This window comes from Equus caballus, chromosome 18 (genome assembly GCF_041296265.1).
Source record: "Equus caballus isolate H_3958 breed thoroughbred chromosome 18, TB-T2T, whole genome shotgun sequence".
Taxonomy (NCBI): Eukaryota; Metazoa; Chordata; class Mammalia; order Perissodactyla; family Equidae; genus Equus; species Equus caballus.
Window position 1 is genome coordinate 60,314,038 of NC_091701.1, and position 144,179 is coordinate 60,458,216.

The window sequence follows — 144,179 nt, forward strand, 5'->3', positions numbered from 1 at the left end:
ATATTACATTGTATAGACAAGACTGTTAAGAGTTCAAAGACAGGAGACATTAAATATCTCAGGATTACTAATAGTGTTTTCTAGAGACAACAATGAAGATGACAAAGAGAGGAAGGAAAGAGATGAATAAGGAGAGTAGTCAAAGAAGGAAATAGTGATACATCAGCAGTGCACTCCACTGACAGAGGGGTTGTGTGGAAGCAGTTCCCAAAAGATTAGGCAAAAATATTTTTCAGCACAATGTGGCTTTGGGCTGGGGACATCTTAGAAGGGAGACTTGGAGTCCATGTGTGGCCGTGACTCATACAAAACTATAATTCAATTTCTATGTTTATAAAAACAACTTAAATGGAATTTGCTTGTTACCCTCCTAATTCATGATGTCTTTGGGTCCACCAGGTTATAGCAGATATTTCTAAAAGCATATATTAAGTGCCAATTTTGGCATGGCATTAAGTCATGAATTAATAGGACCCCATAAACCCTGTTCTTGGCCTGTAGGTCATTACAATATAATATTGTAACCTAAGGAAACGTCGATGATAGGAATATCACTAGCACATTCTTTGTAAGATGATTGAAAAGGAGTGGCCCATGATAAAACACTTGTGTTTCCAGTGACTTTTTCTTTGTTCCTTGCCCTTCTTTTCTCAAAGTTCTTATTTCTTCTCAAACTTCCTGAGCAAATCTTGGCAGAACGTTTAGCAAGCTATATCTAAGAGGTGGTAAAATAGTGACTTTCAGGGACGCAGGATATCTTGAGTTTTGCCTTCTTGAATCCTGAAGAGATATTGCTTTAAGGAGTAAAGGCCAACTCTATTCTTGGAAACACTTCACAGATAATTGCCAATGGCCTTTATGTTACAACAGGACCAGAGTTTTCAACGTGAAATAATTCCATTGGTTATAAGGAGCATTTCAAAAGAATAAGAACTAAAAGATTCAGGGAATTTTGATCCATTCTCAATACCTCAAAAAGCCTTATTTCTTTCTCAGAGAAGTCACTGCCAACATTGTCATGTAGAGAAATCTACTGTTACTGAATTAAAAAACATTAGCCTCAAATCATGGAGTGAAAATTACAAGAACCAGAGCCAGCTCCTTTCAATTTTGACTTATTTTGTTGTTTTTACATAGAATTTTGGATAACCTCTGGATGCAGTGCAATGAAGAATCATCTAGTGTACTGAAGTTTACAACAGGAACAGACTTGACTTGGAAATAACTTACTGGCTTATGGGGAGACATCTACAAGTTTAACTTTGGAGGTAAATGAAGCATAATGTTATTGCTTGTTCTATTTGTTATCTCGGTATTTTTATTAGTGAAAACAGTTGTTGAATAAGAATTTCTTTATTATGAAAGCTTTGGTACTACTCATATAATTGACTGAGACTTGGAATTTTATGAAAATACCCTTTCACCAGTTCTTGCTTTAAATATGCATATTCATTTAACGCTTACTTGAGAATTTAGGATCTGTTCACTTTTGTTCTTTAGGGTACTTTGAAGAAAATACTATTGTATGAATCCATGACAAGTATTAACAGATAATATCTTGGCTGTTTTATGAATACTTATATTTTACAAACATGAAAGCCTGTTTGCAATTTATTTTTTTCCACTTTATTTTCCTAAGTAGAGATTTCTGTATTGAAAAGTATAAGACTACAAAGATCAGAGAAACATATCAAGGGAGAAGGATGTCTGAATGAAGTGTGGGAAGAGATTCAGTAAATATTTTCTCCAGACATTAAAGAGATGATGTGCTAGACAGTTCTTGGACCATGACTAGAGCTTTGATGTATTGTTTTTGGTTTGATTGATACACCAAGAAATGGTTGCCCTTCACAGTCAGAAGTGAAATAGGATGTGAAAAGCAAATAAAGTCTGAAAGAACAGCTTGTGCTGTAGTATTTAATATTCTTTCTCTGTCAGCACTCCCCCTCCAGCTTATTTTATAAAGGCCTAAGGTATGGTGAAGCATCAGGAAGAAGGGATAATGGGGCATCTGAGCATGGGAAAAGAGAAAAGAAAGATGAGATCTGAAATGGGGGTTGGGCTCAGAGTTAGAAAAAAAAGTATACTTTTTCAGTTAACTACTTGGGGAAAGCAGTATAATCTGTGGGGCTATAAAAAGAAGAAGAAGAAGAAGAAAAGTAGAACTGGAATCTAGGGATCTGGATCCAAATTGTACACACCATGGGCTTCTCTAGTATCAGCTCTGTGCTCTCAGTTCATGGCCAGGAGTCACGACTTACTCACCGTGGAGGAGCTGCAGCTTTGAGGATGTAGAGCAGTGACTGTCTCCTGATACTGGATATCCCTCAACTCTGATCACTCCATTCTTCCCATTCCCTTCTAGGGTGGGGGGGCCATTTCTGTGGTGAGGTTAGCTGTTCTAGGATAACTAGAAACTGCTAATTATTTATAAACTATCAATAAAACCTAATAAAGAATTCCTTTGAGCAGAGCTTTTGGAAAACCAGATTCTAATGCCAACCTCATAACTAATGGTATACATGCAATATTGGATAACAGCCTATGTGAGTCTCAAATGCTCCTTTTCATAAATAAATCAGTCTCTACTGATGTCCTGCTGTTAAGATTAAATGAGATCAAGTATATACAACACTTTGAGAGGAATAGGCACAAGATTTGTATCTGCGCTGTAGAATTTATTTTATGCTTAAACATGGAAAGAGCCTCAGCTAAGGTATCTGTGTGTAAATTCTGAAGCATATCCCATGAGAAAAGTAAATCTTAAGGCTTTGCACCTGTGTTTATTTGTGGGAGGTGTGGGGGAGGGGTGAGAAGTGCAGGAAATGGGAAAGGGTCCGAGTGAATCGAAGAAGACCAAGGATTCTTCTTATGTGAGGATCTTAAACATTACCTCAGATTGTACTTCTGTATTCTACATTAAAATAAAATGGATCTTTAAGAGACTCTTTCTACCTTATGACATAATTATTTATGTCAATGTCTCCTCTGCCATATTTACTTACAAAGTCCTTGAGGACAGAAGCCGTGCTGTGTTTTATATTTTCTACCTGTGTAAGACTCGGTATAGAGCTTTCACACATAGATAGTCAAAAAACATCTCGTAAGTGAATACTATCTGTTGATTTTCCAGCTGTTATCTGGAGATAAAGTTCTGTTCACATGTTATTAATGCTAGCTCTGGCAGCAGCTAATAAAAGAAACCAGATAGGTGGTTCAGAGGGGACATGGATTCCATTTCCAAAGAAGTCCATTGAAGGCAAACATTTTAACTGCCTAAAAATTCATCATTCAGATCTGGCCATCAACCAAGTTTCTGAGAATTTTTTTTTTAATCATTCACAAAGTGTATGTTCATCAAATACACAAATCCTGGGTTTCATCATCTGCAGGACACACAATGCCAGTTTTTAAAAGTGTTTTTGAAATACAGTCTGAGATGTAATTATAGATGTAGAATTGTATCTCCCAGTTCAAAGAGAACTGTTGAAAGAAAAGCAGCTGCTTTGTTTGTCTAGACTGTCAGTGTCATTATTTTTATGGGATGCTTTTGAGAAACACTAATTTGTGAAAGAAAAGCATCCCAGAAGGCAAATTTGGCAGTTTAAATTCCCAGGCCCAAATTGTTCCAAGGATCATAATTAATTGAAAGATAATGAAAGGCTGAATATAGCTTTGTTTCACTTCTTCCAGAGTCAGGGAAGTCATTCTGAATTAAATTTTCAAATTCTGAAAGAAGAAAGTATACTATGCTTTAGACAGAAAAACACAGGGTGATTGAGTGATTATGAAATGCTACTGGGCATCCCAATAGCATTCTAGGGTAGTTTCAGCTGGTTCTAGACTCTTAGAATAAGCAAAATCTCTTCCCACACTGATAAACACATACTTGTATATGGCATTCCATTTTTTAGGCAGACTTAAATAGTATGTTAGTTTATTATTGTCTGGAAAGTGATGCCAATGAAAAATTGCCAATTTGGTCCTTGTAAAGAAATCAAAACCTAATCTTATCTGAAAGTCAATCATTTTTGGTAGGTTTAATAGCTAAACCAATCTGTGGGCAAACCTTAAAAATGGAATCTGTCATTTACATTGTGGAGGAGTTACAAGAACAAAAATGTAGTTGCAGTTAAAATCGAGGAAGAACTTCAGGACCTACATTCCTTTATAGTACCATGTTAACTAATTTTTCAGGGGGTTTTTTTGGCGGGGGAGAGTGGGTATTTTAGCTTTTACTCTTCTTTTATTGATCCCTGACTGTCAACCTATTGATGCCAGTAAAAAAAAGATGTGGTACTTTCTTTGGGGACATTTAACTTCAGAGAGAAATTGAAGCTGAATTATTTTATGTGGATCAAGATGGAGGTAGGGAGAAAGTTAATAGTAAAAATATTGTCAGTTGAAAACAAGCAGGGGAAACAAGTTTGAGCTGGAGGACTATCCCTGAGTAGAAAACTATTCCCAATGGCAGAAGGTGAAGAGGTCCACATGGCTACCACCTGACAGATTAGAGGGTGGGCACTGTGTGGGGGAATGTCTTGGTCTCACTCACAGAGCTTCTGTGTGAGAGGATTTTATAACTCCGAGTACATTTTCCTGAAGGGAAGTACCATTGATACTTAATAGTACCTGGCAAAAAGGAGGTGCTGAGAAATTATTAGTTCAGTGAGTGAGTAAGTAAACGAATAGAGACCATTTTTTTAATCCCCCATGGAAGTTGAGTTCTCTTCTATCAGAACAAGTTGATATAGTCAATCCAGGTGTAGAATGTAATTTACATATATTTATTGACTTTCTGCATGCTATCTCATGTAGTCTGGGAATTTATCCAGTATAGATAACATTGCAAAGGGAAACTATTTTGAGTCTTAAATAACTGATTTAAAAACAGGATTTTACAAATATTTATAATTGTTATAACTGTCATTTGAATACTAAGTCTCATATACTTTGTACATGTATCATCTCTTTTTATGCTCACAAAGAACCAATGAGGTCAGTGTTAGCATCTCCATTTTGCACAAGTTATTGATTTTTAGTTTAATTCTGTTAAAGTCTGAAAAATACTTTAAATTATTTCAATTCATTTAAATGTCTAATATATTAAGGTTTGTTGTATGACCTAGAAGATGGTCTAGCTCAGTGAATGTTCTATATGAACTTGAAAAGAATGTGTTTCCTACAGTTTTTGTGTGGAGTGTTCTATAAATATTAATTAGGTTAAGTTGGTCAATAATGTTCAGGTCTTTTATATCCTTACTGATTTTCTATTTGTCCTATCAATTACTGAGAGGAGTGTTGAAGCCTCCAACCACAATTGTGAATTTCTCTTGTATTTTATTTCTATCAATTTTTGCTTTATGTATTTTGAAGCTCTGTTGTTAGAGGCATATACAGGTAGGATTATAATGTTTTCTTGGAGAATTGACTTCTTTACCATTAAATAATGCCCCTCTTTAACCCTGGAAATATTTGCTAAAGTCTACTTTACCCATTATTAATTTAGCTACTTCAACCTTTTCTGATTAGTGTTTTCATGGTATACCTTTTTCCATCTCTTTATTTTTAACTTATCTAAGTCCTATATTTAAAATTGGTCTACCTGTATACAGTATATAGTTTGGTCTCACTTTCTTATCCAGTTTGACAATCTATGTCTTTTGTTTTTTGAGGAAGATTAGCCCTGAGCTAACTACTTCCAGTCCTGCTCTTTTTGCTCTTTTGTTTTTTGCTGGGGAAGCACCTGGGATCCGAACCGGCGAACCCCGGGCTGCAGAGAAGCAGAACGTGCGAACTTAACCGCTGCACCACTGGGCAGGTCCCAACAATCTATGTCTTTTAATCAGCATGTTTATACTATTTACACTTAGAATAATTATTTTATGGTTAGATCAAACTCGATCATCTTACTATCTGTTTTATAATGTTCTTTCTATTCTTTCTTTTTTTCTTGCCTACTTTTGAATTTATTATTTTTTCAATTTTAGTTTATTTCTACTATGGGCTTATTACACCTTTCTATAAAACTTTCAGTGGTTTCTGAAGGTTTTTATTTACTTCTTGAGGAAGATTAGCCCTGAGCTAATATCTGTGGCCAATCCTCCTCTTTTTTTGCTGAGGAAGACTGGCCCTGAGCTAACATCCATGCCCATCTTCCTCCACTTTATATGCAGGATGCCTACCACAGCATGGCTTGCCAAGCGGTGCCATGTCCGCACCTGGGATCCTAACTGGCGAACCCCAGGCCACCAAAGTGGAATGTGTGCACTTAACCACTGTGCCACTGGGCAGGCCCCTGAAGGTTTTTAAATATACATATTTAATCAATCAGGATCCACCTTAAAGTAACAGTATATCACTTGATATGTAATAGGAAGACCTTAAAATAGTACATGCTCAATTCCTCCCTCCTATGTGCTATTGTCAGACATTTTACATTTACATTTGCAATAAATATATAATACATTACTACTATTTTGCTGTAGAAAGTTATCTTTTGAAGCAATTAAAATAAAAAAAAATTAATTTTAAATTACCTTACTTTATCCCATTTCCAGCGCTCTTCATTTCTTGATGTAGATCCAAGTTTACTGTTGGTTTCATATTCCTTTTGCCTGAAGAACTTTCTGAATTCTGAATACATTTTGAAGGTAGAGCCAATGAAATTTCCAGACGTATTTTGATTTAGCCTTTGAGAGAAAGCAATGTCAAAGATGACCCCAAGGTTTATAATAGAGATGCTGATAAATCATAATGAAAACTGCAAATAATTGAAAAGAATTCATTTAGGAAGGAAGAGATACTAGTGTAAAAAGTAAAATTCAACTCTAAAAGAATACAACTAGATACACCAAATGTATTTTGTAACCTAGATATCTACCATGGATTTTTCTTCCCCTCAAAGTTCCAAGTTCAATGACCTGTAGAAGTCCCAAGGGGGAGGCCATAGATCCTGTGTGTGACTCCTATATCTACATATGCCTACCTCCTCTCCTCCTTGACAATGTGGATGCAAAACTCAGTCCCTTCACTGGTTTCAATGAAGTCTTCTCCTCCCACATTTATCAGGTTTCCTCACTTTTGTTTTTTACTCCCTCATGTGGTCTTTGTTTCCTCCCCATGAAATCACTTCCGAGCTCTGAATTCTCTCATTTTATGTGGAATATAACGATCTCCTACACTCAGCATTATATACATAAAATCCTTTATGGAGGTTACCAGAATAAAGGAGGCTTCAGGATCCGCCCTTCCTAGCAGTTTAGGTTTATAAATATACCCCACTATTGCAGGTAAAGTTCCCCCAGGATTTGTATGCAGGAGATTTATTGGAAGCTGTCTTAAAAGCAATATCTGTGAAGGAGCAAGGGAGGCAAGACTGGGCAGAAGGAGAAGTTGGAATGAGATACAGTTGAAACAGTAGCCTCAGCCAATGCCACAGGATCTCTCAAGGCTGAGACGATCCTACAAAGATGTCCCACATTAAGGAACATACCTCACAACAATCCATCATTGGATATGGCTGCAGCCAAGAATAGGAGCACAGATTTGGACAAGGCAGCTGCCTTCAGCTGAGGGCAATTCCCAGAGTTGTATGCAACTGTGAGTCATCAGTAGCTAGCACTACTGGCATTTGAGCACACAAAGCCTTGACCAGGAAGGGGAATCTAGGAGGTGTCCAAATACATTCACTACAATCCACCCCTGTACAGTTTCACTTGCTTCATATAGTATATTTCCTTCACGAGGGAACAACTCCTCCAGGATTGTAATTGATCTCCTTTCCTAGGGAAGCTTTAAGAAGAGTTTAGTGGGACGAGCTACAGTGTCAGCCATCTGCCCCCTTCTCCCTCTCCCCATCCACTCTCCTGTTGCCCCTGCAGCTATTCTTTAGACTGTACCTCATATTTATAGTCTCCCTCATCTATTAACCCCATCTCTAGATTCCGCTCACCTTTGACTACCACATCAGCTGGCCTCCATCACTTACCTGGTAGGACGACCCAGGCCCCTATCACTGAGGAGGTCTGAGCCCATAGTTGCTACGCCCTTCGGATGATGTGCCTTCTGAACATGTCCATTTACCATCAAAATTGGTCTGGGGAACACCAAGAGCCCCCTTTCTTCCCCCCTTCCCCAGCAGATCACTTGGGTGCCAAATGTATTTTTCCCTGTTCCTATTATGTAACAGCAGCCCTACCTTCTCCTGAAAATCAGAGACAATTACTCCTGCCAGGATGTGGATCCTTTTTTGGCCTACTGGATCCCTGACAATAAAACCTAAAGTAACCACGTGGCAGTCATAGATAAAGTTTAATGGGGCTCCTGTGGAAGCATCCTCCCTCTGGAAATCACAACCATTAGATCTACGGAACCTAAGGTTGTGGGGATAGGAAGGACAGATTGCCCAAATGGCTCACTGGGAGTGATAAGAAGCAGAGTCCCTTCTCCTTGCAACACTTAGTTTCAAGATGCACATATTCTCCCTACTGGGGAACACAGCATTATATAATGGTTAATGATTTAGGGTGTGCTTTTCATCCTGGAGGATGAAGATATGCACCGTATCCTCCCATAATATAATTTCCAAGTTGACACCTTAGATGCACCTTCAAAAAGCCATTCCATCCCTCTGTCAGGCTGGCAGAAGCAGGGTGGTAGGATACATGATAGGACCAGTGAATCTCATGGTCAGGTACCTATTGTCACACCTCATTTGCTGTAAAGTGCATTGCTTGGTCCAATGCAATTTATGTAGGATCACATGTTGGTAGATCAAACATTTTATTTGCCCTTGGATAATGGTGCTGCCTAGGAGCCCAATGGGCAGGAAAGTTAATCACATAGAGAACTAGACTCAAAATAATTCCTGCCTTCCAAGGTGGAATGGACACAATATAATCAACTTTGGCTAGTCGATCGCCTCAAAGGATGGTGCCATTTACAGGGTCAGCATTAGTCTTGCTGCTGGCAGGTTAGATGATTGGCAGCAGCAGTACTAGATCTGCCTTAGTGAGTGGTAGTCCATGTTGTTGGGCTCATACACAGCCTCCATCCCACGTTCACAGCTTCTCCTGTATAGACCCTTTGTACAACATCAGGGTTGCGGGGGCTTTTGACAAAGACTGGCTATTGTCAACTGGCTAAGTTATTCTCTAAGAGTGTTTAGTGTCCCTTCAATGGTAAATTCTCTCTGGTAGGCATCACTATATGAATCAGAGATTCATACTTCATGGCCCTGTTTACATGCCAATTCACATGCTCCTTCACCAGACTTCTTTGTCTCATTCTTCTAACTTTTCTCCTTCCAAGCCCCTGATGAACAAGCCAAACTATTTGTCACTGCTAATGAGTCCACATATAATCTGATCTCAACCTACTCCTTTTTAGACACAAAATAGATGATTATGCACACCACCCAAACCTCTTCCAATGGGGAAGACTGCCGTCTCTCAAAACCATCCCTGAGTGAGGCTATTGTGTGAAAGTCCAAAGTATGCATCAGTCGTCTACTGTTGTATAACAAACCAGCCCCAAAACAACTGGTTTAAACCAGTTTATTATTTCTTAAACAGAGATGACAAACATGGCCAAGGATGGAGACAAATGAAGTGGAATGCAAGTGAAAGTCATAAAATGAGGATGTATTACATAAAATAGTAATTGTGATATCACCATCAACAAACAATGGCAGGATGTGAGATAAAGAGAATGAAGTTTTAAATAAACGTAGGAGATAAACTAGAAAAAAATCTTTATTCTTTCTACTGAACAAAACCAGAATTCTTTACCTTCGTCTTCAGGCATCTCTCCACTTTGGATTCCATTTGGCTGTTAAATATTCTTCTCTGGCTACACATTGAAAGACCCTACTTTGAGAAACTCGTCTTCCGTTTACTGCCTTCATGTCATTACTTCAACCTGGAATTTTCCTCCCACCCCATCATACTTCAACCCTCCATGAAATACTTAATTACTTTTTATGATCCAACTCAAATTTTTTCTGGAAGTGAGGACTTAAATAAACAAACAAATTGAGCCTCCATGAAGAAACTCCTGTCAAAAATAGATCTTCCTAAAATCCCTAATAGTAGGGCCCACATCTTACTAATCTTTAAACTGCTGCACAAAGCGTATAGTAGTCACTTCAGGTTTGATGAATGAAAGCCTTCGCACTTTCTACTTAGGCAACACAGTCTTGTAGTATATTTTGGAGTCATTTATCATTTCTATAAGTTAAAAATTTCCTGGAAGGCAGAGACCAAGCCATAATTTTGATTTTCATAGCATCTAGCAAAGTGTCTTAACATCAAGTTAGTACCAAAATATTTAAATTAATTTGTTGAAGGAATTACTGCTAATTCAAGACACAGGAGAAGGGAGGCAGACCTGTAATTACAAGAACAGCCTTGCAGCCTTGCAGTACCCCATGAGGATCCCTGAAGGTGGAGTGGCCCTTTAGATGTGTCCTGAATCAAGGCAAGGGGGACAAAGCTTCATATCCTACATTGCCCAGGCATTGGATGTGTGCTGCGTCCCAGGAAGCCGGCATAACCTTGGGTGAGGCAGCTTCCTTCAGCCAAGGACAATGCCTGAAGAAGGACACAGCTGTGAGCCATCAGCATCCAAAAGTCCAGTCAACAAGGAGAGTGACTACCTTGATTCTAAAATGGGACCTGGGTGGTGCACGAAAGTATCAACTACAGCATCCCTGAAGGGGAAAAACGCAGCCTCTTGCTCACCTTCCATAAAAATCCTCTTCTTGAGGTATGGCTGAAAAGACAAGACTGAATTTACTTTTAGCACCCAAGCCTCAAACTCCTTCTCTGAGCCCAAACAACCCTTCTTTCTCTTTGAGGATTTGAATTGGCACCTGAAGTATTTATTTCTGGCTCTGCCCTGTCACTTGGATACTGGGAAAGTTTCTCACACTCACCTACACAGTGCTAGTCAGCCACGCCAATAACGCCACTGCCCCAGCCTAATCAGGCAGGGTCTCCCTGCATCAGCAGACATCTCTGTGGCATGTGGCTTTTGAGGGCTATACAGCTGTCCCTAGCTTGAAGATCACAACATTATAGAATATGGGCCTGAAAAAAATAAAATTCTCACCAGCGTCTTCTATCATCTTATCCAATCTCAGAATCAAAGCTTACTCCTGGGTTAATGACTCCTACATACAGGGAAGGAGCGTCAGCTTCTGTTCTTTTCAGCTCCTACATGTATCATCTCTGCCTCCTAACAGAAGGAGCCAGAATATTGGGCAATTTTGCTTACAGGGATGACTGGTCTCCTTGGTTCCTCCTTGTTTTCTGATCTTAATTTCTAGATAGCTAAGAAAAGTCTCCCATAGCAAGTGTTGTTTGCTAAAAATTATCGATCTTTTCTATAACCAAATTTTAAAAGGGAGGGAGATGCTTTCCTCTCACCTGGAACCCCTATGCACTGAACATGCACCAGATAAATGAATAGCTCCTAAGTTAAAGGTGGTTTGTATTTGAATGGTCCCAGCTGTTCTCTCTGAGATTAGACCTCACACACTAAAATTAATTAACGGACACAGTCTCTCACTAGGGCTCCAAATCTTTCTGGGTTTCAGACGAGAGCTGGATGTTGGAAATCACTCCCTGGGACCTTACTTGCAAGGAAGTTGATTTACTAGGAAGGCTATTAAACCAGCATCATCAACTGCAACTCTCCGAGTCTCAACTAAGGCCTCCAGTTCAACTCTGCCATTTGGTTGGGTTCCCTAGAGAGATCATAGTCACCCCTCTTTCTTCCCTTGTTGAATAAAGCTGTGCTAACGAGGAGAATTTAGATCTCGCATGAATTCTAAAGCTTTTCTAATAATGCCTTACTGTATGTTGCTCTTGTAATAACATGCTTTAACTGAATCCGATTTTCCAAACTGTTCAATAGCACCTTGTCATATGGCTCATTGCAAAAGACTCTCTAGTATTAACACATTTTCAGAGAACTCTTCTCCATCCTGTTGGTGCATGGTGGGGAAGTGGCTGTGCGAGTCCCAGCAACTCACCACATTATGGAGTACACTTTCAATGCTGTCAAGTATTTCGTCACACAGGTGAAGCTTTGGCAGGACTGAGATCATGTGTACCTCCTAAAGCCAAGCTCATAAACGTTCTTTTAATCTCCTTCGCATCTCTGCCTCTGAAGCCTGCCTCTACCGCAACACAGTATGCTCTCTTCAAACTCAAACTCCTTTTGTCTGTTTGCTGAAATTGGACTGTTTGAAAATATACCTAGCATATGATTAACAGGTTAGCAGCCTCTACTGGGGGTTCCAACGCATCTGAGAAACTCTATCTCAACAGATGGAATTGTAGAAGCCTTTGATCAGGCAAAAATGCAATGGTCATGTACGCACTTCCCATTCCAAAGGGAATGGCATATTTTAGAGTCTATCAAGGGAAACCTCTTACAAAAATACCTTCACCTGCAATTTGGGATGGTTTTGGCTTACATAATGATATGATACCTTGATTTTTGCTTAAAATATTCAATCTCAAACAGTGTGTCTCTATGCAAAAACTGGAAAGTTGACCTCAGAGTCAACATCTACCCTTGGGTTCCCTATGATGCTGTTGTGGACCTATTTTTTTTAAGATTCTTGGAAGGGCTATTGTTCAATTGAAAATAGAGGGCCTGTGAGGCACATCCTGAAAATCTGTAGAAGGCTTTTTGAAAGGATCTATGAGAAATCACCTTAAATCTTTCAATATCTTAAGAAGGGGTTTTACAGTCACACATTTTGCTTCATATTTACTCTGAGACTATGTTTCCTGACAGAGCCCTGGCTTTGAGCTTTGCCCTGAGGCTCTTCTTACTTTTGAGAGTCATCTTCTGGGAGAAACTAGGGATGAGAAATAATTTTATTTTTGAACCTAGCAAATCAAGGGTCATTTTGATTTGTTCAACATGTTTCTTGAAAACGGAATAATTTCTTCTGTAGCTCATGTCTCTTTATCTTCATTTTATGAGCTGCAGCTAAAAGAAATTAGTTGTCACTTTCAACATTTAGCCTAGAAATATCCTTAGCCAGATCAATTAGTTCACCAGGTTAATTTCTAACTTCTGCAGATGACGGTTTTCCCAAACTTTCCACCACTATATATGCAAGGTCTTCTATCTTTTAGTCCCCAAGAACATTTCAGTCACTCTCCTTCAAGCCTTCACTGACAGCCACTTTGAGGCTCACTGGTCCTGGTAACCCCCTACTCCCAGGTAACAAAATCTGTTACTCTTGCTACATAGCAAATCCACCCAAACCTACTGGTATAAAACAACCTTCATTTTGTTTTGCTCACAGATTTTACCTGACAGTAACTTTGAGAAGGGCTCAACTGGGCAGATCCTACCTGGAGTCTCTCACGTCATTGTCATCATATGTTGGCCAGGACCACAGTCATCTGAAGGCTTACTTGGCCTGGATGTCCAAGAAGGCTCACTCTCATGGCTGGCAGTTGAAGGAGCTGTCAACTGGGAGCTCAGCTTGACTGTCAACCAGAGCATATGCAGGTGACCCCTACATAAGGTTTAGTTAGCTTCCTCACAACTTGGCAGCTTCAGAGAGTTGGACTTCTTATGTGGCAACTCAGAACCCCAAATATGAGTGTTCTCATGAGCAAGGTGAAAGCTGCATCACTTTTATGACCTGGTCTCAAAAATCACATAGCATCATTTCTCTTGTATTCTATTAGTCAAAGTAGTTACAAACTCACCCACTCTCAATGTGAGGAGCATCTAAGAATTTTGTAGCCATTTTTTACAACCCACCACAAGGGGCCTTGCTTTCTCTTATATCACCAGACCTTATGATAATGTCAGACACAAAGGGGATGCTCCATAAACATTTGTTGACATAATGAATTTTGGTAGAAATACAAAAGAAATTCCATAGGTGATGCTAAAACTAGTGAGTCACCATGTGAGGTCTCTACCCCCAAGATCTTCAAGAAGAGAAGAGACACCACTATTGGCTGCCTTGGGTGATGCAAGCACTCATTTGTCTAAAAGCAAAGGGCTAACCCTTGTGTTCTTCTCTTGGCCCTTTTCATTTTGTGATTATTCTAGGCACAAGGGAGATTCCTATACTACTAGAGCTTTTATTTGCATTTTTGAATAACAGTCAGATTCCCATACCCCAAGAATATGTGAAGTTAAGACAACCTTGTAGCAGCCTCAAGTAGCATATGGCAAGGAATCTGGAAGAACTATGGATGCTCTCTAAGTGCTGTATTCTAGGGAGCCTCACAGATATCCAGCTGAATGTCCTTCTCTGTTCCATGTTACTTAGGGTATATAGTAGAGTGTTTTCATTTTCTTGTGCCACAGGATACACAGAAATTCCACATGTGAATGAGAGGAGCAATAGGAGTATTATACACTAAAACCAAATACCTAGACTTGGAGCCAGGATGAGTTTCAGTAATGCACTTTTTTACACACCGTAGAAAGTTATAAATAAGACACAAGCCTTAAAAACCTTTGTTAGTGTCCCTTAACACTCCCACCTAACAAGTTACCAAAATTATAAGTGGAAATATCCTGTGAGAAATGTCATGCATCTTGTTTGAATCCTCTGAAACAAAACAATTTCTGTGATGCATGTATAGTGATGCCAAGAAGTCCATCTGCCAGCCAGAACTTCATCTTTAAATATCTTGTTATGACAGCACAAAAGAACACAATGAGTTTTGTTTAGAGTGTCAGTCTTCCATCTCTGGGCTAAAAGGATTAGGTCTAAATTGCACATCATTATATAAGATCACAAGAAAATGTTTGCTTCTTTTGTCCTTAAAAGTATTTCATAGTGTTTTATAAAAAGCCAAAAAAATATTAAAGAAATCCATTTTGAGCTTTATAAGCAGTAGATACGCCAGACATTCTATTTTATGTTGGTAGTTATTTAATACACAAAAGTCAGGGACTTTTCAAGTACAATCATTTGTTGGACATGGCAGAGGGTGTGGAGAGGCCATAGAGTTTGATGGTTCAAAGCGGATTGTGGTGTCAGTCAGATCTGGTTTTAGCCTCTCTGATTAATGTGTGACTAGGAAATGTACTTAACATCTCTGTGGCTCATTTTCCTCATTTGTAACATGGAAATAAAAGTATTCACCTTCTAGGGTTGGTTTAAGGATTAAATGAGATAACATATGTAATTTACTTACCAGTGCTTGGCACAGAGTAGATGCACAGTTACCAGTCAGATAAGAGTGAGCATACACTTTGTGTGAGCACACACACACATAATGGGGAGGGGGAGGAAGAAGGAAGGAAAGGGAGAGAGAGAAATTGAGGGATAGAGATTGAGGGAGATAGAAAGAGAGCTTTTGGGAAGGGTATATAGAAAATATTGTTAGAGATGGTATGGATGTGATCGTTGTTAATGTTAACTTATTTGATGAAAGGATTTTGAATTTTGAATTTTGAAGATGTTGGAACAGAACAGGAATGGAATGTCAGGAGGCATATGGAGATTTATGTTACTTTGAGAGAGTCACTTGTCTCCTATACACAGGACAAAGCAGAAAGAAACATTTCCCACCTCCTTCTCAGCATTCTGTTCCCATTTCAATCATACTTTTGCACACACCCCACCCCCGGCACTTGTATGCACCCCATGTCAAAAGTCTGTCCTTTGAACAAGATTCTGCTGTCCACTGAGACAGTTGGAAAGTCACCAGGCCATTACAGTGTCACTGCAAATAACTTAGAGGTATTTTCACGTTAAGGGAGGAAATTCCAGCATGATATACAAATAAAAGTGGACTTTCCTAAGAAGAAAAAGTTGGGAAAAGAGTGAAGGAGAGATTTTGAGGTAGGCAAGGCCTTTCCTCCCTTTTCAAACGAAGTGGTGAGGTTATTCTTTTTTTTTTTTTTTTAAAGATTTTATTCTTCCTTTTTCTCCCCAAAGCCCCCTGGTACATAGTTGTATATTTTTAGTTGTGGGTCCTTCTAGCTATGGCATGTGGGACGCTGCCTCAGTGTGGCTTGGTGAGTGGTGACATGTCCACACCCAGGATCCGAACTGGCAAAACCCTGGCCCGCAGGAGCAGAGTGCGTGAACTAAACCACTCGGCCACAGGGCCAGCCCCTGGTTGTTCCTGTTTTTAATCTTTATATGTTAGACCATTTGGAAGAAACATATTCTGTAATATAATACAGTAATATTGCTATTATTAATTAGAAAAATAATTTCCATTGCTTAAGGTTTATTTCTATAATGGTTTTGTTCAAAAAATAACATTCAGGTTTAGCAATGTATATAAAGAAATAGGGTATCAATGGCCAATTTCTAGGGTTTTTAATACTTTTTCAAAAAAGTAGATTTTTCTTTTACCTTACCACAGTTCTGTTCAAAACAATTCTGTTAACACCCTTCAAATAACCTTTTAAAATATTACTTATGAATCTGTGCACCTCGATAAAATGTTTCCTGTTTTTCATTTCCCCAAGGCTAAAGTGACACAATTATTAGCTTTTGATAGGGTTAAACAATAACTACCCGTACTTACCTTTGTGAAAGAATGGAAAACAAATATACCTTGAAGCATTGTATCAGTTGAAAAGATACTCCTACTTCAGCTCTTTCTTCTTTTTCTTTTTCCTAAAAGAGCACAGAGGAATTTTTTTTAAATCAAATATTTTACATAAACTTTTTCTCTACTTCTAGGGCTGAATACAGTTTGTTCTGTCTCTAAATGTTAACAATATAATACTTTCTAATGGGGAACCCCTTTAATCCTGTGCAGTAGCAGGTACAATGTGCCAGGTAACATTTTAGAGGCTGGGGATATACCAGTAAACAAAACAAGTAAAAATCCCTGCTGCTGAGTTTACAGTCTAGTCGGGGGAGACAGAAAAAGAACGATATGAATAAGTAGATTGTGGTAATAAATGATAAAGAGGAAATTAAGACAGGAAGGGAATAGGGAGTGTCAGTGCAGTTGGGCAGGGGTTGTGGTTTTTAGATAGGGTTGTCAGAGAAGGGCTCTTGAGAAGATGACGTTTAAGGAAAGATGTGAAGGAAGTAGAGGAGGATGCTGTGTTTTAAGCAGCATTTAGCAGGGCAGGTGGAGTCAGCTAAGGGGAGAGTGGTAAGAAATGAGAGGTAAGAGGGGGCCAGTCTGGTAGTCTATTTTAAGAACTTTGGCTTTTATGCCATTACATTAAATGGCATTACAAGTATAAAATAGGAAGCCATTACAGGTATGTCTGTATCTTCTTTTTCTCTCTCAAAATTCATTCTCCACCCTTCTCCATCCTGTTCTCTGGCCTAGGGAAGCTAAGCAGTATTTTCCTACTTTTCCTTATGACCCATTCCATGTCTTCCTTTTGGCCACCTTCCACCTCTTTCAATTATCCAAGTGTTCCGTCCGTCAGAGAAGCAGAGACCCAGCCACCTGTGTTTCTTTGGATTAGTAGTTCTCAACAGTGGCCCTAAACCCACCTGTGTCATGCTAGGAACCCAATAAAATGCAGACTCCTTGGCCGCACTCAAGACACTCAATCAGCATCTCTGGGATTGGGGTCCAAGAAGCTGCATGTTTAACAAGTTTCCCAGGTCAGTTCCTTCTCACTGTGAGGCTTGAAAATTAGAATTCTGGATTATAGGAATGGCACCGTTCTGATGGGCATCCAAGCAGTTTCTTATATTCAAGTTTTTTCTTTGCTCCAAAAATAAGAACTCAGAAATATTCGGTTTGGCTCTAATAAATTTTGACTGACTATAATCTGCTAAATTTTTATTTCTATTTTTATTAAATGCTTATATTTTATTTTGTGAAATATTTCATCATCAAATACAATCCATAAGAATCATTTTGCACGGTCCTCATCAATTTGTATCATCTGAGACTTGATGTCTCATTCACATATTTATAAATTGTGGCAGGATTATATATGACTTCTCTATATTTTTGTACAACAGCACTGATTTTATTTTTATTTAAATGCTAATGTTTCCCATGATGAATCATTTTTCAACACCATACTTGAATTAGAAATAAAGTCAACCAAAAGTTACTAATAAATGCCATATATCACGCTCTGTTTTTGTGCTGCTCAAGTTGGTAGCACTGAACGATGAGGACTTTTTCAGAGTTAGGGAACGGAAATGACTCTGTGACTTAGATTCTTATAGAATTTGTGGTGAGGAATTCACATTTCCTGGGAGCTTATGCAGCACTGCTTTCACATTACACCCAATCTTCTGTGAAGAGAAACACCTTATTGATGTTTTCCAGAGTATTTCTGTTACAATCTCCAGAGTTCAGCACTTTTAAACAAATATTGTCCTTTCAAGTTTTTGCAGATTTCATAGGTTAATTTCCCCTGTGCCAGAATGTGCTATTTCAAGATACTGAGGCAAACAAGGCTGTCAGAAATAAAGAACAAGGGAGGCACGGTCATGTACCAAGAGGATAATAGTAAATATCTACCTGAGTAGTTGAATCCAATCGCTCCGAACAAGGTTGTTTCATTTGGCCTCTTACTAATTTTGAATTTTTTCCTAGCAGAGAGAAGGTGTGTATTTTGATTGAGAGAGCTGCATAATGGATTTGGCCAAGACCTGAGCTTAAACCTGTCTTTTAAGCTGGAGAGGATGAGATGTAGTCTTTATGGCCCACTCTGCCTGGACTGTGTTTACAGTGAATATTCAAAAGCATGCATTTCCTCTCAGATATTAGGATTTGCAGCTGCTGGTTAAAAACAATTCCAAAGGGTTGCCAAAAGCTGAAGCAAATGGTCCATACATTTTAGGAATATAAGAAGAAAGGCTTGTGAATCATTTAATAATGGCATTGCATATAATAAAATGTCATAAGAAAAGATTCTTGCAGAATTTCTGCTTCTCTATGCTTTTGGCTAAATTGTTCAAGCCAATGTATTTAACATGAGTGCATTTTTCAGAAAGATAAAGACACTTTTCAGTTTTTAAAATAATTGTGCATTTTCTTTTTATTAGTAAAAGGGCATACAAAAGTTCTAAATATTAGACATACTCAATGTAAATGAGGATTAATCTATAAAAAAGGGAAAAATAATTTTATGTTTTTATGCTTCAAGAGCCTTTTCTATATTACTTTAAACTTTTATGTAAGGATTATATAGGATTTTGGAAATCCTAAATCTGAAAAGGACCTTGAGTTTAGGAATACTAGTAACAATAATGTGAATGATATAGCTAACCTTTGAGCATTTTCCATCTGCTGGGTACTGCTTTAAGAAGCTTTACATATGTAATCTTAGTCAATCCTCACAACAAGCCTACAAGGTAAATATTATTATATTCATTTGACAGATAAGGGAACTGAGACACAAAATGTTTAACAAATCTGCCTGAAGGCATAGAGCTAGCAAGTGGCAGAGTCAGTACTAAAGCCGAAGGAACACTTATAAAATGATCCCAGCCAGTTCAATCCATGGAAAGTGTACACAGCTGTCGACAGTGTGATTTGAAGGTGCCAGAAGGTCTACCCAAATGCATCACCTTCAACAGTTTACAACACCGCCTCAAATTCCCACCAAGAGAGAAAGTGCTTTGTATGAAGATAATACCTCCAAAAAGCTATATTTTAAAAATATTACCTAAGAAGAACTGCTTGCTAATGATAGCAATACAAGGTAGACACATTTTAGGGAGATTTGGATGAGAAAATGAGAAAAAAGAAAACAAACGACCTCTTGAAGGTAAACACCATAATATAGACTCTTGGACAATCCTGGCAAAGTAGAGGGGTGATGAAGACAAAATTCATCCAACTTGGCTTTGGTTGGATACAGAAATTATCCATCTTAAGCTGTCTTCTCTTTTAGGAGATAGAGCCATAGCATTGAAAATGGTCAAGTTTAACAGCAAAAATTATCTATGTACAATGTTTTCCTCACCACTTGCCTTTTTGAACAGAGGTTCTTAAATAGGGGTCCCACATATGGACCCCCATTGATATATGAAATCTCCAGTATGTATGTGAGAACGCACAGCACCCCAAGAAGATTATCCAAAGATTTCATCAAATCTCATACGTATAAATGAGCCCCCTCAAAACAGTTAAGTTAGCATAAAATCAACCTAGCCCAGCTGCGCTTATATATCACCTAAAATTAGTGCCCGCTGGAGGTGGTCTTTAACAGCTAAGAGAACACACAACTGCTTTGAATTATGCATCCTAATGAGCATAGAGGGCTACATTCAAGCAGATATTTATGAAAGCAAAACATGGTACGCAAAATGACCAAGACTAGGATAACGTTACATATCACTGTGTTTCTGCAACAACAGATGCAACTATTCAGGATTGGAGTTTTAAGTAAACAATACGCCACAAGGAAGTGTGACAGGTATGTCAATAAATGTTCTCAGGAAAAGGTTAGGCAATCGTAATGGGCAAGTAATTAAAAATGCTTTTTAAAATGAACAAACTGATCTCACTTTCTTGGTGAGCTATTACCAGGTTCTTTTGAGTTCTTAAAACATTTTCTTTACTCTGTGTTTAACAACAAACGTGGGCCAATTGCTGTGAGTTAATTGAAAAGGATTGTTTGCTAGTTGCCAAGAAACGGCGCTTTCTTACATTATGCAGGCCATTATGTGCACAGATCAAGCTTCCTGATTTTTCTTTCAGGGTTTAAGAATATAGGCTGCTGTGATTTAGCTGTCCCTTGAGGAGAGGAGCACACATCAAGAAGGCTTTCAGGAGTGTTGTTCCATTTTAATTTACCAGGTAAGATTTGGATTTGAAAGTGTTACCTTCTTCCTAATGCTTAACTTTTCCTAAATCACTTAAAAGCCTTTATGTTGAGTGAATGAGTGGATCTAAAACGATGATTTTACTTGAGATAGTTTCATGTAAATCACGCTAAATTGATTTTCTTCCAGCGGAAGGTTCTAAGGAAAAGAAAAGAGGTAAAGATAATAACAGACATCTGTGAGACTGGCTCTGGCATTTGTTTCTTCTTGATTTCAGAGTAGCAAATACATGTAAACCAAGAAGTTGTGAGTGTGGTTAGCTTTGAAAATATTAAAATTATTGCTATGGAAGCAAATATCATTACTTCTATTTGTTGAAAAGATAAAATCTTGACTCTTTCCAACTGAGAAATGGGCTTTCTAATTAACTTCAAAAGGAAGACTTGCTGATCTTACGTACAGCTTGGTTTCTTGTCTCTCTTAAAAAAAACCAAAACCCCTATATATTTTCATTATCTCTTTGCTGTTAGCTATTTTCTTCATGATTTTGTCTTAAAGAGGAAGATAAAATCAGGGTCCTTATACTCAATGGAGTTTACTAATAGGTGTGATACGAATAAAAAAGTCGCTGTTCTTCCTCAGGAAGGAAAACAGAATTTCTTGACTCAAAGTTAGTTGCTCCCAGGCTCACCAATGCAGTGCTCACTGTGGGTAATATGGGGCAAGTGCTTGAAAAGGATTCTGTGAGTTGAGTTTGTTGGGTCAAATCATCCTCCCACTCTTAAGGAGTTAGTACTTTCACATGTTTAGGTTGAACACTGCAATCCCTTGAACTTACATTTACAACTTACACAATTTACACAGACTATACGTTGAAAACAAGTGTCAAATTTGCAGAGGAACCTAGTTGAGTGTGGTTATTGACCTTTTCTTTCAAAATCATATTTTACCTCCTCTCTTCCATGGCTTTGTGTTTCTTAGGAATATATTTCCTATTTACAAGGAAGATCATCAAAATGGACACAAGTCAGGTCAAATATTTGTTGTCTCATTAGGTAAATTTCCATTTGTTCAGAGTTTGAAGACACCTGAGTATAAACATGACCTGTGTAATATGAAACCTAGTTGATGCTGGAAAGAAATCATTGCAGCATGCCTTTACCTGATAATATGATTTGGGTTTTCAACAAGTGAACCAATACTCTGGTAAGGAAACTATTATGTGGAATAATGTTGATGAGGTGATAGTTGAATATGATATGCAATCCATCCATTTATCTTTAATTTGTCAAACTGGACTCTCCTTTCTTAAATTCCTACACATTTTTTTATTAACTAAAATAATCACAATATCATCAAATTCATAACACCGTATTTTTAATTTACGTAGTAGTAAAATTGAAGCAGCCCATTTAAAGAGATGCATGGTTTGTAGTTATGTATACTTGGTGTGGCTTTTACCATTTTTATTGGAACTGTGCATTTGTTTCCAGGTAAGGTGTAATTAAACAATTCCATTCTAGTTAACATTCCTTTCTTCCCCTTGTCAAAGAGTGCTCTTTACTCTGAAAATATACTTTAGATGTTATTGGTACTATGGTATTTAAAATATCTATGCTGGGGGCGGCCTTCAGTCTCGCAGCGGTTAAGTTCACACATTCCACTTCAGCGGCCTGGGGTTCGCCAGTTCGGATCCCGGGTACCGACAGGGCACCACTTGGCAAGCCATGCTGTGGTAGGTGTCCCACATACAAAGTAGAGGAAGATGGGCATGGATGTTAGCTCAGGGCCAGCCTTCCTCAGCAAAAAGAGGAGGATTGGCAGTAGTTAATTCAGGGCTAATCTTCCTCAAAAAAAAAAAAAAAAATTAAAACAATAAAGTATCTATGCTGGTAATATTTTTGCTTAGTCATTTTAACAATGATTGGAACAAGGCGAGAGGTGAATATGTGGGATGGGTGGAGTGGAGCAAAAGTCAGACTGATACAGTATCTTATAGGTAGATTTCTTCCCATATCTAGCATACTATTTCTTCTTTGTCAGTATGACAGAGTGATTGTGCTAATTAACTATAAAGGAAATATTTAATAGTGTAACAAAAAGTCTGGATTTTATTTCTGAATAGTTTTTTTTTTTTTTGCTGAGGAACATTCTCCCTGAGCTACCATCTGTTGCCCATCTTCCTCTATTTTATGTGGGATGCCACAACAGCATGGCTTGACGAGCAGTGCTAGGTCTGTGCCTGGGATCCAGGCCTGCAGACCCCAGGGCCACCAAAGCAGAGCTCGAAAACTTAACCACTATACCACCAGGCTGGCCCCAATTTTATGATACAACTCGTAAACATCATTTCAAAGATTTCTAAAAACATTATTGTACCTTTGATTGCTAATTTTCCCATACTCTCTTGACATGACATTTACCTAACTTTAGGAATTTAAAATAATATATAAAGTAATAAAGTGCTTTCTCACTTTCTTTTTACTGGAAAATGGTCTCTTTATGATATTAGAAGATTATTTTCCTAAATAGAGAAGATATACACAAAATATTTTAGTAATTTTAATTGTCCTATTGTTTATACACAATCAGCACAAAACTTCATCTTGCTCTGATAAACCACGATAAACAATCCTTTCCTTTGTCCTAAAAATTTTTGTTAAACTGGAATTTTTAACTCCTCAACTGCAATGATAGGATTTTGGAGTCACTCTTATAAATTCTTTTTTCCATGTTTGCTTCTAAGTATTTCTAAAACATGAGAATGCTGTTTCTCTTCTCTTGCTTCCTTTTGAGCAATTGTTCTCAATTTGACAAAGTCTGAAGACATTTTTTGGTTACTACAACGAGGGGGTGGGGTACTCCTGGCATCTGATGGGTAGAGGACAGGGATGCTGCTAAACATGCTACAATGCACAGGACACTCCCCACAACAAAGAAGTATCATATTCCAAATGTCAATAATGCTGAGATTGAGAAACCCTGCTTTACAGGTCTCACATGCCTTATCATGGCTAAATTCCTGATTATGGTTAGAATTTTTGTTTTCACAATATCTTGAAATTTCATGTGTAAATAAAAGGAATCTTCATTCACTGAGGAATATTCATCCTGAGCTAACATCTGTTGCCAATCTTCCTCTTTTCTTTGCTTGAGGAAGATTTGCCCTTCATTCCTTTTATTTATATTAGCCTATAGGATCACACCTAATTTTTAATTAAACTCTCTGGAATCTGCCTATATAAAGTCTGGGAATCACGATCTGACTGGATTCGCCAGTTTTCCCTTCCTTGATTATCACCAGTACCAAAATGACAATGGTCACATTATCTTTAAGCTCATGTCACGTCCATATTACTAAATAGTGCTTTGTCCGAACGACTTGTAGAATATTTCCTTCATTGATTCTACCTGTGGATAAAGAAGGACTCATTAAGGCAAGACAACAGTATCATCTGTTTCATTGCTGTGCTCCTGATTTTATGTCCAAAGTCACTCTTCAATAATCATTGACTCATTCTATAGATATTTATCAAGCACCTAACATGTTTCAGAAACTGTTTTATGTTGGAAATTCAGCAGTAAGACAAAAACCCTACTTTTGTAGTGATTACATTCTAGTAAAAATCAGAAGATCCAAAATCCCCTTTTCCTTCAACCATTTTTTATCCTGCTCTGTTACATGTGCAAAACAAAGCAAAACAGCAAGAACCGCATCTGGTGCATTATAAATAGTTGCAAAAGTTTGCTCATACTTTTTTTCTTCATGTAACCCCTCTGTTTCTTGGGGACTACCAAGAACGTTTTCATTAATTTCTGGCAGATGTCTCTATTTTCAACTTGCTTGGTGTGCATTCTAGAGAAGACTGATTTTGAAGTAAATTTTGAAGGAAGGGAAGTAGAATATTTGATGAGTTGAAATAATGTTAGTAAGAAAAGTGAATCTGGCATTTGGGGAAAAAAGACATAAAAGTAAAGATGGAAAATTGTGAGAGGAAAGAGGCCAGTCGTGCCTGAAATTTATTTTATTTGCTACGCCAAGAAAAAAGGGAAAAGGAAAGAAAAAAAGAAGAAAAGAAAAAGAGCAGTAATATATCTTTCCAGCATAACTGTACTCAGAGAAATTCTTTTCCTCTGGTAGATATCTCTGTCTCTGGTGAATTCTTTAGACTTCCTTGTCTATTTTTTAGTTTATGCCTCAATAGCCATTGATGAGGTTATTGGTTTCTTCTTTAGATAGGTGATGAGAAGCATAGATGAAGTAAAGTATTATAATTTTAATATTCTGATCTTGATATTTCTTTTGACTTTACCTTGTAGTTTCTTTCCTTCCCTAATGCTTGCTTTCTTCATATATGCAGGAGTTCAATGTTCTAATATGTTAAAATGTGAAAAAGAAGCATTTGATGCTCTAAAATTCTCAGACCTTGTAAACCTATCAGTTTTAAGTAATCATTACCTTATTAAGATTGCATTTACCAAAAGCTATGATTCCCATCTTCCTCTTCTCTTCCATTTAAAAATAAATTGCAATCTTACCCAACTAGGGCGTTATTGGTATAAAAATTCCAAAGAAACAAACTTGGCTACAAAAAATGTTTAAAAATTATATGAGTATGTTTTCTAGAGTTTACTGAAAATGAGAGAAATTCTAATACTATGGCTTACTACTGGTTTTCTAGTGATGAATTTGAAAAAAATTAATTATATCTTAAAAGTCTTAGTAGTACTGACAAATTGCAGTGAAATTGCCTTTGTTGTGTGAGCAAAACAAAGAAGAGTCTTTTCTTTGTTCAAGTCCAGGCTTTGCCATCCATTAGTGCTCTGAATGCAGGCAAGTTACTGAATCTCCAAGAACCTAGATTGCCTCAACCGTGTACTGGGTAAAAATACTTAATGCATAGTGTCATTATGGAAACTAAATGAAATAATACAGTTTAGTACTTGTCACAGAGAAATTATGTGCAATACGATGTTTCCCGTTCTTTATAACTTCAGTCCTAGACTATAATTCATTTCATAGAAAAGATTCTAAAGGAACCTTAAAGATCATCTCAGTGTCACATATCTGATGCCAAATTGTTTATGTAATGTTGCCCTGGTCACTAGCCTACACTTTAAGCTCTAAAAAACGTGTTAATTCCTAGGGCAACAGACATTTATAAATATTATGTTGAAACATATGAAATTGCCACTTTTATAGGTCAAACAGTCCAATATTGGCAAATTTCATATGATTCAACCTAACATATATAACATAAAAAACAAATCTTATTTCCTGAAACATAACTTTATATGATAAAAGTCTGAGATAACTTGATAATGCTAAAATGGAAATGTAGTTCTATTAGCTGTTTAAAAAATACATTTTACAAACACTGCTAGAAAAATAATATAGTCATTAAGAGCCTTGAGCAAGGGTCCACAAGCTAGTCTGTGCGCCAGATCTAGCCTATCATGTGTTTTTGTACAGCCCATCAGGTAAGAATTGTGTTTACATTTTTAGAGTTGAAAAACAATCAAAAGAAGGATAATACTTTGTGACACACAAAAATTATATGAAATTCAAATTTCAGTGTCCATAAATAAAGTTTTTTGGAACAAACCATCCTCACTCATTTGCATATTGTCTTAGGGTGCTTTTCTTCTGAAAAGACAGAGTTGAGTAGTTGCAACATAGACTTTATTGCTTGTAAAGATTAAAACACTCATTATCCGGCTCCTTTGAGAAGAGATTTGACAACCCCTGTTCTAGAGTCAAATTGCTTACATTTGAATGCCAGTGCCACTACTTCTTGAGTCTGTCATTTAGTAAGTTCCTTAACTTTTGTGAGCCTTAGTTTACGTATTTTAAAATAGGCATACTATTAGTACTTGCCTCATAGGATAATTATGAATGCCTAGTATAACATAAGTGTGCTATAAATGTTACTGTAATTATTAATATTCTCCCAGGGTGCCATTGTAAATGATTGGGGACAATCTATACAAGCTTGAAAAGCTCAGATGGGTGACAATTGTTGCATCATCATATCACAATAAAACAACAGTCGTCATCCTTCTGTGGACTTAGTAAAATGTGACCACTTGCTCATATAAATGATTTTAATATTTACATTTCACTCATACCACATGGACCATTTCAAGTTAAAAGTATTTAAGTTTCTAAATTTGCAAATACTAAGCTGCAAAGTAGGGGCTGTTTTCTCCCTGGGACAATGAACATCTGCTGAAACAATTTGTCCAACGGAGCATTTGCCTCTGCTGGCCTTATTTTTTTTTTTTTTTTTAAGAAATGGAAAAAGGATCATTGTTTAACTTCAACTCTTCTCATCTTCTAAACCAAAAAACAGTTTCTCTTGGGATTAGATGTTTCTAGGATTTGGAAAAGTAAAGAGGCCTCAGCTTTTTATTTATTTTTTCCTATTTTCAAGTAATGGTAAGTAGAATTTTACTTAGAGCTCCATATTATTTTTTCCTTCTTATTTGAATATTGTTCAAAAGACCACAAGCTTTTCTAGATGATTTCAGATTTCTGTAGAGAATTGAGTTCCACAGCACTTTCTAAGGCTGAGAGAGACTGGGAGGTGGAGTGGTGGTTATCACTCAGTAGAATAAGGGTCAAGTTTTAAATTAGAAAGGCTTTTAAGAATAGGTGAGCTCTATTACTTTTCATATGCAAAGTTAGAGGGGTCTAGGGGGAAGATGATCCAAAATCTTGAAAATAAAATAAAATGTTCCCAAAGCTAAAATCCAATAGCATCCTAGAGACAATGGACAGTTAAGTAGAACTCCTGATAAACTTCCAGTCTAAGACTTATCAGTCAGGTGACCTCTCCAGGTTTTCTACATTGGTTTTCCCAGGGGAAGCTGAAGAGAAGACACTTCAAGCTCTCAGCCTTATAATAAGAAGTCAGTGAATAATGACCATTAGAATTCTCTGGGTAAAGCAGCTTGAATTAAAGGTGCATCTTTTGTTTCCTTACTTTGAAATAGAGCTTCTGGTCCTTGGAGATTATACCAAGAGCAATGAGTCATATCTGAAATGAGGAAGGGAAAGTGCTGTCAAATTTCATGTTGATTCATAAGAATAAGCACAAAGTGTTGTTCACAGTATTTCAGTGGGGCAGGGAGGCACAAGGGGAGACCAGAGAACGAAATATTTGAGCCTTGAAGAGTTTCTATTTGCTACAAAAGACTGAAGAAACTTGCTGTTTTCAAATAGAATGGATTCTATCAAAGACTAACCATTCCTAATTTTTGTTGTTTTCTAATTTTTGCTTATAAAATGGTCAAGTATGTCAATAAAAAGAAAATGTTCAGCTACCAAGTCAAAAATGTTTTGCCACCTGCTATGTATTTGGCCAGCCTTTTAAAATCTTTAGCATTCTTTGGTAGAAAGCCTTAAGATGCTTGTGGGGTGGAGGGAGATTTTCCTCCGTTAGAATCTTTTGGATGATAGTCAAACACTTCTGTAATTTAGCTCCTTTTGGCATCACTTATTTCAAGTATGCCTCTGGAATGTCAAGAAGGTGCCAGATATTATTTTGAATGTCATATTTTAATATAGTATCAAGCTAAAGTTCCTAGAGACAGGAAATAGAGTGCTTCTTTCTTATCTTTTAGTGAAATGAAAAACTTTAATTAAGGACCAAACGGAGCTTTTGGTCAGTCTCCTACCTGTGAAAGTAGATTAGAAAGGAATTTTTATCCTCTGACTAGAGGCAGGAACAGATTTATGTGGGGCGGGGAGAGGAATTGAGTAGAAGGAAAACCAGAAGCTAGACTTATCACTCAAGTTATCACATGGTCTAAATATTTGGTCCAAAGCCAATGACTTCACTGGAGTTGTTTTGTCCTGGATATTGGCATTTAAGTCCTCATTTAAACTTTTTAGCATAATGATTCTAGCAATACGTTGGAGTAAACTATCTATAGTTATTTCCCCAGTTGAATAAGTCTAAATTAGAAATTCTGTCATTGCTGGCTACTCTGATCCTCTGAAACAAGCATACAAGGTTTGTTGTGCTGGTACCAATAGGGAAAGAACAACGGAGCAGGGAAAGACTTCATGAGATCATCTAATCCGTACTAAAATCATTCAAAATAGATGGTTCTTTAGTTAAAGATTTCCAAGGGATTTGTTACACCCCCAATTGCAGTATGACTAGGCCCATGACAATAAAGGAGGCTTGCTTGCCTTTCTGATCAAGAATCATTGCAATATCAAACAAAGGATGAATTCTTTCCTAAGAAGCTTATGACTAACTCAGGTCTCTACAAGCATTCCAGGAACAAGATTCTTTTTGGTTACCAAGATCATAAGTGTGATTTTGGCCCAGAGGCTTAAAAACCAAAGCACATATGCTGTGTCTCACTTGTTCTGTGGGCCATTTCTCTTTTCATTCCTTTGCTCCAGATTTTTTTTTTCTATCTCTGTTACATTAAGAAACAACCAGTACAAGTATTTTTAGCTGGCTTACCTGAATTAAGCTCTTATAGAGCTAACGTATTTGAACTAACAACCACAAAAATTGATTAGCAGAGAAAATTCTTCCCTGCTCTATATTTTCTAGCTCCTACCCCATAATTTTTAGCTCTGTGACCTTGGACAAGTCATTTAAATTCTCTGCGCCTTAGTTCCTCTTCCGTATAAAACAAGAAAATGAGTCTAGATGACTGAAAGAGTCTCTTTTAACTCTGACAGTCTATAATTCAATCTATCATACAGCAAAATTGTGACCTTTATCAAGAAGAAAGGACAGTGGGAGGGAAACTCGTTAGGAATTTTCTCATTTCTCCCACTCCCACAAATGCTGCAAATGACTGAAGTCAGTGACTCAAAACTTTATTAGGTATGTTAATTATCTGGGTAAAGTTTCACGCAAAGCTATGTATTTGAAGCTAGAGGGGAGAGAAATTCTAAGCTGCAATCTTATTTCTCCCATTTTTGACCAGTTTCTAGACTTGAAACTGTTCTATTTTAGAATAGAACACCAAATTAGACATCATGTGTTAGTTTCTCAGGAAATAACAGCTAATTGAAGTTAACAGTTAAGTTAAAATCAGTATTGCCTTCTTCCTTCTAATTAATAAGATATAACTTTTCATTCACCAGCCACCCCCAATTTTTTATGATAAATGTGCTTACTCCTGCAAATACCCAGTATTTCTTTCTAACACTCCTTTGTTGAAATCCTCCAAAAAAAGTCCTAAATACTCACACTCCAGGGAGAAAATATTGCTAAAGATTTACATTTAATGATTTTATTCCATACACACAAATAGAATCTTTTCTCTTAGAGTCCAACTCTTATCTATGGCTTTGAGGGTGGGAAGAGGAGGAGAATATTTTATTTATAAACCTCCTATTGATATTCTTAGATTTCCTCAAATGGCAAAGAGAACTATGGCAATGAGAACAATCGGAGGGGTCTGATAATGATAAAATATCTAATTTTGGTTAGACAGTGTAGTTAGCAGACTGGGAAGAGGAGCTAATATGAAAGGACTAGTTATGTTTCATTTCCTAAATTTTTATGGCTAAAAACAGAAACATTTTGTCCACTTCCCATTTTGTGGAGCTATTGCAAAAATTTCCTGCCATCACAAATCTTAGTGAGTTTTACTTAAAAGTTGTTTGTGGAAAGCCTCTAAATTTATGCCAAAGTGCCAGTGTAGACTTGGTTTCACGTGAAAGATCCAGGAGTATATCTTTTCTATTAGATGATGTTAGGAACCAGCTTTGGTGACAAGTTAAATCTTTCAAAGATAAAAAAATACTTAATTTTAACTGTTACCCAATTAGTACGTCAGGCTGATGAAGGTTAGGTTAGCTCAGTGACACCAGTGAGCATTAGTAACCATCGCAAATAAACTGTGCATGGACAGCTAATAGCTGCAAGAAGAGCTGGTGACCAGTTACAATGCTCATGTTTATATTTTTCTATCACTGCTGAAAAAGCACATAAATTTAATTTTCCACAGAATCTATAAAACCTAATTTATACAAAGTTAAAAAATTTATCCATGTTATAGAATCAAAAAAACATAAATAGTTTTATACCTTTTACTGGTAGACTATACAAATTCAGAGGACATTCCAAATGAAGCATCTATGGCTTTCAACTTATAAAACCTCTCATTTTCCAGCTGGTTTTCATGGTATATTCTATTAGATCTTGCTTGAAAATTAAGAGTATACTACGGATTGCATTGATTTCAACAGGAGGAGAAAAGAATCTATTTTTCATTAGAGTTCCTGGTGGTAACCACAGAGACAGCCAGTAACTTGGTAAATACAATAACGACTCCATGAAAATCATGAATGAAGGATATAATTTTTAAAAGATCAACCCATGAGGATAATTTCCAGGTACATCACTTATTTTCTAAACTGCCCTGCTTCAAGGAGGCCTCTCTGGAGAATAATTCAAACAATAACACAACAAATTTTAAAACATTAGATAAGATGTTCAATATATTTTTCTTCAAAATATATTTCACTGACTTAGTAGATATTCCAGGTAACAAGGCACTAGTTTTATACTGGAATTTAGACATTTTCATTAGTTCAGAATGCTTAATTTAAAAAAACTTTACGCTTTGCTTAAGCACTAAGAAGAGTCAAAGTTTAAAAATTGTCCAATATTATTTTCTGCTCCAGACAATATTATCTTTTTGTGTTCCAACACTCAGCTCTTCCAAGTAACTGGTACATCTCATACATGACATAGATAATAGCTCTTTTAATACTCTTAACCATTAGATATGTATCCAAGATAACCTACATTGACAAATAGAGAAGTACTTTCATTTCTGCATAGAAATGAAAAATGAAGAAATTCAGAAAGATTTCTGAAAATCTTTAATTTGAATTTTAATTTAAAAAGATTCTCACTTAGGAATCTACCCATGTATCAGCTGCCTGGTGGCCCTAGTCGTCCAGTTTGCTCAGGGTTCTTTGTCCTACAATAGTTGAATGGAAATGGCCCTGCTTTTGCCCCAACCCCAGGTCTCACATATAGTGTGATACATAATTTTCTTGTTTCCCCTGCCCCCACCCCACTTCCCAGTAGACATGCTGAATGTCAGGAAGTTTGTCTTCCCCACTTTATTCTTTGTTCTCAGCTCCTACTACTGCTGAATTATCTCTTTCACATCCTTCCTCTTGTAGCTATCCTATTCTATCTTTTCTGCGTGGACCCAAATGTGAAACACATGTGTTTTCATTTATTTCCCTAAACACATTCACACCAGGCAGTTGAGTTAAAGATTTGGGTGTATATCTTGGGGTGTGAGGACATTATATCACAGCACTGCATGATAAGTAACGTTAAACTGAACACCAGACACCCCTGTTCCTTGGTAGTACTTGCCACTAGCCAGCATTTTTGCTCAGGATCTAGCTTCTGACGTATTGCTGGGCCATCTTCCCCACCTCCTGTTATCCTCCACTGCTTTTTCTGGTCTTGGAACACTTGATTCACCCATCTCTGGCTGAAGCAAAACATTCTTCTTACTTTATTATGTGGCAATATTTTTTGTCCAATTTTTACCTCATTCTTATGGAAGAACCCCATAAGAAGTGACTCCCTGAACAGCTAGGAACAAGGGTTTACATATCAGCTTAATGAAGGGGGCGGGGGATGTGAGTTTAAGGCTTCAAAAAATGGAATGTTCTGTTGAGGCATGTTCACACAACTTTTTGGAGTGTCCAAGTGCCCAAGGCCAGTAGCCTCCCTAACTGGAGACCTCCCTGTGAGGGGCTTTGTGGCAGCTGACTCTCATAAAGCCCTGCTTTCGTCAGATAAGGGCAGTTCAGATAAGATTCCTTTTTACAGATGTTTTCACTCTGAAGTAATCTTCATGTCATTTTGGAGTGTGGTTGGTCACTATGCTATCTCCCTACATCCAATCTTCTTCTCACAAATCTATTCTCCACAGTGACGCCAGAACGATATTTCTAAAGCACCTGATCATGACACTCCCTTTCTTAAAAACACTTCAGTGGCTCCTTACTGAGAAGGATTATGATTTATAATCCTAGATTTACCACCTTCCTACTAAAGCTCAAAGAACAAAAGGGTAAAATGGTATAACTCTACACTATATGGCCGGAGTTGATTTATGTGGCAGGAAAGGTGAGGCAAAGTGGGTAAATTATGACAGACAAAAAATTAGTCTTTAATGCCATCCCACATTTTGTATCTCTGTTTCTCAGATTTTGCTTCTAAAATCAGTGCTTCAGACAGTGTGCCAGGTACCAAATCTTTTTCTCTTCCCTTCAATTTTAATTAACATTTCATTCCTTTAGGGCCTTACTGAAATGCCTGGCTAAGTAGTTCATTAGCTTATTCTTATGAGTGATAATAAGTTAATGTACTATGCATTTCTACAAGCAATGTTTCTATTTTAATAAGATCTTTCACGACTTATTCCACAGGATGACCTACACAAGGCATTTCAGTCCCTGAAGCAACAAACTGAAGAGAAAATTTGAGCAAATGGGCTTTTGAACACCTCTTAGACCCCTGGCTCTTCCCCTGCCTATGAAGAGAATTGGCCCTAAAGGGAAGAATTCTATTGCTTTTGTATAATCTACAGCCCTCAGGAGAGGGTTTCTTGCTACTCTGAATAACCCTATTATGTAGCACAACTTCAGTGAACCAACAGTGATATTTTGCTATGCAGCTCTGATTCCTATTTAATTGAATCATCCATTTTTTTAAAAAAAAAATAGCTTTCTTTAGGTATAATTTACATACCACAAAATTCACCCATTCATAGTATACAGTTGAGTAATTTTTAGTGTATTCTCAGAGTTGTGCAACCATCACCACTATCTAACTTTCAAACATTCCCATCTTCCCCAAAAGAAACCCTGTACACATGAGCAGACATTCTTCATTTCCACCCCCACTACCCCAACCCAGCACTAGGTAACAATCTATTTTCTGGCTCTATAAATTTGTCTATTCTGGACTTTTCATACGAATGGAATCATACAATATGTGACCTTTTGTGACTGGCTTCCTTCACCTAGCATAATGTTTTCAAGATTCATCCATGTTGTAGCATGTATCAGTAATACTTCACTCCTTCTTATTGCCAAATGATATTCCATTATATGGATGTACCACCATTGTTTATCCATTCATCAGTTGATGGACATTTGCATTGTTTCCACTTTCTGTCTATTATGAATAATGGTGCTATGAATAATGCTTGTTGTTAGTGTACAACTTTTTGTGTGGATATATGTTTTCAATTCTCTTGGGTATATCCTGTAGGGGAGGAAGAGAGTTCCTCTACCCTCTAGGTCCTTCTGGCTGGGCTATGAATTAAATTGACATGAGACAGAAGAACAGGAGAAAATCAAACAAAGCTTTATAACATGTATACCTGGGAGAAACCCGGGAAAACTGAGCAACTTAGCCAGAATGGCCAAAACTACCACCTTAAATAGCATCTTTAGCTAAAGACAAAGGAGGATGTTGGAGGTGGAGGGAGTCAGTAATGGGAGATTACCAGAAAATTATGGTAAACAAGAGTAAGGTTATGATGCAGATTTAAGTCCTTGGCTTCCACACTGATAAGAGTTTCTAGAGATAAGGTCATCCCCCCTTCTTCCTGGTACAGAGAGGGAGACATCTTTACAAATGGAGAGTTCCCCTAGAAATGTAAATATCTCTTACAAACGGTAACTTCTACTTGGTTTTCAGAGCTTCTCCCCTGCCTGCAGTTTCTTAAAAGTAACGAGCCCAAAATAATCCTCATGCCAGAGAAACACATTTTGGGGTGGCCAATTCTGATCCCCCATTCCTCACTGTGGAATTGCTGCGTCATACGGTAATTCTACATTTAACATTTTGAGGAACTACCAAACTATTTCCAAAGTGGCTACACCAGTTTTATTCCCATCAGCAAGGTATGAGGGTTCCAATTTCTCCACGTCTTCACCAACAGTTGTTATTGCCACCCTCATGGGTATGAAGTTGTATCTTGTTATGGTTTTGATTTGCCTTCCCCTAATGATGGCAATCATCTTTTCATGTGCTTATTGGCCATTTGTGTATCTTCCTTGGAGAAATGTTCATTCACATCTTTTGTCCACTTTTAATTGTATTATTTGTCCTTTTATTATTGAGTTGTAAGAGTTCTTAATATATTCTGGATATAAGTTATTTGTCAGATACATAATTTGCTAATATTTTCTCCCATTCTCTGGGCTGTCATTTTACTTTTTTGTTGGTTTCTTTTGAAGCACAAAAATCTTTAATTTTGAGGTAGTCCAATTTGTCTATTTTTATTTTTGTTGCTTATTCTTTTGGAGTCATATCCAAGAAAACACTGCCTATCCCAAGGTCACAAAGGTTTACATTTATGTTTTCTTCTAAGAGTTTTATACTTTTAGCTTTTAACTTTAGGTCTAGGATCTGTTTTGGATTAATTTTTGTATATGGTATGAGGTGGTGTCTCACTTTATTCTTTTTTGAGTAGATATCTGGTTATCCCAACACCATTTGTTGAAATTGCATAAGCTTTTAAACCACATACTAGAAAGCTGTTAAGTTAGCAGTTACATTAGCTGTCTGTCACTGAGCATCCGAGTAAGCAAATTCAACTCTGGGAGCTTTCGGAATCAGTATTTGTTTCTGTAGATTTGTATACACTGTACATCTCTTCTTGCTTCTGAATGTTTCACAAGTTTTATTCTGTTGAATATCTCAGGTGTTTGGATGTATTGCTCTTCCCCAAAGTAAATATATAATTTACTATATTTAAGTTTAAAATGGGTGAAAACTGTTACAAGTAATTAATCTTGACCTACAAAGAGCTAGCAATTCATCCATTTATTTCCTCAAGAAAAATTTATTGAGTATCTACTAGGTACCATGGATATAATGCTGGGAATATAGTAATGAACAGAATATAGTCCTTGTCCACAAGGAACATATTCTAAAGAGAAGAAGAAAAAACAAAAAGTAGAGGGGGGCCAGCCCAGTGGCACAATCGTTAAGTTCACATGTTCCGATTTGGCGGCCCAGGATTGGTCAGTTCGGATCCTGGGTGCAGACCTACACACCGCTTGTCAAGCCATGCTGTGGCAGGCGTCCCACATATAAAGTAGAGGAAGATGGCCATGGATGTTAGCTCAGGGCCAGTCTTCCTCAACAAAAAGAAGATTGGCGGTAGATGTTAGCTCAGGGTTAAGCTTCCTCAAAAAATAAAAAAAAAAGGAGAGCTATAATATGTGAGGTGTTAATACATGTTAAGAAGAAAATTAAAGCAGAGTAAGAGGGTAGAGAGTGATACGGAAAGCGGTTGCTAGTTCACTTAGAGTGGTCAGAGGTCTCTGATTAAGGCAACACTTAACCAGAAACTGGAAGGTTGCAGGGAACTATCTGTGCAGATCTACTAAGGAAGAGTGTCCCATGCAGTAGGAACAGCAAGTACAGTGACCTGAGGTGGAAGGTGCTTGGCTCAGTTCAAATTTTCCCTCTCCCTCTGTATTTCTAATGCAGACAGCATAATTTCTGTGCATAGCCCAACTTCACCAGTTCCTTTTCTAAAAATATTTTGCTGTAATGAATTATAAATTGTGTCATCCCTAAGAAGATTCAGTTAAGAGAATGTTTCATTTAAAACTAAGACAAAAACAACAACAAAAAAACTGAAAACATTTTCCTACATTACATTTTGCATCCTTGCTGAAGCACTATTTCTGATGTTGCAACTTCGATCCAATTCAACAAATTTAACTGAATGCCTGTGGTGCTATTTCCAAAATCATAATTTGTGGACCCTATCTGTGATTCAGAACTTTCACTAGGAACTTGACAATGGTTTGAGTAAAGACAGTCAGCCTTCAGTAATTTATGACAACTACATTTGTATTCTGACCATACAAAATGTAGTGAATTCCATCAAGATGACCTAATTCCAAGGAGCTGTGTGTTGAGGAATCTGGATGGCTTATGAACATCTTACCTCGAGCGTCATCAGCTATGACACAGTGGGTGTGTATCATGGGGTCAGTTCTTCATTTATACCACATATGGCTGTGGTAATTCCATGACTCTCTGGAGTTAATGGTAGAAAAATCAGGTGTTGTTGCCTGTATACCATGTTCCCACTGAATATCAATATCCAAAGAGAAGACATACTTGGTATGAAAATGTCAATGTATTTTACAGCCATTACATTTCTTAAAAAGTCATCACTGTTCAGGAGCAATGCCCTGAAAATCAATGCCCAATCTTTCTCTCTTCCTCCTTGCCCTTGTTCGTGATCTCTATTTCAGATTACCTTAGGCGGTTGGCAAATCTTAAGTGGCCTGGATATACGAAAGTCAGATGCTTTAATACCTTCAATATTTAAACTTGGAATATTCCAGGATGCCCTAAACTAAATTAAAATGCAATTATGGAATGCCTTCTTGCCTTTCACCAAATAGATTCAATGCCTACCCACTGCCTAAGGTAAAATAATCTTCCCCTCCCTGAACTCAAGTTAAAACTCTTTTCTCCTGCCTAGCGCTTCTTATGTCTTATTTTCCACACTGTATTGTACCTACATCCTTTGACTGACATCACCTAGGAGCATATCCTAGGTCTGTAGTGGGTTCTCAGTAAGTATTTACTAACGTATTATTATTATTATGGCTTGGAAGTATTAGGGAGATAAATATCACAATGATCCCATGGTGTTCAACTTTGTTTCTATTTTGGATTTTTAGCTTTGTTGGCTTAATTTGTATGGCTTTGGTTAAAAAAGATAGGAGAGGATGAGTGGGAAGAAAAGTTTAAAGTGTGTTATTCATTTAGGGATGTTTTTTATTCGTTTATACCCACCCTATGGTCAGAAATAAAATTCAACTTTAAAAAAAACCATTGTATTGAGTCCTACTGGCTATTTCCTTTAAATGTGGCTGGAATGATGGTCTTTAAAGGGTGTTACCAGATTAAGGCTTTGCCAAGTAAGGAAGGTGGAGCTGTGTGGGAATGAGGCTTTGTTTAATCAGGTTGTATAATGTTTTGCTGAGACATGTTGGGAAAAAGCAATCCAAAGTAATGTGGACTCAGTATGAAATCACAGTCTGAAGCACACCTTATAAAACTGAGAGAGCTTTTGCTATCCTCTTGGAAATTCATATACCAGAAATGCTAGGGAAAATTAACTCTATATATACAGTTCCCTCCCTAACATTTGTGGACTTGAAAAAGAGCACAAATAGAGGCCCATGTACAATATTTCAAGTTGTAAATCATGGTAAATATCTTTAAATGAAGTGTGTTCTATCTTCTTCCTTAAAAAAATATACCTTCAGGCAAAGTTCAAATTTAAAATTCTTTGATATTTTGGAGCTTCATGCTTAAAAAGTGGAGATCCTGGGAGAGCCTATCCCAAAGCCCACAGCCCAGCCCCACGCTCTTCCCTCCCCCAGCTCCATCCCACAAGGTGAGAGATTTCAAGAGTATGCATGTGGACACACCTACCCACATATCCATATCAGATCCCCTGCAAACAGCTGTTGCTTGGGCATCCCTCAGGCCTAGGGGTGTTTCATACGGATGGAAGAATTCATGCATGGGAACAGACCTGAGGAAGAAGCTGAAGCAGGCTCATTGCCATTTGGGTGGGAATTCTGGGATTCCAAGTAACCAGAGAAGGCATAGAAGGGGGCATGACTCAGGCTCTGGGTGGGCACAGCCATTTAGTTCCTGGGTTCTTTGTCTTGTGCAGATGGCTGTAGTCAGAGGAAGGGCAGCGAGATTCTCTGAAGCCTAAGGCCCACAACAGAGGCCCCTCTTGCCTGGGTCAAAGAGGCATACTCTGTGTGTGCATATCTATGTGTGTATATGCCAAGTACGACTGCCTACATATCTTTCAAAGACATAGAAAATTTAACATATAATCACGTAGTGATTATCTTACCTAAGGGAGAGGTATAACCTTATGGATGATCTGAAAGGATGAGCAATACAACACATTTGAGATTGGGTGCACTACAACAATTAATTGACTGTGGATATTTAAATACTTCAAACAGATAATGATACGTTATAAAATAATGAGATTGAAGTCCCTCTCAGAAAGGCTTGGAAAGCTGTTGTTTCCCTCATCTATGTACTACAGGATCAACTTCATCTCACTCTACCCGCCCCCCCCCCCACTCTGCACTGCCGGGGGGGGGGGGGGGGGGGGGGGTGGATGAGGAGCATTGTCTCCTGCTGGGCCAAGCCCAGCAGGGGGCTGGCATGGGGCTGCCTCCTTCAGCTGGGTCCCCCCCACCTCTCTGCTGGATTTCCTGAGTGCCTTGGTCTTCTTGTATGCCCTTAGGAAGGGGTTTTCTTAAAACCTCCTAACCCTTTAACCTCGTGAGCACTATCTTTGGCACTAGAGAGACTTGAAGCTCAATCTTTAGCCTTTTGAACAAAAAAATATTGAATCCCTAATTATGTTTACTTTAGTGATATGGTGATGTTGAAAATCAACAAAACAAAGCATATAAATAAGAGAAAATTACTTTTCATGTGTGAATGTGGCTTTTAATTTTTTTAAGAGGCAATGTTTCAGCTTGTGTCTGGATTCAGAAGTGGGTGATAGGAGAAGCCATCAAGATATATAAAATGCAGTAAAGTGGGGCCAGCTCCGTGGCCGAGTGGTTAAGCTCACCTGCTCCACTGACCCAGGTGCCAATCTTTAAAAAAAAAATTTAAAAATGCAGTAAAGTAATTCTTAGTGAAATGAATCATATGTTTGAGCAGATATTACAAATACATGTATGTGAACTATTCATGTTTAATACTGCATTTAATAGTCTTGGATAACTTGAGTAGTGAATTTAATCTGTTGTGATTTGCCAACATTTGTAATGAGACAAAGTGTTTTACTGATATTTTAAGTGATCCACACCCTAGATCATGATCATTATAACTATTTGTGGGTTTCCTTATTACTTAACCGTGTTCTCAAATATTTTACTACTCTATGAAGAAGAAAGTAGGTAACTGGCAAATGTAAACAAACAGAGGAAGTGAGCAAGAGTTCAGCTCCCTGGAGACAAGGACATCTCACTGGCTTACCACCCCGTTTCCAGGATCTAGAATCCAAAATGGCCCATAGTAGGGTTCTCAGCGAGTATTTGCTGACTAATAAAAGAGTAAGTCAATTAATGAAAGTAATTTATACCAAGTAATTTCTGGCTTAGGGATTAGTATTTTAGTTTGATTAGTGTTTCATATCTTGTATGGTGTTAAATCTTCTGTTATAGGTGGAGAAAATGACGATCAACAAGGTTATATGACCTGCCCAAGATAACACAGCTAGTGAAATGATAGACTCACTGACCAACTACTGTCATTTTATGACTTCTTCCCTCATAATACTTATACATATCACAAATTTAAATCTTGTTAACTTTAATTGGCATGTCAAGAGTATGATAGGTATATATAGTCAGTAACTTCCTTTCAAGGCTACCAGCATAGTTTGAAATAGGGAAGTCAGGAATGTGTGATCTAAAATGGCAAAACTCTGTACAGTAAGTGATCCTGGTTCCTCCGCCTCAGTGAGAGGCAGAATTCCCGGGCACACTTCCAACTGCTTTCTGGTAGCCATCAGCAATCAGGGACCTGTGATGGTCACACAGAGCAGGAAGAACAAAGCGTCACCTGTTCTGCAGAAACTTTCTTTCCAACCCATTCTGACTTCCTGGACTCTGGGCCTTAGTTATTTAGAATGATGGCCCTTGCCAGCTGTGCTTGGCCTTACCTGACTTTCCTGGACTCCAGCCTAAGGGATAACACCTTTGTGCCCCTCCCAGCATTGTGTCTACCTCCCATGGCCTTCCTGAGGCTCTCAAATATGGTATCTGCCAGCACCTCCCTGGCTAGTTAGACTCCTCTGTGTGTTCTATTGGCCTGTGTAACCTCATAACCACCTAAGCAATGGACTGCAGAAAACCTTATGAGTTCTAAAAAATAACTGGAAAATAAATTAGCTCTTATTCTAAACTGTCTACTCTGTAACTATCTTATAATGCTTATGTGGGTCTTCCCTCTGTTCAGATAGGCCTGAGAGATGAACCTTCAAGAATATTAAAGTATTGGGTGACCATTTTCTGTTATCTGCAGGTATCAAACATTTACAAAAGGACTGTAGTGTGTGTGTATGTGTAGTGTCTTGTGTGTGTGCATACTAGATCAATTTTGCATTATTTTGCCAAGGTGTTGTTAAATGTTAGTTTAAACTGATAGGAAATGGTCCTGTGAAAAATAAAATGAAATTTAAACTGTAAATACTAATGAAAATCAAACAAACCCACATCAGATATTGTTCCTACCATTAGCAACAAGCAGAGCAGTTAAAAAGAAATTATCACATGTTTTTAATGTCTTTAGAGAATTGTTTTACTTGTCAAGGACAGAGACGGAGAGAGAGAGGAAGTGTTAACTGGCTTTCCCTAGCAAGAACTTGAGCTAATATTACCTATACTGTCTCACTGTAAAATGATGTGTATTCAAGAGTATTCATCCTCAAATGTGAATTGTATTAATCATTAAAAACCATTTCAAAGTCCTCATGGGAAACGTCAAGTGTTTTTCTAGTTTCTAACCTGTGAAACTGAACAACAGGCAGATAAAATCTGGGAAGTTGTTCAACTGAACTAATTTGTTTTAAACACCTGATATTAAATATTTGATTAAAATTTTGCTTACAAGACTCAGTTTGGAATAGTGGAAAATATTAATTTCAGAATGTCTCAGGCACTAAAAGTACTTGCATGTTGTAACTAGATTGGTTTATACATAAAAAAAGATATTTTTGGAATATGTCAGAGCTAAAACTCTTGGCATCTTGGAGTTTTGTGAATTCACATGAAGGTGGTATGGCTTATAAAATGAGCAAGGCACTGGGAACAACCATCGCACTTGACTTCTGGGTCTAGTTTTGTCAATAACTAGTCTGGTGAGCTTGTGCAGGCCATTTGACTTCCTTTGGCCTTAAATTTTTTTCACTGTAGAGGGTCTGGGCTCTGATTTCTAACGTCAATTAAAGCTATGAAATCATGTGATTTTTCTAGAAGTTTCTTTCAAAATACACATTGCTCTTTAGTTTATGTCTAAGCCTATCCTAAAGGTGTTACTGGATCTTATCCAATCATAGCTTCGGCAAACAATACAGCCACAGAAAAGCTACTTGCGTCACTTGATTTTATTTTTTCACACTCAAACAATACCTGGCAAATAAAGAAAGGTTCCTGGACTGTGACTGGCACAATGATACCTGGTCAGCTGCACTGAGAATTTAAGCAAACTATATATATTTTCAGGCTGCGGAATGAAGGTGAGGGCTGATCCACAATTACCCACATTTGTGAACCAAACCAGTGTTGTAAAGCTTAGGTGTGGGACAAATACCCAAAGGCCTACTGTATAAGTTTCTTTCTACATATGTCCACTTTCGTTATTTTAGCACAATCTTCATCCTTCCATCCTCTACTACTCTGGCTTTTCCACTAGAATGCACACAGACTCAGCAACTTTTTCTAGCCCTCCCCCCTCCTAGATCTTCTATTGCTTTTACCAGCATAGTCCACCCTTTATTCTTTGCACTCTCTCATTTCTGTGAGATTACCCAACCTTCTGCCTTGGCTCTCTCTCTCACTCCATACCTTAAATTTAGTCATAATACAAGACATATTCCTAGATCATTTGCTCTTCTGTATTGGATCTCACCCCCTTAGAGTTTTCTTGACTGATTGTCACCAACATGTGGACAGCTCCAAAACTGACATATTTTTTTTTGATCACTTTTGTATAGTTTAAAACTAATTGCCCACTGGTTATATTCTTATTAATTCATTTATTTACTCACTAGACAGAGCACATACCATGAAAGGACTACTTTAGGGCCAATGGAATATTTGAAGGATGATTTTTTAATGATATGTCATTTTTCAAAAGAAATGTTATGTGATATATCTAAATATTTACATATTTAGAAAGCATTCTCAGTTTTTTATAGGACTAAATTAGATTTCCTGTTTTTTTTAAAGTTAATGACTTACTTTTCTTTATGATTTAGAAGTTATTTATGAGAAAGAGAACTTAAGAATAAGACTTTTAGGTTTTCAGAATATATTAATTTTCAACTCAAAGACTCTTGCTCTTATATGTAAAATATAAGATGCAGATGTACTGCCATTACATGAAACATGTCTGTAGTTGAATTACTCATCTTCCTCTTCTCTCAGCCAGTACCCTAAACCACTTGTCATGCCTGCTGCCCGAATCAGCTCTCCCTCTCTCAGTTTATCTCATCCTTTCTTTGCCCACCAAGCCTTAAAACAGAGACATGCATGGCTCTTCCCCCTCCCTCTTCCCCAGACTCCTAGCCTGTCAGCCATTGCATGGATTCTTGCTTCAAACTATTTTTCAAAAGCAGCTACGTGAGGACACCCTGCATCTGTAATATTGCAACAGTCCACTACTACATCCCCTGCTGCAGCCTCAAGTCCCTAACTCCCTTTTAAATCCCTCCTGAAACCTGCCAGCAGAACCTGTGTAAAACGTTTCACACTAGTCACCTGTATCGTGAGTAGCTCTCCAGTGACTACAGAAGGAAGTCTAAACCCTTCACGTAAGACCCACCAAAACCATCTGATCTCTTCAAGAAACGTTAAATTGCTATGTTTTGAAATAGAATATGGATTGCTTAGAACTGAGAATTTTAGTGTAAGGGGAATTTTGATTGTTAGCATAGTGTTTTTGTTTGTTTAATCTCCTATCTGCAGGTCTGTTGGACAACAATCTTTCTCAGCAAACAGAAATAAAAACCAGCAACTATGGAAACAGATTTTTAGGACAAATACATTGACAAAATGAATAAGAAAGGGAGGAAGCAGAGGGATTTGGCTTCCTGTTTGAACTTGGGGGCCTCCTAGACACACTAGGATGCTTTGGGGGCCTAAGGAGGTAATATCTTAAATGAAAGCATTTAGTATCAAGGTCAGACTAGAAGTGAGGAAAGAATTTAGTGTGTTTAGGTATTAAGGCCTATGAGAAAGACTTATGGGTTAAGGTAAGAAAACAGTAATTATTCTAAATATTTGATGTTGTCCCTTAAATTGAAATAAAATATCTTAAAAACACATTTTAAGAAGCACTTGTCCTTATTACAATCCTTTTTGAATCTAGACAATTTACTTTAAGTTTACTCTAGACAAAAAGCAAAAGTACTACCTTGTGAGACTTTCTGAAAACTGAAAATATGTGAAAACAAAGATCCTCAAATACAATATCCTCATGCTATCTAGCAGAACTGGCAAATCAATCCAATTATTTGGACCACATTCTAGAAGTTATGAAACAAAGTAAAATGTAGTAGAGAACTTATGAGTGCTCTGGAGTCGGACTCCCAGGGTCAAATCCTGGGTATGCCCTTATCAGCTGCATATCTGTGGGCAAGTTACTTAATCTCTCTACATGTCAGTTTCCTTGACCATAAAATATCAATAATAACACTACCTACCTCATTGAGGTTGTGCTGAGGAATAAATGAGATAGTGTATGTAAAGTATTTAGAAAGCACCAACTACATATTTGAGTACTTGTTAACAGCCCTGCAAGTAGACTGTATTATATCTATTTTATAGATGATGAAACCAAGCCATAGAGAGATTGTGACTGGGCTAAAGCAACACTGCTACTAAGCCCTACAGCCTCAGCAGCTCTCAAATCTTCTGTCTTTTTGCACACTGCCTCATTGATTTCATGTTGCTGGAGATGTGATAACGAAAGAGACACTGGCCCTATCTTCAAGGATAATACTTTAAATGGGGAAAGACAAGAGGTGAATGGACAATTGTGCATAGATACTCCGAGAACACTGTAAAAAGGGTTTTTAACCTGGTATGGAAGGGCTGGGAATGGCTTCCAGAAAAGTCTGGTCTTGAAGAGTGGGCAGGAATCAGCTAATGGGCTTGGGTGGGGTGGAGAGTGTCCGAAGCAGAGGAAACAGCAGGAAGCATCCATGATGTAGAGGAGTGGCGAGGATACTTTGCATGCAAAAGTGCAGGGTGTGAGAGAGGTCACAGAATGTTCCTTATTTACAATATGTGTGCTGGCTAGAATGTAGGATTTAGGGTAGGGAAGGGGAATTTTGATGTTAAGGGAATGAAGTTGAAGGAGTTCTCCTCTGCCAGCCATTGAAAATGGCAGCACAAATCAAGAAGTCAAGTCAAGAAGAGGCAGTGCAAATGCCAGCAATATAATGATGTATACCTGGGCCCCCACAATCAGTACCTTACATGTACAGGCTGGTAGTCATTTTCTTTGAGGCACAGGTCAAAATCCTTTTCAATATAATGTATGCTTCAGGCCTGGGGGAGTCAGATGTGTCTATAGGTAGTGTATACTCTGCAGGGAAAATACCTCACTAACAATTGAGAGAAATCTCCCCTGCTTCCCTTTTCCAGGTATTCTTTCCTAAGGAAACTTATCTACATTGGAGTTATAGGTTCAGGTTCCTTTGTTTCTAATGGAAAAGCATCTTTCTGACTTCTTGTGTGAAAAATATTATTTTTAGTGTTTTAATCTAACCTTTCATGGCAGTAGATCACCTGTATAATCGGTTACCCTCAATGCCCTATAGATGGGCTACAGAGAAGTGCTGGTTTAAGGGCCTCTTTAAACTCTACTCCTCATCATAGATTATCTCAAGATAATAGTGGGTTTCAATGGTCAGCACAAGTTTATTATTAAAAACATTTATTAAGAAGTAATGAAAATATAAGCTCGTTAGTCACCATAGGAAATTTCAGCACAGTACCTTCCTTGCTCTGAAAGACAGCTTTGTCCATTTAACGCCTCCCTGGGTAGTTTGTAAAAAAGCTATTTGTATGGTGCCAGAATGCTGAGAAACCATCTATCTTAACAATGTTAATATCAGTGACAGAGGAACTCCTTGTGTTATAGTCTTTAAATCAACTTAACCAATAAAGTGTGACTAACTGCCAGGCACTGTGTTAAGCACTAGGGATACTGTAAGTAAGATATAGCTCTGCCCTGAAAGAACTCATTTCATATGCATAAAAACATAAAATATCCATGATATAATATGATGCCTCTCTAGATACTAACATAGAAGTATGCATTAAATCCATATCAGACTTGAGAATCAAGAGAGAATGTCCCTAAACCTGGAGAAAAAAAGATATGATAATGATAATTAAGCAATTCGGTAATATTTTTTTTCCTCTAGTAGCTGGATGTAGGAGGGTTGAATCATTTTATATAGGTCATAAAAACATCTGATTAGCACTAACTTGTCTAGTGTTTGATCCTAATTCAAATGAGTGATAATGTTACTGGAATTGTCAGTTCCCTTATCTTTTAAAACACCCTGATCTCCCTTATAAGTGCTCTAAAAATGCAAATTATGTAATATGCACCTGCTTAACTAGAAATGTTTCCTTAGATTATGTAATATATCATAAAATATGTTTAAAGTCATGTCACTGCCTAAAGTGCGATAGTATTCCTAAGAAGACTTAATGCGGATATCATAATTTATGTGTTAAAATTCTTTTGAGACTCTTAAAGCTACAAAACATATTTCTCTAAAACTGTGAAGGAATTTTTTTGTTGCCTTTGAAGCAGAAAAATTTTAATGCAAATCTGTGAGCTATTTGTCACTGTAATCTGAATTCTTTAATCTATCATGAATAATTTATTATGGATAAATCACAATGGTTAATCTGAACAGTCTTCACATTAAAATAATTTAAAGGAATGTCTTTTGTCTAGCCTGGATCACAACTTATATTTCCCAATGTACATGGAGAATTTCAGGTTAGTATTTCCTCTACTTTTCCATGTGGAGGTGGCATCTGCTTCCATCATCAACGATGCTGTTACTGTCATTTCTTCAACTCATCTTTTTCTGTCCTAACTTCCTCATCCCCAATAATCATATGGCAGTGACACTGATTTTCTAGTAAATCAATGGGGTTATTGCATATGGGATTTATATTTCATTTTAAAAATTAGTACCTCCGTATTTTTTGGGTGTAGAAGAAGAGAAAAGAAATGATACTGGTTCCATGTATTTGAAATACAATGTTAAAATATACCAAATTAGTCTCAAACAAATTTCCTCTTTATGATAGAATTGAGTATATTTGAGAGTCATAAATAATAGATATTTTCAAATTTCCCCACATGTTAGAAACATGAAATAATTTTCATCTGTTATAATACTAGAAAAGGCATCCTGACATGTTTGAAGGTAGATTATACCCATTTTACATATGAATATTTAAACATTTCATGTTTATAATCATACTGCCTTTCACTTATAGATGAAAATGCTTCTAGTATTTTTTCCATCTTTATTGAGACATAATCGACATACAACATTGTGTAAGTTCAAGGTGTACAACATGTTGATTTGATACATATCACAAAATGATTACCACCCATAGTGTTAGCTAACACCTCTATCATGTCACATAATTATTATTTTTTTGTGGTGAGAACATTTAAGATCTACTCACTTAGCTACTTGCAAGTATATAATACAGCATTATTATCTATAATCACCATGCTATACAACAGATCCACAGTACTTTTTTGTCTTTATTTGGACATTTGTATCCTTTGATCAATACTTCTAGTTTTTAAAGTGCTTTCCCATGTGTTCATTTGATCCTTATAAACCTCACAATAACTATAGAGATTGGGAAGTATGATTCAATCATCTTTGTTAAACAGAGAAAATGTAAAAGGTTTACATGTTCTACAACAGTGGTCCGTGAAATGTGGCCTGGAGGCCAAATCTGACCTACTACCTGTTTTTCACAATAAGGTTTTATTGGAAGACAGCCCTGCTCATTCATTAACATATTGCCTATGGCTGCTTTTCTGCTACAATGGCAGAATTGAGTAATTTTGACAGAGACCATTAGGGTCACAAAGCTTAAAACATTTACTACCAGGCCTCTTAATGAAAAAAACTTTCTGACTCTGCTCTACAGCAAGTTGTCCTTAAGAATCATATTTAAATAACTAAAACCGTTTTTCTCACTTTATGATGTCAAATTAATGTGTGATACATTGTATATATATTTTCTATGAGAAATCTGCATACTACAAGAGGCGAAATATAGAATTTACAGCACTTGATGTTAATATTTTATTTTACAATACAGGAAGCAGCATATCAAAATATGCTTGTTGACAATAAAATAATTAGGGGAATTTTGATTTACTGATAATTATGTAACTAGCATGAACTTAGAGAAGTGCAAAAAGTCTCCTCTTAAAGTGAAACTAATACATTTCTAATTTAGTACGGCATACAATTCCCTTCTTATCAATATTTTAGATTAGCTTGCACTTAGCTCTTAATAAAAGCAATTAGCAAATAATTCTTACAGCCTTGAAATACGCACTAAGGCTGATTTAGCCTTACATTTGAACATCATTTCCTAGGAAGGAGTTTTACACTTGAGCACAAATAGCTAGCTCTTTCTTTAGATAGCATCCTCTTCAGACAAGATGTGCTAATTCTATGATGTGTAATACAAAATTGTACCAATGACACTAGAGTCTCTCCAGTTGAATATACAAATGAATTAAACATAGATTTTCTGTAAGGCAAACACAACTTCAAATTATTGCCTGGCCCTTTCTTTTCTACTCTTAAAATATTTAACTTTAGAGAAACTGGAAAAACGAGACTTTCTTTTATTATTGCTAGAAATTTGAGGGAAACAATTTGGAGCATGAAATAAGGAACTGATGTAGATACATGAAACATAAATGTATGGTAAATTTAGAGATTTTAAAAAAAAAAAATTAAACCACAACATTTTAACCATCTGAATGCTTTGCTTTTGGTTTTTACTTTGATGTATTTGAGATACTGAAAAATATAGGATCTTTTCCTTAAGGACGACAAACTCAACATCTTTCTAAAAAGGAATATGCAACCAACTTTCAAGTGTCTTTTCACAGCCTTTCTATACTTCTTGTGGGCCTTATCAATAGCAATTACATTGCTATATTGAAAGAAAATCATATTTGACATTCTCCATTAGTTTGGTGCTAAGATACTCTTCCCTCAAGGACTGGTCAATTGGTACAAAGTCGAATAGAGCCAAGATAAAAAAAATCTACTCAATTTGTCCAGTTTCTTCTCCTGCTTATACCTCAGTGGTTTCCATAACTTTCTCACTGGTTCCTTAAAGAATAAACATAATGTCGTAACGGACAAAAGCTTGATTGCTAAGTACTCCGTAAATGTGAGTTCCCTTTCTTTTTATCTTACTTCTTCACCCTTTCCCAATCCTTCGGGTTTTCCCAAGTCAAATTCACTCATCTCACACTTGTCAGACTGATTTTTTTTTTTAAGTAACAGTGTATTTAAAGCTGGTTGATGTTGGTTCTACAGGGAAAGGGCCAGAAAGTATGACAAGGAATCTCTCACTGCTTCTCTAGGCAAAAAAGTTGCCTTTAGATCCATTTCAGACTGCATTTGCTTTTTGGCATTCTTTTTAAAGTGAAATGTTAAAGCATTTGCCTGTACCAATAAGATGATAATTACCTTACACTGCAGTTCCTTATCGTGGTCCTTTTTAGTTTGCAAGCTTCTGGGTATCAGAAACAAAATCTTAGTACTCAATTCCTATCTGGGTCAAGTAAATCTCCTTGTACAAGTGCAACACAACTGTTTATTAAATGAATAAAAATGTGCATGGACTGAATGATTCTTAATTTAACTGTATTTAAAGTTTTATATATTATAATATATACATTGTATAAACTTGTTAGTAATAAGCACACTGTGGTAAAAAATGAAATTTTCAGTAAGTTGCATAAATATATTTTATTTGCAAAGTTTAATTCGCTAGAAATAACTTTAACAAGTATTTCTAAAATTATATATATTCGTACGCATATATATACACACACAAATACATACATATAGACGAATTGGGGTTTTAGTGAGATTTTCATCTTATAAATCTGTTCTGTAAAATGAAAAATTTTGGTAAAAAGATTAGTAGTATCAAAAGTTGTTTTGATTAAGCCAAATTGACAGCTAAGGCACTTTTATGCTGATAGCTGAGTCAAGTTCATCTGATAGCGAAACCAGGAATTCTAAAAAGAATTATAGATGTTGGCAGTTACATTTAAGTACTCTGCAGTTAAAAACAGCAACAGTTTATCTAACAGGTTGCTTGGAATCAAGTGGAACTTACTGTTTTGGTATTTTGCCTGACTTTGTTTTTTCCATTTACAAATGAACCACTGATCTGTAGAAACAACTTTTAAATATAGCCAAGCTGAAATGTCCTAATTTCACCAATACATTTTAGGAACTGGAATGATAGTACTTTTTAATGGTATTTGCCTTAGACTAGGTTTGTGTATTTCTTCACATATTCTGTTAAATGAACACTGGCCAAAGCAAATATCTGAATGATATTTATACCAGATTGCTTCTATGTAGGAACACTATGTTACACTGCTTGCTTCCTTGAAGGAATACAAATGAGTAGAACTCAAACTTTGGTTTCTTTTTTTGAAATGCTACCTCAAAGTAGAATTTTCACAACTTAAATTTACTGATAATAAAAGATACAAACTACAATCTAAATAAACAAAAAAAGTTCAAATGTTTCATCAACCCTGGATACTAATTTTTATCAAACATCAACCAATTTTTTTTTCTATGAAAGTATCTAAAAATATTGACCCAATACAACAATAGAACACCAAAAGAGTCTAGGCAGGAATCTTCTTTTCATTTGTTTGAGTTCTGCTTGTATTATGAGGTTTTTTAGTTTAAATTAATGGTCTCTGAAGATGAAGTTCATTGTTTTTAGGTTGAGGAAAGAGAATTGCTGAAGCCTGAACAGAGAGACGACAGCAGAGGCAAGGCCAAGGTTTCTGCTATTTCTATAAAATACCTCCAGAATTCCTCCAAGGAGCCATAGGAGCTACTGGTGGGGCTGTGGAAGGGTCAAGCAGAAAGGACCCCTCACCTTTCCCCTCGCACACTGTACTCTCTTTAACAACATTTGCTCCACTTGCATCTTTTTTTATATATTTGAAATTCTGGGTAATAATGAGCTTTGGGAAAAAAAAGAATTCTGTACCTAAAAAGCATTTTTGAAAACTATTGTATTATCTTATATACACCATGAGGAAAAAGGGGGAATATCATGGGAGCTCAAATCTGAAATGATGTCACCATAGGTAGCTGTCATAAGAAAAGCCTAGAAATTGCATTCCAAAATAAGGGAAAACAGGTCCTGAATGTAGTTTTTAGCACAAGTAAAACCTTGTTTTCTTTTTTTTGTACTTTGGTTATTGACTTAGTATTTCTGGAAATTTGAACTGTACAGAGTTGAACAATGTATAAACAAAGTTTGGTAGAGAAACTTCCAAAGTGTTTTAGAATGCAAGGACAGGTGGAGCATATAGAAAAGCAAAAGAATAAACTAGTTAACAGAAATCAGAACAATGGAGTGCTAAATGGACATACTGACAGTAAGAGCTACATATGGACTAAAAGACTCAGGAGGAGCTTTCTGGAAGAGAGATGCTCAAGTACGAGAACAGGGGGCATTCCTAATGGAGAGAACAGCAGAGATGAAGCTGGGGAAAGCATGTTTGTTGAAGACAAGGAAGGTAGATCTGAATGAAGAGGAGTGTTTGTGTCAGTGGGATCTAAACTTGAATTGGTAAAATAGGATTACACTGAAGACGTACTTTGAAGGTAATGGAGGACCTTGAAGTTAAAGTATGCATAGGGGCAATATGGTACTACTGTTGGTATTCAACAAAAGGAGAGCTTTAGTGTCAGCAGGCTGGCAGCGTGTTCTGAATATTCAAGGGACTTCTCTTTTACTGTCTTAAATTACTGGTGGTGGAAAAAATTTAGGTGGTTCTTAAAAAGATACTAGATTGTTTTCATAGATTGAAAATCACATAGGCAATAGTAGACACACGGACATTTCATACTGCTCTTAGAATTGTGTTGACAAAAAAAAAAAAGCTTAGCAAGAATACACCAATGACCTAATCCATCTCTCTCACATCAGATTTATACAATACATTTACTTTTTATCATCCCTTTTAAAAAAGAATTTGGAAAATACATTAAGAAATTTTGCTTAACGGTAGGCTCTATTAGTTTGAGAAATATTTGAAATAAAATAGTCTCTCTTAGGGTAGTTTAGAAATATCATTTGGATACATCAGGAAAATAATGGATATTACTAGATTATTAAAATTGAGGAAACAACTGTCCTTAGGTAGATTTGAATTAAATGACCTTGGAGAAGTGTTCTTTTCCATTTATAGCTATTATTTCTGTTTCTTCACTATGCAAGACCTGGAGACAAAATTTAACGTAGTAGAAATAAATAATACAAAGAAGGAATCAGTGGACTAGAATCATCCTTCTAAGGTCAATTTAATGAATAGTCCTTAGAAATAGTTTATTGTATGATTATTAATTTTTAGAGGAAGCAGACGAACCATTTTCTAAGTAACACATCCTGCCATATGGGTTAAAATAGATCTCAAATAAAATCATCCTACAAAAAGATTTAACTTCTAAATATATTTCTTCAATCTCCAATGTCTTCAGACCACCCAATTGAAATGTTAAATATTTTCTGTTCTCCTTTCTTTTTTCCCCCAAGTTCATTGTGGAGATGTGTGGGTATGCATGCAGGGATGTGCCTTGGTTCTCCTTTCTAAAATCTGATACAGAGAAAACTACTTTTCTAAGGAGCAAAATTTTTCCTTCTTGGGAGTTACCTGGTTTTGCTGGATAATCACTACAATATGCTTGTTGAGGAGTGTGCCTGGTATGTTTGAGTGAGAATAGTGGTAATTGGATAGTATTCTAAAATGAATAGCTTCTATAACTGCAGTGTTTTTGTTTTTCTTAGAACACAAGCTTGGAATGAGAGCTGAACTGCATTTAAATAAAATTGTGTTAGGAGAGGAAGGCGAGAAGAATGATGAGATGGCTGGTTGCGGACCAGGGCGTAATTTTGAAGAGTACCAATATGCCCTATAATGTTGTCAATTATAAACTTCTTAGCCCGCTTCCATTTCCCAGCTCTGGAAATCTTTAGTAGAATTGAGTTCACCTGCTCTGGTATCATGCAGCTGGATCTGCCTTGAGCATGTGCATGGGGGAAAGAGCAGAGGCTTCTTGATCTAAAAACCTCAGGATCACTCACAAGCATAAGTGTGCACACACTCACAGACCTGTGTACACACACACACAAATGTATATCACCATGTAAAAAGGTTCCTATCTGTCAACTTAAGCCATTTCCTGACTGACCAGGGGAGGTCAGTTCCTGTCAAACTTATTCTGTTCTTCAATCACTGTGGTTACACTCAAGGTAGAAAATAGAACTTTAAGAGCATTTACAAGCTGATTGGGCCCTCTGATAAGGCTTTTGAAATGGATGAAAAATACCAACTTTTAGTGTTTCCAGGACCACACAGCCTGTAAATATAATCTTTCAGAAGTCTTCCAGCATTTAGCTTGTTTTCTTTTGTCTGAGTTTACTTTGTACTTTTGGGATATTAAGAATCGAAACTATATATTTATATGGATAAAGGACTTCATTCTAATTTGTATTCATAACCCAAGAAACACCATGATGAAGTTGTCTACTGCTTTTCATGGTGGCAGTATCATGAATATAACTCTGTTAACTACTAAAACAAGGAACTACTGTCAAAAGAAGCCCTTTGTTATACAGTTAACTTTAACACTGGATAATCACTGTTGTACGGCCTTATTGTTAAGTGCTTTACCAAGTAAGAAAATATCTGCCCATCTTTATATCACATCTTTGTTCTATAATAGGTAATATTTTCTGAGCTAGACTAGATCTTTGAGATCATCCAATCCAGCTAAACAGTGCAGAGGCAGACATTACATCTTATGCATTCCGCAAAAATAATTTTTATGGAGTACTACACAAAGATGTAAAACTATGAATTCTGAAAACAGACGTATTTCATACTGAAGAACAAAAATACTAATTAGAACTTGTAAGTTGATACTTAGGGATGAGCAGTATGTATTATTGACTTGCTCAATGAGAAGGCTGATAAAACTGCATTAGTTAGGATGCTTTTGGCTGTAAGTAACAGAAAATGCAACAAAAGCTGGTTTAACAGTGAGGAAGATATACCTGATATTAAAATGTTTTGAGTTAAGGTGGTCCCAGAGTTGGCTAATTCAACAGCTCAATTACTTCATCAATAACCTAGGATCTACCCAACTTTCTATTTTGTCATCCTGAGTATCTAGGGTTGTCAGATTAAATACAGGCCATCCAGTTCAATTTGAATTTTAGCTAATCAATGTATGTTCCATACAATGTATTCGTTATTTGAAATTTCAAATTTAACTGGGTCCCTGCATTACTATTTCTTAAATCTGGGAAATTTATCAGCATCTTGGCCTTTCTTCATAAGCTAGCTCCACTCATGGTCACAAGATGGCTGCCATATCTCTTAGCATTGTGTAGATGCCAGTATCCAGAGGCATAAAAAGGATTCTGTTGATAAAGAAGATGGAAGAGTAGTGGTTTGGTAGGTAACCAACAATAAATATAGGTCACCAAGGTAAATCTGCACTTTTGTTTACTAAAACATACTTTCCTCTATTATTAAGTAGTTAGTTCTATAATAGTATGTAATTTAGTCTGGCTTCTGATTCAGGGATAGAATTTTTTTTTCTGTAAAAATTTATTTTTTCTTTTTGAGGCTCTTAGAATTGGGAAAGCTCATATCACTCTATCTGAAATAACTAAAATAATTTTTATTGAGGATTCTGAGCTAAGGGAAGACTATGGCTCATTTGCACATTTCCACATTATTTGTGGAATAGTTTCCACGCTATTCCTAGGGCACACATTAGAGCTTCTTCAAGATCCTTGTTGCTGGTTCTTTCCTCCTCCATTGTGTTCATTGTTCTCATTACCCAGGGCCAAATCACACCTCAATTTCCTGTGTTCCCTTCCTCCTTCCACTCTCCCAGCTTTTAAAACTTAGCCATATCCTTAGGGCCCTATTTGTACTTAAGTGATAATGGCTTAAAATGGGCTAGATAAACTAATCTGTGTTAATATTCACTTTGCTAATGTGTTGGGCCTCCAAGGTAATTTAAGGCTTTAATCATTTAACAGTTCAGCCCTTTTAAAAAGCTCTTCAGGAATGCTGCCAATCTAGGTATCTTAGCGACAGGCACTTTTAGCTTACCTATCACTCTCCAGAGGCAGGTGGCTACAAGAAAGTCTGGCCTATATGACTCCACTGCCTGGAGTGTGTTCATTATGTCAGGCTGGTGTCTCAACTTATGCCATCTTACATTCCCTCATCAAACTCACATTGCAGCCACTGGTTTCTGTTGCTGTTTTCTCCACCCCATTTCCTGTCTCATGTTGAGTGATTCATACGTGACTTCAATATTTATAGAGATGCTCCACCCAACACCCTAGACTCATAATTTCTTGACCTTTGCTGCACAGGCCTTTAACTCCTTTGGACTTCAGTGATCTACCCAGTGCCACACCCCAGTGTTACCTAGTCATCCCCAGCAACTCCTCACCTCTCTTAATTACACTTCACAATCAAACTGCCTTAATCTAAGTTCCTGCTCTTTTCAACTATCCCTTCTCCTTACTTCTATCAAACCAACTCTTTGACTTCATAAGGAATCTAAAACCTTAGGAAAATAGCAAAGATTCAAGTCTCTGAGCCCCTCTGCAAGTCTGCTTCCTTCCTTCCTGCCCTACCTCTTCCAGATAGCCTGCCTTCTATGCATTTATCTCATCAACTAATCTCTCAACTTCCATCACATTCAATCCCTGAACTCCTATCCTGGATGAATCTAAAATTTTGTCTTTTGAAAGTCAACACCTATGTACCTAAATCAGGTAAGTATAGTCCTATCATTGCCGGCAGCATCATAAGGTGGTTAAGAGCATGCATTTTGAAGCCAGAACACCTAAACTCAGTTCCTAGTTCCTCCACTTACTAGCTGGGTGCCCTTAGGAAAACAGTATGACCACTTCATGCACCATTTTCTTTATCTGCGAAAAGAGGATAATAATCAGGCATGTCTCATAGCTATATTATGATGAATAAATGAGTTAATATTTATAAGGTGCTTAGAGGGGTATGTAACTGTTAAACAAGCATTTCACTTTGCCCTTGTACTTTTGTTTCCATTTTTAATAACAGCTATTCTAACCTTTCATTCTCTTTTAATTCTCCAAACAGCTCAGGCTCCATCACTTTAGCAGATGATCTGGCTTAATTCTAAGAGTACATATATGACATTAGGTGTGAACTCCTTTAAATTATCTCCCGCTGAAAATTTAACTACATTGGTGCATTTGTATCTTCTTCTCATGTAAGAGAAAGAAATGACATCCTAAGTTAATTTTCTTGCTCTTCTCAAGATCTTATCCCTTCAGATACCTAACTTCTCCTATGTATATTTAACCTTTCTCTATTTGTTGCTGTCTTTAATGAATAAACAAGTTTTATCTGCATGCATCCCGCCTCCACAAAATAACCAAAAATCAACTCTGCATTTCCTTTTAGCTATTTTCCCGTCTTCACCGTTCCCTTCATCAGATGTCTACATTTGCTGTTTCTACCTTTGCCTCTCTCATGACTGCGTTGCAAAATGACAGCAATTGTATGAAGATCTAATATTAAAATTAATTGGGAATAAACTCAGATGGGTCAAAATTTTAGAACTTGGCTTTTTCCCAGCCTTGGCCAGGCATAGATATTCATGCTTTTGAATGGCCATATATTTATATAATGGCTTTCCTGCTCTTTTGTCCTATCTTAACCAATTAATTGTTTTAGTTTGAATACCCTTGCTATTTCCTGTTTCCCTCTTCTAAAAGGAATCAGCCCCACAGAGTCCCACTCCAGTCAAGGCTTCACCTTCACTAGTCTACTACAATTATCATCAAGGTCAACAATAACATCTGCATTGCCAAATCCAGAGGTCAATTCTCAGTCTTCATCTTAATCAACTTTTCAGAAAGTTGGTAGAGTTGATCATTTCCTCCTCTTTAAAACCTTTTTTCAGTTGCCTTTTCCACACCACTTTCTCTTAGTTCTCTTCCTACCTTGCTGGTTGATCTTTCTCAGCCTTCTTTGCTGAATTATTCTCATTTATCTGCCTCTAAAATGTGGAGTACCCCAAGATACTGTCCTTGGATATCTCTTCTTTTCATTCTTAACCAATTCCGCCTTGGTGTCCTCAACTAATATTTTAGACTTAGATACCATTTATGTGCTGATGAGTCCTAAATTTATATTCCAGTCCAGATTTTTCCCTTGAAGTCTATACTCATATACCCAAATGCCTACTCAACATATCCACTTGGATGTCTAACAGGCTTTCAAACTTAACACATTCAACAAATTTTTTGAAAATTATTTTTATTTTTTAAATTATTTTATTGAGGTTATATTGATTTATACCATTGTGCAATTTCAGGTGTACATTATTATATGTCAGTTCCTGTATAGACTGCATTGTGCTCACCACCAACAGTCTAGTTTTTATCCATTACCATACATATCAACAAACTTTTGTTTCTCCCAAAACTCCTCCACCTGAAGCCTTCTCCATCTCAGTCAGGGAGGGTGTGTGAACTTAAGAGAGGGGAACTCTGAGGAACACAACAATACAGCTGACAAAAGAATGAAGCCAGTGAAGGAGACTGAAAAGTATGAGAGTCAGAAAACATAAGGTCAAGAAAGAAATGAGAGGAATACAATCCTGACAAATGCTATAAAGATACCTATAAAAGGAGAGCTGAAAAGGATTGACTGGATTTGGCATTTTAGAAGTCACTAATGATTATTACCTCAGTAGGTTTGCAATAGCTTACCTGGTAAACAGGAAGAGGGCTGCCCAGGATCATACAGAAAGATGGCTGTCTGGTATTAATGACTCCAAACACTCACACACATATACACACACCCCCCTACAATATTTAAGGCAAAGTTTTATCCAGAGTTCCAGCTCTGTAATGTATTTCTGAATGCTTGGAGCTTCATTTCCATCAGTATATTTTATAAGCACCTCATAATCAATATGTCCAATAGTTAACTCTTTTCCTTTCTTTCCTCTTGTTCCCCTTACTCCCAAACAAATTAATGCCAAATAAACAATCCTCCTAAATTCTGTACCATGTTGAATGACGCCAATACCTATCCATTTACCTAAAGTACAAAAAAACCCTTGGGGATCATTCTGTTTCTTCTCCCCAAGCTATTTCTAATCTGTCAAATCTGATCACAGTCCTTATCCCCACTGCTCTGACTTTAGTCTCTATCCATCTCCCACCTCCCATCCCCCACACTAATAAGCCTCCTAACTGGCTCCCTTGCCTGAGGACTTCCCCTGCCCTACTCTTTCAACTATATAGTTACTAGTTACCTTTCAATAAAGCACTTTAGTTAACAAATGAAAGCTGCTTCCAACTTCCTACCAGTAATAATACAAATCCCTTAGAATAGTATACCAAGGCCTTTAAAATTTGGCTGTCACCTACCATTCTAACCTCAGTTTATGAGGTTCTCAACTTGCTTTAACATAAACAAACTGAAGTATATTGCATAGGGTCATGCACATACTTCCCACACTTCTTCTACCTCTGGGATAAATAGCTAGAGCTTTCAAAGTTCAAATAACTTTTTCTCCCTAAATTGCAAATACAACTTGAAAAAATTTGGAAAATCTAGAAAAAAAATCTGTCCAGAATATTGACATTTTAACAGAGCATCTTTATTTCCCTCCCAATATTCCTCTATATATGTACATATTTGTATACTAAACATATAGTTTTGCATAATATTCTCACATATGTTATTTACCTATTCCTTGTCATGTTGCAGAAAAAGAATATCAAACATTACAAAATTTTATTTTAAGAAAAGAAAAAATGGAAGAAGAAAGGAAAAAAAAACAAGGGTGGGGACAAACTGGAGCTATGAATAAGGTTTAAGATGCATACCATGATGACCCACTCATCCACCATGAGTGAGCCACACATTTGGCTCTCAATTTTCTAGTAACCAATGTAAAAACAGAAACTTTGTCAGTTATCCAAATCCCAGTGCCCATGAGATTAAAAAAAAATATCCCAGTAATTTCAACTCTTCTTGGGTAGAAAGATATTTCTCTTGAGATCCTCCTAAAGAGAAGACAGGGTGACATACTTAACTTCTGGGAAGATTCCTTATTAGATAGTCACGGGAGTTGCTGAATGTTTATCCTTTAGAAAAACTTTCTGAATATTGTTTCTCTTCAAGACAGAGTTTTAAATTGTTCTTGGGTGAAATCTCAAAAGTTCAGGTCCTATATTGGGCAGTTGAGACTTGCTTGGAAGACCAGACTTTAGGTCGAGGAGCAACAATTCTCACTTTTTGATCATGAATATGGTTCCCCTTGGGAAAGTCCTTTGAGTACAAGGATGTGGCTGGGCTGGGGATGTTACAGTCTTGGGCTTTTGTATCTAATAGAGAATTGAATGTTATCCTAGAAGGACTCCAACATAAGTTGAATAACATACCCAAGTTTACAGAGATTCTCACTGTCCCCAACCTTGAGTCCTCCCTGGAAATATGGCTAGGCGGAGCTACAGCTTTGGGTCAGAAGTATCAGCTTTACTGATAAATTATAATATTACAGGCTGGTAAGAAGCCTGGATACTAAAATCTTTGTTTTTACATTCTCTGAGTTTTTCAGAAGATTTGATAAGAGAAAAAGCAGTTTTTCTTCCTCTGCCTTTATCAATGTTTGTAGGGCTGTTGAGACAAGGATTCTTGTCCCTAAATATTTCTGTCACTAACTAGATGGCTGATCTTAGGCAGGCTACTTAGAGTTTCGGAGCTCAGTTTTCGTCCCTTGTAAAATGAGAGAGTTATAGTAGATTATTGCCTCTTAGGATTCCTTCCACTTGTGAGTCACAGTGACCCTCTGCCCATCAGCTGTAAGTGAAGAGTCTCCTCTCTGATGAGAGTAAATGATTGCTAATGTTTCTCTAACAGTAGACCTGGAGTACTATGAGACAGTCACATATCTTAGGTAAGATCATGGGCTTTGCAGGGGTAAAGTCTTGATTCCACTCTGCACTTACTAGTACGTGGCTTGGGGCAAGTATTAACCTCTCTGAAGCTCAGTTTCCCTATCTGTAAAGTGAGAATAATACAAGCCCTTATAGAGTTGTTGTATTAAATGAGATGCTATAAATCCAGCCCTAAATACAGTGTCTGGCACAAAGTAGTGCTCAATCAAAAGTATCCATTTTTAACATTGTCATTTCCTTGGGTCCACTGAAATAACTGTTCTTCTTCTTTCTTTCTTTCTTTTTTGGTGAGGAAGATTGGCCCTGAGCCAACATCTGTTGCCAGTCTTCCTCTGTTTTGTATGTGGGACTCTGCCACAGCATGGCTTGATGAGTGATGTATAGGTCCACACCTGGGATCCAAACCTACAAACCCCAGGCTGCCAAAGCAGAGTGTGTGAACTTAACTACTACGCCACCAGGCTGGCCCAATAATTGTTTTTCTAATAGCATTTCTCCAAATTGGTTATCAGCACAATTGCAATTATAGTATTTAAAGGTTTCAGGGTTCCAACTTGGGCTGACTCATTTGAAAAAAACTGGAAAGACATAAGCTCAGGGGATTTTTTAAAAATTAAGCAAAACAACCTGTGTGCTGACCTTTACCCTGTAGTTCTTTTATTTAATAACAGTCTGTGAATAAACACTGCTTTAAGCTGTTTCATTAGTACTAATGTAATCCAGGCCAAAAATACTACCTAATAGCACTAATAAACTTTCTTTCCCCAAAGAAATTTTAATGGGGGTTTGCTTCACTTTTCTGTTTGTTTTGAAACAAGATTTCAGGGAAGTTCTTAGTTTTGGGTTTCCGTCAATAGATATTTCGTCCCTTTAACTTTTGATCTTATGTAGATTATCTTTAAATACAACGAAATGAGATAAAATCATTCTCAGATGGGCAAGATAAACTTTGAAGGCTGTGTAAGTACTTATTTTATAGTTTAAAAACAATTGCTTAACCATAAAAGAAAAGAAAAGGAAAAAAAAATCCCCCAAATGTGGGAAACGAGAGTTCTTTGCTATGTTCTTAACTACAGCAGGAAATATGTGTTTGTTTATTATGACCCTGGTGCTTCCATAGTCAGATTAACTTTCAAACACAGAGTTTTCATTCCGTTTAACCAACAATTGTCACCCTGCCTTGTGGAAACTGATAAATCACAGGGAGTGCAAGGAGAATACTAGCCTAATTACATCTAGTAGATGTCCCCACAGCTTGGGCTAGACTCTTTGTGAACAGGCAACACTGCTAACTGTACTTGCACCGTACAAGGTGTGTTAATCAGTGCCCAGTAACGGGCTGGGTCAACCTGTGTTAAAGGTGACTTTTAGGGATTATCAAACTTTACAGCAAAAGAGTTCTGAGTTCCCATTATATGTTTAAGAACGTCTCCTTGTTGATTCTAGCTTTCTCCTCATTCATGAGATGTGAGCCTCAACTGATCTGTAGCAGGTTGTGGAAAAATAATCACTTGTATTTCTGCTAGAAAGTTCTCTGCAGGATAAAGGGTGAGTAATATGTTCTATAAATAGATAAATAGGAATCTATTCTGATTCATAAATCTTGCACACTTGCATGTTAAGTGTCTAAAATTTATCAAGCCATTGTATAGACTTTTATTATATTAATCGAATTTTAAAAGTTTCTTAGGAGCTAGCTTATTATTTTTGTCTTTATAGCTCTATTTCCTTTAATATTTTGTTTGATTAACCCTCATGGAACGTCACTTATTTTAAAAGCAATTTTAAAGAACTGCATACTGAATTTATAAAAATTTTTTCTTTCTAAAAATTCTACTCTCTACTTTCTAAAAATTGCCTAGAATTATTATTAATCTCTCAAAATGACTTAATCAGAAGAAAGGGATAATTAAGTGTATACATCTTCCAGCTTCTGAATTAAAGAATGACAGAAAGGGGGATTTAAAACTGTCCCTAAGCTATAAGGGATCTCCGGGCTCTGCTCACCATCACAGTGCTGGTTGAAATGAAGTGCCCTTGTTTTGACGTCCTACTTGCTCAATCTTGTACTTTTTGGTTAGTGATGGTAAGGGAAATTAGTGGAATTGAATGTAAAGAATAGCCGAAAATGGTTTAGCAGAATCCTGTCTGAGTCTGGCAGAAACCCCACTCTCTCCCCATTTTGTCCACCCTCAAACTTGCCAAGCCTTGTTCACTTTGGCTTTATTTTAAAAATGCATTTCTGGTGAGTGAGGAAAGGTTTTGTACTGTGTTTTCAATGACTCACCCAAAACAACTCCATTCAACTTGTAAACGGTCCTGTTCTGAATGCAGATTGTGTTTGTTCTGAGAGGGCATGAAGGCGCTGCAGAAGGGAGATTAGAGAAGGGAAATGTGGTGGGAGAGGCCAGTGCAGCAGTTTATATTGATTCAGGTTCAGGCACACATCAGAATTATTTTTTAAAAAAGACATTGTGGGTGTGTGTTTTAAAAAACCATTTATGAGGTCTGTACCATTTAAGGCTTTAAAGATACTTCAATACTAGATCGATCCATGGTTCATCTAGTCACCATCCTCTTTTTTCTGATCCCCATAAAATGTGAAAGGAGAGGTTTACATGTGAACATATAATTCCAAATATATGGATAGTGAAATAATTTTTTAATGTTCTAAATGGCTTCAAATAGGAAGACACCATATATGTAACATAAGAGCTAGAAATTAATCTTAAATTAGGAAGAAAATGTGTATCAATAAATTGATCACATAATAGGACAGTATTAAGATTGGCAAGTGACATCCTCCCATTTTGTTGTGTATATTGCATAAAAATGTTTAATATCAAGTGGCACAGACTGAGCATTTGATATCGATAGATAAACCTCTTTAAAAGCTTTTATGATTCAAAACGTCAGAGATCTTTAAAAGCAGTATTCTAGGACAGGACTGAAATGAAAAAGAAAAAAGGACTAAACTTGAGCATTAAGGTTTTACAGGTGAATTAAAAAAGATTTTGGCTTTTCCATGTGTAATTATGTCCAGTTATGAGGATTTCAAAACCTCCTCTGAGTTGTTTCATGAATTCATAAAACAGACCAAATAAAGCTTTTCTGTTGTATAATGTTGCTTCACTTATTCTTGAAGAAGAATCGATGAGCTATTCCTACCTGTTGCTCAGAAACACCAGAGAATTGAGCCACTGAAAAAACAAGCTGTCTTCAAGGTTTTAGTATGGGGAGGGTAAATTTAGCATTATATGGCAAACTGAAGAAACTGTGATCTGGGAACAGTGAAATGAGTGATAAAATGACAAGTCTTCAATATGCACAAAATCAGAAGGTATATAAACTTACCTAGATTATGTAAATAATTTGCAAGGCAAAGTTCCAGTAGTATTGACACCTGCTTCACCTTCCGGTGTGTACTTGGGAAAAAGAAAAGAAATCAAAATAGCAGATTATTATGTTATGTTAATGCTTACTTATGAGGACACTGAACTAATATAATAATCCTTGAACTTTTGCTAATGTGGAAAAACCCTAAGAATAAGTTTAAATTGTAGACCTTAAATACGCCATTTTACTACTTTAAAATATACATAATGACTAGAAATACCTTAAAAATTAATAATAACTTAAAGGAATACATCAAAAAACCAATCTAAGTCAGACTAACCACCTTTCCTCATAGTTCAATTACATGATTTGTAAATAAACCTTTGAGAGTTTTTGAAGAATTCACTAGTTCTAGGGGCAACATTTTCCTTTCATTCTCTTTTATCCTATTGCAAATTATTCCACTGCTATCCCTGGAAATGTTAATAGGTATATTGAGGGAGCCCAAAAGATTTCATATTGAAATAAATTTTAGAAATACTGGGTTAAACAAAGTTAAAGAGTTTTTCTTTTAAATAAATCTTGAAGACTTCTTAAGTCTTTAACATTCAGTGACTGGGTTGGGATATGGGGAAGCAAGGATATAATATGTAGTGTTCTCCAAAATAATTTTATATACCATCCTTTTCTCCAGGCAACTCTAAAATACAAGATGTTCCTCTGTTTATTTAATCTACAATTCTACTTACTTTACACTTCCCAGCTCCCTTTTGTCTAATAACGGGTGAAAATTCGGTAAGCTGTGACAATACCACTTTCTGATCAAATTCTGAATTATTAATATTTCGATGAACAAAATGAAATTTTTATTACATAAATATTATTGAAGAAACAATACCATAACCTTAGCCAAAATACCAAGTGCCTTATCTAAGCTAACATGAAAATGCCTTAGCTTACTCAGCAAATCTTGTTTTGTAATTTTGAGGCATGGGTTAAGGACTGGAAAAGCAAAAAATAACTAAAGTAATTAGACTGAACATAATGTTTCACTTTTGATATAAGCTTTTCCATTTAAAACTGCCTAATTTAACCAGAGTATGTTTTCTGTCCTAGCCTGAATTTATGCCATTTAAAAAATTCAGCTGCACATAACCAGAGGCACTCACAACTAGAATATACATCTATGTACTGGGGGCTTTAGGGAGAAGAAGAAGAAAAAAAAAAAGAAGAAGATTGGCAAAAGATGTTAGCTCAGGTGCCAATCTTAAAAAAAAAAAAATCCAGCTGCATAAGCATGAAGATAGATGCCATTTACTAGCATAAGAATAATCCCCCCGTATGAAATTGATTTTTGCCTTCTGCAATATAGTAATTTCAATAGTTATATGAGCACCTACTTTATTCCATGTGACACTCACATCACCTTGAGAGGGCAGTTATCATGATTGCTGTTTCACAGATGAGGAACGTGATAGCCGGAGATATTAGCTGTCTTGCCCCAGGCCATACAACTAGAAAGAGACAGAAACAGATTTCAAACTTCAGTCTGACACCAAAGATTGTACTGTTTCCACTACATCATGCTGGATGGAATTATCCACATCTAATATAAATTCATTTCTTCCTCCACCTCATAAGCGTCAGTGACTCAGACGTTATTTTTTTTTATTTTTTTATTAATGTTATGATAGATTACAACCTTGTGAGATTTCAGTTGTACATTTTTGTTAGTCATGTTGTGGGTACACCACTTCCCCCTTTGTGCCCTCCCCCCACCCCCCCTTTTCCCTGGTAACCACCGATCTGATCACCTTATCAATATACTAACTTCCACCTATGAGTGGAGTCATATAGAGTTCGTCTTTCTCTGACTGGCTTATTTCGCTTAACATAATACCCTCGAGGTCCATCCACGTTGTTGTGAATGGGCCAATTTTGTCTTTTTTTATGGCTGAGTAGTATTCCATTGTGTATATATACCACATCTTCTTTATCCAATCATCAGTTTCTGGGCATGTAGGCTGGTTCCACGTCTTGGCTATTGTAAATAATGCTGCGATGAACATAGGGGTGCAACGGACTCTTGAGATTTCTGATATCAGGTTCTTAGGATAGATACCCAGTAATGGGATGGCTGGGTCATAGGGTATTTCTATTTTTAACTTTTTGAGAAATCTCCATACTGTTTTCCATAGTGGCTGTACCAGTTTGCATTCCCACCAACAGTGTATGAGGGTTCCTTTTTCTCCACAACCTCTCCAACATTTGTCGCTCTTGGTTTTGGATGTTTTTGCCAATCTAACGGGTGTAAGGTGATATCTTAGTGTAGTTTTGATTTGCATTTCCCTGATGATCAGCGATGATGAACATCTTTTCATGTGTCTATTGGCCATATTCATATCTTCTTTTGAGAAATGTCAGTTCATGTCTTCTGCCCATTTTTTGATCGGGTTGTTTGTTTTTTTGTTGTTAAGCAGTCAGACGTTATCTTTTACGTAGAGCTTCTGCAATGTGGATTTGCAGTTGGTCTACAATACAGTACTTGTTTGGGAAAAAGTCCTTGAAGAAGCAAAAGACAGAACTCTCCTCATGTGTGGTATGGCATTCATTATTGAATAAATGTACCTTGGGCATTTTTTAAAATCTCAAAGTTGAGAATACAAAAATCCCTTACTTTTCAAAATAGCTTGCTGTTTCAAGGATTTCCTTCTCTATTATTTTTGTACCCTCAACATTTTGCATTAAAAATTATCATGTAGAAGAAAACACACAATTCTGCTATCGGAGATTTGACAATTGTTGTACTCTATTCTGTTACCTGTTGGCTTTTTTTCTTTATTATTCGACTCGGAGGTTTGGTTTTTAAACATAAAATATGGTTCGTTATTGCTTTTCTCAAGAATTCTTTGTTGTTGTCTAAAAGTGTATTTAAACAACAAAACTAAAACATAATAGGCCTTAGAGAAACAACATGAAGCAAATCTTTTGTCCATTGGACTGTCCATTCTAAAGAACATAAAGAACAGAAATTTACTTCAGGAGAACTCTTGTTCCGGGTGGGATCAGTACTGTACGAAAAGTGTTGAGGGGTGCAAGAATACTGAGAAACGTTCTTTGCTCTCTCATAGTTTACAATCTGGCTGGGAAGTCAAACATACCCTCAGAGGCCATATCATTTACTACACAATTCGGTCCCCAGATGAATGATGTAGACATTCAGTTGTTTATCAGGGAACTGGTGACAGGGGAGTGCTGGAAGGATGGTGTTGAGACAAGTTCTGGCTTAGCTGGATCTTGAAGATCACGAAGGTACTGGACAGAAAGAAGTGGAATGAATTTTGAGGCAAGGACATAGAGTCAGCAACAGCACAGAGAGATGACAGAATTGAAGCTGGGAACAGCGGATGGGTAGGATCCGTCGGGGCCCTGAACGGTACTATGAAGGCAGCATATTTTGTTCTCTGTGGCTTTTGACGAGCCCTTTCAGCGTCTCCTCTCTAGGTACTTCCCTCACTTTCTGTGGCGTATCTTTCCCACGGGCAGCTAGACTCTGGCCTATTTCGGAGGGCCATTAAACTGTTAGCTGCGTTTTGCTATAGGACTCTTGAAGGCTGAAAAGTCTTTAAGATGCAAAGAAATAGTGAAATCTCAAGCCAGTGAGATACTGGTATCACCATTCTAGCTCCTCTTCCATTTCACAGTATACATAAGGCCCAGAATATTATGATGGTTTTCTGCAAAGTTAATTTGGACTTTGGATATGATCTTGTGGATACCGGTAAACCATTCGAAGTTTGTTTCTGATTTTGAATAGAATTTAACCGTCTTTCTGCTATGAGATTTAAAAAATAAGAAAAGGGAACGGCTCACATTCATTTTTCAATATAGTTCTGAACCTTGACATTTGTTTCTTGTAGCACCAAAAACCAAGCAAATATATCTACATTTTCCCGGCCATTCTGTGCTCTCCTTTCCTTCACTTCTTTAAGCCCAACTTCAATGTGGAATTTCCAGATGAAAGATTCTTTGTCAATTTATTTTCATACCTAACACAATCACGATAAAGAACCTTCTTAGACATGAAAGTAGTCCTCTACAAAGCTTGGTCTCTTCCAGTTTGGACACTTTGACAAGAAATACCAAACACGCGCCTCTTTCTTTCATCTTTATCCACAACTCCCGGGACTCCTCCTAGAGTAAGTTTCAGCGAGCCCAAGCAGACGCTTGTCCGGACGCGGGGAAGACGGGCGTTTCGTGACACTTGGCCTTACCACAGTTTTTCTGTTTTAGACCGCCAGAGCACAAGTCGAGAGGCAGAAAGATTACTAACAAGCGAACAAATCGCGCCCACTTCGCGGGTCGCGGCGGCGGGCTGGCGGCTCACTCCCCGCCCCGCCCCTCCCCTCCCCTGCCCGCGCGCCCCCGGCCGGAAGGGGGCGGGGCACGCCGTCGAGGGCGGGGCGCGCAGCCGTGCGGCCGCGGGCCAGACCCGGGCGCGCCGGACGGAGGCGGGAGGGGGGCAGCCGGCGCTCGGCTTCCAGCCGCGCTCGCTCAGGCCACTCGCGCTCCCGCGCCGCGCCGCGCCGCGCCAGGCCGGCTTCATGTGAAGCGCCGGCCCTCCGCCCCCTCCCTCCCCTTCCTTCCCTCCCTCCCTGCCCTCCCCTCCTCCTCCTCCTTCTCCTCCTCCGCCTCCTCCTCCTCCTCCTCCTCCCGCGCCCGCGCCCGCTCCCAGGGGCCCCCAGCCCGGCAGGGCGCTGACAGCAGGGGCGGGGGTCCCCGCCGCCGCCTTGTCTCGCGCAGGCTCCGGCTGGGGCCGCGGAGCCCCCGGTGCGGCCATGGACCGGCCCCTGGTGGCGTCGGCGGAGGCGGAGGAGGAACTGGAGTGGCAAGTGGCGAGTCGCAGGAGGAAGGCCTGGGCCAAGTGCCGCAGCTCCTGGCAGGCGTCGGAGACGGAGGACCTGTCCACAGAAGCGACGACGCAGGACGAGGACGAGGAAGACGAGGAGGACCTCCCGGGCGCGAAGCTGCCGGCGGCCGCGGGGAGAGGTCGGTGCGCCCGGCCGGGTAGCGGCGGGGACGCAGGCAGTTCGGGCTGGCGGGCGGGGGAAGTCTTGGGCGCCTTGGGCCACTGCTGTGGGTTCTGGAAGGTCCTCCCGGGCTTGAGGGGCCGAGAGCAGAGGGGACGCTTCCGACCTTTAAACGCGCGCGCTTGGCAAGGCGACTCCAGCGTCAACATAGACACCCCGGTGCCATCGCTTCACTTCAGATGACACCCAGATGTGTTGCTTAGGCTGCATTCTGCTCCCAGTCGATTTTCCTACCTGGGAGCGTGCAGGTTGACCCCACTATGAGAGTCCTCCCTAGGATCGGTAACGAGCTGTCCCCTCGCTCTGCCCCGCAGGAAACGTGCCCAACGAGAAGATCGCGATATGGCTCAAGGACTGCCGGTGAGTCCTCGCGTGCGCCGCTCGCGTCCCGGAGGGAGATCCATGCAGCTGGGACGCCCGAGCAGGGTGACTCGGGTTCTTGGGGGTCCCATGGCCGTTGTAAGCTATAAACCGGAAAGTGAGCCGGCCGATAGCTTCCTCCTTTAAGTGATTAGAAATGGAAGCATGACCGCTGATTATTTGTTGACCGTGTTGACAGTTGTTAGGACTTCAGATCTGATGAATGATGTTAGCATCAGAGATCAGAAACCTAAAACAGATAATCGTGCCGTGTTATTATGCTTGACTTGTTTTTATTCGAAAGGATTTTCACTTTTCACGCAGTATTTTATTTTGCTTTTGTTTTGACATCCGTACATCTGGCATCGAATCGTTTCCCTTTCCTATGTGTTTTAGATGAGTTTAATTTGCTTAACTACACTAACTGGCTTTAATTTTGTTTCTGTGCCTTAATTCTGTTTGGAGGGCTATTGAAACTAGCTCACTTTGTTCTTGTAGTTTACTTCTTGGACATGCATTTGTCAGATGGCACTGGAATTCACAGAAGGGAAGTAGAGCTTTGAAGGCATTCAGACTGCATAAATCTGTTTAATTACATGCTTTGGGAACTGGTACAAAAATGTTTGATAAAGTGCAGAGGAGATGAATCATGTTTCAAGTAAATCTTACTACAGCAAAATGTGCTTGTTTTATAGTTTAATTATTTTTTTCCAACTTGTTTGCTACTTGTAAAATCTCATATGGAGAATGTTGCTTTTTAACTTTTGTTAAGGTGTTTGCTTCTGCACATACTTCTGCCATCTCAAGGGGCTTTTCTTCATCATTACTTTAAGTACCAGACTTTGGGAAGTCTTTTTTTGGGAAGGGAGAAGTGATTCTCATGTATACCACAATATGAACACTTTTCATTACAGAACTCCTTAACCATTATTGGGGGTGTCGTAGACCCTTCTGAGATATGATGAACTATATGGACCTTCTCTCTAAAGATGCACACACAAAAAAGTTTAAGAGCAAGAGAAGAATCACATTATGTTTATTTTATGATGTGTAGGAATTAAGATTGTATAGAGATCATATCAAGTAGACAGGACATAAGTGCATCTCTTAAGATAAATACAATAGACAAATGTTAGCATTCACCAGGACACATCATCTCTGAAAATTCCAGGAGTTTTGTGGCTAATCTTGACATATGTAGGCAGATTCTGTAGTCTGCTGCTCTGTCCCTCATGGGTTTCCTTCCTAGGTTTCCTTCTTGTTCCCTACAATTGCACCTATTCTGTACAAAAGGGGCATTCATTTGTAACGGAGGAAACTAGAACAAATAGTCTTTTAGTGTTGGCTTTATTATTCACAGATTTGACTGCTAGAATATATGCAACTGTATTTTTTTTCTATGACAATTTAGGATCCTTTCCAGAGTTGTGCATCTATCAGCTTTGTACATTCTGTACAAATGATCTGAAGACAGAATTTTTCCCCCGATAAGTTCTCAAATATTCTTTCTTTTTGCTGTCCATATCCTAAATAAACATACCGTGTTGTCTTTCCTTAAAGGGAGTCTTTATTTTGATATCCGGTTTTTTTTTTTTGGCTAGGTGGAAACAAATTGCTTGAATTAGCATCTAAGAAGGGATAGTTGTTGATAGAATTTGGAGAGCAATTGTAAGAGTGAGAGACTTGTTTTTGAAGGAGAATGCGAATTATATCTGCCTATTTGCCATTTTCTATTAGTATATAGGACAGTAGAAACAGCTGCAGAAAGAGTAATACAGTGTTTTGTCCTAACTGAGAAAGTAGCCATCAGGGAAGAAGAATGACTTTTTTGAAAAGCATAAATTAGAGTTTTATTAAAATATATACAAAAACTTAGCTCAAAGCTTTTATTAATATCTTTATGGTAGTTGCTTGTGATTCATTTACATTTCAAAAGCACTAATTTTCAAAGAACTGCATTTGCTTGTATATTTGTTTGCAGAAAGTTTTAACATTTAATTGGCATTTCAGTACCTCTTTGAAACTATGTGAATTTGTAACAGGTATAAATTGTCACTGACAAAAGGTTTGTATCACGAAATAGAACTTTCAAAATAAACAATCTGTTTCTTTAACGTAGTTTTGAGAAAGAAGTGAAAAACATTTCTGTATTAAAAAAAGTTTCTGAGTTATCTGTGTCTGAACTACAAGAAGATGAAAGATGAAAGAACTTTAGTAATGGCTAGTTCTTAATGTTGATTCTAAAGCCGACTTTTTAGTAATTTTCTTTGCAGAGTTAAATGAAGAGTATATGTATTTTTTTAGTTTCAAAGCAGAAAATAAATTTCAAGCTTCTCCATTTATATCAAAAAACATAGTCATTGGGGTAAGAGAGGTCCTGAGTGGTGCTCTAAAATGCTAGTGATAGATTTAACACAGGAAGTTTAAGAAAACTCTTGAGTCTTCTTTCTAAGTAGACTTTTTAATTTTATTGAGGTAAAGATTTGTTTTCTTTTAATTCTGCTTCCTGTTTTTAGGGAAGGGATTGAGGGGAGCAGACATTTTTTTAATGTCTGTTGTCATTCTCTTTTTCTCTTTTTGTAAAGAAAATGCCAATTCATATCATTTGTAATTGCCATTCTTGCTCTTAATTGCTGGCAGATCAGACGTGATTAAATCATTCCTGGGGAAGTGACTTGACGATGCGTATTTGCTTAGTTAGTAGGATATTACTTACGTAATCCACTTACATTCCTTGTGTGTTTAGAGGAGAGTTAAACTGTGATTAGAAGCTTGCTTTGCTAGAACTCTGTAAGTGTAAGGCTGTGCAGTGACAGCTTTCCAACACTAAGCTCTCTATGTTTACGTGGTTTCAGTACCCCTTTGGGAGCCTCACTGGATGAGCAGAGCAGTAGTACACTCAAAGGTAAGAGAAAGCTGCCTTTCTAAATCTGTTCTTTATGAGGGTCCTGCTTCATTTGTCCTCTGAGTGAAAGTCGGTGGATGAATTTAAAAGTGATATTTATGTTTATAAAATATGCTGTTCTGAGAAGCCAAAAGGGAGAAACCTTGTCATAAACCATAAAATAGTGTTGAGTTTAAGCAAATTACCAAACTTTTCTGCAATGTGAAACTCATATTTTTATTATCTAGATAAAGATATAGAAACTAAATGGAAATATGACATGTAAACATAAGGAAAATATATATTAACTAGGTCAGCTTAAGTGCAGCATTTCTTTGCTTACATTAACTGAAATTGCCACACCTGAAATTTTACCACCTGTGCAAGACAGCATTCTAAAGTTCAAAGTACAACAAGAATGTACAGGTAGTGGCAAGGCATATAAAAAACATTTACAGTATCAGAAAATCGAGCTTGAGTTCCTGACTTCATCTAAGGAGGGTAAAAGGAAAGATTGCTCCAGGATCTGGTTTTCCATGAAACTCTTGGGTAAGACATGTCATCAAACTGAGCATCTTCAAAGGCAGAATAAGTATAAAATAGCCTGTAGATTGGCTTCTAACAGCTTTACCTGGCTGCAAATCGTACTTTCTTTACGATAAAGTAAAAGCTTATACTTGCTTCTTGAAACCATAAAATCAGAATAATTTCTGAGTGCATTCTCGTCTGAAACACTTTAACGTATCTTGTACTTATTATGTTTGGGTCTGAAACACTCTAATGTATCTTATGTTTTGCTTGGTCAATTTGTTTTAACTAAAGCAATGGTTTTACACTTACCCGGGGATCAGGAAGACAGAACACCATGATAAATCTTGCACTGTTTCTTGCAGGTGTGCTTGTGAGAAATGGAGGAAGTTTTGAAGATGATTTGTCACTGGGAGCTGAAGGTATATTTGTTCGTAAGAACTGTATTTTCATGTAGTTTTAAAATTAAAGAGAGAAAGGCGAGTGCTTTCAGGTTTACGATCTTCAGAGCCAAATTTAAAGTTCTTGAAAATGGCTCAGACACATTTTACAGAACCTTTTGTGTGTTAATAATCTAGTCAGAGCCTGTAGGAATGACTCTGAAAAACCATTATGGAATGTCCATATGTCTTCCTTGGACTTAAATTCTTAAAGGAACTGTTTGGGGACAAACAATGGTGATAAAACTGAGGGAAGAATTGTCCCGCAGAAGGAAGGAAGCTTAAATATTTATACATGAGAAAACTAAATTGAAGCGTATTTTTAGTGTGAGGTAGCCGTATGTGTGACTTAGAGCTGCAGGCTTTCGCTTTGCATCCAAGTGTCTCCTGTCTTTTCCCTCTTCCTCTTTTTCCAGATTTTTAGAAGATTAAAGGATAAAGACAAAATAGTTACTATAATTTCATTAGAAATAATTATGCTGATGTCTATTGCAGACTGCATTAGCATTTTAAAAGTGTTTTGTGCTATGTTTAAATTTTCACAGATTATATAATCTTCCTGTGAATTCATAATAAAGCTTTCCACAATGTAAAATTATGATTTTTTAAATGATTTTACTGGTATTTTAAGATTATTGGTAGCTGTATAGCTGGGTTATTAATGTTTGCTTTTTATAAAAAAAGAATTAAGGATTTTATTAAATCTTTTTACATTATAAGTTGCTGAATAGTGAATTTATCCACTGAATTTAATATCCTTGATCTTATGATAGATAACTTATTTGGAACCTTCTAACGTTGAAAACTCTAGAATATGTGAATATAGTAGTTTTTATTATCACTGTTAATAGGCTTTCAAGGAATAAACTCTATAAAGAACTTAAACTTACTTCTTCTCAGTCAGTACAGTTGAACATGCCAAGCAAGCCCTTATTAAAATGCATTTCAGTATTACTGTAAATAGCACTTTTAATATCTGCCTTAGTAGTTTCACAGTATGGAATTTTTAAGACTTTATGTTTTTAGAACAGTTTTAGATTCACAGAAAAATTGAGAGGAACGAACTGAGATTTCTCATATACTCCCTACCCCGTTGCATGCCTAGCCTCCCTCATTATCAACATCCCCCACCAGAATGGTACATTTGGTACAACTGATGAACCTATAATGGGGCATCATATTTACCCAAAGTCCATTCTTTACATTAGGGTTCACTCTTGGTCTTGTACATTTAATGGGTTTGGACAAATGTATAATGACATGTGTCCATCATTATGATATCTTATAGCATATTTTCACTGCCTTAGAAATCCTGTGTGCTCTGCCTGTTGGTCCACATTGAGTGATTTTATTGGAGACCAGACCCTAAAAAGGAGTCCCAGAGAAGAGGGGAGCTATTATGTTGCTTCACTGAAAATTATTTCAAGATTATTTTCATTCAGTTAGTAAATATTTATTGAGCACTACATGTTAGACACCTTTCTGGAGGCTGTACAGAGAAACATAAGAAATTGCCATGATTTCACAGATTGGAAATGAAGAAAAAATTCTGATGTGCTGAAATAGATATGTTTTTAATTAATTTGATTCTTTATATTTGCCTATAAAAGTTAACTACAGTAAATTTAACACACTCTAAACTTAACGTTAACAACATTTATCTGTTTAGAACTTGTAAGTCAAGATAAACTTGAAAGGCAATTTTTAAAACGTGGGTTGAAATGAGTAGAAATTTTCAGGGTACATGCATGAAAAATTGGTTGTAACTGGTGTGAATTTTCAGCCTTAAAAAAGCCACATTAGAAATTGATTTATGCTATTGCCAGACTTAAATAATGCTAAATCGTGTTTTTGGTCCTAACATATTCTTTATTAACAGCATTAAAATTTAATGATTAGAACCACATAAACCACATATGCTGTACATCTTATCCTTACTACTTATTTCTAAACTGTCAAAGAAGTTTAATTGGTTGTCTATATATCTTTTTATTTTAAACATTCAGTGGAAGTAGTTAGTTTTACGTTGCTAACAAAAAACAAAAATACCCTCCAAAGGTATTGGTTCTTTTCTTATTGATCTACATACTACTTTTAATGATGCACATTTAATGAGCCAAGATAAAAGTTTGTCGTATTAAGCATTTAGCTATACTATTGTGGATAATTTCCTTTCTTGATGATTGTATTGTTGTAGTTACCGTCCTCCTAACAATTTTGCCCTGTGTTTATTCTTTTTATCTGTAGCCAACCAACTCCATGAAAGTGATGCTCAAATTGAAAACTGGTATGTAACTGTGTTTGTTTTCTTCCTTTTTAAAAATGAACATTTATGAAAATAAGGTTGTATATAATCTAATTTTTGTTTATAGCCATAATATCTTGGCCAAAGAGAGAAGACTGCAGTTTCATCAGAAAGGGAGAAGTATGAATTCCACTGGATCTGGGAAAAGTAGTGGGACAGTCTCAAGGTAACTTATTCTGAAATTATCCTACAATTACCTTCTTCTAGATGACCTACTCTTAGCACTTTTTCAGTCTTGGATTTGGCGTGGTAGTATGAAATCAAAAGGAATCCAAAGGGTTTCATGGATCAGCATAACTGACAGGAGCTTCTTTTTGTTTGTTGTTTTTTAAAAGTAAGATTAAATAAAAAGCAACAAATATGTTGTTAATGCTACTGGTATCCGTTAGTGAGTATTTTGAGCCCTCTCAACAACTTGAAAGAGAAATATCATAGTGGTGTGACTTCTATTCCAAAATCCTCCATTCTGTTAGGCTCTTGAGTTACTCTGCCATAAAAATCAGAATTTCTAATTTAATTTCTAAGATCAGAATTTCTAATTTAAAGCTTGATATTTAAGCAAATTTATCTTTATACTAAAACAAAGATCTTTATAATATATTAATATAAGCAAAACATGTGCCTGTGGAACCAGTTTAAACTGTTATCCAAATTATTGTGTTGGAATATGAGCTTTTTCTCTGAAACAAATTGACGTTTTCTTCTGTTCAAGTTTTCTGCTTCACATTCCCGTTTTCCTCAGTGGGGCTCGGTGTGGATCATCAGTGGCCTGAGAGAGAAGGGATAGTGAATGGTCAATTCCCAGTAGAAGTAGAGCTGGAAGTTACCTTGGTGTAACCTGTGCTCTCCTTGCCTTACTCCTCCTCCTTCCTGAGTGGAAGTGGTTAGAGAAAAGTTGAGAGTAAGCTCCTCCCTCACTTTCTGAGATCAGGTTGTTACCTGTGTTGCCTCTTCTGGGACAGCCAAAGACAGCAGAAAAGCTCAAGTTCCACACAATGCCCGTTGGTACCAAAGTTCTACCAGCTAGTTCCTAGTGTGTTTTCCCTCTCATTTGTTCTTTAATCTGCTTATTCCTTATTCTCCCTCAGCTGTCCTCTAATTGTTTTAGCCACTTTACTGGGGATCTCTTAAAATGACCAAAAAAATAAGGTGAGGAATCAATAAATCTCTTACTGAGTGTGTTCTTGGGGGTTAGCTCTTCTTCCCAGTACTAATAGCTAAAGAGCATGGACCCTTTTTCAGGGTTATTTATCGCATTTAGTGCACAGTGTATAAAGATGCTGAAATAAATAATGGTTTAGAGAGCAGAAGCTGTAGGAAAAGATTTTATCACAGGAAAGCAGGAATATGAATTCATTTATAATGTGATGTGGACTGTAAACTTACTTTATATCTTGATGTTTCTTTTTTCTTTTTTTGTAGCGTTTCAGAATTGTTGGAACTTTATGAGGAAGATCCTGAAGAAATTCTTTATAATCTTGGATTTGGACGAGATGAACCAGATATTGCTTCTAAAATTCCTTCCAGATTTTTTAATTCATCATCATTTGCTAGAGGGATAGATATTAAAGTATTTTTGAGCGCTCAAATGCAACGAATGGAAGTAGAAAATCCAAATTATGCTTTAACAAGTAAGGTTTTTAAATGTCAGCATATTATTTTTAAAACTGTAGCATCCACAGCAAGATGGTCTTATTTTTAAAGACTTACTAATTTCTACGAATAGCACTGGAAATTTAATTATTAAGGTTAACACAATACTTGTTTTACTTATTCTGAATTTTTATTATTCTCTTTATATAAGTTAACTTGCCTATTCTTCCCCTCCTCCCTAATTCTTGACTTATTTAAGCGTTACCTTGTAGAGGAACACTTGTTAGAGTGTAACTTACTCGTAGAACCTTATACTTATCTCCAGATTGCTTTTGTTCAAGAAGGAAAGAAGTATAGGAGGGGCCTTGTTACTGTTAAATGAAGTCAGTCAGTTTTGGGTGCTTTTCATAAAGCTAAGATAGCATAGCTAATTTTATAATTTTTATTCGTATTATATCTTTGCTTATTTTTCTCTGTTGACCAGAAGTGCCAAAACTGAGATCCCTAGGTGGTCCTTGGACTAGCTTTAAGAGATCTGTAAATCCAGTTCCCCATTAGGTCTGAAATATGTACTTATGTATACATTATTAGGAGGACGTTTGGAGGAGTCTTAATGGAGTCCAAGACCTATAAACAGAATCACAGCTGTAGATCCTTAGCTAGTCCTTTCTGTTTTACTCAAAGTTGTCATCATGCTTTGTGCTTTTTTCTGATTTTTTTAAATTGTAAATTCTAGTGCTTAGAGTGAAAAATCTTCCTCCCTCTCCACAGTAAATACAGAGAAATTTAAAGTCTTAGATAAGGAAAAAAATTTGGTTTCATAATCTTTGTGATCTAAGTTCAGTCATTGGAATTCTGAACAATAGTAATGGTTTAGTATATGTATATATATAAACATAAATATATATGTAATTAATGCTTTTTTCTTTTTGTAGGCCGTTTTCGTCAAATTGAAGTGCTTACTACTGTGGCCAATGCGTTTTCTTCTTTGTATTCCCAAGTCTCTGGGACTCCCTTGCAGAGAATTGGAAGTATGTCCTCAGTGACCTCTAACAAGGAGACAGATTCTCCTCCACCTTTAACCCGAAGTAACACTGCAAATCGCTTGATGAAAACACTATCAAAACTAAATTTATGTGTTGATAAAACAGAGAAAGGAGAAGGTACTAGTCCTTTTCCAGCAATTGAAAAAGGAAAGATTCTGAATGTTTCAGTGATGGAAGAAAGTGGTAATAAAAATGATCCAAAGTCTCAAAAAATTGTAAAGAAGAAAGACTCTTCTTCTGTGTTAGCCACAGTTAAAGAAGAAGCGTCAGGGGGTTCAGCAAGTGTGATGGAGATTGCTGACAGTGATCCACTTTCTGATGAAGCAATCAGTAATTTCAACCAAGAAAGTGAAAGTGAAGCAAGTAAAGAAACTCAGAGTCATGGGAATAAACTGGGTGAGGAATGTGGTATTACGGAATCTGATTTAGGGAGTGATTTCAACATGTCCGGCCACGGTGAGCTAGAAAATAGCAGTGAGCTGAAAAATGTCAATGTGTCCACACCTGAAAAAGAGCCATGTGCACCACTGACGATCCCGTCCATAAGGAATATAATGGCACAGCAGAAGGACTCCTTTGAAATGGAAGAGGTAGGTAAAAAATGACAGTCTTATTGCAAATAGTGAGTTAGGGAAAAAATGCCAAAAAATGTTTTTAAAATGAAAGGTGACTAATAGATTTATACTAGAAAAAATCATCCTAATTTTGACTTTTCAGGTTTTTGATTTTGTGTTTCACAAACCAAGAAGTGGTCATAGCACTGTGTGATGTCAAGATAATGGAGGCCTTCATCAGCTCCTCTAAATCCTCTGTCATCCGCTGCTGATACTTGAACTTTAACCCCCTTTCTCTCTCAGTTTAAGATTTTAGTGCCCTGAAAAAGCCCTGAGAGAGTGTATTTAAATTCAAATCAATACGCTGCAATGTTAAAAACACAAGCACTGAAGTCAAACAGGTTTGAGTTCTGTCTCTGCCACTGAATTGCTGTGTGCCCCTGGGTGAGCTTTTCTTTGCGTATCTCAGTGGAAGGGATAAGTGTGAAGAAGGCTTTGAGGATAGGCTGGGTGTGGGACTGGAAGGAACATGAAGATATGTACCTGAAGGGGAGGTTAGGGGGCCTTGAGGAAGGATATTTGAAAGGCCGCTGAACAGGATTTCTGCAAACCCAGAAGACCAATGTTTGCTTACTGTACTTTTTAACCTACTGATGTTCCTGCTAGTTTACATAAATTTCAAATTGGACAGGATAAAAATATTCGTTGTGCTGAAGGTCAGCCAAAACTGCTTTCGAATGGTGGGAGCTGATACTCATGAGTAGGAGCTATGGCTTGGGGTGGAAGCCGACCCTTGTGGCAGGCCCTGTGCTAGGCCCTTGGAGTCCTTTTCTCTCAGTCTCTGGGGCAGGCGGTGGTGGTCTCGTTTTGCACATGAGGAAACTGAGGCGTATACATACTGCTGAAGAGTTGTGGCTGTGAATTATATAATAGGCACTTTTTAAACAAAATTTATTACAGAAAAGTTTTAGTAATAGTTTACAGTTTTAGAATCATGTGGCATTATTTTGAGGAATTGGAAATGGGATCATTGATTCTGCCTATAAATGTCCTCTTAAGTATCTCTCGCATTAATGAAGATTTCTCATTTACTGCAAAATTTCGATTGCTGATGTAGCGATTCACCTTTTTTGTGGTCTTTGAATGTATCTTTTAATACTTAAATTTCAACTAAAAAGTGAAATTAAGGGAGCAGGAGCAGTGTGCTTTGAAATATTTTATACTTTTTGTAAGCTTTTTAAAATTTGTTTATATATTTTTATATTTTTCTTATTTAAATTCCTAATTTATTTCTCATTATAATGAGTTTGGAAAGTGACTAATTTAATTAAAACAAAAGGTCTTTTAAACAAAAGGTCTTTAAAACATTGTAAAGTGCTAGGTGCGCTTTGGCAGCAAGTTAACATTTAATGATAAACTGGGGTTCTCTTGCTCCCTCTGCTGGTGGAACCAGTTCGTGAAGAAAGTAATGTGACATTGAAGTGAACATTGCTTTTTTTGAAGTACAAGGTTACAGGCATTGGTGGTTGAAGAATAATGGAAGGTTTTTGTTTTCAAAAAATATATGATCAACCATAGCTGCATTGTAAATGTAGGGAATTTTAAGGATAACGAATCCTTGTTCTTCAGATATGTTTCAAACATGGAGAAAAACCTCCTAGAATTGTGTTTTTCTCCCTTTGGGAACTTTAAAAAGAGCATGTAGAACAATGAATAAAGAAGGGAAATAACGTGTTTCTGTAATTTCCTCTTCTCCCAAGCATGATTTGAAGCATACTGACAAGTGAAGAGAACAATCTTTTTGAAGCAAACTTTTAAATCCTATTCAAAATAGATTGCTACTATTTTTCTTTTGGACTTCTTTCCCTTGAGGTTTGATTCCTGTTGGGAACTTTCTTCCTGTAAAAACAGTGAATAAATATAAGTTAGAGCACATTCTCTCTCTCAGTTAGCCAGTTCTCAGATTAACTGACTGCCCGCTGCTTTGGGTAGCTAGGTAGGAGAAATGGTGCAGACATGGCTCTGTGCATGAAGCTGCCTGAGCCCTCTGAGGCCGAAGGTAAGATCTGACAGCCACCAGGAGCAGTGAGGGGCGATATTTAAATGTAAAGAAAGTTAAATAGATGACAAAACTGACCCAGGCCTTGGAGAATGAAAGTGACTATTTCTTAAGGAAAAAAAGGCCAGAAACTATTTTCAGTTAAAAGTCAGTTTGCCTTATAAAAAATGTCTTGTAGACTATTTAAAATGTTTCAGTGTGTCTAAAAGTTGTAACACCCTACTCTCGAGTTTTCTAATTCTAAATGATTTGACTGAATAATTATTGTATTCTTCTTGAAACGGTTTATGTTGAATAAATACATCACGGTAACTCTCTAGAGCTATAGATTTGTAGTATGAATGATTCACCATTAAACCAAATGATCCTACTCTATAAGCAATTGTTCATCTTTAAGGTTTAAGGGAAAAATTCCTCATACTTAAATGTTGAGGAAGGAGAATTTTTACCTGTGTATTTCTGTAAATAGGTTGTTCTTTGTCTCTTTACTCTCTAAATGAATTTATATTCAAATATAGATATTATTGGAAGTATACATAATTTTATAAGCTCTGAAGATTTAGTATTTGTAATCCTGTCTTCACACTGATTGTTGATTTAACTAATGTACCTTATTATTTTTAGCCATTAAGTTTCAGGATTCTTTTTATTATATTAGCCTGAGTTAAAGTAATCTAAAGTCAGTCAGATTCTTGACAGGTAGTTAAGTTGTTCCTTGGGCTTTTGAAATTCAACTGTATGTGTTTTGTGGGCAAGTATTGTATCCACAGTAGGATATGAACTCTAACACATGACAGATGCACTGATGTTTGTTACTTCCAAGCCCAATTAACCATTAAGTTTTGTTTGATATTTATCTAAATGACTGAGTTAATTTTTTTTCTTAAAGATTGGCACTTAAGCTAACAACTGTTGCCAGTCTTATTTTTGTTGGTTGTTTTTTTCCTTCTCCCCAAAGCCCCCCAATACATAGTTGTGTATTCTAGTTGTGAGCAACTCTGGTGGGACGCCGCCTCAGCATGGCCTGACGAGCGGTGCCATGTCCACACCCAGGATCCGAACCCACAAAACCCTGGGCCGCCGAAGCGGAGTGTGCGGACTTAACCACTCGGCATGGGCCGACCCCTTAAGTTTACTTTTAAAAAGTATTTACCTGACAGTAAAAGTAAACAGCATATATGTATGTGTGTGAGTAAAACTTGAAAAGGTTTTTTTTTAAATGAAAATTTGCAACTAATTATAGAATCAGAACCTAGCATAGAAAGAGATCTTTGCATTCATTTCCAGTTTTCTCCCTTCACAGATGAGGAAGCGTTTTCCCCTCTAACATTTGCTGTTGCTTGACAGCACTCGTTCTCCAGCATCTTTCTGAGGGATGTAATGTTCACTTTGATATCAGTGCCTTACTAGGGGGAGGAGCAAGGAAGTGTCCATGCAGGGAGTTCCCGGAGGATGGCAGAGAGAGAGCGGTTGTAAATCTTGACTGCTTTACTGTTCCAAAATACTTGAAAGCACCTTTGATCATCCTAAGAACCTGTGAGGTGGAAGTTTCGATCTTTATTTTGCAGTTAAGAAAACTGAGATAAGTATCACAGATAACTCAGGTATTATCTGAAACCATTTAGCCAGTAAGTGGCATAAATAAGACTTGAATTCGGGTCTCTGCGCAAACCTGCTGCTTTTGACTATACTGTACAACTTGGTGAAGTTCAGACTGAGTGATAGGGTCAGACATTGGACAAGAACTTAAGTCAAGTCATCTGATATACAGCCCCATACTACTTTAGAAAAATAATTCTTTCCTTTGAATTTTTTTGAGATGCCATTAAGAATTAGAATTATAATTTCTAAAGCTCCAGTTTTGATTTTTTTTTTAATAAAATTTTTTATTTTTTTCCTTTTTCTCTCCAAGGCCCCCCGGTACACACTTGCATATTCTTCGTTTTGGGTCCTTCTCGTTGTGGCACGTGGGACTCCGCCTCAGCGTGGCCCATTGAGCAGTGCCATGTCCGTGCCCAGGACTCGAACCAACGAAACACTGGGCCGTCTGCAGTGGAGCGCACGAACTTAACCACTTGGTCACAGGGCCAGCCCCTTGATTATTTTTTTTTTAAACTGCTATACAGGGGCTGGCCCCATGGCCTAGTGGTTAAGTTTGGTGCACTCCACTTCAGCAGCCCGGGCAGGGACCTATGCCACTCAGGGGCAGCCATGTTGAGGCTGTGACCCATGTACAAAATAGAGGAAGATTGGCACAGATGTCAGCTCAGGGCTAATCTTCCTCAACAAAAAAAAACCAAAAAGCAAAAATTGCTGTACAGCTCTCTTTAAACCTTGGAGAAAGGGCTGAGTTAGAACATTCCAAATATTGCTACTCTGTAGAATGCAATACAATAGTTTGGTGCCTAGAGGATACATCTTAGTAAAGACAAAATGACAGATGTTAGAAAACGAAGTAGGTGCCTGCCATGGCAGCAGGATATTGATTCAAAAGGGTATAGTCTTTGTTTTATTAAAACATTTTTGAAATGAAGTAACTCAATTGTGTGCATTACTCTAAAGCTGTTTACGTACAGCTTTAAACCTCAAAACACTGAAACCAAGCAATTTTATCAATTTGGTTTAGTGGTGGTTTTTTTGTAATTTTTCTTATGAAAAGTCTCAAGCTTACCCAAAGATTAGAGAAAATGGTATAATGAATGCTCATTATCCATCACTCAATTCAGTTATCAATATTTAGCTGTAGTTAATTTGGTAGAAGGAAACCTGTAGCAAATGATCAGAATTCCACTGAAGATTTAAAATCATTGAGCAGGGAAAATCCTGCCACAGAAGTCTAAGTTCTGTGTTTGCGTCATGGTTTTCCCTGGTGCACCCCATTTTGAATTTGACTACTTCCCTTTGACAACTGTGACCGATAATAAAACATAATGAGCTATGAAATTTAAACTATTATCAACAGCAGGTCTGTTTCTGTCTTCAGTAAGTGATTGATGATTTTGCTCAGTGGGAGGAAGGATCCTGACTTCAGTAGTTTTATTAGTAAAATATGACTCTCCCAGCTTATTTTTTTAAGGGCCTTTTTCTTTCAATTACTTATGGAGTATGTAGTAAAAGGAGAGAGGGAGTAGATTTCTTTTTCTTGTCATAGAGTAGCATCTTGAAGGATGGTGTACTGAGGTTACATATTCACTAAAGTCATGTTATTTTGTGACTAATTTTATAACCCTAAGGCATAGAATAGGTGATAATTCTACATTTTAAAGTGAGAGATTCTAATTTGGAGTATCATAATACTGTGCCTAAGCTGAGATTCCTAGAATATAATTAAAGTGACATTTGGATTTCAGTTATACTTTCTTGGTCTGTGTGATATTTACTTCACAGAAAACTCTTTGAAGTAGGGTAGGCCTGAATAGAGACTAATAATAGACCTTTTGTTGAATATAAAAAGAAAATGCATTTTGTTTCTTTGCACACAAAACAATGGTTTTCCTGTTGAACTTACGTCTGCTGCTTTGAAGAATATTATAATTTTTCAATAATAAAGAATACTAGAAACTATTTTCTATGTGATTTATAGGTGATGGTTTTAAATAACCAGTGTGCTTTCAGTTTTGAAAAGATGCATAAACTTGGATTCATGAAACTGTGTGGGACAAATATCACAAATCAGAGCAAATTTTAAATTGGGTAATAATATCATTAACCTTTGAGCTTCTTTTATGTTCATCATTCCACTCATTCCTCTGGAATACTTCTGGTTCTTAAATGGATTTGTAACTCAAAACTACCTAAAACCTGTTTGCTGTTTGCTCTCTGATTTGTTCACCGTTGAAAACCCATGTGTTTGACTAGTTTGCTCACTTTACTTGGGTGTCATTTATTATTTTAAGTACTAATCATTACAGGGTAAAGTGTTGGGAATTAGTATTAGCCAATACTTAATCTTAATATAGACTTAGTTATGTTAAAATAGATAGAGTATTTGGGGGGGTTGGGTGTAGGAATAAGGAATCTGAAAATTCCTAAATTATATCATTGTGCAGATGGGGGAAAAAAAGAGCATATAAAGATAACTTTTGTGGGTTTGATACCTTCTTTGAACATAGTTTTCAGGGAGGATTTATGTTTAAGATTTTCAACAATTTAGTTGATGAAACCTGCTTTTTCACTTATAACTCCCAAGTTATATCTTAAAAGAACATTTATGTCAGGACAAAGCAGTCTTACACGAGTGGTTTCTGATACCTGAAAATTTGTGGGGTTTTATCAAACTTTGCAATGGGAGCATGATACGCCATTTTTCAGAGATGCAGGACTTGTAATCGCCTTGACTGTGCATCGGTCTGCCACAGTGAGTGTGCAGGCGTTTCTCCTGGGATTGACCTCACACTTGGAAGTTTGACTACTTTTAGAGAACTTTTTCTTATGGATCTATTTTTCATTTAATAGTGACTGTTTTTTAAGGAAGAAGTTTATACAAGTAGTCATTTTTCTTTGCTAGTTACAAACTTGCAGTCCTATTGTTAACTGGAAAATAGATCATAAGATTAAGATGTGGGACATTCTTAACAATTTTGAGATAAGATGTCTTGCATTTTTTAAATATATAAAGCTTTGGTACCTTTTTTGTTAAGTTGATTTGTTTCGTAAATGATTGTCAAGAGGTATTCTTTGCCATAGATTCTTTAAGTTTTGACTACTTAAAACTATTCTTTAGGTTCAGAGTACGGAGGGAGAAGTTCCTCATGTTCCAGCCACTTACCAGCTGGGTCTTACCAAGTCAAAAAGAGGTAAGTAGACCCATAGCCAGTAGTTCCCCAGCACATTACCAAAATGTCGTCAGTTGATTTGGAAAAGGGGTTTTTATCTGTCAGTGTTTGTAGCACCTGTAAGTGTAAAAAGAAGACTAAGAACACAGGTTTGCAGGCTTCATTATGGTTTAGTTATAGAATTTTTTTATATCTTCTTGAAAGCATGTGCTCATAAGTCATTGTAGTTTTTGCTTATCCTGTTATCGTCTTGTTACACAATTCCATGTACTCTAAATATTTTGAAGTTCTGCTTAAGGGATGTAGGGAAGTGATAGTGCAACAGGTCAGGGCTACTTTCTACATGGTTGTGATTGAGATGTGTGCTTGTATTGCCCATCTCTGGGTTTCATTATTTAAATCTGGCTCCTAGGTATAATATGTGAATATGCCTCTGGTAGAAGAAAACACCAATCTCTCAGCAGTAGTTAAAGCTAGTTAAATTAAATTCAAACTATGGATCAAAGGTGAGTGGCTGTAGGTAGCATTCTTCCTTTGAATTATTAATTATTGACCAAAATACCTTGGAATCCGTTCCTTTCACTTTTAACTTGCAATGAGAAAAACGTGTCTGATCTTTAAAGTTACAAAGCTTTTGAGATTTAGAGGAGAGGAGAGAGGAAACGAAGAAGTTAAAATGACCACTGAAGGTAGGGCTGTTTATTTTTAAAACTTTACACATGCTGAACCACCCTGGTTTTTTTTTTTAAGCAAAAATTCATATGTATGTTCCTAGAATAGCAAATTACATGTGTGTTCTGATCTCTGAAATGACTTCATAAGAGACAATTTGCATATATTCTTTTCTTTGATTGCAATATGATACTAAGAAACGCTAGTTCCTACTCATTGGGTCACTACAGTTCTGGGCAGACACAAAAAGAACTTTACTGCTTAATTTTCTTCCCCTTGTAAGTTCATAAATATCTGTGTATGTTTCTGAGCTGTCAGGCAGAGTTGACAGCCATCAAGGGGCCTTTGCTTTAGATAGGGAGACAAAGGATACATTGGAAAAAGCAGCTTGCCCTGTGTCAAAAGGGGTAAAAACAGTATAATTACTTTAAGATCTTTCAAGAGTAAGCTTCCTGTGGTGGGAAGGACGGAATGTGGTTTGTATTCACCTCTGGGTTTCTTCCTCTTACTGAAATAAGGTCTCTTATTTCTGGTGGCATAAGTAAAAATGTTAACATTTTTATGAATCATATTTTTCTAAGTTAAAAGTAAAATGGTTTTGTGTGTACATGAGAGGGAGAAAGAAAAAGGTAGTGTTTCAGTCATTTTTGAAGGTGGCCTGTCAGGTTTGGATAATGTGATATGCAAGCATCTTAGATTAATCGTAGTTACAGAATTAGAATCACTGGTAATTTATTTACTTTACAAGTTTGGTAAAAAAAATGCATGTAGTACATGTATAAAAATACTTCACACTTTAGTAATAGGACTTTTGAAGTTACGGTGATCTTACTGTCAAATCCAGTCCTAGGATTTAAAAACTGAAGCCCACAGAGGTTTAGCAACTCAACTCCTGTCACAAGCTAACCTTCAGTAGATACTGTTGAGTGTAGTCCAATATTTTCCTTATTACAGAAGATATTTAATGTTTTCTTTAGCCTAACAGAGTGTACTGGTGTTCTCTTTTATTTCTTTATGATACTGGATAAGTAAAATTTCCAGATTTTGTTTTGTTCTCAGTTCAGCGTTGGCTCTAACTTCCTAGTTTTTAATTAGAAATGTCTTACCTCTTCAGTTAGGACAGAGGTCTGTTTCTTTTAGTTCCACCTTTTTCTTTGGCAAACTGTGTTCTTTGTGAAATTGAAATATCTGACTAAAGAACCTGGATTGTGATTATAGTTTACAAAATAGTTTCACCTACTTTCTACTTAGTTCCTGAAGTCGCCCTGTGAGATAGATAGGAGACAACCTGATTTGCTGAGGAGCGAAGCTGTTGCTTATAGCGGTAAAGCAGGGACTTGAACCCAGGCTCCCGTGTTCTTCTACTGCCCACACCTGTTCTGAAGCCTGCGTCTACACTCTGTCCTAACCTCTGTGAGCTCAGGACTAACCAAGGAGAGGAGAACTCGGCACAGACTGTCCTCCACTGCAGAGAAAGCCTGAGCAGAGCTGCTCAGGGTGTCCTGGGCCCTCTGGCCACTGCCCTTTGCCCGACCAGATTGGCAGTTTCACTTCTAAATTCTTTAAGCTTGACTGCTTAATTTTGTTGTTGGTTTAAGGAGGTAGTTATCGTCATTGACTCATTCAGCAAACATTTTTCATTGTTAGCTTGCTCTAGGTATTTGGGATACAAAGAAGAAATAAGGTTTCTGCCTTCAGAACACTCACAGTCTAGTTTGTTTAAAAAAAGACATGCAAATATAATTACGGTGATAACTGCTATGACATAAGATGTTAATCGTTTTCTCAGTCAATGTAATGCATAATTAGTATCTATGGTAACAGCTTATTCCAATTTAGTTCACAATTATTCTAATTTACCTAGGCTTATCAAGAGTATGGATCAATTCCTTATATTTTATTATGCAGGGTTTGTTTTTGTTTTTGAGGAAGATTTGCCCTGAGCTAACATCTATGTCAATCTTCCTCTATTTTGTAAGTGGAATGCCTGCTACAGCATGGCTCAATGAGCCGTGTGTAGGTCTACACCTGGGATCCGAACCTGTGAACCCCGGGCTGGCAAAGCAGAGCACGCAAACTTAACCACTTTGCCATCAGTCTGGCCCCAAGTTTTATTCATTTTAAAATAATATTACAGAATTATTCTAAATTTTTAATGGGGAAAAAATTATTCCATTCCGTATTGCTCCAGGTTGAACCTGAGGCTACAGTGTAATAGTTTTCAAAGTCAGAAAGACTTTGATTTTGGACTCTATTCAAACATATTAGCAAGTTCTTCCTTCCTATCCTTCAAATCTTAAATGAATGTGGATTTGGTAAACACTTTATTTAGCCTGTTGCTTTTGAAGTTCTGCAGAACTTGACTTGAAGCATCTCTCTTAGTAACTGTAACACTTGTAAAGTGCCTCCCCTGTGGCACTTGTGGTGTGGATGGGTGTGTGACCATGCTTGCTATGTGCTCAATTGGCCTTTTCACTTACTTAAAAGAATTTTTTTTTAGGTTATACTAACCAAGAATTAGAATTTTGAAGTGAAAAATGAACAGGGTTTTTATAAGATTAACAATATTATGTACTGGTTGAACTTATTTGAGTTTCATGCAATTGTTATGAAATAGTTGTTTCATAACTTAGAAATGTTTGCATCATTTGGAACATCAGAGGCATTTAAGTATATCTTTGCATACAAATTATTTAATTTATTGGCCTTAATTGTATTCTTTTCTTATTAGGAAGATAATAGAAGTTTTTACACACTACATTTAAACTTCTAATTTCACCTACTAAATATCTTTATATATTTACATTATGGAAATGGTCTACTTTGGGGCTCTTTTATTAGAGCCACTGATTTTTTCAATCAGTTGTCCTCCAAGAATAAGACATTAATTGGATTTACCAAAATACATTAATTAAAGCTTAATTAGCAACTGAAAACTGAGAATTTGTGATAGATCTGATTGTTTTGGATGAATTGAAGTTACCTCCTGTGCCTTGAAGCCACAGTTTTGCATAAGTAACACTTACTTTTCTAAGAAAGAGTCAATGCTGTGTGTCATCTATTTGTTGGGAATCATATGTCTGTAATCTTACCGTCCTCATTGAAGTCATATGTAGCAGTTTTGTATGATGGTGTTTCTTTCGGTAGATCATCTATTACGTACCGCAAGTCAGCATTCTGATAGCAGTGGTTTTGCTGAAGATTCAACAGAGTCTCTCTCCATTAATCATCTTCAGGTAAAACTTTCTATTGTAGTAGGCACTGTGATTAACTGCTTCAGTTTAGGCGATTTTTCAGTAGCTATACATTTTAAGACTGAATCTGTGTAGTCTTTATTTTTCAAATGACTGTAAGAATAAAACTTTCCAGGGATGCAGATGTTATCTAAGCATTTGGCTGCAAATTTTAGATTTCACTAATTCTTTATCTCTCTCTGACCAAATATTTAAGAACAAAAAAAAAAGCTCCCTTATTTTTGGACTACCAGGGAAGAGAGTTTATTTTAATCATTAATCTATTCTGTTATTTTTCTTATTTTTACTATCATTGTGTTTCAGTATTTTACGATAATTGTTTATTTAATAACTAACATTGAGTGTGGATCCATGGCTTGCTGAGTATTATATTACTTTTAAGGTATGGTATACTAGATAACCAGAAGATAGGCACATCTTTATCCTCAAGGAGCTTATATTCTGTATTTGTAGTACATAGAATGTACATGAAAGTTGTTTAAAACTTTATAAGCAAATTTTAAAGAAAATTGGAATATGAGAAAATGAGAACCCAGAAAAGAGCCTTTAGAAACGTAGCATTTAAGGGATAGACAGACAAGAGAAGTGTCTAAGGAGGCTCCGAGAGAATAATCTCGTGGGTAGAAAAACTGGGAGATGGAGGAAAAACTTTTGAAAGGAGAACTATGGCCATCAGAGTAAAAAGATGAGAATTTGGCTATTTGGAAACTGAATTGAGTGAATAATTCTGATGGAGTAACTGAGGCAGAAGCATGATTGGAGAGTAAATTGAGGTTAAGGAAGAAAAGATCTGAATGTTGACTGTTTTTTCAAATAAGGATGATAGCTGAAGGATGATAGGTCTTTTGGTCTTTTTCATAGGGTAATGACTTAGAGAAGCTTAAGGGGAGGGGACTGGAAGAGAAAAAGAACTTGATGCAGGAAAATCTGGGATGAAACTCCAGAAATACCCAAGTTCTGGAGAGGATGTGATCAAAAATACTGGTTGGAAGGATTAGCTTTGAAAAAAGAGACATAGTTTCCTTTCAGAATGGAGAGGAGGAGAGTGGTATGGGGAAGTTTGTAGGTGTTGGGGAAGAAAGTTGAGAAATTTTTGTCCATTTTCTCCGAGTCAGTGTCGTGTTGGAAGAAAAAGAGATGAGATGGGTAGTGAAAAGAGGATTTAAGGAAAATAGTAAAGGTCTAGAATAATCTTTGTGAGAAAGTGGAGGGGTTTCTGATCAGGAGCAATAAAAGCAGTCTTGAACAGCATCCGAGGCGGGAGACCCTAAAAGTATAGAAGCATCATATCAGTTTGGTATTTTGTTAATGATGTTTCTCATTTGAATTCTCCATCCTTCCTCCTGTCTTCCTTTCACAGGTTCAGGAGTCCTTGCAAGCCATGGGGAGTAGTGCTGATAGTTGTGACAGTGAGACAACAGTCACATCATTTGGTGAAGACCATGTCACACCAATAGCACAAGAATCAGAGGAGGAGTCTCTGATTGCTTTTCAGAAGGGAAGCAAGAAGGCAACATCAGTTGCTGACAAAAGAAGGTCAGATAGTCAGGATTTCCTGCAGTGTGAGACTGTTGAGAATAAAGGAAATAAACAGTCCACTGGTAGTGCAGGGGATCCTGCTACTGAAATTACCGAAATGAAAGAGGACTTGTCTCCAGCACAGCCGTTGGAACTGCAGAGGGAAGCAAGTGCTGAAAGTGATGTGGATAAAGGCAGTGAATGTGAATTTGCCCAGTATACCACTCACCATATTCTGAAATCGTTGGCTTCTATTGAAGCTAAATGCAGTGAGAAGGGCTCTGAAGATACAACTGGGCCTCCCTCTTCTGTGGACAGAGTTACTACAGCTTTGCAAAGAGCTCAGATGAAGGTTTGCAGTCTGTCTAATCAAAGAGTAGGGCGTAGCTTGATAAAGTCGAAAGATCTGTTAAAACAGAGGTACTTATTTGCAAAAGCTGGCTATCCTCTAAGAAGGTCTCAGTCCTTACCAACCACCTTATTGAACCCAGTGAAGGTTGTGTCCTCTGTCAATGTTCGGTTGTCCCCAGGAAAGGAGACCAGATGCAGTCCACCTTCCTTCACCTATAAGTACACACCTGAAGAGGAACAGAAGTTAGAAAAAGAGGTGAATGAGCCAGATGGTCAGTCTTTAGTTAAATCCACCATTTTCATCTCTCCATCATCTGTGAAGAAAGAAGAAGCCTCTCCGAGCGAGGGGAACCAGTTGGAGGAATGCCATGCTCGAAGGACTCCCACTTGCTCACTGTATGCTCCGGCGCCTATTTCCCAGTCCACCTGCTCCCTTCACTCTGTCCACTCTGAGTGGCAGGAAAGGCCCCTGTGTGAGCACACGAGAACTCTGAGCACTCACAGTGTTCCCAACATCTCGGGCGCCACCTGTAGTGCCTTCACTTCCCCTTTTGGGTGTCCCTACTCACATAGACACGCTGCCTACCCTTACCGAGCCTGCTCTGTGAACCCTCCTTCTGCCATCGAAATGCAGTTGCGAAGAGTGTTGCATGATATTAGAAACTCACTGCAGAATCTTTCACAGGTATGAGAAAAAGTATATCCTTCTTAACTTTTTTCTTTATTGATCTGCGCACCTCTTGATTCACAGAGGATCTAAGATCCAGCAGGCATGAAGCACCTCGCTTTCATTTTCTTACATGCCTAAACTTACCTGTACCTGCGCTCCTCCTCTACTCTTCCCTCCATCTCAAAGGAAAAGCTGTAACTAATCCCGAATAAGGTTAATTTCTCTGCTCACAGTCTCCCTTCCTTCTGGAGAAGAAATTTCGCTCATTCGGTTTCTTCCCTTCTGTAGCCTGTCCTCCAGTGTCTTTGTCATAGTCAAGATGTCCCTGTTATTAAGAATCTTCCTCCTCAAGTACTTTCTCTCCTTCTCTCTGCCATTTGACAGTGTTCACCACCTCTTCCTTTCTAAGTTTTCCTCCCCTTGGCTTCTGTGTCACCGTGGGCCTCCTGGTTCTGCTCGTAGCTCTCTGACTAAGCTTTCCCTTCATCTACTGACTCCTGATGCTGCTCTTCTGGCACAGAATTAGTCTGCCTCCACTGGGTTCAAAGACTGCCGTTACCTCAGAGAAAAACTCAGGTAAAGTGTGAATTCAAATAAAAATGCTCTATGTGTCTTGTCACTCTAAAGTCCTCTCTGTCAGATGTTTTAGTGAGCTGGAAATAATTTCAAAAAACTTTGAGAATAAGCAAATTGTCTTTAGGTTTGCCTTTCACATTTCCTTTCTAAATCTTTCTCTGAACTACTTACGTTTAGACAATTGAGGAAATGAACAAAATGACAGTGTAATGATCAGAGTGTTGAGCTGGGAGTCAGGAGGCCTGGAATGTATATAATGGATCTCTTATGATAATGACATAGTAGACAGCAAGCCACTTTGAAAGCAAAAATGAAAGTTGTAACTTTTTAAGTTGTATAGTAAGATATACCTTCTTTCAAATATAGATTTTATCCTCATGACAATTGTCTCCTAATTATTTTCAGTCTAACCAGAACGTGGATGTCTGTCCTTACATGTGGAGATTCCTCCTTACAAAACGGAGTTCTGTCTAATTAGTGAGATATCTGTCTATGAGTGAGATATTTAACCTTTCAGCTATAATTACATGAAACTGGGGATTCTTAGGGCCCTGTCCACTGCACCCTCATTGTGCACCTCTCTCTCTCGGCCAGCTTGTTCTGCTCTAGAAGTGGTCTTACTCTTGGATGTCCCATCAGTTACTCAGCTAATTAATTTTCCCACCCTCACCCCACCCTACTCAATAGACAGATGCTCTTCATGACCTGGCGTCTGCCTGTGTCTCCAGTCTCACTCCTTATGTTTGTGTTCCAGCTGTATTGAACTGCATGCAGCCCTCTAAATTGTTGTGCGTTCCTAGGTATCCGTTTTTACATATGCCCCCCCTTTTTTTTTTCAACTTGGAATGCCCCACTTTTGCCTTTCTTTGCCTGACGAAGCCCTGTTTATTTTTAAGACTTAGCTCAGGTGTCACCGCTGTTGGGAACACTCACACATCTAATCTGGATTTTGGTGTGTTTCCATCATAGCACTCCCCCACTCACCCCAATATTAAAATAATTTTTTTTAACTTTTCTGTCTTCCACTATGAGAACACTTGAAGGCTGGGAATGCCTTTTCTCTTCTTTTCTTCACCACGTAAAATAGTAACATATAGTAGATGCTCAGATGTCTAAAGGATGAGTGTGACTATGGCTTGCTGCTCTTTCCAGCCAAGTCAATGCTTTCTGTAATCTCAGAGTGACGTCTGCTATTGCTTCTACATTTTTGAGTTTCGTTTTTGTTTTTCTACTTTCTCAAGGCAAGAGGGAAGTCCCACAAGACACAGATTTGAACTGTACATGTGCTTTGCCTCTTCCTCATTCCTATACCTGAGGAGAGGAGTAAAGGGAGCAGTGGGGACTGATTTATTTGGTTCCTGATTACAATATGAAGTGTTTTGTTTGTTTGTGTCTGTCTCAAAGAGAAAAATATGTAGCCCCAAATCCCACCTTTTTAACACCTTAGATAATTTGAAAGTAGTTACTTTAGCATTGGTTTGTAACCATACTTTCACTCTTTTGAAGTACCCTATGATGAGAGGACATGACCTTGCTGCTGCTCCATATCGTACTCAGAACTCGTCTGTTCTACCTCTTTATGAAGTAAGTTCTTACTGAAATCTTTGTGTTATGAAATAATTTGTACGATTTAGAAGTATGATTTTGTTATATTGTATTTTAGAATACTTTTCAGGAGCTCCAGGTAATGAGGCGGAGCCTGAATTTGTTTAGAACACAAATGATGGATTTAGAATTGGCAATGCTGCGTCAGCAGACGATGGTTTATCATCACATGACAGAGGAGGAAAGGTAAAAGTTCGCTTTGTCTTAATGTAGCTCTAGTATTTTTCGTTCCAGAAAGCATTGTTGACCTTTTTTGTAATCTGGTTTTTAGTGTTTGGGATATTTGTGAGAGAGGGTAGAGGAAGAAAGACGAGTTCTCCTAGTGATTACTCCTATTGCAGTTGCTCTCGTGCTAGTTTATGGAACTTGGAATTTTAATACTTTCTGATTGCTTGTGAGAGAGTTGTGAATATGAATCCTCCAGACTGCTGTTTTCAAACTGTGTGCCTGTCACCATACCGATAGGTATGAAGTTGATCAGCTGCAGAGTTTGAGAAATGCAGTCCGAATGGAACTTCAGGATCTGGAACTGCAGCTGGAGGAGCGCCTGCTGGGCCTGGAGGACCAGCTGCGCACCCAGCCCGTGCCTTCTCCCTTCCGCTCCTCAGCTCTGGTGGTACGGTGCCGTGGGGGTTGTCGTACTTTTCACTAAGGGTTTCGTTCTAGTCTTCCACATCATTTAGGACAAGTACCTTAATTTAAAAACACTCATTTTGATAGCATTAGAAGCATGCAGAATGTTTAAGAGGCCTTTCCTTCAAATCAGTTGAATGTGCAAGTTGTGATTATTTTCTTAAATATTTAGTATATTTAGAAATACATTGAAAATTTTTAATCATAATTTTTAATAGTAGAAAATAAGGAGCAACACAAAAGTTTGGGTGTTTTAAAGGAAAAATGATAGTGGGTTAATGTATGACTAATTTAGATTTTAATCACTGCATATAACTGCAAAGAGCACAAATATATATTTCACCCAGTCTTTTTTTCCCCTTTTCTTTCCTTCAAATAAATAACCATTTATCTTAAACTTTTTCTTTATTTTGAATGCTTTTTCATTCTTTATGTTTTTTAAGGAGTCAAGCAAGATCTTTGTAAGGTCAGAAATCATGTATACAACTAAGAGACTAAAAAGAAATACCATTTCTCTTTATTTTATGCCACTTTTCATATTATAGTGTTCCCTTCCATGAAATTTGAACTTCAAGAGTTGTATTATTTTTTTATTTATTTATTTTCTTGAAGAAGAAGATTAGCCCTGACCTAACTACTGCCAATCCTCCTCTTTTTGCTGAGGAAGACCGGCCCTGAGCTAACATCCATGCCCATCTTTCTCTACTTTATATGCGGGATGCCTACCACAGCATGGTGTGCCAAGTGGTGCCATGTCCACACCTGGGATCCGAACCGGCAAACCCCGGGCCGCCGAGAAGCGGAATGTGTGAACTTAACTGGTGTGCCACCAGGCCAACAGTTGTATTATTTTTGATACTGTCTTTGCAGTTTTAGAATATATTGCTTTTAAATGTTGACATCTTGAACTTTTCTCTTTGTTACTTGAACAACGTATTTGATTTTGTTAAAAATAGATGAATACACACACACGAATATATGCACACATATGGAGTAGAATCAGTAGAATAAGAATGTGTATGTGTAGCTAGAGACATATGTGTTATAGCATAGCATACAATATCCTATATCAGCGATGAATATTTTTCCATAAAAAGTTTTGATCCATTATTCTGAGAGATGTGTTGGTGACAGCAGAGAATCAGAACATCATCTGTGCACCTTCTGTCACAATAACACATTTTATAGGATCCCATGATAGTTGAGGGTGACCTTTGTGACATAAAGGAATGTTTCAGGGCAATAATTAGCCAATTCATTTTATAATAAAACATTTGCAATTTGAAAAAATATACACACACACATATCTATTGTTCTTTTTCAGGGAATGTGTGGCAGTAGAAGTGCTGATAACTTGTCATGCCCTTCTCCACTGAATGTACTGGAACCAGTAAGCCTCTCTCCTTTTCTATCGCTGGGGAAGGGAATGATAGAACATTTCATAAACACACAATTTTCCTAGGCTACATGAAATGGCTTTTTTAGGCCGCTAGAAAACCGGTAATTGCAGTAGTGATTTATCTGTATGGCCTAAAGGAGGTAATGCATCATAAAAAGTATTTAATTTATACTCCAGGGGAAATGTGCTTTCAGTCTGATTCTGGGTCCTTTAGGTATTTGGATCTGTAAGATGACTACTTTTTGAACAAGTCTGATTTTTTAAATATTTTAAACAAATTTGGTTCATTTGGGGGCGAAAGCATTGTGAGTAACTATTTTGATTTTCACTAGGACTCTTCCTTACAAGTAATTTGGACTCCCATGTGGTAACAAGTAAAATTCATCTAACTATATATTCTAGTTACACATTTTATGGCTTGATCTCACTATGAATTTAAGTTTTTCTTGCTGTTTTTGCAAAGGAAATTGTTTACTAAATGAGTTAATTAGAATCACGTCTTTACAAATTAAGTGATTTTTGGCAGGAATCACAGCTAGGATTTTAACCTTTTTTTAACTACCAATCTTAATTTCAAGAGAGAAGACTTACAGTTTTTCTGATCTCCAGGTCACTGAACTGATGCGAGAGCAGTCCTATCTGAAGTCTGAATTGGGCCTGGGACTGGGAGAAATGGGATTTGAAATTCCTCCAGGAGAAAGCTCAGAATCTGTTTTCTCCCAAGCAACGTCAGAGTCATCTTCTGTATGTTCTGGTCCCTCTCACGCTAATAGAAGAACTGGAGTACCTTCTGGTGACTCAGTGGGCAAACCCAAGACCCATCTAGTACCGAGAAAGAAAGTATTCCGAGCATCAGTGGCCTTAACACCAACTGCTCCTTCTAGAAAAGGCTCTGTGCAGATGCCTCCAGATGTGGAAAGTTCCCAGGAAGTTGGAGCAGCTGAAGAAGCCTTAGAGGCTATAGGACCTAAATCTGAAGTGGAAGAAGGGCATAGAAAAATCCCATTAATGCCAGCTGCTGAGGAAATGCATAAAAACGTGGAGCAAGATGAGTTGCAGCAAGTTATACGGGAGGTGAGTAAAATCTATGCTTAATTAGTTTATATTAGTAGATACGTATTGGAGGAGGTTTTATTTTAACATTATAAGATATTCCTTTGATTCACTGTATTCAGTAATTTTCAGAGTGCTTTTAAATTAACTCTACCATTGATCCAGCTGATGTCTATTAAGATATATTTGTAATAGCATTTCTTCAAATTTCATACTCCAGTGTGAAATAATTTTAATTCTCTGTATTTGCTCTTATGAAGAAGGTATTTGTAGGGCTCAAAATAAATGTGACAAACTCTTTAGACTTCTGTTTCCACATTTGTAAGATGAGGGATTACAATTTAGATTTCTTCCAGGATTAAAAGCTGTCATTTTATAATGTCAAATGACATGAGAAAATGGTGGTGTGATTTCAATAAGTATAAAGAATTTGATCTGTTTGGTTTAGTATATGTGCTGCCGAAGTGAGCACTTGATCTGTTTGGTTTAATGAGTAGAGAAATGTGGACATTTTATGAGTTATTCAAAGATAGAAATGCAGAATGAAAAGAAGGTTTATCCTGGATGATGGCAATGTGCAAACCTGAAGCATTTAACTATGGTTCTAGGTCACCAAAAGGACGGCAAAAAATTAGGAAGATTTGTAGTCAAAAGTCAAAAGTTAATTGAGAAAATTAGTAAAATAGCTGTTTTTGCCGCTAGGATCAGGTAATAAGGAATAGTATATATATCATTTAAAAAGGGAGATCTCTATAGATACATTTTTATGATGGCTTTTTATTTTTCTCCTTTTTTTCTCAAATCACACTTTGTCTTTGGGTGCAAAATCCGGTAGATTACATGGGATAAAAATTACACATGGTGAATAGTATGTTTTTTTCCGTTCTGTTCCCTCATCTTAAGAGTAGCTCTAAGGAAGAACCATAATTATCCATAGTTCTTTCCAACTGAGATATTAAAACCCATGATGAGAAAGGATCTTTATTCCTTCCATTAGTTAAAAAGAGGAATATCTTATACATTAAACAAAAATCACTTTGTAAGTATCTTAATGAGTATCTGCTCTGTAAAGCATAAAAGAAACATACATATAAGACATGAAATCCTTAAGCTTAAAGGCTAGTAGGGAGGTAAACAAGACTAACTCAAGAAACAATTGAACAATTACACAGAAAAGCATTTAGTGTAATGTATTCAAGAACTGAGAATTTAGAAATGGAAAAGGTCAAAATGAGCCAGAGAAATTAAGGTCAGCAGCGCCCTATTTTTAATCTGCGTATTTCCAATAAATTCAGCAATATGAACCTAATGTATTTTTAGAATTAATTTGTGAGTAACATAGAACATATTTCTAGTGGTCATAGGTCAAGAAAGGTGGCAGCAGACCAGAATCTTCCCTCAAATGGGCCATTGATCCTCTGGGTCCAGAGATTAGTTCATGTGTATTAAGTGCCATCATTTATAGCCTCATGACAGTAGCTTGAGAAGTACATTAAAAAGAAATACAGTCAGTTTTGCTGTAGTGTATTCCTAAAAATTGTTGTGCTATACAAATTCGTGTGATAAAAACCACAGAACTTGTGGGGAAAATAGGATTAGAAGCATAACACTCAAAACTTTGTCCGTGACATATTAAAAAAAAAGATAGAAACCTAATAAAAACAATAGCACAGTTTTATGCACGTTAAATGGTTAAGAAATACATAAATACTGCAATAAATATGCTGCTTTGCCTTGAAAAGACCTGAAATTTGCTTATGGAATTGAGCCTTGGAAGGGTTGCAGCTTGTGAGTTACTGTGAAGTGGTGGAGGAGGGTGATATGAAATCCAGCAGAAGGTTTTAGTACCCGCTATGGATAGCTGTGGCTGCTAACACACAGTGGACTGAGATAGCTAGTAGATGTTTAATGTGTGTGCATTTTGTGTGCTGTGTTCCTGGGTTCAGCTGAATGCATCATCTACCTTCACCTAGTGTTACTTGTGGATGAAATTGCATATAAGCAAACATGAAATTTACATTATAGTCAAGTTGTTTCCTAATATCTCAGTCATGTTGAGACAAATTCACTTTTCAAAACAAGCGTTATAACAGAAGAGATTGCATATATGTAATTTCTTTTCATGACATGAATCACCAACTTAAAGTTTAGAAGATCTTAATTCTATAAATTCATTTGTCCCACTAATGTAATTATTTTTATTGAGTTGGTTGTAGCTGGCTAATGTTTAGCAAGCTCGATATATCCACCGTAGTGGTATATCCACCTTATTCAGTTACATGTGACTGATTATAATCCATTCTTATATGTTTCATATCAAAGGTAATTTTTGAGTAAAATAATTGTTTTTCTCCGTGCTATATTTGTTACTGAAGAAGTAAGTTTTAAGGTACATTTTTTTCCCCTAGAAATGTGATATTTTGTTCCTTTTAGCTTGCTTTAATTTAAAAGTTTTCCTTGAAAACTCAACTTTATGATGCTTGTTTGGTACAAATACTCCCTTAAGGCACACTTGAGTCCTCATTTTTAGAGTTGATAATGGACAGCCTGATGTGTGCTATGAGTAATTTCCTAGAAGTAAAGCATTCCTACACCAGAGCATTGAGTCTTTGGCTGATAGAACATGGCACATAGAGGAGTCCATTGTCCTGTTACACTGCCCTGGTCCTCGAGAATTACTTAATCATTTATAAGAACCTCCTGTTAAATAGGAAAGATTTCGTAATTTGAAGACATTTAAACTGACATGCAGGTCAAATGTTTGAAGAATTTTTCAGAATTTGTTACTAAACCTGTTAATTAGAAACTCCCTAATTCAGAACTTGGTGTAGTTTGGAGGAAGTTAGGCTTAACATTTACCCTTTTACTGTCTTAAAAGGAGGACTTACCAAGCAAGGGTATACAGGTCAAACAAGGCGTAAGAGGAATATCGATGTGCTTAAGAAAATAAAAGGTTTTAAAGCACTTTAAAAGCATATATTAAAAAGCATAAATTAGTCCAATGCCATTTATAATGGAAAAAACGTGTTAATATCATCTTAGTTCAGTGACAATGGTGTACTGTTAGACTTTGTTTACAAAATATTTAAAATTCAGATTAGTCTTGATTCTGTTCATTTCAAATCTGTAATCTTTTTACTTAAATATACATGGTACTGAATTCCAATTTTTTTCAAATTTATTGTATCAACTTCCAAGAAAATTAAATTAGAGTCTGTCTTCCCAGTAAATTCTGAGTCCCCGACCCCGTTAACAAAGCCACTATTCAGGAAGGCAAGATGCAAGCTTGGGTTGAGCAGTTTTGCAGGTGAGGATTAAGTGTGTTTGGCAGATGCTTTGAGGGACGTTTTCTTATTGCACTCATGGGTGCATGAGAACAAAGATGTCTGTCAGGCCTTTGTTTCCATCATTTCACCACATGTGGTTTTTAAAAGGAATGCTTTTATTATTTATAATGTGTTAGTACAGTAGAATTCTTCTTTAAAGGAGAACACCGAAAGTCCTTTCAGACAAATATTTAATACACTCATTCAATAACTATGCTTTTGTCAGGTTAAACATACCTCTTTTCTGCAGATTATGTATGTTGTGGTGGGAAAAAGTACACTCTCTTGGAATTTGCCAAGTGGTCTGTGAAGTATGTAATCCGTGGTCTAAAGCTGTTTAAAGTTACATAAAAAAAAAAAAAAAGGAAAAAGATTACTTAATAGAAGGAATGAGCATGTGCCCACGGAAGCAAATTCAACAGAATTAAAGGTCAAAGAGTAAACATAGATTTCTTTGTGTTTAGAGAGTTCTTTGTTTATTGAAGTTCCTAGGGTTGGTTCATGATTTTTAGTATCTATGTTACAGTTCATCTGACATGCTTTAAACATGTATTTTGGTAAATACACAGCATGCCTGTGTTCTTATTATAACTTCTTTTAGTGATCACTTGATATAATGGCTGCCACGAAGCAGGCACTCAGTAGATGCATGTTAAGTGGATGCATTGCCCCACTGCAGACTTGCAGTCAGTCTGTTAACGTTGCCCATGAGCATTCCTTTCTCACTCTCAAGTAGTCTGTCTTCAGCTTGTACCACTTTTTGGAAATTGTACTCATAAAGGCAACTTTACCATCATCCCAATAGAGTTTTCTCACTCCTAATCCTTCCAACCTCTCTGTAGCATAGGAGATTTTAGAACTAATTTACTTATCCATACATTTGTTCCTTCAATAAATTATTAAAGGCATCTTGTCATTTTCAGTGCCGGTCTGTCTGTAGTCCTTTATTTTTCTTCTCTCTGTTCCTTTTTGTGTCTGATATTGTCTCACTCTCGGGCTCTCTTGTTCTGTCTCTCTCACTCTCTTGTTGATGCATTCAGTCAGACATGGATTGAGCACTTACTGTATGCCAGGATACATTGATAAAGGAGACCAGTCCTCTCCCTGAAGTAGCTCACAGCACACCACTTTCCATTTGACCTCATCCTTCCTATCCTATTTCCTTGGACTCCCTAGTAAGAACTCTCTTGTCAGCTCGGCTCCTTTTTTGCTGCCCTCTCATCCAAGGTGCTCCTGCTGCAGTTTTCCTTCTCACAATCATCTGAAATTGTCCTTTGTTTTTCATGACCTACTATTTTGTGTGTGTGTGTGTGAGGAAGATTGGCCCAGAGCTAATATCTGTTACCAATCTTCCTCTTTTTTGCTTGAGGAAGATTGTCCCTGGGCTAACATGCATGCCAGTCTTCCTCCACTTTGTATGTGGGATGCTGTCACAGCATGGCTTGATGAGGTGTGTGTAGGTCCGTGCCCGGGATCTGAACCCACGAACCCTGGGACACCAAAGTGGCATGTGAGAACTTAACCTCTGTGCCACCAGGCTGGCCCCATGACCTGCTGTTTTAAGTCTCCCATTCTCTGAGAATTTTTTATTTTTCCTCTTCCAGAACATACTGGTCTCTCATTTTTCAAAATTTTTTCTGTTCTTATGTCATTAATGAATTAATAAATTATTTTTTCCTCTTAATAGTTTATAAAACAATATTCATTTTTTGCCCATCTAGATTAAACCTTCCTGATGGTAGAGACTTATGTTTTACTCCAGTAATGTCTGTACCCTTAAAAATGTTGGCACACATTTTTGGTTTGTAGAGAATACTTTTGGCTAGTTTGTTTTTTGAATGATGAAGAATGATGAGATTTAATAAAATTGCCATATCGCATTGGACAAAAGGACGAGAAAGACTATGTCATGGTCTTTTGTAAATACAGATTTGCAGAGGTTCTGATTCAACACATTGTAATTGCACTCATATACTGTGGCTAAGAGATTCTAGTTTTCCTAATATTTCTATCCAACACATATTCGTTTGAAAAATGAACCTGAAGTAGCATGGACTTCAGAAACTATTTTTAATGATGTTTAAAGTTTAGAAATATTGGTAGAAGGTAAAATGAGAAGCTGTGTTTATTTAAATATATTCCAATACAGATGGTTGGTAGCTAAGGAGTGTTTGTTTCTGTGAGTACTTACATATAAATCTGTGTATTGTGTTCCATTTTTGCATGACAGATTAATACAGAGCCATTTTTGGAAAGACTTCAATTGAGATATGTTCAGGATGTACTTAAGAACATTTTAGGAAATAGATCAGTCTGACAGGAAACTGTGGAAATGTAGAATTTTTAAAAGCTGGTTGAGTGTCTTGAGTGCTAATTTGGGAAGGCATTATCAGTTTATTTCAGGAAATACACATTTAAAGCCCTCACAAATAGCTATTTGGAGGTGATGCTATATCATTAGAGAGAAAAAGGCGTGGGTAGGCATGTGTAGTGTTTGGACATCTGGAGAAGAAAATCTTGATAGAATTGTCATTGCCCCTAGGTCTATTGGCCTTTTCCAACAATAAAATAAGATTTATATCCTTCTCTGAAGCAGAATTTTCAGGCAGGTGACAAATGTACCATACAACCAAAGAAAAATTTATTCCTCTAGAGTTTAGGGTGGTTTAGAGGATGTTTTTCATGTTTTAAAATAAATTGCACTAAATGATCTTTCCATTTAAAGTGTACATATTAGGTGAGAACAATATATAACTTCTTTAGCTACTTTGCTTTCGGTTGGTTTAAACAGGCATATAGTTGTATATTATTTTGCCACTAACAGGTTTTCTTAACAATGAGAACATTTGAGTATCCTGCTAATTACCATACAAAGATAGTCATTAATAAAAAACATAAAAGTGAAACTAAGATTTAATCAGTTTTTCCAGGTTATTTTGTATCATGAAGGAAATTATTTAATAGAAGTTTTTAGTCTATAAAATAACATTTTCTAATGTTCTCAATTTAAGAATTGTGATATTTTGTAATGGAGTTATCTGAGTTATGCTAAACCAGACCTCAGAGTCTGATCTGGGTTTGAGGATAGATGGACACGATTCCCCACCCCTCTCCCTATTTCATGAAGGTTTACATAAAGGTTGTTGTTTTCTCTATGGTTTAGCTGATGCAAGAATTAAATACTATTTATGTTTTTTGAAAACAGAAAAAATGGATTGCAATCTTATTGTTAAATTCTTATTTTCGTCTTTTTCCATTCTAGATTAAAGAGTCCATTGTTGGAGAAATCAGACGGGAAATTGTAAGTGGACTTTTGGCAGCAGTATCTTCAAGTAAAGCATCCAGTTCTAAGCAAGATAGTCATTAAATGGAATTTATAGGTAAATTTTTCTGAATTTGTTTGTTTAGCTAAATGTAAATTAGTGCTTAGTTTTAAATGCTTTGTTTTCTTAATACACAGGTCTGTTTCTCTAGCTAGATTTTTATTTTCATCCATGTAATATGTTAGCCAGTGTGAAAACCTCATTTAGCCCCATTTGAAGTATAAGCGGGTCAGATCTCGTAATACTGACCCCTGAGGAATTATCAGTATTAATGTCATTTTACTGAAATTTCATTGTAGTAAAAAATGCTGAAATTAGGGAATCAGGACCTGCAAACCTGAGTCTTATTTTGATAGCATTGGCTATAACGATATTTCAGATGTACATTTTATGGACCAAGATTTTGAGAATTAATCACAAATTCTTAGTACCTTACTTAATTTTTTTGTCTTTTAAACAAACATATTCCATAGGTCCATATCTAATCATGTCATAATTTATAGAGGAGAATCTTGTTTATATATATTTAGAGAATATTCTCATCTTTCTTTAAGGGAACCTTTTAATAGTAATATTTGAAAGATATTTAATGTTCTCTTTCTTTTTTAAGGTTGGCATGGATCGTATTAGCTGTATGATATTGGAGTTACCAATGATATACACTGGTGGAGGTGTTATTTGTGCTTCAGAAGATGCTTGCTGCTGATCCGGCCTACTGTATACAATGTACAATGTTTATTTCTTCTGTGCGTATCTTTTTTAAAAACATACATAGAAACTTACGCACTTTGCTGACTTTCTTTTCTAAACTATCAAAACTGTAGCCATTTGAAAAGCCTAATATTTATTTGTATGTCAATATTTTCCAATTGATTCCCTATGTAGAATTAATCTTAAAACTTGAAAACTTCCGGACTTAACCAACTTATAAATAACATATTTCTTCAGACTAGCTTCTTAAAACACTGACCTCTATGAGGTATTTACTGTGCAATAACTGATTCATTTTTTGAGAGCTTGAAGCAACCAATGGTTTTCCCTCCACTGCTGTTAATTAGTGTCACTTCCGAGAAAAATCGTTCTGTTGTAAAAATTGCTCTTAATTCTTGAGGAGGTTACTAATAGCAGTAGGATAGAATTATATGAGGTTACCTACAACTACTTAATGTTCTTACACTGTAAGCATTGTTACTTTACCCAAGACAAATGTAATTTTATTATAGCTTATGTAGTATTTTTCTTTTGGAAACATGCCTTATGTTAAACACTATGTACTTTTTGCGTTGTCCAGACTTCTTTATTATAAGGAGATGTTTCTTCTTCTGTCTTTTAGGCTAAATAGTAGACTATTGCCAACATAATGGGGCCTGTGACTTGAATGGATAGAAACGAATAAGCTGGTTTAGTTTTTTTAAAATGGAAGTAATTTAGATTTGTTCTCCTTATAATAGATGGTTTTAATTCAGTTTTAACCAGTGAGAACTGTTTGTTTTTATGAAAAAAAAAGAAGGAAGGTGGTTTCCTATTTGATTTTGTATGTGTTGAATAAGTGTGTAAAGTAACAACCAAATGTTAGTGGAATTACTCTTTTAGCATTTATAATTTTCAACGCCTATTTTATTTCTTTGTGTGAAATTTTAATCAAAAGTGGTTGAGATGTTAACAATATTCTTTGAAGAATATCTAAAAGGTTTATAAATGTTTGAATTATCACACAAAGGCTGATTTCTAAAAAAAAAAAATTAAAACAATAAAGTATTTATTTTGCCTAACATGTTTTTAGCATATTCTTTTCTTGAACTACAATATGAAGAATTTGGATTAGGTTTGATGAGTAACAAATAAGGTCCAAAAGAATTGGAGCATATAACCTAATAGGTTGATGTTCTCTTTTCTTGAAGAGCCTTCTATGATGCTTTCAAAAATATAATTAAGACTAGACCACCCTGGAGAAAGTGCTCATACTAATGTCTCTTGTTCTCATCTAGTTCTGTGGTCCTAATGATTACCATCTGAGGCCAAATAAAACTCTTCTTTAAAATGTACTGGTAAACTACAAGGAACAGACATTAAAGTATTATTTTATTCTTTGCTCAAATTATTCAGCAATTTAACTAGTTGATTGTAACAATAGCAATGATACATATAAACCAAACACCTTATATTAATAGTAATACAGGCATCAATAATTTTAGCTCTTCAGCTTTGTAGTGACTTATAGTTCATTTCTGACAGTACAAGATACCCAGAATTTGATAATAAAAATTAGAAATATAACAATTGTAATAATAGGCCAAGCCAGTGGGCAAATCACTTACATAGTATATAAATGAAATAAAATGAACTTCAACACTATCAGAGTTTCATCTTTCCTCTCCCCATTCTAAACCTTTGTGTACTTAAACATTTGAAAGCTACTGTATTCAAGGCACCATGCTAGCTGCTCTGTAGAAATGAATGAGAGAGGGTCTGCAAGCTAGATGGAAGAACAAGGCATCTTTTTTTTAATGGGCCACTTTAGAAGTACCAAATGAAAAATATGAAGAAGAAGAATAAAATGAATTTGAGTGTAGCCTGGGGTGGTCAGAGAAGTCTTTACCAAAGGGATGTGGTTTGAGTAAAGTCTTCATAAATGGCAGTGGAAAGGATGGGTTTCAAGTAATCAAGAATATTAGCAAAGGTTGTCCAGAAGGAATAAGTTGAGTTTGAATTGCTATGTGCATGATGAAGGAATATTTTTAAGAGCCCAAGTTGTCTATAGCTTGCCTGAATGAAGAAGGCATAGAAGAAAAAGTATCTTGAAATAGTGATTTGGAAATTGGGAGTTGCTGTGAATGATATCCCGTTGACAGCTTCTCAGACTCAAAGTACATATTGTTTCAGTAACATTTAAAATATGCATTATGTCACTTAAGACTATTTGCTCAGCTGGCCATCTTCAACTATTTATCTTTTAAGACTATATTTTTAGAGCAGTTTTAGGTTTACAACATATTTCAACTTTTTAAGAAGCAAGTAAGAATGCAATAATGTGCATGTAAAATAACGTAATGGGAAAGTGTGTTTGGGGAGTTCCTGAACAGATGTTGTACGGCCTGCTCCTCACCTGTCCACGTGGGAGCGTGGTGCTAGGGGAAGAATAAAGCAAAGCTGAAGAAGCGCAGAGTCTCTGTTTTTTTCTTTTTCCTCTCTTGGAAAGAAAGAATTGATAGCATTTCTAGAAAGTGGGAAGAGGAGACATTGTATCTTACAATTAAAGCTGAGGATCTAAGCTTTGTAGTAAGTTATGTATGACTGATGATTAGAATCACTTATGAATACTGAAAGTATTAGCACTTATGCTAGCTGCATTGTAAATATACAAAGTTAAGATGTCCTTAATAGTTCCTCTCCTATATGGTTTTTTATTTCTATTTATTACTATTAAGTCAGGCCCTTTGCCTTTTATTATTCTCATTTTCATAACTGATGCTGTTTCTCATATTGAATGAGTAATAGCTTACATACAGAATGTCAGTGTGCTCAGCAGTAAATTAGAAATGTACTCTAAGATATATGCTCATATCAAATATCAGGGTCCATTTCCGCAGGAGGGTCTTTTTGGATACCCTAAAGGAGACTGAATCTTTTGTGAACAATGATTAACTAGCTTACTTGCTCACTCTGTTTAGTTCACTGGATACTCGCCCTTTATAAGGCTCTGAGCCCAGGAAAGTGGATATATAAAGAATGAATAAGAGCATCTTCTGAGGAAAGGTAATAAAGTACATTGTTTAGACCTTTGAAAGAATCAATACACTTAGGAATTAGATTGCCTTTTTTTGTCCATTTTTTAAAAATCCAAAGGGTTCTTTAAACAAGTAGAAAAGCATTTTAAATTATTGTAGGTAATATGAGTTGGAATGAACATGAGAGGTGGTACATTTTGAAGAGCAGACTTCAGAATGACTTAGAAGTGGGACTGAGAAACGAATGTTGCTTTATTTTAGAAATAAAACTACTTGAAATGGTAAAATAAATAAAGTAACTGATTTATCTGTAGGTTAAGGAGAAAAAGAAAAATTGAAGAAACCTTGAGAAGTGACTTTAAATATACCCCTTGAGTGAGGACCACACAACTATCAAGAACGCATGCATTTGTAAATATTTGTATGTTCTTGTGGTTGTAGAAAACCTACATTTGTTTGTTTTGATGCCCCTGTTGATTTAGATTTACAAAAATGTCCCTCAAATCAACTTTGGTGTCATAAATACACTTTTATGGAATCAATAAACATAGTATTGAATGATGTGTACTCAGTTTTGACATTCAAATGATATGTGGCATCAACCACGAAAAGAATGTTTTAAAGCAGTTAGAGATTAATGTTTTATACTAAATTATTTTCTGTTCTTAATTCTAATGTGCATAAATCTCATAATTTTCCTAAGACAGCAACTTGCCAGTGTAACACGCTTTACAAAGTAAACTTTATAATTTAATGCCTTTAAAAATTGTTTTAAATGTCATATATTTGGCTTGATGAAATAAATGTGAATGATACTTTTTTTAAAATACACATTTTAATAGAATACCTGTTTTTTCCAGTGCCATTAAACTTACAGCTAGTCAGAAGGAGTGTTTTTGTTAAATAAAAGTAGTTAACCATCATTCTGTATTTCTACAGGTGCTTTCTCAGAAAACAAGGTAGTAGATTATTAGAAAGGGTAACAAAGTCTTTTAGAAAAGAGGGCTAGTCCGAATGAGATTCCAGCAATCTGACTTGACAAGGATGTACACGTCTACTGGCTAAGGCTCAAGTGGGTTCAAATCTCTGCTACATAGAACTGGGATGGTGATAATAGTGCTTCTTTCATAGAGTTCTTTCATAGAGTCACTGTGAATGTAACTGCACTTAGCACAGTGCTCGGCACGGCTCAATAAAGTTTGTGGTAATGGTGGTGGTGGTGTTGGGTAGAAATAGGGGAACAGGTAGATGAGGTTTGGCAAATTAAGGACTATGTGGAAGAGAGAACATGAATTTATAGGTCCCTGCATGCATTTTTCATCTTCATTCTGTTCTTTCAAGCAATGGGAGCAGGGACTGGCAAAGGACCCCTGACTCCTGTTATGTGAAGGGCGAACGTTACTGCATTTCAATTTTCACCAAAGAAATTTTGTTCTTTGGAACAAAATTTTCGCTCATGGAATACCACTTAGAGCAATGCTTCTCAAACTTTAATGTGCATAGAAATCAAATCACGTGAGATTGTATAGAAATGAAGATTCTGATTGGGTGGGTCTGGGTGCTACTTTCTGGGGTCCAAATTTCTGCATTTCTAGAAACTCTTAGGTGAGGTTGATGCTGCTAGTCCATGAACTGTAGTACTTTTTAGTAGCAAAGATTTAGATTAGTAGGTCTCAATATTTGTCTGACAGATGCTTCAAGGGAGAAATTTCTTAAGGAGGAAAAGGACTTTTTATCTCCATAAAGATATCACCTTGGAGGCCCCCTTCAGTAATCTTTTCATTACAGCCCTAAGTTCAAAACTGAGAACAAGGGGTCCGTCCCCATGGCCGAGTGGTTAAAGTTCCACACAATGCACTTCAGCGGCCTGGGTTCACAGATTCGGATCTTAGGCTGCACCTATACCACTCATTGGCCATGCTGTGGAGACATCCCACCTACAAAGTAGCGGAAGATTGGCACAGATGTTAGTTCAGGGCTAATCTTCCTCAAGTGAAAAAAAAAAAAAAAGATGATTGGCAATGGGTATTAGCTCAGGGCAAGTCTTTCTCACCAAAAAAAAAAAAAAAGAGAGAGAACAAATGTAAGCACTGCACACAGGAGGAAAACCACGAGGGGGACCACCCAAGGCCCCATAGAAATGTACAATGGTCAAGAGAGGCCTGAGTGGCAGCAATAACAGCAAGAGCAAAGAGCTATTTTGCTGTTGATGATAGCAGGTAATAAGTCTGTATACTGTGCTGACTGGACATTGACAAAATGCAGAGATAATCTCAGTGCTTCTAGAGTCAATCAGTCAAGAACCAGAATGAGACCCAAAAAGGAAAGAACTAGCTCTGGAGATGCTGCAGAAAGAGGAGATCAGCTCTGGGGTGTGGAATCTGTTGCAGTCATTGGCATCTGGCGGAGTTTACCATTCCTTTTGGGAAGGGATTAGTGATGAAAAGGATGACACCTGTGTCAAACACATTGTAATATGTTACTTTGTTCCTGAGTTGATTGTTTAGTAAATCCATCCACAGATGATTCATGGTTTGTTTCGGTGCATCTCAAATAATTCCAAAGTGAAAAATCCCTTGAGGAATTGCGAAGCAGATGTTACCTGGTGAGTTGGTTCACAGTCTCTCACTCTCCTGTGCCTGGGCAGAGATTGCTCTTGATTCAATCACTGGGATCATCAGGGAAATCTCAGCTGTGAGTGTTCTGATTTGTGTTTGCTTAGAAAGTACTTATAACATTATTAACCTATTGAGATATGTAAAATAAGCCTATTCTTTTAATTACTTGAATAAAAATTTAATGTGCTCACCCAGGCCTCCTCAGCCTTCGAGGACAAGTGGGATTGCCTTAATGATGGTAGACATTTTCTTTAATCTTTTTCCGTCTCCTGCTGAGGCATGTCCTCTCCCAAATCTCATTCATTTGTACTGGGGAGTCCTCAAGAGTTATATATCTTCACAATAGTCCTTATCTATCAGTGCCAAGTGATTTCCTCTTCTCTTGCTCTCTCTCTTGGTGGCTACAGTGCTCCCCTGCTCTTCCACTGGTGGGGTCCTCAACTGGCCAAAGTTGTGATGACATCATGCTACGTGGAAGTGGAAAAAGAGCTTATCTTCCTGTATCACCACTTACTACATCTGTAGCAAAGCAGCACTGCTAAGAACCCAGCCTTCTCACAAGAATCCCTTGTGAACGCATCTTTGGTCGTTTATGCTTTCACGATCATCTCCATGGGGCTTGGCGATGGGTGAAAAGCACTTGAGGCAGACACTTTGCTGTCCTCCTCATCATCTGTTCTCCTCCAGTGTGGGCAAGCTCTCTCACTCTGACAAAACACCCTTCTGCAAATCAATGAATTCAAATCGACCACGGCTGAATCTTTAGCATGAACATACTGTGGGCACAAACTAGTTTCCTCCTACTCTTAGGAACAGACAAGTATTTTAATGACAAATGTTGAGCATTCACATTTTTCTTATTTTTTAATTCTGAAATCTCCTCACAGTTAAATTCATTTAACACACATCTAATGAACAACTCTTGAGAACAAGGCACTAGTGACAAAGTGAATTTTTTTATGGCCTTATTTTACTGTGTGCTAATTTGTGAATTTTACTAGCATTTGAGTCAAGTTTGTCAAGATTCACAACAGAGATATTTTTATTTTGGTATAATTTATTATTGTTGTTGTTGTTATCTCTCAATTACTGTGTAAGGAGCCAAAAGCAGAACACAAATAACATCACATTTCTGTTGGGTGTAATCCTAAACCATTTTTTAGAGTAGATATTAATTTCCTAGAAGAGTCTTCGCTCGGTCCATTCTGCCTGTAATGCCCATAATGGGAAAGAGAAATGAATGTAACAGCCCATCGCTTCTGAAATATTCTACTTCTTTAGACTCTGGATACACATTTGATAGAAAGTATTTGTGGAAAGGCACAAAAGCAGTGATGGAAACTTCACCCATTATCAGAAACTATGTGAGTTATAGAAAAAAGTTGTAATTGTCACTCATGATTTGGGGAACAGTTTTCCAAATGAGGCTTAACCTCCCAAAGGCTTTGGATTTGTGTCTACCCCTAGATAAATTATCTTTCTTTAGAAATCTCATGGAACACTTGGCTTTGTGAAAAACCAACCTGGAACTCAATATGGAGCATCAGTGAAACTGACAACAGTCCATTTACAATGTGTCTTGGTTCATAGATTAGCTGAACTATAGCAAAGCAGGCAGCAAAGCAAGTTTCTTTAAAGTACTCTATACTTTCCAATTAATAACAAAAACAAAGGGAACAGAGGATGACACAGCCGGGGGAATCAGCAATGGCCTGAATTTAAATCATTTGGTGAGGAAATACTTCCATGATGGAAAAAATCCTAAATACAGGTGCTTACAGAGCAACATGCATTTCTTTTTCAGTGTGTTCTCAATTGCAGCATTTCCTTTCTGCTGTTCTCTTCTATTCTTACCTGTTTCCCATCAAGAACTGGAAATTACTTCCTTACTGAGGGATTTCTTGAAACCCATTTTTTCTGCTCTGAGAACATTGTTTTCTTCCTCAACTCTTTGCATTATAGTACCTGATAGAACTGGATTAACATATCACATTTTGCCAACAAATGTCCCTTTCAATGTTGTGCTAGTCTGAACACTGAGTTTGAAACTTCAGATTACGTAAAGCGAGTTAGTTCTTTATGTGATCTGGCCTACTTGTTTGAGTCTGTACTGAGTTTCCTAAAAACCAAAGGCATCTATGGTCACTTCTTTTTACAAGAATATATGCTAAAAATATGTATAGTTGAAGGGAGCAGAAGAAGGTAAGCATTAGAGGTCCAACTGAGAGGCTGATAGGCCTCGGTTCCAGGCTTACCTCTGCCGCTCTTTTACTCGTTTTAGCCTCACTCTCCTGAAAATAACAATAGCACCTACCTCTTTGGTTTATTGGAGGAGATAGATAGGGTGTAATCACACAAGGATATTTAGCATAGTGCCTAGCACATGGTAAGAGCTCAATAAATACTAGATTCTAACAAGAGGTAGTAATAATGACAATAGAAGAAGAGAAAGCAAAAATATATAGCAGTGTATTAAAAAATCAAGATGAGGGGCTGGCCCCATGGGATAGTGGTTAAGTTTGGTGCACCCCACTTCAACAGTGTAGGTTTGTGGGTTCGGATCCTGGGTGTGGACTATACCACTTGTCAGCCATGCTGTGGCTGTGACCAACATACAAAATAGAGGAAGACTGGCACAGAGGTTAGCTCAAGCAGAATCTTTCTCAGCAAAAAAAAGAAGAATCAAGATGATATACTGTGCTGATTATCTGTGTCAAATATGAGTGAAAATGCAGTTGACATCATCCCAACTTTATGTTAGATAAACCACTATTAAAATTGTGTGATTTGTCCTGCCTAAGCTTTATTTAATTCTGGAAAACTCAATGTTAGATACATTTGTCAGAAGTTTATCTTCTCTATTCTTTTCAATGCACTTAATTGGCACACAATAATTAGGATTAATTAGGATAATTGCCAATGATGAGATGCATTACTTTGCATCATTTATTTAAAAGATTTGGGGCTCCTAAAAACTGGAATCCTTGGTTTTGGCTATTCGTAGCCCTGTATTATTTTTTATAAGAATGCCCTGGAAAATAACATTCTCCTAGTATTATCTTCCTATTTGTTTTTTTGTTTTCTCTGTTTCTCATTTTTAAAAATGGACCAATGAAGGGCATAGTGATTAAGTTCGTGTGCTCTGCTCTGGTGGCCCAGGGTTTGCAGGTTCGGATCCTGGGAGTGGACCTACACTCTGCTCATCAAGCCATTCTGTGGTGGTGTCCCACATAAGAAATAGAGGCAGATTGGCACAGATGTTAGCTCAGGGACAATCTTCCTCAAGCAAAAAGAGGAAGACTGGCAGGGCCAGCCCCATGGCCGAGTGGTTAAGTTCACATGCTTCACTTCAGCTGCCCAGGGTTTCGTAGGTTCACATCTTGGGCGCAGACATGGCACGGCTCATCAAGCCATGCTGCAGCGGCATCTCACATAGCACAACCGGAAGCACTCACAAGTAGAGCATACAACTATGTACTGGGGGGCTTTGGGGAGAAGAAGAAGAAAAAGAAGAAGATTGGCAACAGATGTTAGTACAAGTATCAATCTTTAAAAAAAAAAAGAGGAAGATTGGCAACAGATGTTAGCTCAGAGCCAATCTTTCTCACCAAAAATAAAAATAAAAATAAAAATAAATGAACCAATGAATAACTGAGTTGAGCTTTTAAAAGCTCTCTAGGCATAGCGGTTCTCAGCTGGACAAGAGCAATGATCAGAACGTGTGTTATGTGAGTGCCTACATGTGCGTGCATGTATTTATGCACACGTCACGGGCATGTTGTTTTTATTCAGTTTTATAATTTTGTATTTTGAAAACATCCTTTTGAAATACAAACTAGAGAAAACACAGTCTTTTAAAATCTTCTGAACTGGGGATATGGGTTAAACAAAGTTGAGAAAAACTAACAAATTAAGCCAATTTATTATCAACATAGAAATATTACAAATAAAATGTACTATATCCAGAGTGCATTATAACTATTTACTTTTGAGTGGTTCTACTATTCAGAATATTCAAGTTCTAAATCGTATGTAACAGCCAAATGATTTTTCAGGTTAATATAATTCTAAAAGACGTACAATCTAAAGTTGAATAAACATTCAACTGGTAGACATTGCAAATAATCTTGACAATAACTTTTAAAGGCACAACAATGGGACAGTTGGCATCTTCTCTCTAGAGGGAAGAATTGACAGCGCTAGGTCACGAGGATTGCTAAGGAGTAACACTTGCTCAACCATGACTTGTGTATCTTAGAAACTGAAAATCAGGAAGTGTGGACAGAACTATTTCATGACCTTGACATCTCATCACAGGCAAGGAAAAGAAGAGGCCCTTTGGAGAAGTGATGGGCACTGACAACTTTCTGGTTTCTTCTTCAAACAAGGAACATTTATGACACCAAACCTGAAGTGAGTTTGCTCACCCGTTGCACAGCAAGCCAGTCTCTGACACCGGGTGTGGTGGAAGAAAGTAGGAATTTTATTTTTGCACAGCTCTGAGCAAGGAGAGAGTGCAGCTAACGCTGAAATCCCAAACTCCCCGAAAAGCTAAAAGGAAGGGTTTTTATTTGGGGTTTTAGGTAGGGGAGGGGGAGCATATGGCCTTGCTGGTCGGAGCTTTCCCACCAGCCTGTTTTTGGCCTTGAGACACTTGCAGAGAGGAGGGAGCCCATGAACTTGCTGGTCAGCAGCTTTCCCACCAGCCTGTGTCTCTTTGTAGGGAAGAGATAATCCAGGTGCTTGTCCTTGGTGGTGTCTGTCTCCATGGAGGATAGTGGATTCTGGAGCCAGGAAGCCAGAGAGTAAGCAGGGAATGAGTGTTTCGCTTTTAACTCCATATATGTTGGGTTTAATGTGGGGAAACTGATATCAGGGTTGATATCATTTAGACACCTCCAGAATATTCTGGTACAATGCTAGAAAAACATCCCATATGCAACAGGTGATATTTTCCATCCCACCTATTTTTGTGGTTGCTGGTACGAAACTTCATAGTTATTTCTTTAAAAATTAAGGGACTTCTAATTAACGATGATGCTGATTTACAAAAATAACCATAAAAAGAACTTCATGATATCCATAGTAAGCCCCTGGTTTGGTGGTTATATAATTATTAAAATATATATTTGGCTTCTCTTCAAGAAGAAATGTGTGAACAGTTTGATATACTTCAGCCCACCTTTACAGACTCAAAGCACATAAAAACACATTTATAGATTGTGCCATACGTCATTTCTTTCCCTTCAAGGGAATATTATATGCAAAGATATGTCATTTGAAGTGTTAGCTATTTCATATTACTTTTTACATTTTTCCCTTGTTGACATAGCTAAGTAAAAGCCCCGCCAAGTTCCAGTTCCACTTAGCAAATCCTGGTTGTGCTTTTTATGCCAGCTACCTTGCTTGTTTACACCAAGTCCTGATAGTCTAACTCCCTCATATCCAGTCATCTCCACTGCTGATATCTTACTTCAGGCCCTCTTCTTGCCTGAGTTATGGTGCTATTTCCCATGCAGGCCTCTCTGCCCACTGGAGTTGTTCTGTAGTCCACATTCCTTCATATTGTTAGAGTGATGGTTCTAACTGCAAATATGATTCTGTCACCCTTTTGCCCCTATTGCTCGAAGCCTTTGAACGACGCCCCATTACTTTTGGTAGAGTCCAAATGCATCCCTTTTTGCATCTCCCAGCCTCTTTTCTTGAAAGCCCTCAATATGCAGCTGTGCTTCAGCCATATTCAACCACACTGCTCCATCCTGCCCTGTCTTTGCATATTCTCTCTGCTTGGAAGTCTTTTCCCTTTCCACCAGTGCCACCCACTTGAAGCATCTCTTCCTCCAAGAAGCCCTCTATGATCCACAAAGCAGAGAACACTACTTTGTCAATGCCTCCACTTTACCTAGTACATACCTTCATGTGTGTGTATGTATCAGAGTTATTGAAATATAATTCACATACCATATCATTCACTTATTTAACATGTACAATTCCCTGATTTTTAGTATATACACAGAGTTGAGCAACCACCATCACAACTAATTTTAGAACATTTTTATTACCTCCAAAATGCCAGTGCCCATTAGCAATCACTCCCCATTTCTCCCTACCCTTCCCCGGCAACTACTAATCTACTTTCTGTCTCTATAGATTTGCCTATTCTGGACATTTCATATAAATGGAATAAAATAATATGAAAGCTTGTGTGACTGGCTTCTTTCACTTGACGTAATGTTTTCAAAGTTCATCCATATTGTTTCATGTATCAGTACTTCATTCCTTTTTATTGTCGAATATTATTCTGTTACGTAGATATACCACATTCTGTTTATCCACTCATCATCTGACGGCTGTTTCAGTTTTTTTCACTTTTTTCTACTATGAATAATGTTTCTAAAAGCTTTCATGTAGAAGTTTTTGTATGGGCATATTTTTATTTCTCTTGGGTAGACGTCTGGGAGTAGATTTTCTGGGGCAGAGGGTAACTCTATGTTTAACCCTTTGAGGAACTGCCAGACTGTTTTCCAAAGTGACTGGTTAATCACAAAGTTACCAAAGGTTAAATAGAGTTACCACATGAACCATTTTGCATCCCTACTAGCAGTGTATGAGGGTTCCAATTTCTCTACATCCTTGACAAACTTGTAATTGTCTATCCTTTTTTATTCTAGCCATCCTAGTGGGTGGGTGGTGGTATCTCATTGTGGTTTTGATGGGCAATTCCCTGAATGATATTGAGCATCTTTTCATATGATTATTGACCATTTGTATATCTTCTTTGGAGAAATGTCTATTCAGATCCTTTGACAATTTAAAAAATTTGTCTTTCTATTATTGACTTGTAAGAAATATTTTTATATTTTAGATATGAGTCCCTTATCATAAGTATGATTTGCAAAATTTCCCTTCTATTTTGGGTGCTGTCTTTTCACTTTTTTTTTTTTTTTAAAGATTTTATTTTTTCCTTTTTCTCCCCAAAGCCCCCCGTACATAGTTGTATATTCTTCATTGTGGGTCCTTCTAGTTGCGGCATGTGGGACGCTGCCTCAGTGTGGTCTGATGAGCAGTGCCATGTCCACGCCCAGGATTCGAACCAACGAAACACTGGGCCGCCTGCAGCGGAGTGCGCGAACCTAACCACTCGGCCACGGGGCCAGCCCCAGTCTTTTCACTTTTTTGATGGTGTCCTTGACACACAAAACTTTTTAATTTGAATGAAGTCCAGTTGATCTATTTTTTTCTTTCATTGCTTGTGCTTTTGATGTCATAGCCAAGAAACCATTGCCTAACTCAAGGTCATGAAGATTTAGTCTTACGTTGTCTTCAAAGAGTTTTATAGTTTAAGCTCTTACATTCAGATCTTCATGGATTTTGAGTTTTTATTTTTATACATAATTTGAGGTAGGGGTCCAATTTCATTAATGTTCATGTAGATATGGTACAGACCTTTAAAAATTTCTTTCTTTTATCTTACTATGGTGTAATTAATTGTTTAGTGTATGTCTTTCAAAATACAGAAGGTAGTTTTTTCCCAAGAAGGAACATACCTTATACACCATAGTATACCTAGCACAGTGCTCGGTATGTTGCAGATATTCCATAAATACTTGTTAAATGGAACTTAACTAGATCTGGATGGAAAATATTGACCATTTTTTTCTTGTTACTAAAAAACAGTTATTTTGATTAAAATATGCCAAATTACTTGATTTTTAGGATCGTTATATTTTACAAGGATATGTTCATTTTATTTTATCTTTTTTTCTTTTTCATTCTTTTTTGAGGAAGATTAGCCCTGAGTTAACATCTGTACCTATCTTCCACTACTTTATATGTGGGACACCTGCCACAGTATGGCTTGACAATTGATGTGTAGGTCCACACAAACTGGTGAACCCTGGGCCGCTAAAGTGGAACCTGTGAAATTAACCACTGCACCACTGGGCTGACCCCAGGATATGTCCATTTTAGATGCGCATAAAAAAATTTGCAAATTGGGTCTGATCTATAATCCATCTAGACATATTTTCTTTACTCTAAGAGGAACAAGGGCTATATTATAAAGTATTGATTCTTCTCCACAGTTTTGGCACAGTCATAAAGAATATACCCAAAATATTAATTTCCTTATGCAATCACTTTTTACTTAGTGTAGAAGATTACATTTTCCAAAGATGAGACCAACAATGTCTCCTGTCCCACATACTCTTCTAAAACCTTGCCACTTCCTCATCAAGAGCTGGAGTCTAAATCCCTTCCCCTTAAAACTGGTTGAAACTTTATGACTGCTTGGAACAACAGAGTGAAGTAGAAGTGACTTTCAAGGTTAGGGCATAAAAAATGCCATGAACTGCCATCTGGTTCCCTCAGGATGCTTGATCTTGGAACCCGGCCACCATGCTGTCAGGAAGGCGAAAACACCTAGGAAGAAGAGGCCTATATGGAGAAGAGCAGAAGCTTCTGGTCTTTGGCCCTGGCTGAACTCACAGCACCAAATTGCCAAACATGTGAGTGACTTACCGTAAATGTGGATTCTCCACTTGCCAGTCAAGCCATCACAGATGATACCATGTAGAGTTGAAACGAGTTGTCCTTGCTAAGCTCTGCTCAAACTGCAGATTCATGAACAAAATAAATGACTGTTGTTTCTTTAGGCCTCTAAGTTTTGGGGATAGTATCTGTATCAATAGGTAACTGCTACTAAGTTTGGTACCTAGAAATGGGATGCTGCACTAACAAAAATGTACAACATGTCATTGGTTTGGGAACTGGTCGGTAGGAAGAAGTTGGAATGGGGTTGAGGAGACAGTGAAAACCAAAGGGTCTCAAGTAGAGTGTTAGTGGAAACCTAAGAGGCCATGAGGAGGCTGTCACCAAAGCCTTAGAGGAAAGAGAAGAAAATATTATTGGAAGCTGAAGGAAAGGGAACCCTTGTTAGGTGATGACAGAGTTTGTCAACATAGTCATCTGTGATAATGTGGCAAAGAGGAAATGTACCTAACAAACTCAGTGATCTAGCTAAGGAGATTTCCAGATGGAATATTCAAAATGCCAACTATTTTTTTTTCTCATTGCCTATGAGAAAATACAAGGAAAGAAAGATGAGCTAAAGAATAAACTATTAAATATAACAGAGCCATAACTTACTGGGTTTGAAATATAATTGTTTCTCACACCCAGATTCTATAAAAACAATTACTAAACTAAAAATTGGCTTCTGGAAAGGATCAAATCCAGGATGAGTCTATAAGATCTTTGTTAATACCTCAGAAGTATTTAAGACAGTTGCTCATAAAACATTTCAAACAGAGGAAAGCTCCTTTAAGGATCTTAATGCCTGCCCAGCTATATCATTTCAGTTAAATAATAGGGCTTCTAAGATTCTTAAGGGTGTTCTCCCACAATAATCTCAAAAGAAGCCTAACTATACAAGGGTTTGTAGTGTGTGGATTTGGCTTTTATCTAATGGAGTTGGTTATAAATGGATACATAAGTAATCAACAAGAATTTTTAAAGAATCATATCAGCTTAGACTGAAAGCAAGAAACACAATACAAAGTGAAGAGGGCTTTAGATGCCCAAACTTTTAGAGGCAAGAGGCAGGCCTTTTTAATTCACACTACCTTTGTGATGGCATTAGATTATTTATTGCCTTGCTTGGGTGATGTATTTTCCTTTATGTGTTTTACATTTTTCATATTTCTATTTTCAAAGGGCATTTTCTTATCTCTAATATGACCAGAATTTGAAGAATAAGATGTTGTCCTCAGTCCATTAAGTTAGTAAGTTTTAGAGACTTCAAATAAACTATCACACTAACTTTCAGGTTGAAAAACACTAGAGGTTTTTTTCTCTCATAATGTAGTTTCCTCCCACCCATTCCCTACCATCTACATTCCTTCAGTAATTTGTTTCCCTTTTATTTATTTTCTGGCTTTACTCTGTCTTTCTTAACATGCATTGGCTGAACTACACTTAATGTTTCAGAACAGATGTACGCTGCTTCTGTCAAAGATGAGGACTTCTTCTTGATGATCATGGAGATGATATTTGTCTTAGAAAATTTGGTGTGATTGAAAAATTACTTAAATATCTTCAGCCATAAATCCCAGAACAGGGAGATTACACTGTTAACTGCCTCATTAGGAACAGTTCAGGGATTATGGGAAATAAAGTAGGAAGCAAATATCACATCATATGTAGTCAGTAGAAACAGTAAATATTGGCAGAGTCCTGTTTGAATAGTCAGGATTATTCCATGTATTTCCTTTTAAACACTTCAATTATGTTAAGTTTAAGGAGTGAATTGAAGTTTAAATATATCTGAAATACTTCCCCTTGCATTTGGTATTCAGTGACTGGAAGTCGGTGTTGCAGCAGGTACATATTTGGGATTGTCTCAGAGCCTCTGTGAAGTATGTCTTTTCCTGTGCAGCATGCATTTGCACTGTCAACAGTAACTAAGTAAGGACCAGTTGAGCTGCATTCTTTGTAAAACAACCTAATTATGGTGAGCCCAAAGACCTTAGCCTTGCTGATAATTTCCAGAATGCAATGTTCACAGGATGAAATGGAAAAACATCAGCAGCTCATCCTTTTCTCTGTCATCCTTGTTTATGGAAACCTAAAAGTGTGAATGAGCTTCCCTTGTTTGTATTTGCCAAGCTTCATAGAGACATATGCAGAATTTGGCCTGGTGAATCAGCATTTCTATGCAAGTTCTATACAAATGGCTTTCTACTGTTTGAAATTAGTCACTTTTTCTGGATTCAAAGGCTTTTAGTTAACAAAGAAACAAATCCAATTAGATCAAATTATTAATTCAAGACCCAATGTTGAGTGGTGATGGAATCTCACATTTTAGTTGTTTGTCATTTGATAAGTCCAGTTTTGTAGAGTTTAACAGAGTCAGTGTCTGTCAGATCTTTATTCCTGATTTACTCTGGCAGGATAATCTTTTCATATTAATTTATGCTTATTTCCTTAGTATTTTTCTCACTCAAATTAGAACACACTAGCTAAGACATGATCCATTGCTTCAAGGTGGTGATGTAGCGCTGATTCTCCAACACTAACGAAGGAGAGGCTGCTGTCCTGAATCCTGCACTCGAAAGGGCTCCACTTTGGCACTCATCTTTTGACCATTTCATGAGAAAACCCACCACCACCACACGACAGCAACCACAACTTTTCCATGGCAAGGTCCCTGGAGAAGTGTATATGCTGAAGGCTGGGTGTTCTCAGACCAGACCCCCACTGTTCAACTCTGATGCCTTATATAGAACATGAGCTAAGAAGAACTTCCTGTAGAAAGAAGACCACCTACTCTTTGTTTAGGATTATTTCCAGGGAGAAGGAAGGACAAGTTCATGTAAAAGCAAACAATCTAATAGAACTTCCTGTCACTAGGTCAGAAGTATCACTAGGGACTTTAGACAAAGGAGGATGGCTGAAAGAATTTAGGGGTCTTAAATGTGTAGTTTTCCTATGGTTTTTGTTTTGCATGTCCATCTGTTATCCTAAAATGAACATCAGTGACACACAGAAACTGAAAATGCTCTATGTACTTGTCTGGGGGTCAGATAAGTAAGATTCTGCCCAGTGTGTAGATATTCTTGAGAGATAAGCCTAAGGGATAGTGGGGAAAAGGTTCTGATCTCTTGAAGACAGTAATTCCCACGCAGGTTGACTAATCCTATGACACAAATGAGGTAAGTTTTTAATCATTCATTGTGAAGTAAATGTACAGAAATGCAGATTTTTACTTCTCTAAAACTGAGCTTACTCACCATTTCTATTTATGCACGATGCTCATCAAAATATAATTTTCAAAAACATTAAAAACATGACTCTTCTACAAATATAAAATTAGCAAGTGTCAAAGATTGATTTAGTTAGCTGCTGAGGGAACCAGGGGGATAATAAAGCTAATTGAAAAATGTACTGGACAGGCAGAAATATTATAATTGGAAAAAAAGGAATATCAGAATAAGATTGTTAAATTGAATTTTAAAACCTTATGTTTTAATCTTTTCTACTATATAGAAATGATTTACATCTCTATAAGACAAAATTCATTTGCAATGCTATGGAACAAAAATAATTTGAATTGCTATCAGTTTTCTATAAGTTAACGTTCACATTTTACAGTTGTAAGATACCCTAATTGCTGGAAATAGTAAGTGAAAACAAAACTATATGCCCTTAAAGAATCAATCTTTTGCCTATCTCCACTTTGGGATTTTTCTTCTTACTGTGCTGTTATAATTAATTATAGTTTCTCTCAAAAAAAGAAATGCAGACTGATTGCTCCTGAGTGGTGATTCCAATAAGGGAGTGAAATTATGACACAAATATTTTGGTATTTATTTTATGTAATTTTAAAAGTGTGTTCAAGTCAAAATAAAATAGCGAATGAAATTAACTGCTTAATAAATTTAAATACAAAATATACAAAAACATTACAAATAAATTTAAAAATAAATTTATAAAAATATAAATGTCAAACATTTTGTCACTCTACCATAAAATAACAGATAAAAACGTAAGAAGAATAAAAATATTAAATCAAAGACTCATAAAATGCTAAAAGTTTAATTAATCATAAGAAATAATATTATTCAATTTCTAGTTACAATTAAGGAAAATAAAGCCCTTGAATACTGGTATAGTTAAGTGGCAAGACTGCTTTTGTGTAAATTGTTACAGATACTGAAAAAGGTTTTTTGACTTTTGATTAACCAGGGTAACGTGCAGTGTTAACTCCATACTGAGGATTGCGGTGGTATAAAAGAACAATTTCTAAACGAGGGCACCATTGCTTATTGCAAAATTTTAAAGGGGCACATCTCAAGATATAAATGATACCAATTCCATTCCCTACTCCTCAACACTGGCTGCTTTTAAGACTTTCTCTTTAATACTGGTTTTCAGCAATTTGACTACGATTTGCCTTGGTGTGGTTTGAGCTTCTTGGATGAGATTCTTGAATCTGTGGGTTTATACTATCATCAAATTTGGAAATTTGGAAATTTTTTAGTCGTTATTTCTCCAGATATTATTTCTATCCTCCGACCCCTCCTTTCCTTACCTGACATCGACTACATGTATGTTAAACTTTTAATATTTTTCCTCAGCTCACTGAGGTTCTGTTCTTTCTTTCTCCCTCTCTATGCTTCCTTTCGGATATTTCTACATCTTCATGTTGATGGATTTTTTTCTGTAGTATCTAATCTGCTTTTAATGTAATTCAATGAAATTTTCAATTCCAATATTATATTTTCATCTCTAGAAATTCAATTTGTTTTTTTTTTAATAACTTCCATTTCTCTCTGCATTGTTTTTCTGTTTTTCTTTGAATCTTTGAACATATTTATAACAGTTACTTTAAAGTCCTTTTCTGCTAATTCCATCACATGTGTCATCTTGGGGACTGTTTCTGTTAACTGATTTGTCTCTTGGTTACAGGGCATATTTCCCTGCTTCTTCACCTGACCAGTAATTTTCTTATTAGATGCTGAACATTGAGTGCTGGATTTTATGGTATTCCCTTAAAGAGTTGGATATTGGTCTGGCATGGTAAGCTACTTGCAGATCAGTTTGATTTTTTTAAAGGCTTGCCTTTCAGTTTTTCATATGGGTCTATAGAAGCCTTTAATCCCCCTACTAACCCTGAACTTTTTGGTTTCCCTAATGAAATGCATGTGTATTCACAACGTTTCTCCACTTTGACTGATGTGACTCAAATGATTTCCAGGTTTACTTGAGTTCTGGGGATAGTTCAGTTTACAGCTCCCTAGTAACTATTTTCTCCCAGCAGTTCTTTTTTTCTGGCCATATTGAATTTCTCTTACCCACCAAAGACTAGTATTCCACCAAAGACTGCTAGGCAGATTTCCGGAGCTCATTCTCTGCATAGTTCCCTCCTCTCTGGTAATCTTCCCTGAAAATTCTAGCTGCCTCAGCCTCCCTCATTTCTGACTTCTGCCTTCTCAACTCATTGTAACTGCCAGCGTCTGTTTGGGTTTGCTTTCCTTGTGCTGCAGTCCAGAAATTGTTGGGGCAATCATAGAGTTCATCTTGATTAGTTCCCTTCTCTCAGAGACTATAGTTAGTCAATGTATAACCAGTTGTTTCCTTTATTTTGTCCAGTTTTCTATTTGTTTGCAGTAGGAGGGCAACTTCTGTAAGCAGTTCTGCTTTCATAGAAGGAGGGGTCAATTTAAATAATTCCAGAATAACAAAACTATGCCAACAAAAATATTGTATTTTCTTACTTAAATATAGCATTGTATATAGGAATAGCAGAATGCCAACCAACAGTATAGCAGCCACTATGTCTGGAGGAAGGAGACCAACTTCCATTGTTGACTAGAGCCCACCACCGCTCTTGCTAGTGTTTCAGATCCAGTGAGATTTTCTGTGATGCCCATTCAATGTCTAGTTTAGAGGACACCTCCTTACAGCCCTCTGCTAAGGGCTGCAGCAACTCCAGCTTGAGCATGTGGAAATTTCTGAGGAGGGAGATGAAGGGGCTGCACACTGGGTGCTATCACAGGTCTTCTTGGTCTAAATATGCCCCATTGCCTTCTACTTCATGGCACACATGTCAGTTTGGCATGGAACGCTCTTTGAGGCTGCCTCCAATTAGAATTCCAGGCCCCAAACAAGTGAAAGTTCCTTCCGTGGATAGAATTGAGCTATTTGAGAGTTTTCTGCCATCTAGTTTATTGTATAACCCACCCTCCTCTCTACCTGGGGAGGAGGCAGGGCAGGAGCCTCTCTGGAAACTTACCTATGATTCACTTACCTGCTCTGCTCACCTTTGGGATCCTTTCCACACGCTTTGGACTGAATCAGGTCCCCCCTCAAATTCATAAGTTGAAACCCTGACACGCAGTGTGGCTGTATCTGGAGTAACGAAGTAATTAAGGTTAAAGGAGGCAGGAAGAGGGGAGCCCTGATCTGACAGGATTAGCGTCTGTATAAGAGGAGACACCTGTAGGCTTGCTCGCTGTCGCTGCCAGGTGAGGGCACAGAGAGAAGGAGAAAATCTGCAAGCTAGAAGGAGAGTCTTCACCAGGAACTCAATCATCTGGCACCTTGATCTCGGACTTTCTGGCCTCAGAACTGTGAGAAATAAATTTCTGCTGTGTAGCAGAAATTTCTTTTGTTTCCTTTCTTTGGGCTAGAACACTGCCCTCCTGTTTTCTCCTGTATCCTTCATATTTAAAGGTTTTTATTAAAAACTCTTTTATCAACCTTCCAGGCTTCGTTTCTTGACATTTAAAGGAAACACTATGGAATTAAAAATGAAAACAAAACAAAACCTTCTTTATCTCAATCTCTTGCCTGCCTCTTGAAATTGAAAACTAAATTCAAGACTATCCTCGCTGAAACTGATTTGATGAACCTAATTTTGGAAGCCAAAAGCCAAACTCTGACTTTTTCTAATTATAGCAGTCTTAATCCTCTCAGAGGTAATGAATAGCTCCAGTTGAAGAGAGGTGAGGTTAAAAAATATATACAAGGAAGTGACAAAAAGAAAAGCATAGTAATGTATTTCGAAATATTATTTCACTACACAAATATAATACAAGATTTTCTACCCATGCATTAAAAATAATTGAGAAGAAATAGGTAACAACAAACAATGGTTAAAAAAAGGAGCATTCTGTTCTAAGCTACTTCTCTTCCCTCTCTCTATCCCATGGTACTGTTAGAACTCAGATGACAAAGCCCTTCTCTTCCTTGGTAAGATCTCCGCATCTCCTCTTGGTCCTGGGTCCTGGTGTGCAGAGGCTCCTCTAGACAGGCCTACTTTACAGTGACAGTCCACTTCCCCCGGCAGCATTATTATTCATGTGGTTTTCATGGAGAGTAGCCTCTCTTATTTTCTCAGGTCCTATTTGTAGCACCAGCTGTAACACACTTCTTGATATCTTCTTTAATTTCTTGAGATATTTAGAACAATATCCTCCACCGGCAGAGTTGGGACCATCCATATGGCATCCCATGGGGTCACCTGGATATATTGCCTTTTCTACAAAATCAGCCGGTTTCCTATGATTCAGTTCAAACATCTTCCTACTCCTTTCTCTGAGTTTTTTACATATCTGGTATCTTCCATGAGAGGTTTTAAGATTGCTTTTAGCCTCTTCTTTTTGGAGAGATTTAATTCTTGATTCCTTTTTTTTCTAGAATCCATTTACAACTTCCCCTCAGGGAACATCAGAATCTTTTGCAAACATACTTACTGACAGTTTGTCCTGACATGTTATAATTTTGGGTGACTATACAAATTAGGCCTTTCTGGAATCCAATCCAAGCTGGTTAAAATGACGGAGAGGATTTATTGGCTCATTTAACAGTTGACATATAAGTTGGCTTCAGGGTTGGTTTGCCTCAGCTGCTCAGTCATGTCTTCAAGGATTCAGTTTCCTTTTATCGCCTCTCTGTCTCTAGCAAGTTCAGCTTCTTCTTAAGCCTGGTTCTACTTTGTAGTCACAAGATGCGTGTGTCACTTCCCATGGCAGTATGCTTCTCCATGCGCATCTATGGTGGAAGAGGGGATCATTTCCAAGAGTGTTCTCAGAAGAGGGAGAATACTTTTTCTTTAGAAACCACCAGAAAAACTCTCCTTTGATCTTATCAGCCTGAGATCAGTCATCCTGGAATGAATAACTGTGACCAGGGGAGGGAATATGTTCATTAGTTTGGGCTTCAGCCACTTGTCCCAGTGCTAGTGTGAGATGCCCAGGGGAAGCGAAGATATCTGAATGAAGATTTGACTTTTGACTAAGGAAAGGGAGAGTAATGCTGGAGAGCTAACCACAATGTCCAGTATATTTAACTACTCAGAAGAGAATAAATGTCTTGAAAGGAAAGAAAAACATGCTAAGTATTTAGTTATGTGAAGCCTTGTGCCCGGCACTACATGTGTTTCTGATGCTGTTAGGGAATGCCTGTCCGGACTATTACCTCCTTTCTTTGAGAATTTCCCTGCCCTCAGGGATGGGTTCTGACAGCCTGTTTGTTGGACAAAGGTGATTGTATCAAGGATAGACACCTGGTCCAAACTAGGCCCATTGTCTTTCTTCTCTAAGAATTTTAAAGTGGGATTCAAACTAGTTAGTATCTGCTGGTCTGTGGGAGCAAACATGTAATATAGGAAGTGGAGGTGTGGCCGTCGTTGTATGTGCATAGAGAAACAAAGAAAGACAGTTTGGTGAAAGGGAGGAGAACAAAGTAGATTATGAGCAAAGAGGAGCAGGTTGAGGAGTTGTTTGACTCTAGAGAGGGAAAGACAGAGAAGAGCTTCCTTGGTTCCTGATGACTTCCACTCTCACAGTTCAGCTACTCCTTAAACCCATTATCTGCGTAACAGGTTGTTAAAATGGAACCCAAAGACAAAGAACAATATAAAAGATTCTAGAACAATTCCCTCCCCCTACCCAATGCCCAAGATTCTAAGATGAAGTGCTGACATGTGAAGGGATAACAGGATGGTCTGCCAGCTTGATCATGTACCCCAGCTGGTATAAGAAAAAATGGTTGGAGAGTAGAGGTTTCTTTGTGTGAGCTTTGTGTGATATTCCCTGCTCCCTCCTCACAGGAACAGAGGAGGCTTTACTTTTACCTCAAGCCAATGAGCGAAGACTGAGGAGATTTTGATATTTGATATCTGTGTCCCGGAGATTGAGGGAGATAGACAATGGCATTTGACTTAAGTCTGAGAAATCCAAAGTGAAGAGGTAAAAAGAGAATCCACTGGGGTAGTAGGCCCTTCCGCTCAAATTGGGTCATGTGGACAAAATGACACTCCTTTCAAAGGTGAGTTGACCTGGGTCATCTTAAAGGGAAATCTCTTCCAAAAAGATAGCCCCAGTGGGTTATGATACATGAAGAAATGGTGAGTTGCTGGATGGACGCTCAGAACAGAGGTACCCAGAGGAGGGCATTGCCAAGGGCAGGGGGCTTTGTTGGTGATCTTGAGTGAGACTCCGAAGAATCAACAAAAGTGTTCAAAAGAGAAAGAGTCGGCAATGCTTCTTTAGTCCAGCGGGCACTGAGGCCAGATAACCTTATACCAGCTATGCAGCCTGGCCCCTTTCTTCTAGTTCCTCTCTTCCTAGGCTGACTTCAGAGAGAGCTCACAGTGGGAGAGGAGGCAGAAGAGGAAATGCTTAAGAACCAGCCCTGCTCCCTTCCCCTCCTCCCCCCGGGCCTCCATTCTAGGAATGGGGAAAGTCTGACACTGAATAAGAGTCTAGATATTTTATTTCTTTACTGGAGTGGACTCTAACTTTACAATTATTAGACTAGACTGGAACTTTTGATGCCAAACATTATGTAAGAGTGAGTATAAAAGCCATGGACCGACTACAGTTTCATGTTTAACAGTGAGAAATAATACATTTATTTTCTTTTTATATTTTATCACAGACTGAGGTGTCATATACTGAGGGTATAAACCAGGAACTGTGGTAGTCTAATTTGGGTACAATATAAGTCTGGACAGGGTTAGGGAAAAATAAGTCTGGAAATATCTTAGAGTAATAGAGGGCAGTTCTTTAACCTCACTTCTCCCCTTGTCTCTCCTCTAGAACGGCCTCCTTCTCATTCTCTGAAGAAAAAGGTTTGAGGGTGAAGGGATCCTTTCCATTTGACCTATGTGAGAATGTACAATTTGCAAAGTAGGGATTATGTGCTAGAACTCCACAAGGTATAGGGAAAAATTGCAAGAGTTTTTGAGATAGGTCAACCTAGTTTTGAATCTGTTATTGTTGTAAGAACATACTATTTCTGAAACTCAATATCCTTATCTGTAGGTCGGGAAATTACTCTCTAAGACTACTGTGAAGGATAAATGAAATAAGATGAAAATGAGGCAGATACATAAAATAACTGTGTGACCTTAAGTAAACTGCAAATGTCTTGGGTCTCTGTCTCTCAGTTTGCCCATCCCACTGTGTTGTCAATGACACTTCCTGTCAATGTTTGAAGTACATAACAGGAATTTTTTTAGGCAAGGCACAAAGTATTGTTTTTTTATAAATGCTCAGTAAATGTCAAGCCTGTATTTTTTTGTGTCCAAAATTAAAACTTTCGTTTTTGTTACATAAGAAAGGTCCTTTTGGTGAGGGTAGGAAGGATATTTAAATGGAAAGCTATATATATTAGGCCTGAAAATTGTTAATGACGTTATTTAAAATGACTAGAAAGGTACTTAAGGAAGGTAGCAGTTGTAGGCTTTCTTTTCTTAGGAAATCAATACTCATAAAACTCAAGGATGGAATTGAGAATTAAAAACCACAGTGAGTTTATTTTAAAACATGTAGTCTGTCATCTTCGTTTTCCCTTTGGATAACACAGTGTTTATATCCTGAGGTCTATTTATGTTGCTGCGACTTTCGCTGACTTTGAAGTGAACTTCACATGGTGCTAGAATCAGAACAGCGGGGCTTAGAGATCACACAGTCCAACCCTCTCATTTAAAAAGAGTAAATTGAGGTCAGAGAGGAAAGTGAATCGCCAGGACACCTCCTCTGTTTCCTCCGAGTTATAAAATGGAACCTCCTGTTGTTCTTAGCCACCAGGCCCAGCTCTGAGAGGCCAAGAGTCGTCCTCCCCTGCTCCCCCTCCCTCGGGCCTTGATCTTCCACTAAACGTAGACAGTGCCTGGCACTTAGCAGGCACTCCATAGTTCTTAAAAAGAGGAATGGTATTAACTGTGAACAGGGTTTCGTTCTCACCAGAGCCTGATTAGAGCCTCTGGCATTCTTGGTGTGGCTTAGGAGAATCACTAACTGCTGGTTAAAGAAAAAAAAAAAAATCCTTGCTGCTCGTCTCCAGGATACATGCTTCATGGAGATGCCCTTGTGAGAGACGTTCTACAGCCGATCAGCCTGCAATTTAATGCATCCTCCTCGTGTGACTTCTCATCTGCAGATTCCTTTAGAGCCACCATTTCCTCTGTCCGGGGCATCTCGAGGCATCCAGCAGCTCTCCTCTACTTGGCAAGCACACAGATTTGTCATCAAAGCTCATGGTCAGGTCGGAGGGCTGCCGAGTTCTTCCGGGTGTCGTTTCAGGGTCTCAGAAAACAAATTTCATTTATGCTTATATTTTAAATCTGGCTGGTCCAAAATTTCAGTATTTACAAAGGAAATCTGTTTATTTCTTTTGATGTGACTCAGATAGAGACTAATTTTATTTGTATAGTTATCTTTAAGGTTATGTGGGTTGGAGAATGAGTCATAGACAACGAAAAAGTAAAATGTTGAGTAGAACAAACCCACTTAGAGGTTTGTAATTTTGGAGGTTTTTGTCTGAAGAGGAGATAGCTAAACCTGAGAGAGCAATAAGTGTCCTGTATGTTCCACGTAGGAGTGACCAGCTGTTCCCCTCTTTCCTAGGGTGAGCCCAATAGTCATTAGGGTTAAAGGGCAGCAGTAGGCATTTTTATTAGAACCAGGTAACTTTCTGGAGTTCCTTTAATGACAGAAAGATACCTTCATGGAGTCCCTTTCGCCTGTTTTCGAATTCCTTCAAGGCCAGTTCTGCAGCTCACTTCACCTTGTTCACGGATGATCTGGAGCCCTGGTCCTCAAAGGAACCCAGGTGCCCTGGGCGCCCCTTGCAGCGAGCTCGTAGGAGCCCCGCAGGACGGTTTACATGGTCGAGGGACAGCACAGCGCCATCTCTCGGACATCACGCCAACTACTATTATTAAGTTGTTCGGACCTCACTAGTACTTAATAAACGAAACTATTAGATTTACCCTAGGGGCACGGCGACAAATTTGCTGAGACCTCAGGGAACCACGAGCCAAGAAAGTTTGGGAACCTCTGAAGAGTGGTTAAGAGACGTCAGAAAGATCACAATTGACAAAGGAGTTAGCAAAAGAAACCCTAAACATTCTCCCTTTCTGTTTATTGCCTGCAGACTTCCCCACTCTGTTCTTAGCTATGTAAACAAAGGCAGACATCATTGTCAGGAGCCAGGCTCCAGCTTCTCTGCCTGTTATCAGTTTACTGCTACTTTACAGCTAATGAACCCTTTCTATTTATATCTTCGTGTCCACGTCTATAGATAGATGATATTTATCTGCACCTGTGCATTTTTTCCTAGAGATGTCTCCTTAAAAAATTATTTTTAAAAAGTTAAGGACATGGGTTTAATGTTACAGAATGTGCTAGAGTAGAAGCTGTGTAGTTCTCACATCTGAATTGAGGGCCATCATGGGGAGAGGTGTTGATGTGGAATTAATGTCCTCGTAGGTGACCTCTGTCAACTTTACAAGCTCTTTGATGACTGATTAGTCCATTTATAAAACAAAGAAAATAATGCAGATGTTATTGAGGTCTTGTGTTTATAAAATATCCTAAGATGCTCAGATGAAAGGTGTGACACGGGAAATGCCATCTGAGATGGACCCTCCCACAGAGTCACAGCTATCCCTCTCAATGTGACGGAAACTTGATATTTGAAAACTCCCTTGATAAGAATTGTGTTCTCATCAGCTCTGCCTTTTCTCTGAAATTTGTTCCAGTTTTCTTTCCTCTTTACCATCCCTTCAAATTGGTTGACATTTATAACCTGCAAGAGAGTCATTGAGCAATGACTTGAGAGGCCTCCGCAAACACAATTGCTTTTCCACCAGGTAAAGGGAATGTGTGTGTGTTTAAATGCGCTTGTCCCTTCTTTTTCAGTATTTGTTCATCAAGGAAATAGATGTCAGGGAAATGTCTGATTGCTTAATCTCACCACTATCAACAAAAACAGGACTATTTTGGTCTGCAATGCTCCCTTATTTTAGAATGTTTTCTAGGCATATATAGTAATTCAAAGAGATCAAAGTAAATCTCTCTGCCTAATTCACACAAGCCTTTATAATAATGGACTTTCATAACGTGCCTATGCTCAGGTGACAGTCACCCACTAAGCCTTTACTGGGGGGAAATTTGAAGTAGAGGGAGGATCTTATGTGTTATCTTTTTAATAAACAACACTTTTTCTGATGAAAAGAATAAAATGACCCTCACTCCTAGCATACAGAAATAAACACTATTGAAATGCTGACCTGCTTCAGTCTAGTCTTTTGTCTATGCACATTTTTGTGTTATATACATTTTTTTTGTTTTATTTGTCCCATTTATGTCACAATTTCTTTTGGTAATTTTGATTGCCATTCACTCCAATTAAGTCAATCATGTACTATTTAACACCTTTCTTTTTTCACTAGCTGTTTAAAAAGGCCAATTTAAGATTATTTTACATACAAGTTAATTGAAATTGTGAGGTATGGATTTAAAAGATATTATTTTTGAAATTTCCATCTGGAAGTTACATAATTTTATGTTTATTGACTCACTCTGTAATTAATTCTAAAGCTCATACCACCAGCTGTTCATATTGTTAAACCTTAAAATGGACTTTGGGCAAAAGAAATTTGATTAGCTGTTTGAGTTAGAATAAGTAGTATTCATGTGCTTTCCCACCGGATAACTGTGTTAGCTTTATCAAGCAAGCCTTTGAAATCTCACTCAATTCATGAAGCCATGTGGGTTTCATCTGGGGCAGTTAGTAATGTCCCCATTCTCAATCACTTAAAAATATTATAAGTCCCTCTGACTTATTGAATCATAACATGCCTTCACTCCATTATTTATACATAAAATAAATAAATATTAATCAGCTCAGGGCTAGTCCTGGGTAAAATTCATGAAGTTAGATTGCCTTTTGTTCAAAATTGTTTCCGTTTTGAGTCATCTTTCTTTCCTTCCTGTGCCCAGATGATCAAAATCTGAAATTGCTGCTTGGAGCCTGAGGAATGTGTCTTTCACTCCCTACTCAGCTCCCTTTTCCCAGCAAGGCTTCTGCTTTGGCCCTTTTCTGACATCGTTCCTTGCCCCCACAATCACCAGCCAGTGGTGGGTCTTACGATGACCAAGGGTCTTGTCAGATGACTGCATTGCTAATCTTATTGCATTTTGTTAACTGCAAATCGTTGATTAATGCTTCACGAGTCATGCCTCCTAGATTGTGCCCCTCACTAATTCATGGAAGCCTTTCAAGACCTTAATCCCTAAAAGGGACTGTCTGGGGTATAAACTCTAGGCAATAAAGAACGTTGTATTAAGGGGTAGTGAGGAAAAGAAAGCTACATCCATGGGATACTGGGTTTCCAATATGACTGTTTTGGATCTGATTCTCAGAGGATGACTTTGACCTGAGCATCTGTGAACAAGAGATTTGTTAGGGCAGTACTCCCAGGAAAAGCCAGTAGAGGTATAGGGGATGCCAGACAAGGAAGGGAAAGAAGTTAAGCAAGGGAGCAGTTTTATGTCAATTCCCAGCCTCAGCCTGATCCTACAGGAAGCTGTGCAGAATTCATTACATTTCAGTTTGTCTTGTCTTGAAGGAAAGGAGCTGGGCTTTCACTCTTCCACACTAGTCAGTCATTGGCCACAGGTTGCCCTGTGGGGGACATAAGCTTCTTGGCACTTACAGCTCTATGCAGGTATGGCCAAAGGGACTCCAGTAACCCACGGACAGTCCTTGAAAGACTGAAGCTATGAGCTGTCAAAAGGACAATATACAGAAGCCAAGGGACTCATGAGGAAGCACAAGACTCATAAGAAAGACCCAAGGGGATGTGGGTAGAGCACTGTCTATATCCACTGTAATGACATAAACTTGAGAGGGAGCATAGCGGGTGAATGATGTCTATGCAGCCAGGCCTTGAGCAGGGAAGCGTTGTTCCCAGGGGTAACTGCAACACCAAATCAAGATATGGAAGAACATAAGCACCCCAGAAGTCTTCCTTGTACCTCCTCCCATTCAATAGAACTTTTGAAAAGGTAACCAGTTCTCTATTGTAGTTAGTTTTCCTTGCTATGTAGCCATATGTAAATGAATAACAGTATGTACTCCTTTGTGTCTGGTTTTTTTATTCAACTTATTCTGAGCTACATCCATGTTGTAGCATGTATTTGTAGTTCATTACTTTTCATTGCTCTGGAGTATTCCATTCTATGGCTGTTTCTCAATTTATTTTACTGCTGATGGGCATTTGGTTTGTTTCTGGTCTGGGGCTAGTATGAGTAATGCTGTTATATATTTTTCCTAAGTGTATTTTGATACCAAAATGTTTGCATTTCTGACAGGTATGTTGGCCAAATACCTGAGAGTAGAGTTGATTGCATAGACCACGCATTTATTAAGCTTTTGTAGATATTGCAATATACACAGTTTCCAAAAGTGATCGTGCCGCTTTGACTCTCACTAGCATTGTATGAAAACTTCGGTTGCTCTGTATCCTCACCAGCTCGGTAGTCTCAGTCTGTAACTTTTAGCCTTTTTGGGTGTGTAGGTTGTTTTTTAAACTGTCCCTAAATTGAAAACTTGCAAGGAAATTTTGTAGAAACTTTCCTTGAAGCTAGCAACCTCTTTTGAGAAATGCTGATATTGGTGAATAACTACTCTTCCCACAAGTAAAATGAGTGCTAAATGTTACTTATTTATTCAACTGATAAATTCGTTTCTTAGTTTTAAGTCATTTGAGTCTGAATCAACAAGATCACTGTTTCACACACAAAATGAGTTACCTCCCTCGGAGAGTCCCTTGTATGCAGGTTGGGGCAGGAGATGAAGGGAAGCAGAGCCTGAGCTAACTTGGAACTCCAAAATGCACAGCAAAGAGGGGGAAGGAAGGAGAACCACTGGTTCCCTTTGTATGCAGAACACATTTGGGAGTGAGGCACTCTGAAATGGGAGTTCTGCCGCAGGATGCTCCCAGACTGGGCACTGTACCAGGTAGCATACAACAACCAGCAGGGCCAGGGAGCCCTCAGACTCTAAATAAAAGTTATTTGTGCACCTTGCAAATTTTCCCAGCCTGACCCCCTCCCAAACATCCAAGGCAATTTTCTATACTCAGAATTTAAAGTCACTTACAGTAAAAGAGGTTTTCATTGATCTGATGAAACACATTCCAACAATCCCTGTTTGATAAAGATGCTCAACCATAAATATAAATAGCAACCCCAAACTATAAACTAATCGAAGAAACTGAACCATGAAAGTGAGTCATTCAAAATATTCAAGGATCCAAAAAGTTTCTGAGTAGCACGAATAGAAAAACACTACCCACATTTAGACACACCCGAATGTCATTTCAGAATGCCAAACGTAAAGATAAAATCCTAAATGGTTCTCAAGAGGAAAAATTAGATTCTCTTTGAAAGAGTTCTCTCCTGATTAAAATCAGTAGCACCGGACACAAGTTGACAACAGAGAAATATCATCAAAGAAAGAAAAAAGTTACTAACTTGGAGTCCTTCACCCAGCCAAACTCACTCACGTGGGAGGGCAAAATAAAGATTTCGTTTTTAGATATGCAAAGACTTAGAAAGTTTACTATTTATGACTCATTTCTAAAAAAATTACTGAAGAACTCAGTTCAGCAAGACAGAGAATGAATCCAAGACAAAGACGTGGGATATAGGAACAATGGTGAGCACATAAACCAGTAAAATGAGTTAATCAAAACGTACTGTAAAAAGAAAACCTGAAATTAAAATAAAAGATCATTTCACCATGTTAGGTGAGTGAAGGCTGGGGAGAAGGACATGCTAGGCATCCTGTTTGTTTGGGGACAGATGTAGACAAGGAATGCCATTCATCTACTACATTAGTGAGTAGTATAATTAATTTTTAATAGGGCAGAAAACAATGTATGCACAAAGCCCTGTGAAGGCTCAGAGGACTCTGGAAAGACATTTCAGAGGAGGGGGCATTTGAACTCAGTCTTAAAGAAGAAGTGTTTGCCGAGTAGGAAAGGTGAGTAGAAGGATGTTCTGAGCGAAGCATCTGCATGAACAAAAGATGGAGCATTGTGCAGGGTTTGGGTTATTTGAGATAGAATAAGAAGTTCAGTGGTGGCCGTAGGGTGCATGGCCTGAGAAGTGTCTAGAAAATTCTTTTCTAAAGGGCCAGATGATGATCTAAATTGATTTCCTTATCATACTTTGTTAGTTACCTACTCCCTATCACCCATTTTGCTCCATGACTCATTATTTGCACTGGAAAACAGGGCTCAGCACATTACAACCTGCTAGAAATTTCATGTTCTTTTTGCATTAAGAGAAATCCCTCTGCTTTCAAGATCATTATGCATATATTACACAAGCAGTATAATGAGTCATATGCTAATTATACTTTTAAAACTAGGTGGTTAGGAAATCATGAAAAAAAGGCTTAGAAGATTTCAAACTCTCAAGAAACAGAGACTGTGGGATGGCACCAGTGATCCCCATAACAGGTTGCTGTGAAGTAAATGTGATCAATAAGCAACTCTGACTTACAGACCAGACCAGAGTTGCTAGAGACCAACCTGACCAAGAAAAAAAGGGGAAACGCCCTCAGACATTCAGTACAGGTTTCGTGTTCTTACTAAGAGGTTTGCTTTTACTGGAAATGACTCATCCTAATCAATAAATTATTCTGTTTTTTAATGTTCCATTACTTAAGATTATTTGTGGATATGAATAAGCCTCCGCTGTGCATGGAAACATAGGCAAACTCTCAAGAATGGCTATCGTTTTCCTTTTCAGAGTCCACTCAGAACCAGAAAATTGCTAAATTGCAACACCATGAAGCCAAAAGTTGCAATCATCATATAAAGAACTTTATTTTTGTGTAAGTGGAAGTTAGAACAGAGAGAACATACACAAAGTACTAAATGTATAAATACTATCTACATAGTAGATATGGAGGTGAGCAGAAAGACAGAAGAGAGTGTTTATCAAGTTTTATAATGATAATAAAAAAGGCAAAATGATGACTGTTCAAGTGTCAACTTAAGCTTAACCATTTCTCAAGGTATAAGTCAGAAGAAAAGGGATTTTTGGCAAAGTAGATCTTTCTTTGACACCAAGAGTACAGAAAACAATTGGCTTCCTTCCACAGAGACGTTCAATCAAATATATTTCTTGAAAAAGTAAAAACACACTCAATATGAATATAGTATTCATATAATGTATAGCCCCAGTGACATCTATATTGCATGAAACTTTCAAATCACATGTATACTTAATTTAAATTTACATCCTTTTTCTTAAAAAAAGATCTTGAGACTCTTATCAAGTCAGTTACTATTAGCACCAACTTTCTAATTCTGGGGATTGATAATTAATTTTTGGCTTACGCAGACTTGTGCCTCTGGTCTTTTCTTCCCTGTGTCTTGCCTTTTAAGCAGTCTTTTCACGATTAGTGTTTTACTCAAAGCAGGAAGCTTTAGGGATAAGAGATGGAACATATCTGTCAATTATGTCACCTTGGAGTATCTCTAATACAAGCTTTATATATACATGTATAGAGAGAGTTTTGGGTTAAAAAAATCACTAAGTAAGGAAGAAAACTCGAACCAATATCAAGAATTGATTTAGATCATGTGTGTGCTGTTTGTCGCTCTTTCCCACAGAAATCCGAGATGGTTGTGAATATTAATTAAAATAATATACAGAAGATTATGCTCAGAGTATTTCTTACTTGACACATGTCTCAGTGTTATATAAATTTCAAATTAAATCCCATAGACTATATTTGCAGGTACAATTGAGTTGATCCGAAGAGTCTATGAAAACATTTCACGGAACAACCAGACATTCAAAGAAAAAAATCTTGTCTGCTTTTTTACGTCATCACAGAAATTGGATTCTATTCTTATCAAAAATTGTAATCGGAAAAGACTGTGTTCACACCGATTGTGCAAAGGTTTGGTATCCACTCTGATATGGGATTCTTCTAGAGTTAAGATAAATCTGAAACATCTCAATTATAACCTTACGTACAGAGAGGCCCCTTCTTGGAATTTCCCCGGGGAACTCTAGATCTTCGAGTTGTGCCCCAAGGTGGTAAGAAACTATTTGAGACTGTCCAAACATGAAGGGGTAGAGGAGAGATGGGCTGACGTGCCAGCAGAAGGTCAGTTTGGGGTTGGAAGAAGCCCCTAGTCTGGGAACTATAAATCAGAACGCTCGCTGGTCCCCAGCTGTCGGAATGAGGCTGTTGGCAGCAGCTGGCTGGGGTCTCCCTGGTCTTCCACTAGCTGCACCTGAGTGCCCTTTAAGAGGTTACATATATTTTAAAGTGAAGAGCCTCACCATCTCTGGAGGGTAGTCTTTTCCTCTCTTCTTCAATTATTTAAAATAGCCTCTTGATAAAGGTAGTGCACAAATGCTTTTCCTGATGTTTGTAAGATGAACGAGAGGCTTTAAGAGTCTGCCAAAATTTCCGTGACTGTCAAGATCGTGCCTGACATCAATCACACGACGTTACAAGGCACTGACCTCAGGTGACTCACAAAACCCTGCTTTGAGAAACTGTGAAACGAAAATCTTGGGGGTAATTGAGGGTGATTGCTCTCTAGCTGGAAAGATTTTTTATTTTTCCTTTTTCTCCCCAAAGCCCCCTGGTACATAGTTGTATATTTCATTGTGGGTCCTTCTACTTGTGGTACGTGGGACGCTGCCTCAGCGTGGTTTGATGAGCAGTGCCATGTCCACACCCAGGATTCGAACCAACGAAACACTGGGCCGCCTGCAGCGGAGCGCACGAACTTAACCACTCGGCCACGGGGCCAGCCCCTTGATGACATGTTTTAAAGAACTAAACTGGAGATAGTATATTAGCTGGGGAGTCGCCTTTTTTTTCCTTCAGAGTGTTCCTTCCGAATGAGTAGACATCTAAAAAAGTAAGACTGATGGGGGGCTTGGAGAGAACTTGTTCCTTCAGGTCTGCTCTAACTGATGAGTATTGCCAGAATATATTCACACTTTTTCCAATCACGTTTTGTAGTGTGAAATACCATTTACGTTTCGAACATTTCTTCTGAGAAGAAGACTTGAAGTTCCTTAAGGTTTAAGGAGCTTCCTCTTTTGCCCTGTTAATTCTCTCTGTTTTTCTCTCACATTTATTCATTCATTTATTCATGCTGTTTTAATTGTGTAACAATAAAAATAAAAATATTCTCCGTTTGTTATCCATACCTAAGAGAAACAATCGACAAAGATAAACAAGAAAATAATAGCTGTTTTCATGGAAATTACAGGAAAACAAAGATTCTCCTGATTTCTTCCAGGTATTACTGTAGCTCATACGCCTTCTATTGCACATACCAGCAAGTAGACTGAAAGGCCCGCTGTGTACCCGCAGTCTTTCCTAAGGTAAATATGAATGTGATGAACAGTGTTCTTTTGCATTTAATCGGTGAGGTAAACTCAAGATGCTTATGGAAATAAGCAGGTTATCCTTAATTAAAAGACAAAACATGATTTTTGAAAAACTACTCTATTTTAATGTCTTTGGTTTAAGGGAGAGTGTGAAAAAAGTCTTTCTTGCATAAAAATCAAGACCTTAGAAAGAAAGTACTATTTAAAAAAAATTTGTTATTCTGGAAACTAATTTTTCCTTATAAAATTAATATCTCCCCATTGTGTAGAATAGAAAAGCACAAAGAGCAAAGATATGACCTATAATCCTGCTACCCAGAGATAATCCTCAGTAAGATGTTAGCACAGGTTCTTCCAAATATTTTTCTCACATCGCACACACACAAATATAAATATGTATACATGTGTATTTTAATATGTGTTCAATACATTAGCACATGTGTGTGTCTGTGTATCTATATAAATGTGTAATGGAATTATACTAGACATACTGTTTAATAACCTGCCTTTGTAAACTTAATTTTGCTTAACAATACACTGTGGGAAAAAAGTTTTCTAATTATTTGAAAACCATACCAACAAATAGAGTTGAGATTTTAGAAGTTATTCCAAATCCAAACCCAAAACCAATAAAATAACATCATAACATCATTTTATCATCATTGTATATACCACACTCATCAAAAATTGGTAGGATGTGGAGTTTTACAAATGGATTATTTATTCATTTGTTTATCTTGTTAAGAAAGAGTAGCACACCTGGCCTCCTGGAAAGAATACTGGCCGACTCTTCAGGAATCTAGAATAGTAATTCCAGCACAGAAAATAGATGTATAATCCAAAATAAGTTGTCTACACTTTATTCTCCTCAGCTTAAAAAGATTGTATTTACATTTCTTTTCACAAATTCTCCCTCTCTTTCCTCCGTCTCTTTCCTCCGTCTCGTGTGTATTTTCAACCTCACTCAATCGGCTACCTCCTTGCAGGGCAGGACATGCTCAAGTGTTGTTCACCTGTAAAACAAACCTAAAAATCTCTATTCCACTCTCACTCTTGGTCCTGCGTATGAAGGAGACTTTATTTTAATTTCCAGGGTTGTTTGGAAGAACTAAATTTGTTTTCACTTACTCATCTCCCATTCTCTCCCTCATCTTAGTTACTAAAATTTGCAGATGCTTTTTAATAGTGCTGATAACAAGTTTCCTAAAGAAACTATCTTCAACCTTGATTTCCATGTTACCATTCTCTCTTGGTCTTCCTACCTAATTTTTATTTGTTTATTTCTGTTCTGTCTTCTCTTTCCTCCCTTAAACTTTGGGTTTCTCAAAATTCTATACTTCCTTCTCTTGCATCCTACATAATTCTTGGATTAATTTATCTACTCCCATGTCTTCAATTCTTATTTGACAATGACATATATTTATGTGTTTGTCTTCAAGCCAGACCTTTTTTCTGAGTTATAAACCCATATATAAAATGGCCAGCTGTAAAAATAATAATAATGATTTTAAAAGTAGTCACCAATTGCTGAGTTTTGACTTTATATCCCTGTTCCAAACTTAGTAGTATAAACAACAAGCAATTTTTACACTCCCAGATTCTGTAGGTCAAGAATTCCAACAGGGTAAAGTAAGGATAGGTTGTCTCTGTTCCATGGTGTCTGGGGCCTCAGCTGGAATACACAAACAGTTTGAGGTGACTCACATGGCTGGAGGCTGGAATCATCTGGAAGCTTCTTCATTCACATGTCTCATGAGATGGCTGTGATGACTCAAAGGCTGGTCTTCACTGGGACTGTTGACTGGAGTCAGCATGTGACTTCTCCATATAGCTTGGGTTTCTCACTGCATACCAGCTGGGTTCTGAAAGAAAGTGTCTGAAGAGGGAGCATCTGGAGGGGAGACAGACAAAGTAGAGCAGAAGTGCTTTTCTTTTCACTTTGATGGCATAAGCTCTAAAGACTTAAAGAGCAGGATAACTTGAATAACTAGGTACTAGAATGCTCTGGAGGCTTTTTAACTCACATGTCTAGCACCCTTGGTAAAAATGACTCAAAGGCTAAGCTCAGTTGGGGCTGTTGACCAGAGTGCTTACATGTATCCTCCATGAGGCTTTGGCTTCTTCACAGTGTGGTGGCTGCTTTCCGAGAGGGAGAATTCCCAGATGGAGAGTCTAGAGAGCAAGGGTTGTAAGAGAACTAAGCAGAATTAGTATGGCCTTTTATGACCTAAACTTGGCAGTCATGTAACCTCACTTTCTCTGTTCTCTGTTGGTTACAGATGAGTCACTAAAGCCAGAAAGATCCAAGGGGAGGGGAATTATACTCCACCTCTTAGTGAGGAAGTAGTAAGGATACATCGCAGAAGAATATGTGGAACAGGAGATGTTGCAACCATATTTGAAAAATACCATCACAATTAGCCATGAATTATGACTCTGAATCCTCATATCAACTCTATGAAATGGTTAGAACTTTTATCGTTATTTTAAAATTTAATTTTCCCTAATTTTAATGATGAGAAAATGGAGGAGCATTTCTACCTAGGTGGCTTACTGGCACTAACCCAAATGTAATAGATTTTTTGCTCTATATCTTATCATCCTCACATTCTCTCTCGGTGAGTGATACCCCCATATGCTAAGCTGCTGAATCTGAAATCTTGCATTCATTCTTCCATCTCTCTCCTTCTTTATCACCATCCAATTCCATTGAATAACTATAGTCTGTTCATCCCCCTTTCTCCATCTTCACTGCTATTACTTTTGTTAAGGCTTTTGTCATCTCTTGAGTACATTATTATAACATCCTCAGATGTTGTCCCCTCTGGTCTTTCCAACCTTCCAATCTATCCTCCACACAGGTACCACAGTGACCATTCTACAACTGAAATTGGATTTTGATACTCTCCTCCTTAAATCTCTCTACTTCTACTTGTTGCCATCTGAGTAAATCCCACATTTCTTTGCATGGTATACAATGTTGTTATGCCTGCTTACTCTAGGTCAGGGGTTGACTGAAGCTACCTGGGTGTGAATACCATGCACACGCTGTATTAGAGGTGATGAAGCCTGTTTCTATGCAGAAATCACTGCTGTGTTTACAGAAGGTAGCTCTATGCCATTGGAGTTGATGGTGACCTTGTGGATATGAGAGCTCAGCTTTGCCAGACCTTCTATTTTATTAAGAGAAGCTAGACGACTTTATTTTTATGTGTTTTAAAACATCATCTCAATTTAAAAAAATACTGTGTAGGCAAACAAAAAACGTCTGTGTCTGAGTCAGCCATTAACCTCCTACCCAGGTCTCTCTCTGTTTCCTATTACCACTTTCTGTCATTGAATCTCCAGCTCTGTGCTGCTTGTTTGTTTAGGATTCTGCCTTCTTCTCTTAATGTCAAGTTCTTTGAAGGTTTGGCTCTTATCTTGTTCATGTTTATATCCCAATGTTTGACATAGAATGGGATGCTCAATATATACTTATTGGATGAATGAATAATATTCATAAAAATATTTTGTAAACTAATGCACTTTAAGTAAACTCAATAATTACAATTTCCATATTTCGCATAATAATCGTCTCCCCCAAATAAAAGGCAGGAAAAGGTTAAAATTAAGCTATGGAAATGAATAAAAGTGAAAATTACCAACAATGAGAAAGGAGATGGGTAAGGAAGTGACAAGAATGGATTCCAGCTCTTCTTCCCATTACTCCTGTGCCTTTGCTGGACCTGAGCTAAAATGTCCACCTGGCCTAAAATGTCAAAAGTCCTCTGGTCCTCACCAGGCTGTGATTGACTCTGTCCCTACATGACTCCTCTGCCTCAGCTGTCCAATGAACTGCTTCCCCAAGGGTGGCATCAACAAAGTCCCACAGCCTCAGGTCCCTTGAAACAGGCCTCAGCTCTCCCAGTCCCTGGAGCTCCCTCTCTCTCACGTGAAATCCAGCTCTAGACTCATGGCTGATTTGGGCTTGCTAAAAGCCCTTCATGGGTTTCTGGTTTTCTATAGTAAACCTACCTCAACAAGAAATAAAGATGAAACAATTACGTGATGACCCAGGAAAATATTATACATTAAACAAAACAGCATGTCCTTAGTTAGGAGGAAAAAACCCTGAGTATTCATATAACACAGTTGTAATTCTTCAATTCAGCACATATTGTGAACACTGCATTAATTGATATGGGGGTCCAAGAGTAAATCAAAATTGTTAGTGAAGATAAGAACAAGCAATCATAAAATAATTAAGGAACAATTTTAAGGAATACAGTAGGCACTAGATAAATGAGTGAATGAATCAATGATGTCAGCCTTTTAGCATGAGAGTGATTGCAAGCACACTTTTATATTTAAGTACTGTGGGTGTTCAGAGTTTATTATAAGATTGCAGTATAGTGAGCTTAGTTTGAGAAGGCTTCTTATAGGTGCAGAATTTGAAAAAATATAAGATTCAAAACGCCATGGATGAACTTAGAAGACATTCTGAAGGAATTAATATGGTTAACGATTTCCCTTGGAGAAATTTAATTTAAGTAGGTACTGGGAGACAGTGGTCCATTTCACTTAGATTAGTGGTATTCAACCACATTTTTACAAGTACACCTGTTTGTTTCAACTAGATATTGGTGCTCTATTAGTAATTTGTTAACATTAATAATGAAAGTTTTGGAGTTCTCCAACAATTTATATTAAAAATAATTGAGATTACTCTACACAATTCCCGTAATAATGCCACTCTCGCTTGCATTCTGATGGGCTTTATTTAATGGAGGAAATGAATGACGTTACAGCTAGAACTGAAGGAGGACATGGAAGGGAGAACATGTCAAGTGTGACTGCCATTATCAGAATGTTGAACACATGAGGCTGAAAATCATTGTTTCAGGGCTAGAAATATTTTCAACTGACATGTATCTAGATGCTCTCATATGTTGTCTGCTTTTGTCCATTATGGTATTTCCAGCATTTAATGTAGTCCGACATGTTTGTAGGCATGATTAATAAATATTTGCTTTTATTTTTGATGATATTCAGTTGGCCAACCAAATGTTAAACGAAATAATATTTCGCATATCTGTATATCTTTCAAGATTTGTGTACTCAAGATATTTGAAACACAGCTTTGAATAGGAAATATATTAAAAAATCAAAAATATTTGGTTTTCTAAGCAAATCTTTTCCTTTCCTCTCTTCTCCTTTCCCCTTCCCTTCTCTTCCCTTCCTTTCCTTCTCTTTCTTCTTTCTATAAATAAAGCACTTATTAGATATCAAGTGAATGCAATGGACTGAATGTTTATGTTCTCTCTAATCCATATATTGAAATCCAAGGTGATGGTGATA

At 37.4% G+C, this 144,179-nt stretch overlaps 1 protein-coding gene and 1 long non-coding RNA gene across 12 annotated transcripts; both read left to right on the forward strand.

The window, feature by feature from the left end:
* Window positions 1–760: 760 nt before the first annotated feature.
* On the forward strand, window positions 761–105,028 carry ITPRID2 (ITPR interacting domain containing 2). 11 transcript variants are annotated; one of them, XM_023622145.2, is made up of 22 exons: window positions 20,381–20,468; window positions 20,655–20,753; window positions 21,795–21,925; window positions 61,353–61,454; window positions 68,046–68,291; window positions 68,647–68,692; window positions 71,548–71,597; window positions 72,470–72,526; window positions 74,792–74,831; window positions 74,917–75,015; window positions 76,272–76,480; window positions 77,378–78,078; window positions 84,825–84,897; window positions 88,696–88,784; window positions 90,163–91,356; window positions 93,424–93,501; window positions 93,581–93,708; window positions 93,988–94,138; window positions 95,480–95,545; window positions 96,164–96,628; window positions 103,196–103,313; window positions 103,867–105,028. In XM_023622145.2, exons 5-21 carry the CDS (start codon window positions 68,081–68,083, stop codon window positions 103,298–103,300), a joined length of 3,762 nt encoding a protein of 1,253 aa, XP_023477913.1. In that variant the 5' UTR covers window positions 20,381–20,468; window positions 20,655–20,753; window positions 21,795–21,925; window positions 61,353–61,454; window positions 68,046–68,080; the 3' UTR covers window positions 103,301–103,313; window positions 103,867–105,028. The 11 variants fall into 11 exon arrangements, 9 of the variants coding, with proteins under 9 accessions (XP_070097477.1, XP_023477916.1, XP_023477915.1 ...); XM_023622147.2 differs by lacking the exons at window positions 20,381–20,468; window positions 21,795–21,925 and adding an exon at window positions 852–1,268; XM_070241376.1 differs by lacking the exons at window positions 20,381–20,468; window positions 21,795–21,925; window positions 61,353–61,454 and adding an exon at window positions 761–1,268.
* A 22,067-nt stretch (window positions 105,029–127,095) lies between these two features.
* On the forward strand, window positions 127,096–138,879 carry LOC111768763 (uncharacterized). The gene is made up of 7 exons (XR_011428304.1): window positions 127,096–127,434; window positions 129,457–129,652; window positions 131,156–131,266; window positions 135,329–135,447; window positions 136,221–136,305; window positions 137,218–137,382; window positions 138,749–138,879. It is a non-coding gene; the product is annotated as an uncharacterized lncRNA (long non-coding RNA).
* Window positions 138,880–144,179: the final 5,300 nt, after the last annotated feature.

Coding starts and splice junctions, on each gene's coding strand:
- ITPRID2 (XM_070241376.1), top strand. CDS start 68,081: ATGGACCGGCCCCTGGTGGCGTCGGCGGAGGCGGAGGAGGAACTGGAG. Junction 68,292..68,646: donor GCCGGCGGCCGCGGGGAGAG/GTCGGTGCGCCC, acceptor TCTGCCCCGCAG/GAAACGTGCCCAACGAGAAG. Junction 84,898..88,695: donor TCTTACCAAGTCAAAAAGAG/GTAAGTAGACCC, acceptor TTCTTTCGGTAG/ATCATCTATTACGTACCGCA.